This window comes from Balearica regulorum, chromosome 15 (genome assembly GCF_011004875.1).
Source record: "Balearica regulorum gibbericeps isolate bBalReg1 chromosome 15, bBalReg1.pri, whole genome shotgun sequence".
NCBI classification, from domain to species: Eukaryota; Metazoa; Chordata; class Aves; order Gruiformes; family Gruidae; genus Balearica; species Balearica regulorum.
In genome coordinates this window covers 1-138,576 of record NC_046198.1, presented here as the reverse complement: position 1 = coordinate 138,576, position 138,576 = coordinate 1, and the positions used below count along the sequence as shown (strand labels likewise).

Below are 138,576 nucleotides of genomic sequence, written 5' to 3'. Positions count from 1 at the left end.
GGAGCACAGAGGAAAAGTGGTTTCTTGACGGTGGGCTAGTGCCTGCTCAGCTGCTGCAGTGAAGGGCTGTGACAGGTACCTGCCAGGCCTGAGTTTTGTTCCTCCTGCTTTTACCAGAGATAACATGGTACCGGTAACTATTTCTGAACTTCTCTCTGCCTGCCCTTGTCCTTCCCAACTTTACTTCTCAGTCTAAGGCTAATGGAGAAAAGGCAGCACAAGAAAAGCCTTCACCCAGGGAATGGTTGGAAGTCTGCTCCTTGGCTGTGACTGGTTGTGGGATGCCGGACTTGTCCAGGCTTGTTGGTGCCGAATACAGGGCCATTACGACCCAGCAGAAGGGGCCCTGGGGGAGTCCAGCTTGGGCGAGAGCAGGGATTGAGCAACTTGCTTATCTTGCACTGATAAGCGCTGGACCTGAACAGGGGCAGGAGATGAGCAATTTGTTCATCTTAACAAGATGCAGCGCCTGACGGGTCTGCTCCTTAATCAACTAAGTGACGCCTGGGGTGAGGGGGAGCCTTCACAGCTTGACGTTACTTTGGTAAAACTAAACAGACCACCACTCCTCTACACTGAATGCCTTTGTTCTCCGCCACTTCCCCCCCCCAGCCCCAATCAACTGCACAACAAGCCTTGTTAAGGGCCAGTCGGCACACGATACTTGACTTAGTCCCACATCGCCAAAAGTATAAATCTGGCATTTAGAATCCTCTTTTCTGAGGACAAGAACGCCAACTATCCGGACAGGTCAACGGGCCTGGACCTCTCTCCTCCCCAAGCAGGGACGCCTCTTTGGTAAGACTTGCACCTCCGATTATGTCGGATGTTACCCCAGGATAACTATCATTAACAAAAGCGCTGAACTATTAACTTGAGCTCAAAATCGTTGCAGTTAGTGCATTTATCAATGGCAATTCTGAACTTTTATATCTTTCACTTCAATAAATTACCTATTTTTCTTTTCAACTTTGCGAAACTGTTTCAGTGAAAGTCCTTAGTGGGGCTCTGACAGGCAAACGTTGACTCTGATAAGTGGCTACACACATAACCCTTTAGACATAAACCGTTGACCAAGTCTGGGACTAGGACTGGACCTAGCCGCACCTAGGCTTCTCTCTGAGAAGGAGTTTAGAAAGCAAGGGGGTCCTTTCTGAACCTCGTGACTCAACGGGAGGGCCTCCCTCAGCCACATATCAGGCTTGTACCCTTTCATGCGACACTGGTTTTGCTCTGACTTCTCAGGGATGGGAGTGGGATAAAATTACAGGTCCTAAGGAAACCTCAGAGCTTTCCTATTTGCTTAACTTGTGCACTAAAGCTTTGGCACTCTGGGCACGTGGTCTAATCTTTTCTCAGGGATTTGGACATCTGTTGGTGTTTGCTGCGCTGGCTTCCCAAGACCAGGAGAAGGCAAATATGACAAGCTTTATTGATGGAATGAGTGGATACAAGTAGTAATGTGTATAAATGAATAGGCTCTGGTTGGAGACAAGAGGTCAAGGTAATTTCACTCCTCCCCTCCCCACTCAATGAAATGGTAACTGCTGTTGTCATCACCTCTACATTTCCAGCATGCAGTTCTGTATGAAACTCTTCACTGCAGTCTGACAGGCCTTTAGAAATAAAACTTGATTTGCATTTTGTAAGGAGAAATTGATACCGAGAAAGGTGGCTCCACATTAGTTTCTGATCGAGCTGCAAGTCTCTCTTTGCTGCACTGGAGAAGGCCTATTGTGAAAGACTTCCTTAGAAGCGTTGTGGTTTAACCCGCCTGGCAGTTAAAACAACCCCACAGACGTTTGCTCACTCCCCTCCCCCCTGTCCCTCAGTGCGATGGGGGAGAGAGTCAAAAATGAAAAAAAAGTGAAACTTGTGGGTTGAGATAAGGACAGTTTAATAGAACAGAAATGGAACATGATGATGATGATGATGATAACAGTAACAATAATAATATACAAAACAAGTGATGAACAGCACAATTTCTCACCACGCAAAGTCGATGCTCAGCAAGACCCTGAGTTGCCCTGCCTCCCTGCCCACCCCCCAGTTATATACAGAGCATGACATCATACGGTACGGAATATCCCTTTGGTCAGTTTGGGTCAGCTGTCCTGGCTGTGTCCCCTCCCAGCTTTTTGGACAGACCCAGACTTGTTGGCAGGGCAATGTGAGAGGCTGAAAAGTCCTCGACTGCTCGGCAACAACTAAAAACATCAGTGTGTTATCAACACTGTTCTCATCCTAAATCCAAAACAGCACTACACTAGCGGCTAGGAAGAAAATTAACTCTACCCCTGCCAAAACCATGACAACAGGGTTGTAAGACAATGTGAAATCACAATGTGAAAGGCCTGTTAACCAAAAACGTCCCGAAGTTCCAGGCAGAAGGAGGCCTGGAAACAGGCGAGGATCAAGGTCATTTCTTTTTCACAGAGGAAAAAGGTCTTTCCTGGAAGTGAGCTGAGCCACTCAGAAGCACGCCATAAAGTCTTGGTTGCACTGGGTGGGAAGCTGCGTGGTTCTCGTGTCCTGCCTTAGCTTCAGCACTGATGTACTGAGTTCCTGCGGTGTTTGGTGGTGTGTTGGATCCATTTCAGGGTGGCTTAGTTTAGAGCTGACCTCCTGGGAGCTGCAGTCATGGCAAGAGCTTCTTGCATTTGAGCCATCCGTTTTCATTCTAGTATTATCTCAAGGCAGTCGGCACGGTTCCGATGAGCTTGATGGACCCAGCAGGGCCGGTGCAAGAGCCACAGGACGTCACCGAAAATGCGTACCAAACATCAGAGGCGGCGGCTCAGAAGACCAAAGCAGACCTGTGTGCAGAAGTACCGCTGCCTTCTCCCCGGTGTGTGCGCTCTGCTCTCACTCTCTGTGTTCCGGGAGCTTACAGTGAGCAGAGGGATGTGCAGGAGCCATCCCTGTTTCCCTTCTCTGAGAGGTGAGGGGGCCCGGGAGCATGGAGGAGAGTGTGAGGAGACGTGTTTTGGATACCGTCAGGCCCGCGGATGAAGAACGCTGTCTGGTCGAGCAGACGTCCCGGCAGCCAGTGGAAGGGCTTCCCAGACGCTTGCCTGTCTCACCCTCCATCTCCCCGGCCTCCGTCCTGAGCAGGGCAAAGGAAGCACTGAGCTGTCGCTGGTCTTTGCCAAGAACCCGGGTGGCGGCACGTGGCTGCGCTGCTCCAGCTGCAGCTGTCGGTTGTCTGGATGAGTGCAGCTCGAGCTGGAGCATGCTGCCGTCTCCTCTGGCTCCTGAGGAGAGGCTCTGCGGGGCTGTCCCGTGCCCCTGGAGGCAGTCGCTGTGGTGCGGTAGAGAAAGCTGACCTGGACTCAGGCTCTGTCCTTGCCAGGGACCTTGGGTGCCTTCCCCTGGAAGGCTTGGCACATTCCTGAAGTGCTGCATGCAGGAAAGGCGGCCTTTGGCGCTTTGACTTGTAGGCACAAGCCAAAGCAGGAGAGAAGGGCCTGTTTGTGGAGCAAGACTTTCCAGGGCTGCTCTGCCCGGTCCTCTCCCAGACAGGTTTTGTGGTACCTGCCGCGGCGTCCCCTGGGCAGTGGCTCCCTCTCCCACCAGTCCCCGCTGCCCTGTAGCACCCTCTCCCACCAGTTCCCACACCAATCACTATTCCTCCCTCTTCCCCTAGTTCCCTGAGCACCGTGTCCCTCCCTCTTACCCACATCTCACAGCCGTATCCCTGTGTCTATCCCTTTCCCACCCCCGTATCCCGCCCTCTCCGCCAGGTTCTGGGCAATACCCATCCCACCCTCTCCCCCTGCTTCCCACATGCCACGTCCCTGCCTCTCGCCAAGTCCACAGGACCTCGGCTGCCTCTCCCCCACTTCACAGGGCCAGCCATAGCCCTCCCTCTCCTCCCGTTCCAACACTGACCTTCCTCCCCCTCTACCAGCTCTGGAGCCAGAGCCCACCCTTTGCCCGAGTTCCCACAGCCATATCCTTCCGTCTCCCTCAGTTCCCAGGGCCGTATCCCTCCCACTCCCCCCAGTTCTGCAGCAATGAGCAAAGCGGTGTGTAGAAACCAGGCGTGGCCCCCGGCTCTCTCTGCATCCCTGGTGGTTTTATTTCACAGGGACCCCGGGGGCCCAGCCGCCCCACTCAGGGGCGGACCCAGGGGAGGTGGTGTGTGTGGTCCCCTGAGCCCGGCTCTTCCTCCCGGACCCTCCGCAGCCATGATGAATCCTCGTGTGTCTCCGACGGGGAGCGGAGCCGGCTGCGCCCGTTGCTGTCCCACTGCCAGGACAGGCTCCGGACACGCTGGCGGGGCACGAGGGGGCTGCACTCCTCACGCTTGGCGGAGAAGCTCTGGCGCCGGGGGCCACTGGGATGCTGCTGCTGCCGCCTCTGCCGCCCCTGCCTCTGCTGCCCCTGCCGCCACGGCCACGGCCCCGCGTAGGGATGGAAGCGGCCGTGGGGACTGCGGGCCACCCCAGCATGGCCATTGCCCACCCTCAGGCAGCGGATGGCCACGATGGGCTGCCGGCAGAGCACTGGAGGCAGGCGTGGCAGAAGGCATGCCAGCACGGGTCCACACCAGCAGGGTCTGCGAGGGGACCCAAGCAGATGGGGCAGGTGTCTCCCCGCCGGGACTTGATGGGTGCCGCAGGTGGGACTCGAAGGCTCGTGTTCCGCTGGCGGCTCTCGGTGGCTCCTCGGCCGCTGGCAGGTCACGACATCTGGCATGCTGCTGGTAGGACTTGACGGCTCAGGTGTGGCCCGCAGGACTCGACGTCTCGCGTGCCACTGGCAGTACGCCACACTGGTGTGTATGGGTGCCCACCGCAAGTGACGTCATGGGGTGACTGTGACTCTCTGGTGCCATCACAGAGCTCTCAGGGGCACACCCGCGGAGGGGCCCAGAAGCTCCTTGCCCAGCCTCAGACACAGACCTTGTGATGCAAAGCCCGTCCGGCAGCGTGCTTCACACCTCCGCCTTTGCTCAGACCCCTTTTGGGCGGTGCCTGGTGGTGGTGCTGGTTGGTGAGGTTGGCAGGGACCTCTGGAGGTCATCTGGAGGTCATCTGGTCCAAGCCCTTGCTGAAGGAGGGCCACCCTGAGCCGGACGGAGCCTGGGCACCACTGAGAAGAGCCAGGCTCCATCTCCTTTGCTCCCTCCCTTCCGATACTTCTCTCTGGAGATGATCCCCCGAGCCTTCTCTGCTCCACGCTGAATGGTCCCAGCTCTCCCTGCCCCTCCTCACTGCAGAGCTGCTCCAGTCCCTTCCCCATCTTGGTGGCCCTTCGCTGGACTCTCTCCAGTCTGTCCCCGTCTCTCTTGTCCTGGGGAGCCCAGCACTGGGCACAGCACTCCAGGGGTGGCCTCACCGGCGCTGATCCCCTCCCTCGACCTGCTGGCAATGCTCCTCCTCGTACAGCCCAGGACACCCTTGGCCACCTTTGCTGGCTCAAGTTCAAGGTGGTGTCCACCAGGACCCCCAGGGCCTTCTCTGCAGAGCTGCTTTCCAGCCAGGCACCCTCAGCGTGTCCCGGGGCCTGGGGCCGTTCCTCCCCCAGGGCAGGATTTGACATGTCCCTTGGCTGAAGCTCAGGAGGTTCCCGTCAGCCCCTTTCTCCAGCCTGTTGAGGTCCCTCTGGGTGGCAGCGCCATCTCCTGCTCTCTCAGATACTCCTCCCAGTTCTGCGCAGAAGTGTGACTGATTCTGTTGGGTTGGTTTCTCCATTGTAAAGATCAAATAAAAGCAGAGGAAGGAAAGCAAGGGAACAAGGGGTTGCATACCTCCCGTTTCTTTGATTTGGAAAACCTGTGTAGCGTTTGACTTCTAGCTGGTCCTGCAGAGCAGCCAGTGGGAGACTGCTGCAAGCTGGGAGCATCCCCTGGGCGCGTGACCATGCCCTTGCAGAAGCACTGCTCCTGACACCACAGAGCCTGTCTTAGTTGGGAGAAGACAGTGAGAGGGACGGGGAGGAGACTTCTCCTCTCTTTTAGAAACGATGCTTGGGGAGCAGATTTCCCCCCCACAGCAGGAGAACCCACGGGGCAATACAGGATCCCAGGAGGGAGCTAGTCAGGGAACTCCCCAGGGAAGAGAAGCAGCGTCTGGATGAGGAATGAGCCCACCAACCCAGGGCACTGGCTGCAGCCCCAGCCCCGCTGGTCCCCACTTTCTGCCAAAGGCTGAAAGGTGTGAAGCAGGAGCTCAGATGCCACCCGAAGAGCAACGAGTGGAAGGACATTTCTGCGTGTTTGAGAGGTGCCCAGCTTAAAAGCTTCAGAAATGGAGTACTTGGATGGGGAATGCTGCCGCCTGCCCATTTCTGCCTGGGGAAGAATGCCTAGTTTTGTAGTGAGCTTAGGCTAGCCAGACAAGAAGATGCAGCAATCACTGTGCTATTCAAAATGCCAGTGTCAAACTTTCCAAGAACAGAAGATCTGCCAGGCTTGTAAATCCTGCCCATGAATTCTAAGGAAATAAGCAGCCACTTTTCTAAGAACTTACAACTATTTTTCACTAATCTGTTCAAACAGAGAGTAAAACAAAGTTGGCACCAAGCAGTAGAGAGAGGAAGGTGAAAATAATGCCCCGTTGTAAGCACGAGTCCCATGTGCTTTGTACTGGAGACTGCTGAGGCCACAAACACACAACAAAACCCAGCCCCCACCCACTGCTATGCCCTCTACCCTTGCGTTCAGTCTGGACAAGAATAAATTCATTTGCAACTTTCCTCTGTCCCCAGCATTAGTTTTATCTTCAATATCCGTTTCCTTACTGCATCCAGACAGCCCGGGGATCTGGCGGACTCTACAATAAGAGGCGGAGAAGCTGCTGCTTGAACTGGCATGCCACTGGGCTTCAAGTTCCTCTTGCTCACAAAACCAGAGCACTAGAACATCAGGCAAGTGTCTGATAGCCATCATGTCAGACCGGTGTCTCAGCAAGGGCCCGCTCTTCTCTGGTCCTGACTTCCCTCTGGAAAGCCGACGGAGGAGATAAAGATGCAGATAAAGCAGCTCACACTCTCCTTGGCTTCTCTTATACTGGGAAGAAGTGCAGGAAACAGGACAACCTTGTAAGCTTTTCCTTCTGCAAGGAGAGTGGAACTGCCCAAGGGGCTTTTTCTGCACTGTTTGAGAGATTTATTAACTCTGCCTACAACAGGGTGACAGTCCTCCTATGCCTTAAGGGTTATGCTTGCTAGAAGATACACTACACTGTTCTTGAGTTTACTGCTTGCAGGACAAAAGTGACTGTAGTCCAGGCAACAGACAGCTACAGTTTGTAACCTAATGAAATAAAGCCCATAGCTAATGAGCCCCTGATAAGGGACACTGTTCTAGGAGTCCCCTGGTTGCAGGCAACCATGCAAGAGAACTGCAGAAGCGCTTCTCTGAACCAAGTTCCGCGCTGCAACCAGCTGGTTTTGTGCCACTTTAACACGAAAAAACTGTTCCAAAGTCAACCAGCCATTAGGTAGGAGCCTTCCGACTTGCCAACAGATGTGTCTTCACCTCTTGTTTGCACCTGCGCACTGTCAGGTCCTCTCTTACCAGTTCCTTTCACTATGCCTCTTCCATTCTTCGTTATCCCTAGTGGTCGATGGTCCACAATCCAGTACTGGCTGCACTAAGCTAAACATTCCAACAAAGAAGACTAACTTCTCTTAATTGGATCATTGTTCCCCCGACACACCTTAACAGCTCTTCTCCTTGTTTATTCTTATTGGAGTTCAAGTCTCGCAAGCAGATTCCCAAAACTTGCACACCGTATTCAAGATGAGATTCTCAGTTGTATTCTTACCACAACTGCACTAATTCTTTCCCCTTTACGGTAAGAGCGTCACCTAGATTCAGTGAGGAACTTGTTCTCGGTTGAGTTCATCATACCGTCTGCATGGACTCCTCCACTTCAGGAGCAAAGATGCTCAAATCCAGCCAACTCTTTCCCTAAGTTCCTATGTTTTCACTGAAAAACGGCACGATGAGAGATGTTCCCATGCCGATAATTCGTCGGACCACTTGGTTCATTTAGCAGAACTGGGATTCATCCTCAGAGTCAGCCACTCTGTGCATTCAGCTGGGGGTCCCTGCAGCACCCGGATCCCAAGGACCCCCTCATGCTGACCCCATGCACCGGTACACCCCCCCTCCCCTGGTGCCCAGCCCCTGGTCTCTAGCTCGGTGCGTGGGAACCCGGTGGTCCCTGCTCCAGTGAGCAAAACTGGGAATCCACTGGGATGCCAGTGTTGCCCAGCTGCCTGCAGCCTCCGCTGCCAGCTCCCGCGGGAGCTCCTGCAGCCCTTGCCGGCTCCTGTGGGATATCTGTCCTTCCCCAGCACGGCATGGGAACCACGTGTTACAGATGTCCCCACGTCTGCACCATGCTGTGCACCCGCCAGTCCCCTGCACCACTGATGCAGCATCTGTGCACATCCATCCAACACACCTTGCCTGGGCAATGTCTTCCCCTCATCCTCCGGATGCTCTGCTTCTCCTTATGTTGTGACTACTTGGAGTGAGTCTTGTGCATGTCCCCATGGAATAAAGTGTGCGCCCCCTCTCCTCTTACACCAGTGCTGCCAGTCCCGCTTCTGCTGCTATCTTCCCCATGGGTTTCCAGCATGGAGGAGTGTACAGAAGAGTCCAAGAAGACCGTCCCGCCAAGTCATGAGGTTCAGGCTGGGCCCCCTTGCTTTCTAAACTCCTTCTCAGAGAGGAGTCCAGGTGCAGCTGGAGCCAGTCTTAGCCTCTGACTCTAAAGAAGAGTTTGGACCCCAGGTTGTGCCACAGAGGCGGTTTATTTCAGCTCAAGCTGGATGCCTCCACAGAGGGACCCCCTCAGTTATTTCCCTGGGCCTTTTAAGGCCTCACAATCTGCTATACGAGGTGTTCACGTGCTGTCCACGCCACGTGCACAGACTTTTTGACCAATCAAGCTGATTGTTCTATGACTGGAGTAACATCTTTCGAATTTTATCTAAGCAGTTTCATCAGCCTCCCGTCTTATCTGCACCTGGGTCTTGTCTGTCTTCTGCTGACTTGAGACAGAACAGTTTCTCTCCCTCTTTGAAGGTCTTTCCCTTGAATTATAGGCTTGGTCCAGTTTATCTCGCTGTGCATGATTCCCAGTACTTCTGCCCCTCAACTAAGGAAAGGTTCAACAAACGTTCAGGTACAGTTTGCGGCCTAAGGCTACTGCACTCCAATCACTCATGCCAAGCAAAATCATTCATGCCAACCAAAGCCACTCAAGTTTCAATTCAACCTAATTTTAAGTGATCACACAATTAATCCTAATATTCTGTAAGTAAGTAACCTGTTCTAATCCCCAGCAGTCACCCTCTCGAGTGTGGCAAATGCTCCCTGCACATTGGCCAATTATTCTTCCTCCTCCCTTGTGCCTTACCAATAACTCCCTTCTTCCCAAAAGCTGCAGAGCAACACATGTCATTGTCTGGCTTCATTAGCCCTCTTCTGCTTGGGGTCACACGGGGAAATACTACACTTGCTTTGCCGGCGGAGAAAACAGGAGGCCAGCGAGGTTTACATGGCCAGGGGTGGTGTTGAAAAGTTGGGTGGAGCTGGATAAACCTCCCTGTTTCCGCTGTTGGGTCGTGTTGCCCTCCTCTGATCTAGGCACGGACCTCGAGTTCTGGACACAAATTTGTGCTGTGATGGTCACAGTGGCACCTCAGTGGGCACGCAGAGGCTGCGTGACTCTCGGACAGGTTAAACAAGGCCTTATGGACCCCTGTCCAATGCCAGGAAGACTGATACTCTCCTGGCAGTGCAGAAATGAGCAGTTACCAGCTTCTGGAAGGTTGCACTGGGTGAAAGATTTGGTCACTTGCATCTGTTGATGCAGCCTGGGTGCGGCAGAGCTGGTGGTGTGCGTGTCCATAGGGCGACTGGAGCCATTTTCTCTGCCTGAGTGCTTACGCTTGGAGCTGTAATGAGGTTTTCTCAGTGCAACTCTGCTCTCTGGGTCCTGATGGTTCCTTATGCGCTGATACAGTGCCTCCTCCAGCTCTGCCTGTGCCTGATAGCTCAGCTGAGGCGGGGCATTTTTCATAGCTCTCCTACAATAAAACACTCGCACATGTTTAACATTTCTAACATGCTTTACTGAACTGGTGGTTATACATAAAGCAATTTGCAATAAATCCATTAAATAAACAATAAGTTAAACCGCTACACATTTATACATAGGATTTCAAAGGGCTCAAATGACTATCAGGTTCCAATACAAGACGACTATAAGACACCATTACTATTCAAAGGAAAGAAGGAGCATGTTTTCAAACCGATTTATAGTGCAAATCAAATAGTCAAGAGCAAAATGATGGACTCTGCCAGAACACACAATAACTTTTTGTCATCTCTCTTCTCCCCCTTTCTCTCTGCCTCAGCCAGCTGGTGCCCAGGGACAGAGTGGACTTTAGGTTTCCACATTGAACAGTGTACGGCGTAAAGCGTACAGGGCCACCAGGCCACAGCCACAAAGCCATGCTCTGTAAATGGGATTTGTTCCTTCCGAGAACTGAAATCCCACATGAGAGTTGGTACAACGGGGACTGCTACAGCCAGAAGATCTCAGGGGAGACTGCTGCTCCAGTAGCTCCTCTTTATTCCTATCGGAGCTTCATCACCATGACCTTCTGCAAAATCAAGCTCTTTCACAAAATGCTTTTCATCAACTCTGTGCTCTGCAACAGACAAAAGGATGGCAGAGTTTGGATCACTTGGAGTTAAGGCCACTATGATACCAGAATCACTGAAGCTTCTGAGAGAACTTCCACCCAATGCCTTCAGCGAAGAAGGTGGGCTTAGAGGACAGGCATCTGGAGCTCCCAAGAGGTTCTGAGCCAGCTGCTCCACATCCAGGCTGTATGGCCCCACATCAGTCTGGATGGCCTGTTCCACCATCCTGCTGCTGATTTTCTCCTCCTGGGAAGCAGCTAGTTTTTCCCCCAGAACATTTTCAAGCATCTCTTGATTCACAGCAGAACTGGAGGGAGCTGCATCACTCAACTCAGAGCTTGTGGTGGTCAGCTTCTCTTCAGATGAATCAGTCCCAATAGCTGTGTCCCCATTAAGAAGCAGCCCACTATCTGCCACTTCCTCCAGAGCCTGGTCCTCTGAGATGAGGCTGTCCAGCATCGTGGCACACAATGCTGACAGCTTCCCCTCCGAGTCACACGTGTACTCCAGGCACCGCTCATCTCTCACAGAGCTGTTCTGAGCCATCTCCCTACTCTGCAGCAAAGATTCCAGTTTATTGGTTTCATTGCTGATGTCCATGAAGTATTTCTGAATTTTTCTGTCTTTCTCAGCCAAGCTGTTCTTCATGCTTTCAATGATCTGCTTGAGTTCTTCAATTTCCTGCTCGCTTCCAAGGCGGCCAGCTCCACCTCCACACGATTATGCTCTTCTTCAATCAAGTCTTCCTTCATCCGTCCCGGCTGAGCATTGAGCTCTTCTATTTCTGATTCCCTGCGGCAACACACAAGTGTTGTAACACTTCTGCTGACTGGTCAGTGAAAGACTCAACTGTGAAAGGCTCCACACGTGAGTTATGAAGCTGTGCATCCGGAAACTGAGATTCATCCCACCTAGCTTTAGGTGTCTATTTGACATGCTGGGCTGTTGAGTTGCCTGAGAGAGGGAGGGAAAGACCAGCAGCACAGTGGCAAGTTCTTCTCTGCAATGTGTGTCGCATGCTCTGGCAGGTATCCCTTCTCTTTCTCGTACAGGAAACTGCACAGGGAGGTGCCTGAGGCTGGGCAGGGTGAGTTGTCACCCAAGTGTCTAATATTTTCCCTTCTAGGAAAGAACCGGGAAATCCACATGAGAACCGATAGCATGAAAGCACATGATGGAGCCTGCCTTGGAGTGAAAACCAACTAGAGAGGGCTTTGACTAAAAGTAACCGTGAATTTTACAGTGCTGAAACAACAGTGCTTTTACACGGGATGGAGCACCCCGCTGACTGTCGAGCCCCCAACAGGCGGAGTCACACCTGTGCTGAGGAGGAAGATGACCTGCTCGCCAACCCAGGCAGCTGACGCCACATTACAGCGCAGAGAAGGTAAGCCAGTGCGCTGAACACCGGGATGCTGGAGGAAAGACTGGCCTCATCACCGGGCTGCTGTCGCTTCCTTTGCATGAGCCCGAGTTGCTGCTGCTGCTGGCTGAAGCAGCCCCGTAATTCTGACGGGTGGCAGCAGGACGCAGCTGGTTTTTGCACAGCGGTGACAAAGGGTCCTTTTCACAGGAAGCAGGTGGGCTGGCTCTGGACTTGCTGGATAAGGATCCATTATTGCCACCATAAGGGCCATGGCTGGAGGGGAACCAGAACAGATAAAAGCGTATTTTTTTTCCTTTCCCACTCTTTATTAAGAAAGATGCCCATGCGTGGAGGTTTGCACTGCTACCTTCATCCTCTCATGGAAGTTGTTCTTCTAAACCGTAATGAAAGGGCTGGGTTAAAAAACATACAGAAAAAGGCAAATCCAGCCAGCAAAAGAGAAGCCTTGAACATCAACATTTCAATACCGCAGAATTATGAAGCAAAATCTCTTCTCAAAATTTGTCTGACTTGCTTTCCTCCCATCTCTGAAATTGGAACAGTTCATAAGGAAGAGATGGTTGGGTGGCTGCTGCAAACCTTCACCACAGCGCTGCGGTTTGGGTGATTTCAGAACTATTTTACAATGAAGCGCAGGACTGTGGCTTGTGACAACACGGCAATGTTTCATAGTGAGTTAAGGCAAAGAGTGAAAAGAGAACATATTGCAAAGGAGACATCTCGTTCCACTTGGTACAGTGCAGCATCAACTCTTGTGTGAGGCAGAATTTGCACAGACTGTCCGTAACACAGCAATGCATGCGAAGGAGCATTATTACAGAGGACTTCTGTCCAATTAACTCGCTCACTATGCTCCAATATAAAGTTAGATTTAAATGCACAATAATATATGAATCGATACGTATAACCTTACTGCAAGTAAGGTGATTTTAGGGCTTCATATAAAACTTCGTATTGGTTTTTTCCCCCCACGCAGTACCTTCACTTAGACTTAACCTAGAGAGCGCTTAAGTAATGTTAACTTTTCTAACACTCTCACCACACAGACAGGAAACTGCTCATTAAGCATCGTTCTGCAGATCTCTCTACACTGGGGCACACGGTGACCTCAGAGGTGTCTGGGTGACTTAAGCATACGGGTATCCCGCTGCTGGTCCCAGTCTGCCTGCCAGCTCTTCCACAAAGGGCAGGAAACCAGTCCTGCCAACGTGAACTCTTTCCACCTACTCCAGAAAATTTAACCAGCGGGTATTGCGTGGGCAGAGCACATTGTGCTGCTTTTTTTTTTTTCCTATCTTGTATTACAGTTCTCGTCAGTGTAAAAGTGCTGCCCGAGAGCACAGTGTTACCCAACCTGTTTGAAAACTCACAATACTGATATTGTATGTCTTAGCTGCAAGGCCGTACGGAGTGGTCTGTCTCTGCACTAGCAAGGCTTGCACCAGTCAGGAAACATTGCTTTGCTTACTTGTGAGAAAAAGGAGATCTTTTGCTTCCAGCAGCAGACATATGGACTTCAGGTGCTGAAATACTGGCCATGCTGCTTCAAGAGCTAAAATCAGCTTTGGTCCCTGGAAAGGAAAAGGGGCAGTAAAAACATGATGGAAATTACAACTCAAAATAACAGTTTTCAAAATAACAGTGAATCACAAGCATCCTTCCTGTGTCTGTCCTGTCTGAATTTTAGGCGTTGCATGAACTTTCAAACATCCCTGAGAACAAGTGCTGGGTTTGTTCCAGATTTTCAACAGTTCTTCAGAACTGGCACTTCAACAAGAGCAGAAGAAACATTGGGACACAAAACCCTGACGCTACAGAAGCCGTTTTAGGACGTGGCTGGGAACATTTGTTGTGACAACCTGTTTGCTTTCTCACAGCCATCAATACGTGAAGGAGGCTGCTCACGTGGCTCCTTCAGGAGCACAGTGATTAGGAGCACACAGTTGTAACTGCAGATTTCGCTTGCTTTAAACCATAGGAAAACACGACGCGCCGGGAGGAAAGCTGCTTCTTTTTTGGTTTCTGAGATGATGCACACTTATGGGACTACATCTACAAATGTGCACAGGCTAACAGGGTCTATGTACATGTGTATATGTACAGACATAGGCAGGTTGTCGTGGGACACGCAAACATAGCAAGGCAGTTGCAATAGCCTTAAAATAATCCAATAATCACGCACGGTGCTCAAGTGCTTCTCGGCTGTTAAGCCATCTATCCGAGTACTGACTTTCTACGGATCACAGCTTTATTTCCCAAGCTCTGGCATATATAAGGACAACTGCTCTCATTTTGCTAAGGCCAGTAGTAGGTAGATGTACTAAGAAAGTCTCATCATCTGGAAAGCATCCTAACTTTAGGGTGGGTTTTTCCCAGTCTGTCACTGAAATGGCAAATGCCCCAAGCCAGGGCTAGGTCTCACACTGCAGAGCCACAATAGTGTACGATGACTTTATCCGAGGGGATGGAAATAACTTTCCAACACCCTTTACACAGCTGGTCAGGGGGGAGCATCTCTCACCTGAGAATTTCCGGGCACCGTCCCAGGCACAGACACCCCCGTCGGCGGCTGCAGACTTACCACGAACCCCATTTTTGATGTCTTTTCCACGAGGGGGGGATGCAGCTGCAGCTACCATCATCCCCAACGGGGCAGAGGAACCTTCAGGTGCACAACCTCTCTTAAACTTCGCAGAGCTGGTGGTGATGTGCATGTCTTGCACCCCTGAGCATCCTGGGCTGGGAAAAGGCCTCGTCGGAGCACGTCTTCACAGCCTTAAAGAGGACGAGACTTCCAGCAACCATCCTTACCATTTGGCAACTCTTAGCAACCCGTCTGAGGATTAGATGGGTTCGGATTTAGCTTCATTTCTCTTAAAACCTTTAACCCACAGCTACATCTCCAGTTCCAACCCTTAACAGCATAAGCAGTGTATTTCCCAGAAACACTAATGCTGCTTCTTTTCCTTTTAACATGGGCTTCTTCTAGCAAGATTGGTTTTGTACACCACAAGCAAACAAGGAAAAAAACCCACACTGCTCACGTGCACTGACAAACATCAGAAAAAGAAGCGGCAAAGAAACGGTGAAGTCTGCTTTAGCATTTCGGGCTTTTCTTCAGATAACACCCTGAGAAACGACCCCTTTCAAGGGCAAAGTCTCCCAGGGGGAAACGTACTCGATTCACAGTGACAAGCCCATAGCTGACTGCAGGTTTGGTTCCAGCCCCTGGCCTTTGGCTTACTACTGGTTTGATTTACTATTACTATACATGAGACTCTCGCCTCGGACCCCTCTGCAGCAAACCCCCAAATCAGTTCTTTGCATAGCTCCACTTTGAACATCCTAAGATGTCAGAGATGAGGAAACAGGGGATGTAAAGGAAAACAGAAAAGGAAACCATCTGTTGATTCTTGAGGAAACATTGCTCAGAAAACCCTTCAAATCCCAGGATTCTCATCAGAAAGGCATTCATAACCTGGAGGAATTCCAAAAAAGGTCAACAATCATGATAGCAGCATTACAGGGCACTGTTTATGAAGGGAATGCATTTTGTGTATTCTAAGACAGAAGGAAATAGTGGTAGCACTGTTTATCACGGGGAGGAGGAACACAGCTGGAAACCTGTAAAGAAAACCACGTAGCAGTAACACCACAGGATTCTGGCTGCCATGCGTGTTATTTCATGAAAAATGACTTGGAGCTAAAAGGTGACGTGGCTGGCACGGCTCTCACCCTGTCCAGCAGCCCAGGCGCTCCCTGCAAAAGTCCCATCTCCGCATCCCTCACTCACTCAGGTTTGCAGTTAGAGCCGTGGCGCTCTCATGGACCAAGCGCAAGGCTAAGCTCAAGGTTGCAGGCATCCCGAGGTGAGAATCTCCCTGTAACAGTGGGCTCCCCATTTTCTGTAAGCCTGCAGCAGTATCAGGACAATGAACGGGCCAGAGAGAGAGAAAGCAGTTATGGGGTGTGTGCTGGGAACTGGCCTTCAAACCCCCAATAAACCAGTTCCCGAATCAGACCAAGCGGAACAGCTTCCCTGGGAGCAGACTCACTGCCTCCCCGCTGCCTGCCCAGCAGCCTGCTATTACGGCACTCTTCTCCTTTGTGCTCAAGGCCATCCTCCAGAAGAGGCAAACAGAGCTAAATCTCAGTTTCTTTTCCATTTACTGAACTAAGTAATGTGTAGCTCCTGTTATTTCTTTTTCTTTTTTTTTTTAATTTCCCCTTGTGAGGAAGGCGAGAACGACCGAACTGCAGAAGACTTGTGCCCGAGACCCTGCACTGCAGGTGGGCTGTGCCACCAGCCCAGAGCTGAGCAGGTCATTATTTAGGACAGCTGGGATTCAGGCTTTTGCCTTTTACTTGCCCATTCCTCCTTTGTAACTTGCTGACTTCTTTTTGGGATCCTCCATTTGCGCTCTGACACCTGGCCACTTGCTGCAGCCTGAGAGTCTTCTGAACAAAAGGAGATACATCTCCTGAGAGGCCAACCACTAATTGCCTACGTCTCCACTAAGCAATACCGACAATCATTTTTTAGAAAGGGGTGGATCATAAAATTTGTGACACAGAATTAAAAGATTGCTTTTGTAGGCCCCTTTCATTTAATAGGAGCTTATAGATTTGGGTTCAAAAATACAAAACACTTGAAAGCCGAAACACTCTTTGTAGCTGCTACTTTGCTTATTCTCCTTTGAAAGAAATACTTGGCTATTTGAACATGTTTCCCACATCAATTCCACTACATTTGTTTAAATTAAATCTTTAAATCTAAAATATACAAAAATCCAAACTAAAAAAAAAGTGCTATGCTAATCATTTTTCCCTCTTTTTAAGCATCTTTTGCTCAAAACACCTAAATTCTGATCATACCCAATACTATCTCTCAGAAGTTACAGAGCACCTTTTTCACTTCAGTGCAATGTAATCAGCTGATGTCCTAATAATACTCCGCTCTCCTGACTCACAGAATTCATGGTGCAAAATGAGATACAGAATCTCCCTCTGCAATGCTAGGTGCCTTGGGCAGCGGTCCTCAGAAACAGGACAAACGGAGAGTGCCTAAGCTTATCAGGGGTGAACAGAAGAGGAAAAGGCATCTAATTAGACCCACCTGAAGATCCAAGTGTGATCTTCAAACACAAACTTTCTTCTGCAACTGAATGTCTAAGACCGACCTTTCTGTTAAACAAAACTAAACCAAACAAAAAAAAAACAACCAAGAGATAAATACAGGAGACAGAGACTGCGCTTGGCCTCAGGAAGGGCTAACAGCAGAGTTGTCAGAGACCTGATGAGGAACACAAGAGACTGGAGTGCGATTTGTCTGACTAAACATGGATGTCTCTAATGCAGACACCCTTGTCCAAGCCAACCTTGGTCCCATCTGTAGGCAATGGAGAGTTAGTCAGTGTAACAGGTGAGTTCAAGGTCCTGTTCATCTCATCCTACAGTAAATGCTTGGTCAGAAAGACCGCGCACTAGATTCACTGATTTTCTTCGTTATATCTCCTTTAAAACAAAACAAGACCTTAGTCCACTTGGGCAGGTGCAGACGATTACAACCACGTTACAGATACACAACTGAGGTCAGATAAATTACTGTCCACCTCTGCTCTACCCAGTTTGACTCGAGACCATGACTTTGTGTCTCCCTCACCTCCAAAACAGCTCCCGTAACCCCCAGAAGAAGGGAAATGGCAGATTCACCTGTTCAAGCTGTTCCACTTCCCGTGAGCAATGGGACCGGTCACGGGGTCAGAAAAAGAGAGCCAGTCGCCATCCGCAGCCCACAGCTCCTGAAGGTCATCGGAGAAGACCTGTAGGTTCAAATTTCACTTCTTCTGACTCCAAATACCGAGGGACTGATGCCAGACAGGAGCTCCAATGGCATCTACCAGCTGCACTGGGTCTGTTGACCCAGCTGGGAGGAACCATTCAAAAACTGCCGCAGGGACCCAGACATTCTGAAGCATGGGGGGGGCAGGCTGGGCTATGCAAATGACAAACCCCCCAACAGCCGCTTCCACCCCACCACCACCCACCAGCCCTCACAGCGCTGGTCGCCTTCCAGACCTCACAGCACCCACTGCTACAACACACCAAACCTTCGCAGGGTGATGCCCCTCCATGCTCAACTCTAGGACGCAAGCTGTGAGGAGAGCATCGGCTTGAACCTGGACACGGCATCCTCAGCCTGAAACAACAATAGCTTCAACTTGTTTAAACCAGACACACAAAAGGGTTCCATCATCCGAGTTTTTAAGAACAAAAATACACGCTTTAGACAATTACGACTAATTGGGAGAAATCACACTAGGTAATCTGAAGGCCACTTTAAAGAGGGTTTAATATTTAAGCAAGCTGCGAGGGGATTTTGTCAGCCAGGAATCCATCAGCAAGAGCTTGACTCTTTCAGGGAACCAAGTTTTCTAACATGGAATGGATATTTTTAGCTATAAAACCATTTACTCTAAGCAGGAGAAGATTAGTCCCTGTATACTACCTCTCAGCTATTCACACACATCTCCCTTTTTGAAAAAAAACCAACCTCCATACCCAAGTGCCGCTAAGGAGTCTTTCGGATGGAAGGCAAAGGTGGGTAATCCTTCCAGAAGTATAGGCAGCTCAAAGCAATTGTCCTCCTGTCCCACAGAGAGCATCCCAAAAGAAGACTGAGGTCCCCAGACAGCCCAAAGCAAAACATGATGCTGTGGGCAAATCCCAGTCCTCAGCACTTGAATGGTTTCAGAGAAAAAAATGGACAAAAACAAGAGCCCCACTTGAGGCTCAACAAAGCTGGACTTAACGCACAGCCTGGGAAAACCAGAGCCAGTAGATGAACTCAAAGCTTTTAGAGAAGGCCTCAGCTCTCACAGCGTCAGTGCTGAGAGCAGCTTCCCTATGCCAAGCGCAGGGATGGAGAAAGAGCTTGTCAAGAGCAACAAGTCCTTTCCAAGGCCTCCACACAGCTGGCACCATGGGAGGGTGCCTTAAGCAAGCTGCTTGTCAGGGACAGGGTCTAGGAGGAGGCTCTTCCATAAATGCCGTTCTCAAGTCGAGTTCCTTGCTGCTCGCTCTCTTCCCCTGCAGAGGCTGAACTAGCTGCTCAGGCCATCTCCATTTTCAAGAGAGTCCAAGTCCAGCAGTTTGTAAGCGTGCCAGGTCCTGATGCATCTCCTGGATGGACCCTTCCCCTGGCTTCAGCCCTGAGTCTCCTCAGCTCGCCCAGCTCCGCCTCTGTGCTGCAGAAGACCTTTCCTCAGACGCAGTCCACCCCAGGGGAAAACACAGAACCCAAATCGGGAAGGCGTTTTGGGTGAGCGCTGCCAGCAGCCCGGCAGCCCCTCACACCCGTCGCCCCTTGGCATGGAGGAGGCAGCGCAGACCTCAGCTCACTGGGCGGGGGTGGTGAGGGGACGTGTCCTGAAATCTCAGAGGTCCCTGCCCACGGCAGTGTTGAGAAATTCTTTGACCAAACAATGATTAGCTTTGAATTTAACAAGGCCTATGAGTAATTAATGTGTACGGAGAAGATATCGTACCCTTGAGAACAGAAACATCCTGGCAGGACTGCCCAAACAGCGTTGATCAGGAAGAACAGCTTGGCCAGACAACAGAGTTGGGCAACATCCAAGGAGAAGAAACTGTCCTCAAAGGCTTGTGACCATACCAGGGACAAAGGAGTGGGGGGCTAACTCCCCAAATGACCACCGGCGACCACCCGAGACCCCTGCGCATGCGGAGTGTAGTTGTGCAACGCCAGCATTATGTAAATGCAGTAGATAGGCGGAGAGGTGGAGACTTCTCGGAAAATGTCTGAATATTCAGGTCTTAAGGTATATAAAGGATGAACATTTGGGTTAGGGTATGCACGACAGGCAGGGCTATGCCCCGTGCACCTGGCACCGAAGAAAGCAATACCTGCTTTCTGATACTAAAACGGAGTGTTGGAGAGTTTATTATCCCCTATTTGGAGACAGCAGGGGCTGGACCAGGCGGCCTTTCCAGGTCCCTTCCGGCCCACACCAAGACCAGACCCGTGGGGCCCCACGCCGGCGGCGGCACAGCCCAGGCCGCGGCCGCCCGGCTCCGGGGCGCGAAGCGAACGAGGCCGCCAGTCCCGCCGCCCCGGACCGCCCCGCCCCACCATGGATGGACACCGGCGCTGGCTCCCCCCTCACCTCCGTGGCGCCAAGCCGCGCCCGCAGCTCCCGCGCCAGGAAGGGCTCCAGCCCGCCGCCCACCATGCAGAAGTACCGCAGAGTCCCCAGCCCTGGGCTTGCTGCACGAGAGGAGGCTGGGGGCTCCCACGGCCCAGCTCTACGAGGATGCAACGGGCTGTCGGGCAGCGCTGCTTGGTGCCCAGGCCCGTGTAGCAGAGCTGGAGAGCCAGGTGAGCCCCATCGCCTGCTGGATGGGGGACCATGGGTGACCCAGGGGGAGGAGAAGGGGCCATGTCTGCTCCACATAGTATCAGGGTGACAAGGAGGGAGGAGAAACCTCCCTGTCCAGAGATGCCTACAGCCACGAAGTGTTGCTGTGGGAGCTCTATCCTTGGGGCGGCACAAGGACCTTCTCCCTGGGTGCCCAGCAGGTCCGGACGCTGGAGCTGGAGCGGAGGCAGCACAAACTGTTGCTGGAGAGTCTCCAGCAGCGGCACCAGGAGGACCTGGATCTCCTCGAGAGTGCCCACAGGTAGCAGGCTCTCGCCTGCGCTCCCCTCCTGTGTCACATCCTTGCCTACAGCCCTGTCCATCGCCCCTGGGGTGGGATAACTGAGGCACTTCCCAAATCGATCCCGGGGGCGGGCAGGCACAGAGCCCTGTGGATGTGGACCTGGTAGGGGCAGAGAGGAGCCCCAGGGGTGAGCCAGGGTGGGGGTCTGGTGTCACCAACACTGTCCCAGGGGTGACAAGGAGGAGGGAGCAGTCCCATTGGCAGCACCTCCCCAGTCAGGGCACCGCACTGGGCAGTAGTGTTCAGGGCTCAGACTGTGGAGAGCAAAGCACCTTGTGCCTCAGTTTCCCCCCACACACAGCGACACCGATCAGCTCCTAAATCCCCGTGTGCGCTTTGCGTGGAGAGTGCCGGGTATTGCCATGAAAGCAACACTTCTTCCTTGCCCCGACCTCTCCGGGCAGGAGCCGAGTGAAGGTGGTGGAGGAGACCTATGGGCAGCGGGAGGAGAGGCTGCGGCAGGAGAAGGAGCAGCTGGCAGCTCAGATGCTGTCGCAGAGCCGCGATGCCGAGCAGGCGCGGACAGAGCTGATGGAGCAACACCAGCAGCAACTGGCCATGCTGGAGCAGCAGGGCGCGCTGGAGCTGGAGCGGCTGCGAGAGCTGCAAAGGTGAGAGTGGCACGAGCAGCACACACGTGGGGCTAGTTCCTCTTCTTTGGCAAAAGAACCAGGGAACGGGCACGCAGTGAAAGGAGAAGTCGGATTCCAGAAGCACCAGGTTGTGGGCAGGTTGGTGGCATTTGGAATGGGGGTTTGCTTTGTAGGTGGGCACAGGAATTTCTGGCTAGAGACATCATTTCCGAGTGAATGCATTGTATTTTGAACGATGATGAATTCAGCGTTTTCTCTCCCCCAAATCCCTTTTATTCAGGTCAGTGAGTCACTGATGTCCACATAGTTTGGGTCAATGAGAAATTGGGTTTTGGTAGAGAAGCTGGTAACCCCCAGATGGGGTCCATCCCAAACGTGGATGCCTGTCAGTGGGCTGCCCTGTGACAGACCACCACACCAGCTTAGCTCCTGGGACCTGGATCTCAGCCCTGTGACTGAGCCTCTTCCGCGGTGCCCGTTAGGGGAGCAGCAGTTTGCAAGGTGTCGCGTGAAAGGGTACAAGTCTGATATGTGGCTGAGGGAGGCCCTCCCGTTGAGTCACGAGGTTCAGAAAGGACCCCCTTGCTTTCTAAACTCCTTCTCAGAGAGGAGCCTAGGTGCGGCTAGGTCCAGTCTTAGTCCCAGACTTGGTCAACGGTTTCTGTCTAAAGGATTATGTGTGTAGCCACTTATCAGAGTCAACGTTTGCCTGTCAGAGCCCCACTAAGGACTTTCACTGAAACAAAAGTTTTGCAAAGTTGAAAAGAAAAATAGGTAATTTATTGAGGCGACAGATATAAAAGTTCGGAATTGCCGTTGATAAATGCACTAACTGCAACAATTTTGAGCTCAAGTTAATAGTTCAGCGCTTTTGTTAATGATAGTTTTCCCGGGGTAACATCCGACATAATCGGAGGCGCAAGTCTTACCAAAGAGGCGTCCGTGCTTGGGGAGGAGAGAGGTCCAGGCCCGTCGACCCGTCCGGATAGTTGGAGTTCTCGTCCTCAAAAAAGAGGATTCTAAATGCCAGATTTATACTTTTGGTGAGGTGGGACTAAGTCAGGTATTGTGTGTCGATTGGCCCTTAACAAGGCTTGTTGTGCAGTTGATGGGGGCTGGGGGGGGGGAAGTGGCAGCGAACAAAGGCGTTCAGTACAGAGGTGGGGTGGTCTGTTTAGTTTTACCAAAGTAACGTCAAGCTGTGAAGGCTCCCCCTCACCCCAGGCGTCACTTAGTTGATTAAGGAGTGGACCGTCAGGCGCCGCATCTTGTTAAGATGAACAAATTGCTCATCTCCTGCCCCTGTTCAGGTCCAGTGCTTATCAGTGCAAGATAAGCAAGTTGCTCAATCCCTGTTCTTGCCCAAGCTGGACTCCCCCAGGGCCCCTTCTGCTGGGTCATAATGGCCCTGTATTCGGCACCAACAAGCCTGGATAAGTCTGGCATCCCACATTATCCACCCCGTGACTTTAGTCACAACTCGCCAAGAGGAACATCATATAATTTGGATTTAGGCGGGTTGAGGGATCCATGTCTCTCTCCCGTGTTTTCATTCTCATAATTTTCAATAGGGGATGGTATTAAAGGGACATATTCAGTATCACAGACTTGAAGCATCCTGACTTGTGCAGTTACAGCTCTAGTTATCATAGTTTTCACACATGACAATCCAATTCCAACAATAACAATCATTATGATAAACATTAATGCATACTGGATTAGATTCTGAATCCATCCACTCACTTTTAATCCAAACCAAGTGAAAACTTTTGAAATCCACCCAGTCCACTGCCAGTCTCCTGGTTTCATTTTCTCACGGAGTTCGCGGGTCTGGTCTGCAATTTTTCTCATCTCATCCATCGCTTCGTGCAAGGTAACAGACACATTTGGGATTGACACACAACAAGTTTCATCGGGATAGGTGTTATTTAGCCACCCACAAACGCCGTTCTCCTTCAGTAGTAGTATATCCAAGGCCAATCGATTTTGTAAGGTCATCTGTGAGGTTGCTTGTAGCTGGGTGTTGCTAGCCTCGATGGCAGTTCGTGTCCAATTAGCAAGAGTCTCTACTTGCCACGTTAGATTTTCTATATGAAGTCGATTGTTAACTATTACTGTCCAGTGACCCCAGAATGCTTTCATGGCTAAATTTATCCTCATTCCCGGTGTATAATAACTTGGCCATGACGTGGGGGGTAATACGTTTCTCTTTGTTCTGTACCCTCTTACTTTCGTCAATGATTGAGTGTAATTAAAAGCTATTGTAGGACATAAACTTGGAAGTCCTAAAGTGCATTCCAACCCATCCCAATAGGGTTGAATGTAATCCGATATCAGTCCATCAGAACATACCCATATGGTATCAGGTGGTGCAGGTAACATTAGAGTGGTACACGTACTGTTTTCTACTACGCTACGCGTGGAGTGTCCATTCCTATAATGTCTCGTAGGGATTCTACATTTACCAGAATTGTACACTGACCAGACAGTGATGTTTCCAGGCGTCACCTCCTTTTTACAGTCTGGTGCTGGCCCAGGGATTGGAGCACTATAATTATGACACAGACATATACTTCGTAAGGCATGATAGAGGTCTGAGGCAAACCATACCCATAGATAATCATCAATATTGGAGCAATTCATTTTGTTGGTACAATTCCATAACCTGTCTGGTCCCAATGGCGTGGTATATTGGGGTCTCCTCACCCATTGTTCAAAACGTTTTTTGTGATCAGTGGTGGTCCATATGCAAGATAAATTATTAGATTGTGGGCCACAGTCAGATCCATACTTAGAGGGAAACTCAATACACCATTCAGCTTCTACTGGGACATTATATTGGAATGTAATAGGCAAACCCCAGAACGGCCGAGGAGGCTGATTAAGCCAAGGTACCTCAGTGCAACTGATATTTGCAGGTACATTGTTGTTATCAGCTGCTCTGCGTGGGTTTATCCAAGGATTCTGTGGCCAATATTGCATAGTGCAATTGGTATCCCATATATTGCTAAGGTTAAGGCCCAAGGGATATGTATAGTTTAAAGAAGTAGTATTTTCTACATTCATCCATGTTAAGTCTTGTATTAGAGTGTCATTTCTTTTCCACAGATCAGACAGTGCTCCACTTAGGTCAAGAGGAATCACCATAAAAGGGAGTCCCTCCGCAGGGGTTGTTGGCATCATTAAGCAAGTAGTACCCTGAGTCCACTCCATCATCCTAAAAAATCCTTGCATTAGCTTAAAAGCAGTGTTGTCCTGTAGCATTTCTAAGGTTCTTTTACTTCTTCGATCATAGTCTCTATGGATCACACACACAATTACTCTACCTAACATGTACATATATATTAAACTTATCCTAAAACTACTTACACATAATAGGCTCATAATCAAAACTTTGGTTACTACTTAACAGTAAATAGTACAAACAGAACAGCAGTAATGATAAACACAGTTAAGCCTGGAATATATTCCAAACCAACATTTTACTAAACACACAAATTATTTCAACTATGGCCTCAAACAATATCACAGTTTTGTTAACCATGGCCATATTAAAACGTTGGTTTCCAGATAAGTATGAGAATTAGAAATAGAAATACGCAACAAATAAAAATCAGTAGCCCTTGGGGGCACTCTAGATTGGTGTAGGGGAGTCCGTGATCCCAGGTGCAATTTCCTGTCATTCGGAGTACCTGTGAACACAAAAGAAGTGCTCGGTCTTGATTTGACCGGCAGATATTAGGTTAGAAGCTGGGTACTATCCACCTAGTGCTGATTCGATGGAGTTTTCCAGAACTGTCTTTCGCTTCCCAAGCATAAAGATTCTTTGGAGTTGTTAGTACCATTGCCACTGGCCCAATGTGAGGCATTTTAACCAGCACAGGCTGGCCTGCATAAAAGCCAGTAGGGTATTCCCCAGGTTTTACATCTGCCTTTGGCACTAAAGTTGTGGCAGAAGCACAAAAAGCTTTCATCTTTGGGCAACCGTCTCCGCTCCATCTATTGTTTAATTGATAGATGGCACTGGCCAGTCGTAGATGCCATCCAGATTCACGAGTTTTAGCAAATCGCTTGACCAAGCCATTTGTTCGCTCCACGATACCATTGGCTTGGGGGTAGTAAGGAGTATGGAATACCCACCGGATGCCTTCTTCCTTTGCCCAGTCTTGTACTACTGTAGCTGAAAAATGTGACCCGTTATCACTTTGAATCTCTTCAGGAAGGGGAAGTGTACTAAACCATTCCTTCAGACTATGGAGTGTGTTTTCACCAGTGGCAGCTGCGACAGCTGTAGCCATGGTAACTCCTGAAATGACTTCCACTCCCACCAGTATGTATTTTTTACCCCCTGAGGGTCGTAGTGGGCCAATGTAGTCGATCTGCCAGGTGTGCCACAGTGTTTTCTTGTCCCGGATATGCAGGGGAGGTGCTTTACTTGGATGATCTTTGTTAAGTCGCAGACGACGTTGTGAACAGGCAGTTACTACTTGCTCACACAGCTTTACTGATATGGGCCATCCTCGGGCTATACCTTCTCGATACAAATCGGCTCGCCCAGTGTGGCCTCGTTTTATGTGCAACCATTCAAGCAAGCGTTCCCATTCATGCTCATTACTCACGACATCAATTTTCTGTAGTCGTGTGAGGCTATCGACTTGTTGATTGAACTGGGCAGCAATAGAAGCTGATCGATCATGTCTTTTCACCCATCCGATATGCAGCAGCCTTTGTTCTCCTACTTCTAGCAATTGTTTCTAGCTTTTGGTTGCCAGACTGGGACTCTGTTTACCTGCCAGTCATTGACTGCCCAGTGGCCTACCCACTCTGTGGCTCCTTTAAAAACAGCATGTGAGTCGGTGTAGATATGGCTGGCACCATGTCGGGCGGCTAGTAGGACTGCCCTAAGCTCCCCTACTTGTGCACTTCCTTTACCTGTTTCGCTTAACTTTTCCCCTGTGGCCACTTCCAGTGCCACGGCTTTATAATTCCACTCCTTGTTTTGCCTGTAAGATGATGCATCAGTGAACCATACCCCTTTAAGGTCACTGCCTTCCTTCAGAGGAGGTGCCTCCTGAATTGGAGATGGTTTGCTTGATGGAGTTTGGAATAACAATGTGCTGTCTATATCTTTCTGCAATTTAGATACTTTAATGCTGTCTTCTGTAATAGGCATGATGTCATTGATACTTTCCAGGTAGGCGTACCATTTACGGACTGTAGGCTTCTGGGCAGTGCCTGCAGGTGGTGCCGTACCCTTCCGAACTATATCCAGAAGACGGAAAGGTCCCCGAATGATCACACTCTGTTCTTTTCTTATCTGTTCCACTTTTTTCACTGCTCGCACTAAGGATAGCAAGCCTTTTTCAAGGTCTGAATATCTCATTTCGGTGTCATTGAAAGAATGGGAGCTAAACTCTAGCGGTCTCTCTGGCCCTTCTGGTCCCTTTTGCCATAGGTTACAATGGGAACCATGTTCACTGAATCCCCACTCTACGTGGATAGGGTCAGTCGGGTGTAAGGGGCCTAGCTGTTGAAATAGCCTCAGTTCTCTTATTAACAATTCTGACGCAGTCTCGTGCTGTTTAGTCCATTCCCATGATTTACCTTTCCTGAGCAGATTGTATAAGGGACGGGCGATAATAGAAAAACCAGGGATATGTTTGCGCCAATAGCCTAAGGTTCCCAGAACTTGCTGTAACTCCTTTATGCTAGATGGATTCTGCCCATGCTCTATTTTTTCCAGGGTGTCGGGGGGAATAGAGGCGGCTCCTTTAATCCACCAAACTCCCAGGAACTTAACCTCCTGGGCAGGTCCCTGACACTTGGATGGGGGAATGTCTAGTCCCAAAGTCATCAATTTTTCTTGTATACCTTCCATGGTATGCCCGACTTCCTCTGAGTTTTCTCCTCCTATCAGTATGTCATCAATATATTGATAGATCGTGATACCCTGTGGGCTGGGAATTTCTGATAAAACCTTCGCCAAAGCATTGTGATCAATGGTGGGGGGAGTGTTTATATCCCTGAGGCAGCCTATTAAAGGTGTACTGTATCCCCTTTCCAGGTAAAAGCGAATTGGGCTTTATCGTGTTCCTGGAGTGGGATCATAAAGAACATATCTTTGACATCTAAAGTTGCCATCCATGGGTGCGATGCTCCTTGAATTTGGGTTACTAATTCTGCAATGTTTGGTACGGCTGCTGTTAAAGGTGCAGTATTGGCATTCAATCGCCTATAATCAATTGTAAGCCGCCACTGTCCATTTGGCTTTTTTACTGGCCAGACAGGAGAATTATAGGGGGAGTGTGTGCGAGTGATAATACCTCTTTTTTCTAAATTTGTTACCACCCCGTCAATGCCCGAATGTGCGGCTGCTGGCAGGGGGTACTGCTTTACATTAGTAATTCCTGATGGGGGTAGAGGTATAGACATCTCTAATAAGTTTATAGCTTTAGTTTCATCCTCTTCAAGCCATGCTATTTCTCCATCACCTCGTCCGGCGAAACTCCAGACTGACCCATCGGGGAGTTTCCACACTCTGCCATACAACACATCAAATCCCAATATGTTGGTGTTTGCAGCACCGACCAGTACTTCAGTGCGGGTCAATTTGCTCTCGCCTGGGAGCCACAAGGCAATTTTTGCTGTGGGGCATTCCTTTACGATCCCATCAATCCCTGTAAATTTTACCTTACGGCAACCGGGTTTCACATTTAGGCATTCCGCGGTCTCCTTGGTGATTACTGACATTTGAGCACCCGTATCAATGAGGAAATATGTAAAAATTCTCCTTGGTCCTACTGGAATAGCAATGACAGGTTCATGGTGTTTATCAAAGAGCCATTGTATAGTTAGCACTTGCGGGGCAGGGTGGCTCACTGTCCTCCCCGGGGATGCAAGTTTTTTGTTTGAGTATCTACTAAATCAATCAGCTCCTGCTGTGGGGCTGAGGGCAAGGATCTAACAGGAATTGATTTATTTCCAGCCGTCTGACTTCCCCCCACTGAATCAATTCTCTGGCTTAGTGATTGTACCAGAGCTCGGAGATCAGCAGTGGATGTGCCATATAGTAATTGTCGTGGCACTCCCATCGCCAAGGCTCTGCGCCACAGATCATTACGTTCCTTATCAAACTTTAGTTTGAACTCTGATTTAGGCTTAGTGGTGTGCACCTGACGAACTTGTCGAGGGGGTGGTTCTGGCGGTTTCCCAGTGGTCGGTCCAATCCAACCCATGCGGCACCCATAATTCACTATCTCTTGTACAAACTCGCTCCAGGTGGGAATTGACTGATCCCTGTGTCTCCCAGCTCGGGGTGCACGGTAAGGTACAGCATTAGCCTCCCCGGTGGCTCTGATCCTATCCTGGACATTAGCTACATATGTCTTTAGGCTGTCCGGGAGGCCACGGATGAGGGGAGTTAACCTTGCTGGGTCAATAGGGGCTAGCATTGGGGATTTCCTTAACACATCCCTCTCATACATTGCTTGTATGCAGGCTGCCTTTTGTACAGACACAGCCAAGTCAGAGAATCCTGATGTTTTGATAACAAGGGGATCTCCTCTTTCTTGCGGGTCTATGCCGCCAGCCCAATAGGCAGCCCGTGTCGTTAATGAATAATTATGATTGCCTGGTGTAGTGGTTAAAAACACTCCAGGGCCCCAATAGCCTCCTGCTTCTTCCTCGCTTAGTAAAATTCGGTCCCCCCCCGTAAGGGAGACTCGCCACACGTATTCCGTCTCAGACTCCTCCGGGTTCCTGGAATACTTTTCCTGCAACTTTGCTAATTCAGCAGGAGACCAGGGAATAGTGCGTACAGTAATACGAACATCATCATCCCCCTCATTTGTAGTTTCAGTTTTAATCAGTGGTCGTATAGGCACAGGTTCTGGGGTAAGATCAAAATCTTCCACCAGTTCATCATTATCGTTATCATACCAGATGTCTCCATCCCATGTCTCGGGATCTGCACAGTGTATTAATTTGCAGATCTGTTTAGCCGAGACCGAGGATGGCATTTGATTCAGTAAAAGATTTAACTTTTCCTGCAGTTGTTTTTCTCGCCTTTCCGCTGAGGCTAATAGCATTTTAAGTTCCCTGTTTTCTGTTTCTAAGCTTTGGTTTTCAATCACGAGGGCATCTACTCGTGTTCCCAATTTCTCACCTTTTTCCTTTTCAAAGGTTAATGAAGTTTTCAATACTTCATTTTCTGATTTCAGAGAGGCATATTCTACATCTGCAATTCGTTCGGGGGGAGGGGACTCTTTAATTTCCCTTTGTGCACAGGATAAACAAGCCCCCAACACTGCACAAACAATTCCTTTGCCTTTACCTTTTTTAATCTTTTGCTCACTTCTACACTGTTCTATCCTCTCTATCACTTTATCCTCATCTTTCCAAAATTTTTGGGCCCATTCTATTCCCGCTTGGGATGGTGCACACTTATATTTTTGCAGCAGGTTATCCATGGCAATCCTGTCCGTGACGCCAATTTTACTGTCGCGTGAAAAGGTACAAGTCTGATATGTGGCTGAGGGAGGCCCTCCCGTTGAGTCACGAGGTTCAGAAAGGACCCCCTTGCTTTCTAAACTCCTTCTCAGAGAGGAGCCTAGGTGCAGCTAGGTCCAGTCTTAGTCCCAGACTTGGTCAACGGTTTATGTCTAAAGGGTTATGTGTGTAGCCACTTATCAGAGTCAACGTTTGCCTGTCAGAGCCCCACTAAGGACTTTCACTGAAACAGTTTCGCAAAGTTGAAAAGAAAAATAGGTAATTTATTGAAGCGACAGATATAAAAGTTCAGAATTGCCATTGATAAATGCACTAACTGCAACGATTTTGAGCTCAAGTTAATAGTTCAGCACTTTTGTTAATGATAGTTTTCCCGGGGTAACATCCAACATAATCGGAGGCGCAAGTCTTACCAAAGAGGCGTCCCTGCTTGGGGAGGAGAGAGGTCCAGGCCTGTCGACCCGTCCGGATAGTTGGAGTTCTCGTCCTCAGAAAAGAGGATTCTAAATGCCAGATTTATACTTTTGGCGATGTGGGACTAAGTCAGGTATTGTGTGTCGATTGGCCCTTAACAAGGCTTGTTGTGCAGTTGATCGGGGCTGGGGGGGGGAAGTGGCAGAGAACAAAGGCATTCAGTACAGAGGAGCGGTGGTCTGTTTAGTTTTACCAAAGTAACGTCAAGCTGTGAAGGCTCCCCCTCACCCCAGGCGTCACTTAGTTGATTAAGGAGCAGACCCGTCAGGCGCTGCATCTTGTTAAGATGAACAAATTGCTCATCTCCTGCCCCTGTTCAGGTCCGGTGCTTATCAGCGCAAGATAAGCAAGTTGCTCAATCCCTGCTCTCGCCCAAGCTGGACTCCCCCAGGGCCCCTTCTGCTGGGTCATAACGGCCCTGTATTCGGCACCAACAAGCCTGGATAAGTCTGGCACCCCACACAAGGGCCCGTGTCGGACTCCTTCCTCTGCATCCCGCAGGGTGTCTGTCCAGGAGATGCGCAAAGACCATGAAGAGCAGCTCCAGCGGCTGAAGCGGCTCAAAGACCAGGAGATCGATGCGGTGACCAGCGCCACTTCGCACACCAGATACCAATGGCTGGCGGCATATTCCCGCTTTGGTCTCTGGCCGTGGTGTTCCCTGTCCAACAGGGAACCAGCCTTGGACCATGGCAACAGCAGCCATTCCCCTCTGCCACCCACTGCCTCCAGGGATGCTGAGCTGTTTAATATCTGTCAGTACTCCCCTAAGCATCTTCCTGCTGCTCTGCTATGAGCCAGAGAGGTTTGGGGCAGGGCTGCACAGCCTTTCGCCCCCCGCCCCCCACCATCCTCCTCTCCATCGCGGTGAGATGAAGTGTGTCCCGCAGGGGTGACCCTCCACTCGTTCCTCTCCGCAGAGCTCTGAATGGTGTCATTGAGCAGATGGAGAAGTTCTCCAGCAACCTGCACGACCTCTCACACAAGGTGGAGGCCATGCACCACACCACCTCTCAGGAGTTGGCCGTGGGGGCACGGCAGCGGGACAAGCAGCTCAAGGGTACATCTGCTATTCCCCTGTGTCGAAATGTCTGCAGGGTCCCCACCAGGGCTGGGGACACCCAGAAAACAGGGAGAAGGTTGGGCTTTGAGTCAGCCAGAGGCTGGGAGCCTAGTCTGGCAGAGCCCTGCCTGCCTTGGTCACTGGACATCTCAGGGTCTCCCTCTTACAAGTTGAAGTCCTGGGGGTGTGTAGAAGGTGATGAGCACAAATGCACGCAGCTTTTCCAAGACTATGGTGTGGACAGAGGGGGTTTCCCACCTCGTGCTGCTCATGGCCCTGCTGCCATCTCTCCCCAGTGCTCCAGGACAGGCTGTCACAGCAGCAGAGGGACATGGAGGAGGAGCGGAGCAGACTCCAGGAGGTGATTGCCAAAATGGAGGCCAGGCTGGGTGAGCAGGCTCGGCTGCTGGAGCAGGTGAGCCCATGCTGTGTCCTCTGCCCAGGTCAAGCCCTCCCATCTGGGTATGGGGCATACGTCCTGCCCACTGGAGGTCCCTGGCCTGGAGCCTGTGAATGATGTCTGTCTCTCTAGGAGCGATGGAGGGCGACAGCAGAACAAGCCAAAGCGGAATCGCTGCAGCACTTGTTGGAGGAGCAGTGGCGAATCATGACCCAGCAGCTCTCCATGGAGCGAGCAGAGCTGGAGAGGGCGAAGGTGAGGTGGGGCAGATGTCTCCAGGTGTCTTTCACACGTCCTGTGAGTCTGACCGGGGCTGCACTGCAGCATGTGGTGGAGGGAAGAGCTGGGTGTTGGGCTGCAGCATCCTTCCTCTGCCTCCTCAATCCTGCACCCGGTCGCACAGGGAATCACAATCAGACCAGCCCTCTGGCACACGGATGCAAGAGGCTGCTGTGTGCCTGCATGATGCATGCTGGTTCCCGAGGAGTGTGGGGCCAGAGTTCTCCATGCAGGGGTCACTCCAGGCGCCATGGGCTTGAACCAACCTCTAGACGTTGTGTGGGGTTTAGTGGCAGAGATGGGTTGAAGGAGAAAAATCCTGTGTCGAATGGCACTTAGTGCTTTCTCCCTCCCTCTCTTGCAATGCTCTCCAGAGTGCTTTGCTGGAGGAGCAGAAGTCAGTGATGCAGAAGTGCTCGGAGGAGCGACGGAAGCTGGCGGCCGAGTGGGCTGAATTTCACGCCCGGCAGCAGTTGAGCAAGGAGCGGATGGAGCGTGACATGGACCGAGCTTTGCAGATGGACTCCCAGAGAGAGGGCAGCATCGTGAGCCGGGCCAAGGTACCACAGCGGAGCCCCTTCCTGTGGCCTCCAGCACCGCCTGGCAGGCTCATGGATGGGTCCTGCCCACAGGGCAGTTGTTCAGCGCTGCCTTCAGGTGTTTAAGACAGGGCCATCCCTCAAGGTGGTAAGAATCAGGCTGTTCAGGAGCAGCCTCCCTCAGCCTGTTTTAGGTATTGACTGAAGCATCAGTCACCTCTGTCTCTCCCCTTTGCCTGTGAGGAGTTTGGGCAGCCAGACCAGGTGCAGCTGCCTCTGTTTTAAGTCTGGGGAGAGGAAACCCCTGTGGGGGGTTAAGCAAAACGTCCCCATGCCATGAGAATGTGTCCAGAGGCAGTTCTGCTCCCCCGGGGCTGTCCAGAGGGGCTATGTGGCGCAAACACCGCAACAGAGCTGCATTTTTAAGGGCTACTAGAGTGGAAAATAACCATTCAGCCTGGATATTTCCATTGCTGGCATACTGCCATGCCTTGAGCATGTTTCAGGGTGTGCAACACGGTGAGGGGCTCCATCCTTTCCAGGGAAGGCAAGTGTGTGCGTGTGTGTACAACCCCAGTTCTGCCAGGCCCTGGTCCCCAAGGGCGCGTGGATGAGGGCACTGCTTGGGTATCTGGTGGAGGTGTTCTGCACCCCAGACTGGCACACACGAGGAGCTAGATGGGGCAGATCTCTCCCATCCCTTGAGAAGACATGAGAGAGTGTCCAGGACAGGCCAGGTAATGCACTGGTTTCCCCCGCGCCTGTGCTAGGAGCAGGCAGAGTTGAAGATCCGGGGCCGCGAGCTGAAAGCCAAGGAGGAGCAGCTGGCGAGGGACAGGGAGCTGCTGGAGGAGGCCTGGCAGGAGCTGAGGCTGGAGAAGGTGAACGGGGCCACGCTGCGCGTCCGGCAGCGAGAGGAGGAGATGAAAAGTATGACCAAGGTAAGCAGAGCATCTGCGCTGCGGTTCACAGCTGTACGTGGGCTGGCAGCAAAGCCGAGGTTCCCCAAAGTCATGGATCCTAATCCTGTCCTGGGAGGGGAATAGAATAGGGGATGCATAAAGGAGCCCTGCCCCAGGACACCGAGGCTCCCTGTCCTTAGCTGCTCTGCCTTGCAGCTCTCATCCCAGAAGTATGAGGAAGGGGAGCAAGCCCTGCGGGAGGCATGCAGGATGGAGTCTGAGCACCAGACCAGGCTGCAGGTCATGCAGCAGCACTTGGAGCAGCTGAAGCAGCAGGAACAACGTCTGCAGCAGGCAAATACCCCCTCACATTCCCTTCTCGGCCTGGGGCTGCCGTGTCAAGGGTCTGAACCTTTGCAAATGGCTTCTCTCTCCCGGCGACGGGGCAGGAGCGGCTGAGCAGGGCTCACCAGAGGAAACAGCTCGAACAGCTACGAGAAGAGCTGCCCAACAACCCTGTGATGCTGCTGACTGCAGACCAGGCCCTCAGTGCCCCTATGAGAGGCCTCTCCAGCACGCTGTGTAAGGCTTCCTGCATGCTGCTGATGCGAAGGGACATGCTGGGGACAGCTGCACTTGTATTGCACTTCTCAGGAGGCTTGGGATGTTCCTGGGGGCTGTTTTAGTTCCTCTGTATATAAACCTCTGATGTGAGTTGGTCTCCTCGTCCTCCAAAGGAGTTCAGTGGAGCTGTCAGAGCCAGGGCAGGGCCAGGAGGGGATGGAAGGGAGAGGCAGGTGGGTTAAAGGCCGTTTGCGCTGGGAGGTTGGGGAGGACCTTGCTGCAGGGACATGCAGGCAGCAAAAAAAGGGATGCTCTCTTGTCTCCAGCTGCAGTTCCTCTAACGGCGGCAGCACCACACAGTCGGGCTTCTGTTCCAGGCTTTCCGCCTCCTGTCAGGGTGCTCCCTCGGCACAGCCCGGGGTGTAGCAGGGAAACCTTGGCCATGGCTGGCCCTGCCGAGCTCTACGCCAAACTGCTGCTGCTGCTGCTGAAGCACAGGGCCCAGGAGGTGAGGTGGAGGGAGACCGGGGCCGGAAGGGGCTTTGAACCCGCTGGGTGGGAGCAGGGCTGGGTGAAGCCTGATTTGAGTGTCGACAGTGTTGCCCCTCTCCTCACCCATACACCCCAGGGGGGACCACAGGTGGGTACCTGCCCACTGCTTACTACACGAAGGAGCGTTTGGGATACTTCCTTCACTCATGAGCAACACCCTGGACTGCGACCCTGTTTCTGTGGCACCCTCCAGTATCCACCCCATCCATCCCTCTCTTCTCAGGACCACGATTTCTTGGAGGATGAGCAGTTCTTCCTGGAGAGCCTGAAGAAAGCGTCCTACAACACTTCATCACTGTCAGCCTGAGTAGGTGGCATCCCCACATGCTACCCAAGGGACGGCTGTGTCCGTCCTCGCAGGAGGCTGCTGTGCCCTCCACGTGAGGGAGGAAAACAAGCAATAAATAATCCCAGTTCTCCGCTGAAGAACTGTCGTTCTCTTTAAAACCAATCTCGGAGTGTTCAGAGTGTGAAACCCACCCCCATGGGCTGTGGAAAGCCCTCCCCACGGGTTGTCTGGCCTCCATCCCTTGGGGCAAGTGCCCCTGGCCACCTGGGCTCTCTCGGCCTCCTTTCTTGCTCTCTGTGTAAAACGGGAACTCTCTCCACTTCCAGCTGCGCTCTGCAAGCGGGCAGCCCCGCTAGGGCCAATGCCCAACGAAGATATTGACGTCAGCAACTTGGAAGCGCTGGAAAAATACCGCAGTTTCACTCGCTACTTCAAGCTGGCGGAAAAGGAGAGCAGGAAGCAGAGGTGGTAGAATCAAGTCTCCGCTGTCTTGAGGTTTGTGTCTCTTTCACTCACTCTTTAACACTTTTGCAGGGCTCTTGGTTTGGGTATGTTGGGTATTTGTGGTTTTTACATACGTGATTTTTTCCCCCCTCTCTGAAGAGCCAAAGACAGACATCAGCTTACTGCGTGATAAGCTGCCACGGGCAAAGGAAATCAAGGAAAGAAAAAAGATGCTGAGAGAGACAACCGCCAGAATGCCGAGATGGAAAGAGCAGCACGGCTCCGGACTGGTCCGTGCCCCACCACCTCCTCTCCCTGCCCTGGCCGCTCTGGGTCCCCAGCCACCTCCTGCAGCGTTTCTCTCTCTCTCTGCAGTGCTGATCCCCCTTGGTGTAGTCAGAGCTGAGTGGGAGAAGACCAGCAGCCCATTCCACAAGCAGCGTGTGGCGGAGCACTGCAGGATATTTCGTGACTTGTTCAAGGGGGCCACGTTCACCCCCTGGGTTACCTTGAGGGTGGAGTACAGCCAAGAGGATGAAGACCTCATGCCGGTCTACGATGGGAACATGGTGACTCCATCAGAGGTGCGTGAGGGGAGCTGGGAACACCCTTGACCCCATTGGAAGCCTGGGTGTCAGATGCTTCCAATGGGCATTGACCGTTCTGGGGGTTTCTTGAGAAGGGTGTTTCCTCTGTGAGGAACAAGATAGGTTTCTTGGACGTGATAAAGACAGAGCTTTGCAACAGGATCATTATCTGCTAGCAGGCTGATGTTTGTTAACGCTCTGGGGGCTCTCCAGGTGGAGCTGGATTACTTGGTGGCGTGGCCGTGCCCATGTTCTTTGCCTTGGAAATCATGACCTGTTGTTTGAGTGATTTACGTTCTCTTTGTGTTGCTCATTTAGGCTTCCAGTCCCCCTGCAGTGTCATATGAGGCAGACGAAGGCTCTCTCTGGCCTTTGTGGCTGACAAATCCAGGTGAGTAGCAGGTTCTTTAAAAAGAACGCGTTTAAACGGGGTTGTTTCACTCTGCTTTTGGTTAACTCCTGTTTCTTTTGGCTGCACAGGCAGAGATGATGGGATATCTTCTAAGTAGGGATGTATTATGCATGCAGGAAAGATTGTAGCCTCACCAAATCTCGAGTAGTTGAGAGATGGGACAGTGATGCAACAGGACCTATGTCAGAGTGTAGTGGGAGCAATTCCTTGATGCCCATCTTTTGCTTACCCCCAAACTCCTCTCTCCCTCAGCAGTCCGCCTGGGAGGTCGGTTAGCTGACACTTCACTCTGGGAAACCAGGACACAGTGAAGCGGCTGACCAAGAAGTCCTTTTAATCTCAGAATTGCATCTGTAGAGTTCTTTGTTCCTTGTTTTAAGCCTTCTCACTTTGGGGTTGATGCCAACACCAGGTTGTCACAAAGTTGTTTTTCTCCGTTGCAGATGGGCATTTACGAGACGCGAACTCGGAGTACCTCCACTGGCTGGTGTGAGTACTGCACATCAGAGCTGCGCGCTGCTTGGCTCGGGGAAAAGCCCAGGCGGAGAGGGCAGGAACTCCTCCAACAGAGCTTGGGAAAGAACTGTTTGCTACGGCAACAAACCGTGGCTTTCTCTGGTGCTCCTGCCATTAGCGTCTTTACCCCTGTGTTCTGGATGCAGTAGTTCCAGGCGTTGCTGCTGCTGTTCGGCATTCAAAACACTGGGCGTGATTTTTCTTCCAGTGAAAGCAGCCTCTACTACCCGTTTGCTTGTCAAACGGGCATAAGTCACGTCAAAGTGCAGCACAGAGTGATTCGCAGTCCTGGGTGAGTCTGCTGGTCCTGATGTGGGGAAGTGAGTGATACGTAGTCAAGTCAATTTCTTTGTGTTCAGGACGAACATCCCAGGCAACGACATCAAGTCGGGCAAGGAGATCTGTCATTACGTGCCCCCTTCCCTGCCATGGGAACCGGCTACCATCGCTTCGTCTTTCTCCTCTTCAAGCAAGACTGCCCCATAGATTTCAGCGAGGATGTTGGGCCCGTTGTCACCGAAATCCGGGAATAAACCTCGTAACACCAATGTAGTGTTCAAAGGCAGGCATTCTTTATTGCAGCGCTGGATGCACGGGGGATAGCGCCACCCAACGTGCATGCCAGGTGATCACCAACACACAGGTTATGTGGGATCAAAACATACATAGTCATTGTTTTTCTGAGAAAAGGCAGTCCTATGATAATCATGTCTTAGAATCCATTTCCATGTTCTCCTCCCTGTCACGCATGCTCAGTGATTTGAGTCGGTGGTCCTCAAGGGTCTCTGGTGGTCGTCAGTGGTCTCGCACCCGTATCCGCTGGGTGACCCTCTTCGTGTGGGCATGCGCAGTACCCTTGCTGTGGATGCACCTGTCCATAACGACTTCATAAGATTAATATCTCCAAACCTATTGTTCAGTTTGGTAGAGACCGTACACGGAACATAGCAGCATTGTACCTTGCCATGGTCAGTTAGCTTCATTACGTGTTACCTTGTGTCCTGGTTCTGGCAAGGATAGAGTTAATTTCCCAAGGAGCCAGGACAGGTGAGCCAAGCTGGCCGGGGGCTATTCCATACCAGGTGACATCATGCTCACCATAAAAGAAGGGGGCTGGTCGGGCAGGGGCGGGTTCGGCTGTCGGCATGGCTCTGGGACGGGTCGAGCGTCTGGTCGGTCGGTCATCGGGCCGGTAAATCGTTCTCTGTTATCACCCATTATGAATATCTGTTATCAGCACTGTTGTTGATTGTTTCCCTCTCCCTTGCTGTTCCAGTAAACTGCCCTTATCCCAACCCTCGAGGCTTTGCCCTTATTTTTCTGTTCTCCTCCCCAGCCTGCCGGGGGAGGGGTGAGCGAGCAGCGCGTGGCACTTAGCTACCGGTTGGGGCTAAACCACGTCAATTCCCTACTGTGGAAGAAGTCTAGAACTCTGCCATAAATAAACTGTGTACCAGGGAGTACTTAAATAAAAGATCTTGCTAAGATCGGAGATGAAGATAGGCAACGTTTGACATTTTCTGCATCAGTGACAGTAGTTTGAGTCATAATTATTGTTTGCCTTTGTAGTAATTGTAGCAACTTGAAACGTAGTGCTAGGACTGTTTTCCTTGAATGAACTGGCAGAAAAGCAAATTTGATGAACTAATGAGGCTGCCACCTGAAATTTTGCTAAATTCGTGAGAGTTTTCTTTGATGAAAAAATCTCTGCAGGTAAGTTTTTACTACAATTTTTTCCTCAGGATCTTCAGGCCTCATACTTGTGGAAACTTACTTTGTATGGAAGCCTTTTATTTCACTGCACGCCCTCGCAGAGAGTAATGTGACAAATTGAGAATGATGAAATTTCCTGCTTGAAAAAGCAGAGAGCGTATTAATCGAACTGCAAAATACTTAAAAGTTTAGCAGACAAACCAAGGATTTGTATTAATGTGAGGGTTTGGGGGGTTTTGTGTTGCTTTGGGGTTTTTGCAGAGAAAACTTTGGACAAACTAAAATGCGACCATTTTATTTCCAGGCTAGAAAAGAGATTTTCAAGATTCACACACGAGATTGGACCCCTAAGCCATTGGACATGTTCCTTGAAGAGCTAGCTGAAAAATGTGTTGGTAAGTTTGAAAATACAGTGAGTTACTGCGTGTGACTGAGTCCGAAGGAATCTGAGCTTGTAGCAGGCAGTACTCGAGCTCTTGCACCTTGCTGCAGAGTGAGGAGGCTGGCACACCGTGGGAGCAAACAAAGTTAGGTGCTTCTTTTCTTTTAATTTTCTTTTTGTCTCTCAGAATGTTGAATGGGTTTGGGGTGTCTTCCTGCGGAGCACAGTTTTGATTAGGAGGCTGCTTAATAAGTGCAGGATATCAGGCTGCGAGCCACGTAAGAAAGCCTCTCTGCAGTGCAGTAACTCTTTACGTTCTCTCTTAAACTGTTAATTTTTGGCCGCATACAAAGCCTTTCAGTGTTGCACTTTGGAAACCTTGGCCTTGACTTCTGTGTTGCCTGAGACTGATGTAACATTTGATTCTTGTTTTGTTTGCTAGGGTACTGTGGTGCTGATATTAAATCCTTATGTGCTGAAGCTGCCCTCTGTGCTTTGCGCCGCCGCTATCCTCAGATATACAAAAGTAGCGAGAAACTGCAGTTAGATGTTGCTTCTATTAGAATAACAGCAAAGGATTTTGCCATGGCTATGCAGAAGACTGTTCCAGCTTCACAGAGGGCTGTGGCTTCACCTGGGCGAGCGCTATCATCTGTTTCAAAACCACTGCTTGAAAACACGTTAGCAAGAATTTTACAAGCCTTGCAGAGAGTATTTCCCCACGCAGAGTTTGCACTCCAGAAGGACCAACAGCCAGGTATAACAATAACACTCACTACTTCAAAATTCTGTCAAAGCAAAAAATTCTCATTTGTGCAATCAACATACACAAACCTCTTGGCCATAAGGAGAGTAGAATTTTAGAATATGCATGTGCATGCTTTTATTTCAGGAACAGCGTGGATAGGTTTTATTCTGGATTCTAAACTGAAGTGCTGGACGGGAGCTGTGAATGACTCACAATACGCAGTAGAGAACTATGCGTTCTCTACTACAGCACCCTGTTTCTGACAGTAGCTAACATCATATTCGTCATTTGTAGAGATGGATCTAAGGTTTAAAGTATGAGGCACCTCTTTCAAAATATTTAAATAGAAGGGGAAGGTATTTTTACATGAATGCTTCTAATTCCTGTCCGAAGAATGTCAGGACCGCAATGCAAGTATAAAGTGGTTTAAGCTAAATACTGTTTTAGCTATTGTGATTTTTTTTTTAAACCATAGTCTCTTAATTTAAATGTTTGTGGATCACACTGTATACTTGTAGAGGAGATGAGAATGGTTTAGTAGTGTGTACTTTGGGACTTGACTTAGCATACGTGAGTTCACACCCCTGACTGCGTCAGCCCTGATCAGGTTTACTCTGTCAGTTGGTGAGAGCAAAGAAATTGATAAACTCACTCCACTCTTGATTAATGGAAATCTGTTAATAGTTAGTTATGCTAATCTCTGGAGACTATCCTACCAGGATTACTCCCAGTAGAGCCAGGTTAGCATTGGTAAAATAGAGGCAGAAATCCATCAACAAAACAAAAGCAGAGAGGCTAGGGGATTGGTAATTGCATCCCTTTGTCACCGAAATCCGGGAATAAACCTCGTAACACCAATGTAGTGTTAAAAGGCAGGCATTCTTTATTGCAGCGCTGGATGCACGGGGGATAGTTCCACCCAACGTGCATACCTAGCCTACGAACATGCACATATTTATATTCTCAATGCACACATGGTTACAATTACATCACATAGTTACATAGTTACTTCGTTACGATTGGTGTAAAACTTTCTCGCTTTGCTTTTAAAGCTATATACTTAAAGAAATTCAGAGAGCATGCCCAGTGAGGGGTGGTCGTACCTTGGAGGTGGGTAACTTTTAGCATGGAGGTGTGTTTTGGTATTATAATGAGATTATAATGATCAAAGTTCACTCAAAGGACATGATTTTGACAAAAAATGAAATATTACTTGGCTCATGTACCAACCACGCAGTTTATCAGCTCCATGGTACATACCAACCTCTCAGGTCCTCATTCCTAAAATATTTTTCTCATTCCCTACTACTGCTAATGCTCTCATCTTGATCCCATCACCATGGTTAAAAAGTTAAACACATCGGTTACACCTTCTCTGTTGTCTGCCTTCCATTATCGACTCATTCGGTGATCTTGGAGGAGCCTTATTTAGCAGATGTCTTGGTCTGTATCTTCTGACTCACTAGTCCTACAGAAATGGAAGTTTGTGGCCATCGCACTCACTTAATTCCCTCACTTCCAGTGTGGGAACCTGCCCCAGAAAGAAGTGGCCTTGTTGGGTTTTTCAGGTGTCTAGGAACCACCAGAGTTGTTCCTAATCATCTTTCTTCTAAGGAGGAAAAAAAAAAACCAACAACCTCCCAAGCACTTAGGACAGCTTTGTAGAGACTTGTGCAGTCTCCTTAGGTCTGTGGTAGGACAAACTCTTCAGAAAATAGCATTCAGTGTGTGCCCTCAAATGAAGAAACAGAAGAAAAGGCATTTCCAGCACTGATTTGAAGCTGTGTTAATGCGAGAGTGAGACATGGAGTATTCAGGGAAGTTCACAAACCTCTCTTGTCTTTCAGACAGTGTAAATCATGTTTTAAGAAATGATACAGTTGACAGCGATGAGGAATCACCATCAATCTTTGAAGATAAGCCAACTCACAAAATGCCCAGTAGAGAAAAGGAAAAATTCCTCAGTTTTAGCAGGTAAATGTTTATATTAATCTCTTGACATTTTCATGTGGAAGATGTAGAAGCCAACAGTTGCAAAAAGAGATTGCTGTTGGGTCAGTTATTTTTCTCCGTTTCTATCGCTATGCTGTCCAGAAAATGTGACCAGCTGAGTTTGGTTAGGTCTCTAAGATCCTTGACTTCAGCCAGTAAAGGTACAATGGTATTGTGGTGGAAAAAACAAACGCTCTTCACAAATGTGTTTCATGCTAGTAAAGCAAGATTACTAGGAAATTAATACACAATTCAAAGATGAAACAATTAGAATGACTGAATAAAATCTTGTACGTATGTAGCGTACTGCTGTAATTTAACTAATCCAATTGCATCCTTCAGATACAGCTAATGTGATTTAAGAGCCATTACTTAAGCCAGCCAAACGAACAGCAGACATGCTGGGGCTTGGCAGGATTTCTTTGGGGAGCTATGGTACAAGTTTGTGAGAAAATGAGCTTTGATAGGCCTCCAGCTTATTATTTACTGGGACATGGAGAGGATTTACCAAAAAAAGAGGTTAGGAAAAAACCCTTTAACATCTGTGTGCCTATTCATCACTTCATTTTGAAACTTACTATCTTCTAATTGTTCTAGAAATGCTTATTACCAGCCAACATCTTGCAGGCCACGGTTCTTACTAGTTGGAGAGCCAGGATATGGGCAAGCTTCTCATTTGGCACCTGCAGTAATACATGCCCTGGAAAAGTTTCCAGTTTATATGCTAGACCTACCTGTTTTGTTTGTTACCGCCACGTCACCGGAAGAAACGTGTGCACAGGTATCTTTTTTTCTTTTTAATCTCATAGGATTCATGAACTGTATATAAACTAGTCAAGCCAGCAAAATTCATTGTTAATAGAGGTGGCCTGGTTTGAATGTGCTGTTCGGTTTACTTCTGTCTGAAAACGCACGTTTCTTTTTAGATCATATAATACCGAGTAAGGATGTTGTACATGGCCGTATTTTCTACTCCAAATTAAACAGTGAGGAATTTGCTAGCAGCTTGGGAAGCTGGGAGGTGCTGCTAATAAATCCCTCTTTATCGCAAGAAATCCTGCCCGTTTTGGTGGGATCCAGAAAGTTGTTTTCATTGCTGTTTACGAGACTGTGCTCTCGGTAGGTGGCTCTGCATCAGCCTGACTGCACGTCACACACTTTTTGTAGCCTTTTTTATTAAATATAATAAAGAGGCAATCAAGGTTTTGGGGAAAAGAAGTGTTTCTTTTTTTACATATATACGTATGTGTGTGTATATATATATATACAGCTTCCACTGCTGTAGTATATGCAGTAAAAGCATTAAAATTCATGGAAGGCTTACATTTGTACACCGGTATGTTTTTCTTAACTGGGAAAATTAAATCTAAGCAGATGTAGTGCTGTTTTGCTTTTTATTTTTAGGCAGAAAAGCCATTTTATTGTTTGGCATCACTGTATTAAAATAGTTTGACCTTTAGGTAGCAGCATTTGAGAGCTGGACAAGTAAGGACAGACACACTACATGACTGGATACTCATTTGTCACAGAAGAGGCACAATTCCTTTTTTGTTATGTCACGGTTGCTTCGGCGGTCGTATAACTACCGTGTCTAGTCACTGCCCAGATATACCACGTGCGCTTCCCATTTTGTGGCAGGAACTCCCTGAATATTAATAATCTGAAAGGGTACACGGAGAAATTTGTCATGTGAAAGGGCCGTTGCCACTTCCCTCAGGCAGTAGGTGCACGCTCTCTTCTGCGATCGAGGTACCATCTGTAAGCAACGGCTTGCGGCCATCCAAAGCGTGTCATCAGGTCTGATGGATCCTTTGGTAATGAGAGGCTGTGCGTGATTTAGCTGTTCAGGCAGGCTGAAGACTGGTCACCTCTTATAAAACATACTTGAAATTTGGAATTGTAACCTGGCTTCTCTTACAGCATCAGCCCCCATCTTTTCACATAGCTCTGTCTGTCTTTGTTCAGACTGTGCTCCAGACTGACTTGGCTATGTGCCCGCTCTGAATTGAAGATGGTGTAGTCGGTCGTGTAGTTGCAGTTGGGTAGTGACTTACCCAGACTAATACATCTTGAAGAAGGGTTAGTCTTGTGTTTTCAGGCACACCGCTACACCAGCTAAGTTGTGAGGCTCTTTAGGAGTTCCCTTACACCTAAGTAGTTTTGAAATCAGGTAGAGCTTCAGGTCTGTCTGCGTAGCAATGTCTATAGTTGAGTCAAACATTTTACCTTATTGTTAAGGTTGGTTTGGGTTTGTGTTTTGGCTTCACGTACTCCTATTTCCTAAGATAGTTTGACTGATACGTAGTTATTTATTAGCCTATTCCACATGGTTTAGTTTTCTTATCCAAGCTTTCATTTCACCAGTTGATGCGAGAAGCTCAAAGAACAGCACCGAGTATCATTTATATCCCACATATCCATTTGTGGTGGGAGGCTGTTGGAGCTACACTGAAAGCTACTTTTACAACACTACTGCACAACATTCCAGCATTTGCTCCAGTTTTGCTGCTTGCAACATCCGACGTGTGTCACGCAGATCTCCCAACAGAGGTATTTCTGTCGTTCCTTTTCTTACTTTTTTTATTCAATTGCTTGTTCAGTTATAAATCCTTTAAGCATTGGAGTACTTAAGCAAATGCATACTGCTATTTTCGGGCACCCTAACCAGGTCTCTTAAAATTTGCTTAGACAAAACAATGCCGAAAGCGTTTGTCTGAAGTGTTTTCTGAGTAAAGAGATTGACTTTGACGCAACTTTTTCCCCCTTCTCACACACTCATGCTTGTTAGACAGATGGATCCATTTACTTCAGACAATAAATCCAGTGACTTCAGGATGGTTGGGTATGTACTTAGTCAAGAATATATGGTGCTTGAAAAGGAAATGGGAAAAATATATTTTTACTGAAAACTTTTTTACTGAAACTGAAAGATATTTTTACTGAAAAAGTATGGTGGTCACACTGTAATGATGGAATGTAATTTCATATTTAAATTCTTTAATAAAACTTTCAATTTCTTTGTTCATATAAGTGAAAGCTTTACAAATTAGAAAGCCAAGTTCCAACTTCTGTTTCGGGAACTTGGAAATGGATTTTTAGTTGTATTCCTTAACAAAATTCAGTAAGAGTACATGCTTAGCTTCCTAGACATCTGAGAGTGTGCATTAAAGGAGGATATTCAAAATGTGAATACGCTGCCCTGATTATTTTGTCTCAGTTACTGTGGGGGGCTTACCTAGATGTGTTTATCATCAACTGCTTTGGAAGGGCTTAACTTTCTCGAGGAGTTTTAATACTGTTAATAAAGTCCTTCTAAAGTAAGTATTGAAATTCCTTCCATAACTTTTGGTAGTAGAGACTGAAAAATGGAGTAAAACTTGGAAGTGTACAGCTTCAGACACCTCACTTCAATTAACTTAGCCAAAAAACCCCCCAAACACCTTACCAAAAAGCCCGCACTTGTCTGCTGAACCCTGCCTGTTCCCTCTCGGGATGCCACAGAGATTGAAACCAGCAAGGCAGGGAAATAGAAAATAAGCAGTCTTGGAGGTGGTGAATGTCCCCACTTGATCAGTGTATCATGTGGTCCCTTCATTGAGCTTTAAATCTAGAGGTGTTCCTTAGAGGAGATATTTTAATCTGCCATGCTAACCTAGGAAAATGTAGAGTTTTAAGGACAAGAAGATAGCTTCTCACAGTTTGTCTTATTCGAGTGATTATTCGGTTTAATTTTGAAAGGTACTCATCTTTTTGGAATAGAGTATGACTTTGTGTGGCCTTATATCTGAAATATCTTTTCTCCTCATGCTTTAGATAAAAGAATTGTTTATTGATGATTATGAAGAAGTTTTCCAAATCCAGTTGCCTAATGAGGAAGAAAGAAGAATGTTTTTTGAGGACTTAATTATAAATCAAGCTGCTAAACCTCCTGCATCAAAAAACAGTGCAGGTGAGGGTGTTCTACTTAGAAAACTTTGCTAACTGCACGTTAATAGCTATACAGTATTTGCTTTGGTGGTAATTTTCTAGCGATAATTTGTCATATGCTTGTATTTGAGTACCGTAAAAACAGGTTATTTAGGTGGTTCTTCTTCCTGAGGATTACACTATTTATTAGGTTTTAGCCTTCTGGAGTTCTGTTGTTTCTGCAGTGTATCTCTAAAATCAGCACACAGCGTTTCCTGCATAAGGATGCTGCCCCTCTAGTTACGCAGGCCAAACTCGTGGTTTTCTGCAGCTGCTGGTTTCTTGATTCTGCAGGTTGTTTTTCAAATGGTACCTAATTGCAAAACAATCGTTGGCCTTCTTTTATTGTATGAGTATTGTCCCAGTCATGAGCAGCGTAAGTTAAAAAGCTGTACTTCAAGTGGCATGGACCCAGAGTGCCATGCAGAATGCAAGACTTAGGTCCTAATGTTTGCCATGTAAGACGTGTTTCCTAACCTTAATTATTTTGCAGTGTTACCGTGCAGTGCTGTAATGGCAATGTGACTGCATTTTTTTCCTGGTGTTACCCTGCCTTTTTCCTCTAGTGCTTCTTTGTGTGTCCAATTGTTACGGAGCGGTGACTTTTGCCAGAAAGTAAGTAAAAGTCAAGCGTTTCTCAGTGAAAAAATGGTAGAAATCCTGTCTCTGTCACCGCAGAAAGCGACTGTATTCCAGGTACAGGATACTTCACCGACACTGTATTCCAGATGAACAGAAATGCTGACTTTAAGAAACTTGTGTCGTTCCAGATTCGTGGGTACACCGTATGACTCGTGGGAGACATTCTCAGGTAGAAGAGCAACAGGTGATGTGTGTCGATAAAGCCGTGGAAATGCTCACACAGCCAGTGATTGTGGATTACTACGAGCTCAAAGTAAGTCTAATGTCAATTTTGTTAATACTGAAGTAGGACGTTGCCTTGCTACGTGTAAATTAAGTCAGTTAACCAATGCCAATTAAAACAATTGATGGGAAGCATATCAAGCTTGTGAAATAATTCAACCTGTAATGGACTATGACTGTTGTGTTGCCACACCTGGTGTAGGCTGCTGTTCTTGATTTTGGTTCTCTTCCTAATCTTTCATTTAAAAGGGCTTGTTGAATTTGAAAATAGCCCACTAACAGCCTGCTAGTACTGTTGGTTATTAATGTCTTAACAGTTTTTATGATGGCTTTGGGGGTTTGGTTTTGGGTTTTGCATGTTTTCATTTATTAGGAACCTGAAAAGAACCTTCATATCTAGCAGTGATGACTTGAAACCTGAAGTTAGGTTGACATAAAGCTCATCGAGGATAAAATAATAATACCGACTTTTCTGAAATTCTTTCAAAATCCAGTGTGAGAATTTCACATTCATACAGTTACAGTGTTATAAGGCTTTTCCAGTCCCTCGTAGAAGCTGCTATCCTAGGCTACAGTTGGGGAAAGGGTTAGAAATGGCCTAGCTGCAGGGGGCAAAAGAGATTCCTTTGCATGAATTGCAGAGGGTAGAACAAGGGCCTCATCTTCAGGGGACATTGCAGTGAGGAAGTTAGGAAAATGGCTAGGTTGGAGTCCTGGAGGTTGGCCAAAGCAGAGGAGGCCTGCTCTTTACCTGCCATGACGAGAGAGGGAGTATTACACGGCTGTTTCCCCTGTGTGGGGAGAATGTGACCAGATAGGAATCCCATGCGGTGCAGGGGCTTGCCAACACAATTTCTGTCACGTTTTTTAAGCTGTGACCTAATTTGTGGAGGTGAAACTAACTTTTCAAAGCTGGCTTCCTAAGGAAGCAGATGTCAGGGGGTTTTGTTGTTCATGTCTGCTTCTGTGTGTAGAGAAGCCACATAGGTTTTTCAGAGAGTCAGGGTGCTAACAGTGTGTGCTCCAAAGTTACTGCCCACTGTGGAAATGGTACGGTAGAGCCCTTATATACGTTTCAGCTACGAGAGCTACAGTCATGAAACGCATCTTTCAGCAAATTTGTTTCATGGAACTAGCTGCTCATACCAGATGCCATTGGAACTAGCTGCTCGTACCAGAGAGCCTCTTTAGGATTCACCTGCAGTGAATAAGCTAGGTGAACCTCCAAAATGTAGCTGCTTGGTTTTGTTTGGGGGGGTTTGTTTGTTTATTTGCTTAGTAATAGGCCTAGAACTTTATGAACATATAGAAATGCATGCAGTCATCTATGTGGCAGCAATTAGAAATAGTTTCACACGAGATGGTGACCATACACCTCTGTCACATCCTGCCTTTTCTGTTTGCAGCAGCTGAAAGCACGCTGCGTGGCTTTTGTGCGTTTTATCTGCATGTTGCGTAGAATGAAGTTGAGGGGAATACGCAGCTTTTGTGCTCGTTGATCTGAAGGAGGCAGAGTCTGACGACAGGCAGTTGTGAGGCAGTAATACTTTCCTTTGGTATGGCTGCTCTCTTAAGCTACATCTTCACAGCCTCACACAACACACAGGCACTGAATAGCCCCAGCAGTGGAAGAAGGTGCTGCCACTAGTTTGTCACTGTCGTTTTCCCAGAGATGATTGCATTCACGTCTTTGGTAATGTGCTACAGGCAGAGTCACTCCGCTAGTTTCTCCACTCGTCAGTTTAAAGGCAGGAGCCGACTGATGTACCTTTGCTCCCTGATCTGCTTCAGACGTTTGAGCAGTGTGTTCTGCCAGCAGAGCTGTAGGCACAGTACACGTTCAGCTAACGGGTAAAGGTGAGCACCCAAGGATGCTTCTGTTTCCAGCTGGCACAGCTGGATCCAGAAGATTTGTAGCCTGGCTTCCACAGATCCATTTTACAGTGCCCTGCATTGCAGCAACAGTTTCTCTAATAAAATGGAACAGTGGCTTTGCTGTGGCAGCAACTCTACAACAAAGTGGGTTGTGTCATTCCCTGCTGTTCCGGAAGCAGTTGATTCGCAATTAGGATTGTCGCTGTGATAGATTGATTAGTAATAAAATAGTGTCTGAAATTTAAGCTTTCCTCTTCTCTGAAGTATGAAAAAGTAACTCCTGTTCTTCAGTTAAATCTTGTGAGATATTTAATCTGTTCTCTGAACCATCACTCATGTTTCACAATATAAGCAAGTAGGATGTGGTTTGTGTTGTATTGTTACTGTTTAGCTTCTGAAAACATGACGAGCCTATTCAAAGGATCTTGCGCTATTCCAAACTTGTAGTTTCCTTTTTTTTTTTCAGCAACTGTTGCGTTATGTCACGGCGGTAACTAAAAAGTACGATATATTTCGCATGGAAAGACTATATGCTGTTCTTTGTCCGTGCATTTACCAGCATCGGGAAGATTATGACAAAACTGCATTAGTGAAGGTAATTTTTTCTTTTCTTACAGCACTTTCTATCACTGTTATGCATGTGTGTCTTAGGCACGTGTATGTGCGCACTCCGGACATCACGCTTCCTTAGCATTACTCTTTACTGCTTAGTTGCCTGTGTCACGAGGCTTTTTCATTTCAGTCTGGAAGAGGTTTATCCATGTTGCAAAACCATTGTTGTATTTGGCATAAGTGTTGGCAGTTTCAGCAGGAAATGGCTTGAACTGGAAGACAATGGGTCCACCCACACAGCCCTCTCAAAGCAGTTAACCTCAGTCTGTCAACAGTCCTTCTCCAGAACCTTTTTAGGGGTGGGGGGGCTACATAAGGAGGGTGCTTTCCCCAGTCTGTTGCTGCCTCTTTCTCCCCTTCCAGGCAGTCAGACACGGTAACACTTCATATAGTAGTCGTTCCATTCCTGAAAAGAAATTAGGTATGAAACCTAACAAGAGTTTGAGACTTTTCTCTGGTCTCACCACAATCTCTTTTTAACAAGCATGGCTCGAGCATCTTTAAGTTGACACATGGGGAGATTTCTGCCTCTGGCAGTTTAACGTTAATGAGTCAAATTCTCTGTTCTTTTCCTCTAAGAGAGGATTTCTGAGTTGTCAGAACTCTTCCAGAGATGCCCTTGGTCCCAGTCAGGCATTCCCAGCATTGAGTCGATTGAGATAGGTTGGAGAGTCAGGTTTCAGATTCAAGATCCTTGAATCCATTTGTCTTTGAGATGCTTGTGACTGAGAACAGATGAAATTCTTTACGCCTCTCGGCCTGCCTTAAAAAAGAGGAAGCCTCTTCTCTTCAGCTCGGGTCATCTTGATCTCTTCTTCCACATCAGAGAAGGAGTTAGAACAGACGTTCTGTTCTGATTGTGCAACAGGGAAGAGTATTTGGATTCAGGGAGGCCGTTCCTGAAAAATGGGCCCATCTCTCAGCCAGCATAATGATGTTGTTTAGCATGAGAAGGGATTTATTAATGTTATCTTGGGGCTTGTGAGCTTTTGTGACTTGAAGCATCGAAAGTTGAGACTTGATTTCTTTGTTTCCTACTTCTACCTTTAGCTTTAACAAAAAAAATCTCCTCTTCAGAGTGACACTGCAAGTCAGTCAGGAGCAAGCTCTACTGTATGAAGAGCTAAGACTTTAACAAGTAATTATTCAGAGTGCAGAAAATAATGTTTCCAGCTTTTAGTTGTGCCTTTTCAGGAACTGTCTCCTCTTTCTAACTGTTGGAACCGCTGTTGATACAGTTCCATAGTCTCTTGATGCAGAACCACGCAGTCTCTGTAGTCCATTTTGGACACATAAGCATGTGTTTGAAGCTAGCGGGTATGGAAAGATGTTATGGTGGTGCTAGCGCATGTATTTGCTCAATATTACTATACTATGTATGTGTGTACAGATCCTTTATTAATATTTTTATGAAGAAATAAACAGGGTTCTTAAGCTGTTGTTCATGCTGACTGCTAGTTTGTCTTTTTTTCTTATTAGGAAATGAAGAAAGAAATTGCAGCCTTCAGTTATGCTCAGTGCTGATTTCCACATACTTGACTTCTACTCTTATGTTTTCTTTTTACTGCATCTGTACATAATTAATTCAGTAAAGATTACTTCTACATATATATTTCTACATATGTTAAACAAATACATCTTAAAATTTATTAAGAAAGCTCAAATAAAGTCCTTTAACTGCTTTTATTTGATATTGTTGTCCTATATATATTTTATGTGACATACTGCTGTGATTGATTGCCTTTGGAACGCTGCAGACCTCAACGTCTCCCAGATAACTGCAGTACCTCTCTTGAACAGAAAATGATAAACTTTTTATCATCGTTTTGCAACTTGTGGGAATACGTTGTTCTGCACTCGTCTGTGGTGCTGTAGAGCCCATCGCATATTCCATCAAGGTTTTAAACCAAGTCTCATTTTGGTACATGAAAAGTAAATCCTTTAGAAACCTCTCTCAATGCAGTTGAGAGGTGGATTTTTTCATTATGTGACAGCACCTCAAGGGGCTTTCACAGAATTAACAACCTTCAGAAAGTATGTAGGAGAAACACTCCACAAACATAAGAACTTTTGCTATGGCATATTTTTGCCTGTCCAAAAAACCTAACTTGAAACAAAGGAAAATACTACATTGGAAATATAATAAAGGAATTCAGGTTATTTTTCATTAGCCTGCTGTCACCAATTTTTGACGGGACTGTGGGAGCAGTTTGTTAGCCATGCTCTCCGCATAACTGTTGGGAAAACCGAACAGGAGTGACTGTGGAAAGGAAGAACCAGAAACATTCCTGGGATCAAAACTTTTGCTCTTCAAAGCTTTGATCAAACTCCTTCCTGGCACTAGTCTGGACAGGATACTGCACCTCTACAGGGGCTTTGGGTTTTTAATGATAATTGTGTACATCGTGGGTCTTCCATGACAAACTGGTAACTCTTTAACGGTTCCCACAAGCCACATCTTTATTTTCTCTCTCAGGGAAACACATCCTATCTTAGTGTCTGAACCAAAATGGCAAACAGTGATGAAAGAAACAGAATGTAGAAACGTATGCGCTGGGAGTTAAAACTAAATACTTAAGTATCTAGGTATGTAGTAAAGGGTCTCCCTTCTCCAAAAAAAAAAGGGGGGCGGCGGCGGGCAGAGGTTGTGGGGTTTTTTCCTCACAGCCGTTACTTCTCGCTCGTCCCTGGTTTGGGGATCTGGACCCTGCGGCAATGGCCTCCCCCAGCGACAGCTCGGGGCGCCCGAGGGAACCTCGGGGCTGGCGTCGGAGAAAAAGCCTTCACGGGGCTGGAGACGCCGCCGTCCTTAAAACCCGTCTGGGTGCTCGGCGGGAGGCTCTACGCGGAGCCCAAGTTTGGCGGCAGAGGAGCGGGCTGCGAGGGCGCCGCTGCCACCTGGGCACTCCCGGCCTGCCATCCCCGCGCCTCCCTGCCGCAGCCGCTTCGCGCCGGCACCTCGCCCGACCGGAGGACGACGAGACGCCGGCGGCCCCCGGGCTGAGGCGCTGCGGCGCCGGGGCAGCCCCCCCCCACTGCCTCGGCGGGGCCGGGCCGCCCTCTGGCTGCTGTCCGCCGCCTGACGGGCGGGGCGGCGGAGCGGCTCCGCCCCCGCTCCCTGCCAGGGAGGCTGAGGCACCGGCCGCCGCTGCCCGGCCTCCCCGCGCGCCCGCCCCGGGGCAGCGAGGCGCCGGGAGGATACGAGTGGGCGCTGCGGGCGGCGGCGTTGGGAGTTCCCGGCTCACCCGCCGCCCCCCCGCCCCAAAAGAAGGGCAGTAGTTTGTGAGACGCAAGATGGCGGCGCGGCTGTGAGCGAAGGCGGCAGGCAGGCGGGCGGTGCGGGCGCGGGCTGAGGGGGCGAGGCGGAGCGGCGCCGTCAGGTAGGGGCTCGCGTCTCCTGCCGGCTCTGGCTCTGGCGCGGGCAGAGTAGGGGGCTCTCGGCGCCGGGAGGCGGGAGGGTGACACCCCCCTCCCCCGGGGAGGCGTGCCCCCCGCACGCCCGCGCTTGCCCCCGGGGAACCGGCCAGGTGCTCTCCCGGCGGGGACGGGGCACCGCCAGCGCTGTCGCCGCCCCACGCCTCCCCGGGGCAAGGGCGGCTCCTGGCCGGCGGGGGCGACCGCCCCGCTGCCGCCCGCGGGTGGGCGCGGTGGGCCGTCCGCGCTCCGCCCTCCTCCCTGTTGTCTGGCGGCGGCGGGCGAGCGGCCGGCGCTGTCCTCGTGGCCGGGGGGCATCGCCTGCCGGGGGCGGCGGGCTCCGAGCGACGTGGGGGAGCCAGGGCGGAGGGAGAGCCGGGGGGGTAACTTCGAAGTGGACTGCTGCGTGCGCCCCTCACACAGACACACACAGACACACACAGACACACACACGCCCCCGGCCCGCAGGGGGGTTTAAACCCCTTCGAGTCCAAGGACGGTCTCCTCTCCCCGTTCTTCCCTCCTCCGCCCTGTGCCAGCTGCGAAGCTGGGAGCCTGTGGGTGGCTTTGCTCACCACAGGGCTGAATCAAAAAAATTCACTCAATAGCCAATGTGATTATTAAGCAGGTATCCTTTATTGCAGCGCTGGGAATCGCACTGGGATGTTTCCACGAACGTGCGTCTCCACGAGAAACAAATGGTACGTGATTTATATTGCAAAAGAGTTACATATTCGTTAGGTTTCCGATAAATTTAATACATGTTCATTATTATTCCAGGAACTCAGGAATATATGTTAATGTCCTGATACGCCTGCGCAGTTTCTTTCTCAGGTGGTCGTCGGGGGTCGTCCTCCTCAAATCTTCCTCTTTCTCCTCTTCTTCAGTGTACACAGTTGGGTGACCTCTTCCTCATGATCTCCGTTTTGCAAGCTCGGCAACCTTGTTATCCGTCCTGCCCAGATGGTCCCAGGCTTGTTGGCATATTGGGCCCCCTTTTTGAGGATGCCTCAAACTTTGTGTCTTTTTCTAGTTCATATCCAAGGACTGTTCCCTAATTCACGGCTTCTCTTATCCTGTTTCTATATTCCGACTATTTTACTAATTGTTTTCTTTCGTACTGGAACATGAGACAGGCGAAGCCTGAGTTTGTGGGGCCTGACTCAAGTGTTGCCAAGTTACATATGCTGTTTTAATATTATTATACTATGCTAATTAGTTTCCCTTATTCCCTACCATCTTCTTACTGTGTAGGCCGTTTACAAAAAATAACATACCATGCCTTATTGCAGTGTTTGGGTTCCAGATATAGCCTTGCATGGGAAGGCCAGTATGACACTGAAGCAGGCCAAATGAGCATTTCCTGCTTTTAAGTAATACAGCGTCAGGAATCCAGCTCGTCGGAAGCACCCTCCTCATCTCCCTCTGCACCAGCACCAGACACTCGAAATGAGCTTCGGGTGAATAATGCCGCTTCATTCAGACTTTGTGAGTGACAGTTCGCAGCTCAGGTCCTTTGAATGCTTATTTTTATTGCTAAAAACCCCTGAAGATCAGTACTCCTCATGCCTAGGAAGTGGCTTAGCTCACTCAGAAACTCAGGGACTTGCCAGAGGCCTTAGATACCTAAGTAAGATTTGGTTTAGCTGCCCTCAGTATCGAAGGTATTTCCTACTGTAAGTATAAGGAAACAGGGAGGATACTTAAGCAACCATATTTGTTTATCTTAGGTCAAACTGGAGAGATTTTCCAGAACCACTACTGCAGCTGCACTTAACTTGTTGAAAGGCTACATTTGTATGGAGTGCTTCGCTTTGAACTCCATGATCACAAAGGAAAACCTTTGCTGAGAGCTGAGCTCCATGGGGAAGGGTGCATGCAGCTGCTGAGCAAACCTGAGCAGATGTCTGCAGATACGCACTCTCCGGGTATGCTTCATTAACCTTGGCCTCAACTGGGCCAACTCCTGCACAAGGAGGAAGGCAGAAGGGAGATGATCACCAGCATTTCTTCTCTCAAATTTCTGAGTAGGTAATTACCTGGAGACAGACGTCCAGAGAGCTTTCACCTCGAGAGGAGATGAGCTTCTCCAAGCCTGTGGATCTAAAGTGTCATAGGAGGGCAAGCTCACCAACCCTGGAGCCGTCTGCTCAGCTGGGTGATGCGTGAAGTGATGCTCTGCAGGTCCTCCCCTGCAGCGTGGCTTGTGCCAGTCATGGGGGACAGTCACCACCTGGGTCACGGACAGTGTCTTGGTAAGGGTTCTGCAAAGCACCTGGTGGGAGGTAACTGTGGCTACTGCAGGGACACGGTGAGATTTTCACACCTCCTCCTTGTTCCCTGGTACAGCTTTCTCAGGTCATTCACTCTACAGCCTGTGTTTGCTGAAAAGGCAGGGCCAAAAACTGCAAAAACCAAGAAAATTTGGACCAAAGTCACTCTAACAAAAGAAAAGCGGACCCCAGCGGCTGTTTTACAGTAGATGGTTTGAGAGCAAACAGTGCTTCAAAGCACGCACGAGGCTCTGGCTGGCTGATGAGGGGGTGAGGCAAGGAGGCCACGCAGGGCAAAATGTCCTGACCAGGGCTCTTGCCCTGGAATCTCATTCATACAAATGCACTCCGGTGCCCCCCTCCCTCCTTAATAGCGCAGATCAGATTGCAGCATCCCAGGTACCTAAATTTAGCCTCTGAAGTCCATACATTGATAGCAAAGCAATTAGTCTGCTATTCTAAGGTGTCACACACCCATTTCGGTAGGGATTGTGAATGCTGAACAGATCCCCAAAAATTGGTAGGTGGTTTGACGATGCTGACATATAGCCCTTGCACTGACTGGAGACTCAGGCAGTCAAGGTGAATAGGTAACCCATTAGCCGCAGCCTTGCAAGATACAGATCACCTCTGCACTGCTGTCAGAATGTGGTTTTTTTAAACTGTAACAGCTACTGGCAGGGCCGAACGTGCAGGAGAGCGCCTCTGGCCAAGCGTCCCAAGCTGCACGTCCACAGAATGCTGACTGCTCTCTCTGCTGGCCAACTGAGAAATGGTATTTTCTCGACAGACCCGGTTCTCTCTTTGGTTTGGTTGGTTCAGTGCTTGACTCAGGGGTGACCTAGTCCAAAAAGGCACCACTTAGGGGCTCTCAGCACATAAATACTGTAATGGCTGGACAACAGACAGACTTCACTGTGGGAAAGGACAAGGCAAAGGCAGCTGAAAGGGAATGGAAAGCTAAGCTGCACTAAGAAGTCATTGCAGTGAGAGCGAATAAGCAGCACATCTTTGTGCTGGACACATCGGGACATCATCAGGACACAGAGGAGATTAAAAGTCTCAAGGGCTATCGACAGCATGGACTATAGGTGAGCACATTCCCTCCCTAGAGCACCACTTTGGCTGGGTGGCTGTACCAGCTTGGAGCTGTGCCGAGGACCGCCGAGCTGTGCTCTGCCATCTGGTGTACCCCATACGTATGTATGCCTGTAGTATGAAGTTGCTTGAATCTCAGTTGTTTGAATCCATCAGTGATCACAGAGCTGATCGTTAGTGATACCTGGCACTGAAGTTCCCTCCTCACCATCAGTGGCAGTTCTTTGCTTGTACTTCTGACATGCTGCTTCTGCAGTCACTCGGCAAAGTGGCTCTCAACAAATTTTGCCTTTCTGTCTGCAACTTACTGCGGTGCTCAGGGAGTAAACCGTGCTGGTGGGGCCCCCTCACGTGTCAGTCGGGGGTGACAGCAGAAAGGTTAAACACAGCAAGTTCCCCAAAACGGGCAGGACGAGGGTTAATTTGAGAAAGGAGCAAGAGGGGAGGGAATTCAGTCAGTCAGTCCTCTGATGGGACACCAGGGCTAATCAGCGTTAGAAAAAGGACTGGTCTCTGCTAATTATGGTGAAGCAAGTAGCTCCTCCTCCTATTTGAGGCCCTAAAGGAGCACTTGGTGTATCCCTGAATTCTGTCTTTCTGATAGCACACCTTCCGAAATGATGATGAAATGCCACCAGGCTTGAAGGGCTACAGAGACAGCACCACGCTATCAACATCCTCAGAACTGAATGAAATCATTCTCTGGCTTTTACCTGTCCCTCTGGAATGACAACTTTTTATGAGAGCTACAAAAAGATTGTTAGTTCTAGAAAAGCTATCATCACACACACCCAGCCTGCTACATGTAAAATTAAGCATCTGGTCAGAATGATTAGAGAGAAGAAGGACTGTCTCTTCACATTGAGGGTTGGTTTTTTTTTTAAACTTGTATATTCTGAATGATGGTTGTGACTGTTCTTAACAGCCTTGATCCTGAAACTAGATTAAACCAGGCAAATTCTTGTGTGTGATCCTCACTAAAGGGAGTGTGTCAGGGATTTCAGGCACCGGAAGCCAGCTGAGGATGGCAGCTCAGTGTTTAAATCAAATGACATACTCAAGTAGGCAGGGATGAGAACCTCATGTTCTGCAACAACTTAAAGGGTCTGTTGAGCAATGCACAGGAACTCTGTGAATACAAGATTCAGTCACTTAGGTGAAGGATAAAAAGTACTTAACATAACCCGTTCATCTGAAACGTGGATCTTTAAATTCTCAGTTCTGCTGCTGTCTAACCTGGGCAGTGTGTGCAGCGCCCTGGGCACTGGCTTAGCAGCATCAACATAGAGCTGGGCAGGCAAATTGCTGCTGCTGTGCACATTCCCAACCAGTCCTGACATTACTCAAAAATAGTAAGTAACAATGTCTTCACTCACTCACAGCATGCCTGCCACATCAAGATCACGCAGAAAGAGCTGCCATTCCATCCAAACACTGACAAATCAGACCTTTTACACAGGTGTATTTGCTTAAATCCAGAGCTGCCCCTTCTCAGGAGAGCTCTGAGCACCGATTTACCAAGAATCCCGAGTTCCATCATCTTGATCTCTTCTGGTGAAGCTGGTTCAGAGACAGAAACTACAGATCAACTCTCCCACTCTGCAGATGAGTGCCCAGCAACTGGCCTGCCCGTAGTCCGTGCTGGCACTCAAGGAATCCGTGTGGCAGCAGCCTATTGATATAGCCAACCAGCTGTGCTGCGCCTGGTGACGGAGAGTGTAAGTTTCTACATTCAGCCAGCCCTTATGACACAGAAAAAGAGATGTCTGGATGAAGTGAATCAGTCCCACAGTTGTTCAAGGGCCTGTCTCTGCTGTTAGCATGCTGATTAAATTCTCTAGAACTGATGGGAGATACAGTAATAGGCTATGTCTATAACAATACTCTTATCTAACACCAATATACCTTTAAGTATCTTTGAATATTTTTTAATATATATATATTTATTTATTTTTACAAATAAAATGATCCCTGAATACTTAAAACCATTACTGGGCTTTTCCTCACCAAGCCTGAAGTCCATCACAAATGTCTGTAGCCGTCTCAGTCCCAGCAGGTTTCCAAGGCCTGAGTGGATAAAGCCCTGAGCAGCCTGGTCTGACTTGATTCGAACAGGACATTGGGCTACAACCGCCTGACCCTTCTAATCTGAATTATTCCGCTAGTCTGTGATTCTACGATATGCTAGTATGTCAAGTAGAACAGGTCCAAAATTAGAGAATTCAATACCCCATCTTCGCCCATTTCCGTAATGCCATGTTTAGGGCACTCTCCTCAGATGTGGGAGACTTTGCGCCAAACCCCCAATCAACATGACGGCTTTCCTGGGTTCCCCTGCAAGAATGCAGCTTGCTATTACCTCTAAGGACATTCAGCAGCAAGCGACCCTGTATGGGGGAGGCTTTCTCATTCCCTTCCCCCCAACCATATGCCCCTGCTGATCTCCTTAGACCAGCCAGAGCAGCTGTCTGACCTCATGGCAAGCCAGGTCAAGGAGCTAAGAGGCAGAAAAAAACCCCCAATTTTACTTCTTTCTCTTGGTTTAGCTTCCTTCCCTGGATTTGTCTACTGTGGGGCCAGACAAATGCCAAGTGTAAGCACATGGGGGCAGGTGAGAAGGCACAGCCAGTGTGAGAAGGAAAAGCAACTGCATCTTCCAGCAACCGTCAGCACTGAAACAGTTTAACTCAAAAGGCGGGCATTTAATTCTCCCCCTGGTACAGCACAGAACAGCTGCTTAGGTACTCACCTGGTTTTACAGAGTGCTTGGGAGTTTGAGATCGTACTACTAAATCTTTATTCCCTTTGTGGGTCTGACCTTTAGGCTTCTGCTAAATAAAGTCAGTGACTAAACTGAGATGCACCATCTGTTTCTGCAAGGGCTAGAAATCATAACATTAAAAAACTATACTGTATCTCTCTTCTCAAATGTGGCAACATTTAGCAATTTGAGCTACACTGTGTAGCAGTTTATGCACCTATTTTCCCAAAAGCTTTTCTTACAGCATGTAAATGCTCTTTTCAATTTGGGCACAGTAGGAGGAGAAGAATATACTTATGGTGGGATACCTGCCTTTGATGTGACATATGAAAAACCGAGTTCATTCTGACATAATCAAAATAAAAGTTTTTTATTCAGTTCATGACATTTCTGATTGGGTATTCTATTTGCCCAAATACTTATTCCATGTAAAGAAATGTGAAGCATAAATACAGTGCAAGAGCAGCAAAACAAAATGCACCCTCTCAAAACAGAAGCAGGGAGAACTTCAGAGAACTATTTAAAATAGCACAAGCCTAGCAATTTGCTGTTGTAGCTCAAGAGCAATTAGTACAGAGAACAGCTCTGGGTTCCTGATAGACTGGTAAGCCTGTTTTCCAATTCCCAACTTGTCTTTCCCTCCCAGATGCTTTTGTTTTACAATTGATGTTATTCTTCACAGAGGTTAAGATTTGCAAGATAAATAATCCCCTGCTTTATGTGGACTGAGCGTAGTAGAGTAATAATTTCTTAAAACTGTTCTGCGAATGGTAAAGAAGCCCAAAGGGGATTGTTCCAGTAGAGTTACAAACACAGCTGCTGCTGTGAGCAACACAGAAGTTGCTGTCCCAATGCCTGTAGGAAGTGAAATATTCTTGTCAATTCAGAAGGATTGTGGCAAGGCATAACACAGTCCGTCAGAGAACTTTAATGAAAGGAAAAATTGTTTTAACAAAGCAAACAAGAACATTCCTGTGAACAGCAGATGGTCTAAGAACTGGTCAGGAGATGGCACTGAAGCAGTCTGAGAGCTATCCCTAGGCAAACCATAGTGAGACCTCTCCTGTTTTATTCAATTCAGGACATAACAGTCTCTCTCTGCCACTCTTCTTACTCACATGTTGCACCTGGATGATGGGCATGTTATGTTAGGCCTTACAGCTTTAGCAAACAGCTCGGCAAAAATGCATGAGACCACCACAAGGTCCCCTTCCTGAAGCGGATGAAGAGTGACAAACAGCAGAATTTACAGAAGAGACATCTGGATGCTAAGTCGACAAACCAAGAGGACTTCTCTACAAAAGCAAGGAGGAGCATGCTTTATATAACATGTATACAAGGCCAAGAGCAGCAGAAATTTTTTTTTTTTTTTAAAAGATTTACATTACACTTGCAGTCCTCCTCAGGTGCTGAGGCTATTACACTAGCTTGCATTTGTGCATGCTCAGAGCCAATGCTTCCTCTTTGACACAATCCACTTTGGTATACATACACGCTGTCAATGAGACCTAGCTGCCGCATTCTGGGATTCTTGCATAATTTTATTTTTTTTAATCAAGTCTGACACTTTTGCCCCGAGCAGGGATGAAATAAAAGGCCATACGCTATCGGATGGCCTTGTTAGCCAGGATACTTGTGGCTTCTGCCAACAGTAGTTAGAAAGCAGTGTTTCAGCCAAGCCTCAGCTTGGCTCACAGACCCTGGACTAACTCTGCGTAATGCCGAAGGGCTGCTGGAGGTGAGCAAGTCTGAAACAAAGCCTCCAAGATGGGTTCTGCTGCTGCCTAACCTTGCAGGTACCTAAAATACTTAGAAAGCTGGGCTCTTCACAGACTTGCGTAGGTGTCTAGAGTTCTCGTCAGATCCCTCTCCCTTGCCTGAGCAGGGAGAGAAGCGTTTTTGCAGGCAGAGTCGAAAAGGCTGTTGCCACGCTCAGCTGGAGGGTGCTGGCCCCACAGCAGAGACATAATCGACTGTGCAAACCATCCTGGTCCATCTCGGTGTAAAACAAAGCTGGTCACCTTAAGTTGTCTTTCACAGAGAGTCATGTAATTTCAATAAGCCATTCACGATATTGAAAAACTTCTCTCCTTAGTCGTACCTTTATTGTCTCTATCCCAACTTAATTCTTTACTTCCACAGAAGCTCATGAAATAAGGACCTAACATGACAGATTTGAGTTTTCTTCTCAAGTGAGAGGAGCAGAAGGTTCCCATGAAGTGTGTATGAGCTACTTACACCCCTATGGGTGCTTCTTTTTTGCTTTCCCTACGAGCCACCACCACCTTGGAGAGGAGCTACAGAAAGAAACTGCAGACATCTGCCTGGCCTCTGTCTAGCAGCTCACCTGTTGCATAGATGTGTCACACACAGCGCCTCCAGAATTTCTCAGCTGTTCTACTCATGCTCTTCAAAACAACACCAAAAACCCCCCAAACAAGTTAAACCCCATCGTTTATGACTACCAGGGGTTTTAGTAATAACAGAGAGAACAAAAAGCCTTTACAAATCAATGCTGCCACTGTGCTACCAAACACCTAGGGAGAACTGAAATTCAGACCACTGCTTTTCAAGAGCTGATGCTAACAGTTGTATGTAAGCAGTAAGACCATCTGCTCTGAGTGATTTTGAAATGCACTGTGCAAGCTGTATTTTACACAGGCTTGCAGTAAGGAGGGCCGATCTCATCGGGACTCAAACTAAGCAGAATCAGAATTAATTTGTGGAGAGAAGACTTCAAAGCAAACCCCAGGCTGAGCTCATCAGCACTAGAAAGATGGATCTGTCCTCCAAATTGTGTCGTCTTAGTTTTTATTCTTTGAACAAAGTACCAGGCTCACCCTTTGTTTTCTTTCAACAGGAGGCCACTGGCAGCCAGGTGGGACCAGGGGAATCTGCTGCAGCTCAGGCATGCTTATTCCAGCACAGCTGCTCTGAAGATAATGCTGGGTGGAGAAGCACCGTGCACCTGGTTAGGTTAGCCAGCTTCTCCTGGCACACACGATGGCAGAGGCGAGGCCGGAGCAATGCCAATAAGAAATGGAGGCCTAGCTCTGGGAAACAGCTAGAGCAGAGCCAGTTGCAAAAGGCTAAGGCTTAGCATGCGAGTTCAGATGAGATATTGAGGAGTTTGAGGGTTTCTAGTTTAGCTGGTTCATCTGGGGTTGTTTTTTTAAAAAATAATGCTAAGGTTCTTTAAAAAAAAATCCCCTAGTTCCATCTTTGATTTCTTTAAGCATGGACTGGAATTTATGACTCAAGATAAGCTTCTTTTAGGTTTAATTTGCAACCCCATGAGCAGCACAACTACAGTGTAAGAATTACTCCTTTTGAGTTAGTAGTAGGAAAAAAAATTCTTAATTGGTTACTGACAGAGATTCCTCGATTCCATTCCAAAAGGAATTTCATGGTCATTAAACATTTCCTGGTATACTTCGTAAAAAAGGATCACTGGTCCCAGTATCCTGTCCTAGCTCTGCATGGGGTAATTACATTATCCTACTGATGGTCTTATTTAGCATATATTTGACTTGGATACTACAGAATTTCCTTTTCCAAAGTGCTATAGTCAGGCTTAGCAGCTGCTTTGCTCTGGACGAGGCAATATTGTAGTACCAAGAGAAAACACTGTTGTCTTTTAAGTGTATTAAAAGTTTTAAAACCCAGTAGGATAAGAAGATCAGTGTATAAAAATGTCACTAATATGCTTTCACACATAGCAAATTGTATCAACAGAATAGTACTGGAGTGCTGATTACCTTTAAATACCCAGACTTCACGGGCACATTTAACAGCACAGTGCTCATAGATTAACAAAGACTGATACATTTGTCAGTCTTCAAGCATATCTTTAACATCCAAGAAGATGTATAGCACACAGACGTAATATAAGAACCTTGTATGCTTTTGTAATTATCTTCTCAAGAGCTCAGGAATTTGGCCATTCTAAAGGACAGCAAAATAATAACAACAACAACGATGAATATAGTGCTCCAATCTATATGGGCCTCACAAACAAACTGATACTAAACCAATATGTGCTCAATTCTGTTAGCCGTTAAATTGCAGTCACCTCTAATATGAAATATGTAAGCAATTTAATCTTATGCAAACACAGATTAACATGGAAAGTAAAGTAGTCTATCTAAGTGAAACGGCAGGGAGAAAACAGTTCTCTGCAATGGAATTTGGCATGGCCGTGAACATTAATACCCCAGGCTCTTTTACGATAACAAAAGGTCTGCCACCCATTTTTCCATCAAGTTTAAAATATGGCGCTTTTATGCCTGATAAAACTGTGCTGAGACGTTACTTTACCAGTCTCTAAAGGAAGAGAACTACCAGTTCCTCTTGTTGACAGCAATGCTTTCTAAACCTGTATGTTGGCCTGCAGGAAACGTGCTCCTCTACGGAACCGCATCGCTGAAGCGCAGGACTTCAGATTCAGCTAAAAGTTAAGCACAAGCTTGTTCCACAACAGTTAAACCCTGGCTTACAGCATTGTGCATGCTGAAGCACGCATCATTACAAGGTATCTCAGGTAAATAAAGGGAAGGCAAAAAACAGCTTGAGAAACTGGTACCGAACAAAAGAGAACCTGAACCAGACACCCTAGATCTGATACTATCTGTTCTTGTTCTAACTCAAACCTTGAAGCTACCTAGTCAATGCTCTTCTGCCTTCAGTGGGCGCAGGGTAACCAGTTACTTTTTGTCTGCAACATTCAGCCAACTGATGGGGAGATCAGAGCACATCAGCACAGAGCTGCAGCACTAGGTCCACTTTGGGGCTCCTCAGTACGAAAAACCCACCAAAATACTGACATACTGGAGTGAGCCCAGAAGAGGAATGCCAAGTTGTTCGGGGTGGGAGACCATGATATTCGAGGAAAGGCTGAGAGAACTGGGTCTGTTCAGTCTTAAACAGAGAAGATTCACAGTGAAGAAATTCTTCACTGTGATGGTGGTGAGACACCGGCACAGGTTGCCCAGAGAAGCTGTGGATGCCCCATCCCTGGAAGTGTTGAAGGCCAGGCTGGATGGGGCTTTGGGCAACTTGGTCTAGTAGAGGGTGTCCCTGCCCATGGCAGGGGGGTTGGAACTAGATGGTCTTTGAGGTCCCTTCCAACCCAAACCAGTCTGTGAATCTACGATTAAGATTGAAATTAAGAGGAGATCTTAGCACTGTCTATAACGACCTGATCAGAGGACACAGAGAAGATGGAGCCAGAGCCTTCTTGGAGGAGTCTGGTGACAGGACAAGAAGCAAAGAATGTAAGTTGGAACATGGGAGATTCTGATTAGATATGAGGAAAATATTTATTTATTTATTTACCATGATAGTGATCAAATATTGGAACAGATTGTGCAGAGAGATGGTGGAATCTCCATCCCTGGAGGTGTTCAAGGTGGAACTGGACATAGTCCTAAGGACCCCCTGTTTTGAGCAGGATGCTCCTTTTAGTGTGGCAAGGTACAGAGCAAAGAAATAAAGCGTGGGAGGAATGAAGGTCTGCTTGTCTTTCATTATCTATTAATATCATAGAGACAATCTGGAGGTTGGTTGAGACCATGTGGCTGCTGCGCATCAGCCAGGTAAAGCTCAGCCCAGCAAGACAGATAAGGGGAGAGGTACATAGTTGCAGCTATGGAGTCGTTCACTACAGCTGGAGGTACATGTACACATCTGCTGCTGTTTGAGTCATTCTGGAACTCACTATCCACAAGTAATGTTTTCTACTCTTCTTATTTGAGTAGAAGGTTTCACCTTCCTGGTCTGGCCGGATCTATATTCCTCACACTTTCATTAGCTGCCAACTATGACAAGAATTAAGGTTTCCACAGGCAAAAAAGTCCTCAGTACCTCAGAGGCTCCAGCTAACAGGGAGCCATCCACTCCAGTCCTGACATTCTCCATTCACTACACAACCTTTGTGTAAAATTGTCCTGGAGGTAGGGACCAAGACACAGAATTTAAAGTGGTTCATAACCTGGACTGTCTAGAAAACACCTAAAGCTTCACAATGAAGACTACAGCTGTGCTCCTGCCCACATTCATAATTCATTTCTACTCTAATGTGAAACACCAAGCTTTCTTAGAAGCCAATGCGAAGATTGAGAATTAACTTCCCAGCAACTTAAAACCACAATAAACTTGGACCTGAACACAAAACATGGGGTTTTGACCCTGCCTTCTCTAACAGAAACACACAGCAGTACTGCATTATTAAAAAAGCAACAAAACCAAACATGCAGAGCAATAACATGAAAACTCTTTCAAAGCAAAACTTCCCATCTGGGAAGAAAATGAGAGGACAAACACATGGCGAATGTTAGCGGGCTTGCCAACCACATGCTTAAATAAGCTGAAATGCTGTGTGATAAGAATGGTTTCAGCAGCTCTATAGAACAGAAGAGATGACAAGTCTCTACTTCTCTCTCTGCTTGGCCCAGAGGCTATTACCTAGACTATCACTTAAAAGAGGCTTAAGGCTTGGGGAAAAAAATGCTGACTTGTCAGTTTGTCTTAAAGAGTTCTCAGGTCCATTCACTTGGTAGAGAAACCTCAAACATCTCCTGCAGGCAAACCCAGCACGCTGAGCAGAGCCTGAAAACTTCCTCCTGTCAAAACAACCTGCTCTGGCAGAATGGGACCTGTCAGCTAAAGTGTGGTGGAATCAGTGTGTTAAAAATTCACTTTGTGACCCCTAAGCAAGTTATTTGGCCTCCTTGCTTCAGTTCCCTTCTGTAAGGAGAACAGTAGTACTTACCACTCGTTCTCTGCTTTCAGTTCATGAAGATCGGTAATTCATGTTCGATAATGGTAAATGCCAGGAGGCATGCAAGAGTTTACACATTCAGAAAAGGAAGTGCCAAATGCTTCATAGCCCTATTGTATTTTTTTTTTCCCCCATATGAAATAGTTAGCTGGATATGCTTCTGGACACATGTTATGAAAGCACATTTATTTCTTGTGTGCATCTTGGACTATGTCATTCAACACTGTAAGCAGGAAAAAGGAGCTCTGGCAGCTGACCTGCAGTTTCCATGCAAGGGTATGAAGGAGGAGGTTTCTGCCACTTCCCATTTGCATCTTTCATATGAGATCTGTCTGAAGCAGACGTCTTCAAGTACAAATCTGCTCGAATCATTCTGATTTTCCTAAACAATGCAAAATTGTGTCAAAAGAGATGCATATACAATACTGTTGGTCACTTAGGACAAAAGCCCTTTCCTCCCATCCAGGAGCATTAATCTCCTTGAATACATAAAACAGGACTATCGTGCCAAGCAGTTAACAAGAAACTACAGTAGCAAAGAAAAGGGCTTTTGATGATTAAGATAAAAAGCTTTAGAAAAAGAAGGCAGTGCATTGATTTTACTAGAGTACAGCAAAAAACTTTTGTCACCATCCATCCACCAATAGAACTTCAGCTTTGATTTCATGAAATAACATTCATGGTCTTTATATTTTACATCATCGCCTGTGAAATTCTGGATGAAGGCTGTCATCCAGCCCAAAGGCCTCCATGCTGTCCACATCAAAAGGACACGGAAACGGCAACGCTGTGTCAAGATCGTAAACGAAGTTCTGCTCCCCACCGGAAACATGAAGTAGAATAACATGGTAGTCCTGGGAAGAAGGGTAATCACCATTAGTTAAACAGTTAATGAGAAAGCGGCAAAGGGAGTGGAAAAACAATGGTTCCTAGAAGCAGAAGCTACAGATCCTTTTCTTTAAATCCTGCTTTCTGCCCATGAAGTATTAAGCCTGTAACACTTCTGGCACCAGGAGAGAGATTTCCTCACACCTGTCTTGCCCATCGTGCTTTTCAAGAAACCTTGGTATTCTCTCCATTCCTCTGCAGCCCCCTTTGATTTAAGCCTGGACAGCTAAACTAAAGTTTATGCTACTCCTAAGAAAATAGCAAATCTCTTTCATGCCCCACATCAAACTGCAAAAGTTACGTGGGATAAGCATTTTTGTCTTAGACTCAGTCCTAAATCAAAGTTCGCGATAAATGACGATAGCTTAATGTTAAAATGATCTAGTGATCTCTTCTAATAAGAGATGTTGTACCTGTTGAAGAAACATGGTCTGTGAATTTGAGTGCTGAGTGTTTGGCTGCCAGAAGCCGCTGAAAAAACAGCATGCAACTGAAAAAGCAGCAAACGGCTCAGATGAAGGGGACCGTAGGAGTGAGACAAATTCCGGTAGTAGCTCTTGAAGCTGCGACAAAATGCCTGCGGGGACTAAATCACACTTTTTCAAGATAATGATTTTGTCTTGACACTTGGGTTCTGAGGTGCAGTTTCACTCCTTAACTTGTAAGAAACATGGGTGTGGTGGAGGTTTGGAGAAATTTGAGTTACTTAGGTGTCAGGAATGTACACTGCTGTTTTCCAAAACTAAATTGAAGGTAGCTGTTAAGAGCTTACTAAAGCTTACATTAAATCCAGTCACAAAAAGAGTATGAAGCACTGTCTTTTGACACTTTCAATATTAAACAATCCTAGCCACAAAGGGACTGGAATGGAAAAGATCTTAGGCAAGCTACTGTGTCAGACCAAGACACGTGTACAACTGTATGCAACACTATTTAGAAGAATTTGTTACAGACTGTAAGAAAAATTAACTACAAGCTTTACAAATCCTGCGATGCACTGAAACATCCAAGTTAAAACACCTTTCGATCCATGAATTTTTATGGGAAATCCACATTCTGCAGCGACCTTTCCTGACCCTCCTGTTCCTTCTTAGATCATCTTTGTAACATTTGGATCTCTTTTTAAACTAAATCTTTTTTTGTAATATAAATGTACTGATATTTTGAGAGAGAATGAGTGATTCAGAAATCACAGAACTTCAGAAGTTTGCAGATTATTTTGCAGAATTTCAGACACAGAAATTGCCACAGTAAATAGAGGTTCTTCCATACCAGATAACTGAAAGAACACTATGAGGATACATATTTTAAAAGAATTCTGTAGTGGTAAGTACTGCATTATGTTCATTGATCAAACGACACTCCAAAGCCACCATTTATGTGTCAGTTTAATTGCTGATACCCGATACATATATTACTCATATTTTTCTATCCTCTGTCAGGCCTACATGGATATTTTCATCCCTCTACTTCTTACAAATACAGACATCTACTTACAATTCTACAAAGCTGGTAGCCTTAACAATACTAATTTTCACAAATCTGTTATCTACTCTTACCAACATTAAGGTTTGTCACCTGTAGGTTTTACTGGCTGTCTCACTGATAATTTACTATGAATGGTAAAAATGAGCACCAGACCAGGCTCTTCATAAGCCTGTTGTAAAAGAATGATACATATTAATACAGAGCCGGAAAAGAATGGTTGAGGTTGGAAGGGACCTCTGGAGGTCATCTGGTCCAGCCCCTGCTCAAGCAGGGACGCCCAGAGGAGCTGACCAGGGCCGTGCCCAAGATGGCTTCTGAGTACTCCAAGCATGGAGCCTCCACAACTCCTCTGGGCAACCTGCTCCAGTGCTCCATCACCCTCAGGGTAAAAAAGTGGGGTTTATGTTCGGATGGAACAGTTTGTTATGGTAAAGATGGCTGACACTGCCCACGTCTGATCCTGCAGCTATCAACTACAGAAGCACATGCTCAAAATTCCCGAGAGAGAGAAGAGAATGCCTTACCCAGACAACAGGCTCATCTCCATGTCCCGATTTCTGCTTCCAGAGTGGAATCTGAAAATTGTAAGTGAATAAATCTGAAGTGAATAAAACCTTTCAGATTCATACAGATTAATCGTGGGTTAATTGGTTAGTTCTTTGCTAACCTATCCATTCATCAACTTACATCTGTGCTGCAGTCAGAAAATTTTCCCTAGTTTCTGTCTTTTGGGAGCATGAAGTTGGAGATACAATTCTGGACCACATAACATAATCATTCCCCTGAACCCACAGATTACAGGGAAGAATTCCCCAGAGCTCATAAGGACATCATGCCTCTTCCCATGGTCCTCAAAGCACAACTGAAAGATCTCACGTGGTGTGGTTTGCACACCTCTGAGCCAAAGTGAACTACAAGAGGGTTTTGGACCATGTCTCACTTAGAGGTTGGGCTGTGCTCTGAGAGCATGTCTCACCTATGTTGGGCTGGGGTTAAAATGCCTGGACCCGTGTCTCACCTATGTTAGACTATGGTCTAAAGGCCTAGGCTGGGCTTAAAATGCTTGAGCCCACGTCTCGGCTATGCCGGGCTGTGGTCTAAAGGCCTGGTTCCAGGTCTCAGCTAGGCTGGGCTGCGGTCTGAAGGCCTGAACCTCGCCATCGCTGCATTCAGATCACATCTCGTAGACTCACCATCCTCCGATCATTGGCTATGAAAACAGCATAAAATTCTTCTAAAGGGTACTGATCCTGACTCCTGATGTAGTCACAAAGTTTCCAAACATTTTCTTCACTGCAAAACACAAGAACTGATTATATTTTTTTTCACCCCAACTTCATTTCTAGTGAACAGAAGGTTCCTCTTGGCTCTGCCATGGCTCCACGGGGATACGGGCCTCGGGCTGTGGGCCCGGCGGGTCTGGGGAGGGGCCTGGTGGCTGCGCGGCGGGGAAGCCGTGGCCGGGGAGTGCCGGTGCCGGCCAGCAGCCTTCGGGAGCTGTTGAGGGGAGCTAGGAAAGCTGAGTCCCCGCGCAAAAGCACCAGAGATCGGTGTCATGTGGAGGAGAAAAATAGGGACAAACCGAGTATTTAGGGTCAGCGCCTACAGCTGCGGTCGGTTGCATGGCCACGCGTGAGGAAGTAGTCGGGGTGGCCCTCCACAGCTGGCCGGGTGTCCCATGTGTCGTCCGTCCCCTCGCTGCCCATTTCTGGTCACCCCGCAGCTAAGGGGGGGGCTCGGCACAACCTCTGGTCTGGGGGACCAGTAGCAGCGTCCTGGGAGACACTCACTGGGTCACCTGCAGCCCCATGAATATAAACTTTTAGCATGGCTTTATGGTTTGGTGTGTTATCTCCCCCCCCTCTTCCCGGTTTATTTTGTTACCTAAAAAGCTGGAAGGCTGAGCAAAGTTAGGCAGATAAAGCAGCTGGCACGTGTTCTCAGTGTGGTGGTGAGGAAGCTAGATGTAAACCTTTCACTGAAACCAAAGCAGAATCATCATTATGAAACTGGCTGTAAGGTTCTTTTTTGTTTTGGTTTCTTTCTTTCTTTTCTTTTTTCTTTTTTTTTTCCCTTTTTGCAGACCTTTCCCATGCTTTGAGGCATGGAGTCATTCTTACTTTATGTTTTGGAGGGCTGGACTTTGCTGGAGCTTTCTAACTGCGGAGACAATGCAGAAGCGCATGAGATGATCCTGGTGCTAGCTGCATGTTCAAGTCCCAATGCCTCTTTCCTAACTTGTTGATGTGCACGACTTGGTGGTGGCAGCTTTTGCATTTTTTTCTGCTGTCAGCAAGCGGTTTATCTCTAGTTAGTCAGCTTACTTCATCCACAGAGAGTAAGGAGCATACAGCAGAAGGCCTAAGGTAAACTGGCATCTGATGGGTTTATCCTCTTCCAAGTTCCCGGCCCCATGGCAGATCCAGAGTGGCTAATGTCCCTTTGGAAGCTGCGTTAGCTGCAGGTCTGTAAACCTGGTGTAATTCCTCAGGCTGGACAAGATTGTCTTGTGACCTGTACTTGAGACCTGTGTGCTCCTGAGTTCCCTCTTCATCTGGGCAAAGTGGAAACTGGCACTTTTGCAGGCTGAAGAGTGCTTCATGCCTTGTCTGTGTAGGGAGCTCAGCATCAGAGTTCACAGCCTTGTTGCCTGAGCACATACATCTGTTCCGACAGTACTTCAACATAGAGTGACTTCCTCAGAGATACCAGATAGCTAAACACAGCTCTTAGAAAAGACTTTTTAGAAACAATGGCTAATCACTTCCTATAGCATGAGAAAAGTAAGAAAATATGAAATGCTTTCAAATGTTGAAATACTTCACAAAATTCTTTCATCCAGTTGCTTTATCTTTCCAGTTTAGCCATTTGCTTCTACTGAATTTCAGTCCTTGAGTGTGTTTTTCCAGCCTGATAAGGTTGGTAAGAGCTAGTTACTCTTGCTCTGCTGGCAGCTTGCTGGAGTTAACCCGATGGTTCTTGGTGTCTGCCATCTCCTGGAACTGGGAGAATGGAGGAACGGAGGGCCGTCAGAGTTAGCAATATACATTGTTACTGCTTTGCCTATGTCCTTGTTTGAGCCACGATTAAGGTAAAAAGACAGTCCTGAGGATCATGAATATCACAAGTATTGTATTGTGAACATCGTATTAAAAACATGTTTTTAAAAAGCAAACAAGTGCATAAGTATACATAGAAAGACCTCCCAGGTCACTCTACTGTTTTGTTCTTTTTTTTTCTCCTAACATCTGTGCTGACATTCTCTAAGTATTTGTTCTTCTTTCAGTCTTGGGTATGGCCCAGAGATTTGTGAAGCGTATTATTCCAGTCATCTTTTAACTGATATGGCAAACCTTTAAGATTTGTCCCAAGGAATATTTACTGCTAGATCAACGAAGCAGAAATAGCCAAAGTGGCAGTTATAACTTGTGTATCTTGGAGTTTAAGCAAGCTGAATCTTCCAGAGTTGCTTCCAACTTTGGAGTCTAATTTCACAGGTGAATGTGTATTTAGAAATAAAGCCCCTTCCTTAACATATCCTTATTTGAAAGTGCTGTATGTTTGGAGTGGCAGAATCTGGTAGCCTTATGGACAGTACAAATGGCCTGATCCTTCTTGCCTCTCTGGCTGATCAGGATGAAAACCCATTAGTGGGAAAACACACACATATGCATCGATGTAACATGGATCCCTGTACGATTTGGGTTTGGGTGCCCAGTTTGTCTGTAGCTGCCTCCAGGGGCTGGCAGCCAACTGCGTAAGCCCCAGAGGTGCACAGGCCTGCTCCAGCTGCTGGTATTTAGATCCCGTGTGTGCGCACACATATACACACGCATGTACTATGTATACCCCTCTGTCACTGTCCTTAGACGCTCAGTCAAACCAGTAACTGGCCCCGAATGACCTGCTCTCCCAGTTACCTCATGTGCAGAGACAGATGGGTCCCTGGCCCAGACCTATGGCCTCTCCAGTAGCTGTCCCCCCAGCCCAGTGTCTCCCATACCTGGCCCAGACTGGTGACCTTTCCAGTACCTGGTTCCCAAAAGTGAAGCCACTTGCTAGCTGATGCTGGCTTGGTGTCTGTTAGCAATGGTGCAGGCTGTGAGGAGCTGCAGCCCTTTCTCCCGTTGCTGCTGCTCGGACCTCTGTGCCCCGGGAGGCAGAAGTGCCATTGAATAAACAAGAAGCCAGGACAGGCTGTGATGATGGGCATCCCCCAGCGAGTCGTATTCTAGGCAGAGGCCCCCACTTGGTCTGTTAGGTGACCCCAAGGGCTCTCCTGCCTGCACCCCTGGGGGGTCCCTCACCCTGGAGCTGGGCCTTGGGCTGAGCGATGGCCTCACGAGGCGCGGGGCCGGGCTGTTCCCCTGCTGCTATGTTACTGGGGTGCCTCTGCCCACCCGTGCTTCCCCGCTGCCTTTGGTTTATGCAGATTTCCCTTTCACAGCTTCAAAGGCACCAAGATCCACGAAAACAAAAATACGTGTGTGTTTTCCAGATCACAGGTGCAAAAGTTTGCAAAGCTTCCAGCCTGAGATCCTGCATTCCTGAACAAACTTATATGGCTGAATTAAACCCACAAACTCCCAGCATCTGAGCAGCACTGTTTTTTAAAATAAGCTGTTTATTAATTAAGGTAGCAAAGTTCCTCTCAAGTCAACACATGAATGAGACAAAAAGGTTGTTGTAAAATAAAAACTGAACAAAACTTCCCTGGGAATTGTAGAAATTTCTGAGAAAAGCAGTTGTCGTGGTTTTACCCCAGCCGGCAGCTGAGCACCACGCAGCCGCTCGTTCACTTCCCCCCCATCGGAATGGGGGAGAGAATTGGAAAAGTTAAAGTGAGAAAACTCGTGGGTTGAGATAAAGACAGTTTAATAGGGAAAGCAAAAGCCGCGCGCACAAGCAAAGCAAAGCAAGGAATTCATTCACCACTTCCCATGGGCAGGCAGGTGTTCAGCCATCTCCAGGAAAGCAGGGCTCTGTCACGCGTAACGGTTACTTGGGAAGACAAACGCCATCGCTCCGAATGCCTCTGCCCCCCCCCGCCCCTTCCCCCAACCTCCTTATAAACTGAGCATGACGTCATAGAGTATGGAATATCCCTTGTGTGCCGCAGCTGGAGGTGTCACAGCAACGGTTCCACGGGCAACGGGAGCTGGGCTGCGTCCGTGGTCACAGCCCAGCCACAGCCCCACCGGGCATCAGAGCTGTGATGGCTGCCGCGGGGCTGGAGGGCCGAGGTGGGAGCGCCAGCATGGCGCAGGGCCGGAAGGCAAAGCTCAGCCAGCGCGCCCAGGAGCTGCGCACCATGGTGGCCTTGCAAGGTGCTGCCCCTTGGGCTTGGCGGGGGCGGGTGAGGGGCTCTTGGTCCTGCACGGTGCCAACAGCAGCGCCTTAATGTCCTGCAGAGCAAGGGAGGAAGGTTTTTGCCCAGTGCTGTGAGGAAAAGCTCCGTCCGAAGAGAGAGCTGCTCCCGCGCCTGCGCGAGGCGGTGCAGGAGGACGTCCGTGCCCTGCGCAGCGTCCAGGCGGTAGCGGTAGGTGCCATCTGCTGTCCCCTGCCTGGTGCTGGCCCTGCGGAGCCAGCTCCTCCAGCGGCCCTCTCCAGGAGCAGGATGGGACCTTCCCCAGGCTGGCGGTGATGTTCTCTCTGCCCCTTTCCTGCCCACAGCGCAGCAAGTTGCCCATCGCTGCGGCTTGCGGAGCACAGAGGCACGTGGGCATGGATTTGGCCGGGAAGACGGTGGAGGTAAGGGCAGGGTCGGGTGGGTGCGGGCTGCTGGCAGGGGCTGGGGCTCTGGGGACCCTCGGAAGGATGAGGTGCACGGCGGAGGGACCTGGTGCCGGCACAAGGGCAGCACCCCGGGGCTGGTGTGGTGAGAGCCAGGGTGTTTGCCTGCGATCCCATGGGTCCCTTTCCACGGTGGGAGCCATGCGTGCAGGTCCTCCTCTGGCTCCCTGAGCTTCCTTTGCCCCGTGCCGTGTCCCCAGGGCTGCTGGGGTTCCTGCGGGGTCCAGCTGCATCCCTGGGAGAGAGATGCTGTCTGTGCCCTTGACTGCCTGCCCCAAGGTCATGACCTGGTTCCAAGCCCATGGAGATGGAGGCGCTGGCCCCGCAGAGCTGCCTTTGCCCGGGGGCCTCTTGCAGGGACAGAGCGGTGCCACCGCTCTCCGCCAGCAGCCGCATCTGGGGCACCGATGGATTGGATTGACGCCCAGCCCCGGGGCTGCGTTACGCAGAGTCCCGAAGCCCGGCCCACCGCTGCCATCAGCAGATGCCCACCTCCGCCTTGCCCCAGCCAGCCCCCCAGAGCAAAGCTCTCCCCGAGCCCGTCCTGCCAAGGGAGTGACGACGTCCCGGAGCAGCGTCCCAGCGTCCCCGGCTCTACCTTGGGGGGGATGTTTTCCAGGCTGTGCCCCCTTCTCCAGCGGGTGCCCGGCTAGCCCTGCCTCCAGCCTGGCAAACTCTCCCGTGCCCATCCAGGTGGCCCTGGAGAAGCTCCGTGCCAAAAATCTATCAGCGGAGGAGGACGTGCGACGTGCTGCTGGACCGGGTGAGGCAGCGGAGCCAGACCCGGGACGAGCTGCAGAGGCGGCTGCAGCAGCTGCAGGACGCCGAGAGGGATGAGAAGCGGCACCAGGCGCAGGTGCAGGTACGCAGGACCCCTTCCTGGGGTGGCAGCACCCGTCCCACGGGGGGGTTTAATCCAACCCCTGCACCCCCCCGGGTGGGTGCCGGGCTCGGCACACGGGGTCACCCTGTGTCCCCCTCCCGTCTGCGCCCCAGGCGATCCACCAGCTGGAGAACAAGATCGAGAAGATGCTTGCGAAAGGCCGCGCTGGACAGAAGGTGACCGCCCGCTACCTGGCGGTGCGGGATGCCCTGAGGAAGGTGAGCTCCTCCTCACCGTGCCGTCGTCCCACCCGCCCCTCCTGCCCGAGGGGCTGTGCTGGTGGGATGCCCTCCTGGCTCGGCGAGGTCCTCCTGCTCCCCTCCGTGCGCCGTCGCAGCGTGCAGGGGACCCCCGGGGCTCGCTGGGGTGACTGGGTGCTGTGGCTCCCTGTGTCCCAGGAGCTGGCCCACCTGCCTCCGCACCTGGACCTCCTGTGCGGGATGGCCGAGCTGTACCCTGGGGAGCTGGAAGACATGGAGCTCATGGCCTCGGATGCCCTCCGAGCTGCTGATGTAGCCAAGGTGAGATGGTCCAGGGCACCTTGGGGCCCTCTCCCACTCTCCAGAGAGAGCCCCCAGGCGCAGCCAGGCTGGTGAGTCTTCCTGCTCGAAAGAGGAGGCAAAAGAGCCTGAGCTGGGCTTGCCCACAGCACCCAGATGCCTCCCGAGCTCCTCCCGCATCTCGCTGTTGGGCCGGGCTGCCCTGGGGCTGGGGACAGCCTGCCCGAAGCACCAGCCATGGTGAAGGCAGCATGCTCCATCCTCCAGCCCTCCTTTCCCAGTTTCCTTCCCAGCCTGCTGACATGGCGGGGAGGGGGGCATCTTTGACCCTGGCCATCCCAGAAGCTCCGCTGGCGCACTAAGGTCCGTCCCAGCTTTGGCAGCCGCTTCTCCCTTCTCCGATCTGCTCCAGGAGGACATGGCCGAGATGAAAACCCGGCTCCTGGCAGAGAGAGAGCGCAGGTACCGCTCCCTGGCCGCCCAGGAGGTGCACGTGGACAGGCTCTGGCTGAAGGAAGCAAGCGAAAGGCAGCCGAGAGCGGTGAGCTGGGGGGGCCCGGCGCAGGCAGGGCTGCGGGCAGACAGCAGGCAGCAGTGTCGAGCCCCCCGCGGCGGGGGGGCTGCAGGGCCAGCTCCCCCAGGGTGCCAGCAGCCAGCAGCGGGGGGTGATGATGAACATCCATCCTTGCAGCAAGCCAGGTCCCAGCTCGCCGTGGGCTTCCCGAGCCTGCACTCGCAGGACCCGCTGGTGGGTGAGTGCCTGGCGGGGTGCCGGGGGGTGGGACGCGGGTGCAGCCGCAGGCATCCTGCCCTGACGCTTCCCTCCCAACCCAGACGCCAAACTGGAGGCCACCCAGTCCCCGATGGAGCGCGAGGCCTGGCTGATGGAGAAGACGGAGAAGGCCAAGGCTGCGGCGCAGTGCTCCCGCCTCTGGGTAACGTAAAAACCCATCTCCGGTAAAACCTGGGGTGCTCGAGCCACGGGGAGACGAGACCTCACGGCTCGCCTTGTTTCCTTGTGGCGTTGTCTGCTCTCCGCTGCCCGCGGAGCCCCCCAAAGCCCCTCTTGTGCGGGCAGGGATGGAGCTCCTTTTCTCCATGCCATGAGTTTGCAGCGGTCGGTCCGTGGTGCAGAAACCTCCGCGAGGCCACGGCCCGGCTGCTGTACCGTGCTGCAGGAGTGCCGTGGGCTGAGTCCTGGTGCTCTCCCCCGGCCAGGACATCCCCGGCAGGCTCCTGGCGCAGCAGAAGTCCTGGGTGGAGCTGGAGCAGCGCGTCAAGGAGGGCGAGCAGAAGAAGCAGGCGCTGAAGGAGACGCTGAAGGAGCTGGAGCTGAAGCAGGCTGAGCTGAAGTTTGGCCAGCCCCGCAACACACCCAGGTGCTGCTGCTGACCTCGGGACAGATGTGCTAACCGGGCCCCCAGCCTTGGCAGGGGACACGTGCCTCACAAGTGTCCCAAGAGGGCACCCCTTCCTCCGTCCCCGCTGCAGCCACCCACCCACCCCTCCTGCACCGCAGGTTTTCTCAGCAGGGTGCTCCCCCAGCTCTGGTCCTGGCACAGCACCCAAAGCTCCCGCTGTGGCAGCAGGAGCACCCTTGCTCCTTGCCTGGCATGGGAAGTGGTGGCAGCATGTCCGAGTTGGGCTGCAGGCAGCATCTCTGCTCTGCAGATGGGAGAGGGGCAAGCAGAGCAGCTTTTGCAAGAGAGGTGGGGTGTCTCTGCGCCCCTGTGCACTTGTATGGATGGGAGTGTGCTTGGCTCCAGGATGCTGGAGGAGGACCTGAGGATGAGGCTGCAGCGGGAAGAGGCTCAGCTGGAGCAGGCGCGAGCCCAGGCGCTGAGGAACGAGGAGCTCCTGCTCCACTTTGAACACGGCATTGACAACCTCGTAGTCCGTCTGCACGGCATCGCTGTGCCTGACCAGGTACCTGCACAGCTCTGGGGTGAGCACGGCCCCGGCGGTGCTTGGGGATGCAACGGCACGGCATGGTGACACTTGGTGCAGCCACCATCACCCCAAGTGGCTCATTTTCCCCACCGAGGTTGTTCTTCTTCTCTCTCTGACTCCAGGACGATTCTGTCAAGCCCCGGGGGGTGGTCGAGAAGCTCCAGTACTGTCAGCAGAAGCTGCGGTACCTGGCGCAGCACGTGGCCGACTTGCCCCGCGACAGCTACAGCCCCGATGAGAACAACAAGGTGCGTAGGGGCTCCGTCCCTGCTGTGGTCTTTGGCACTCTCCTGGATGGCCCATCCCAAACCGTCCTCCCAGCTAGGAGGATGGAGGAGGCCCCAGGGAAGAGCCATGGAGCAGCTCAGCCCCAGGTGGCACTGGGCACTGCAGGCTGTCCCCCCCAGGGGACATCAAGGTGGGGAACCAACCCCTGGGCTTCTTAAAACCACCTCCCCTCCATCAGTTAACCCCGGGTGTCTTTCACAGACTTTTGTGCACGTCAGGGGTTTACTGGAGAAAGCGACCGCCAGTGATCCACACAACCTGAAGATCTCCTTCGATGACGTGGGCAGCAGGGTCCAAGGTAGGAGAGCACAGTGGGGACGCGTCCCACAGCGACTGCCCCAGCCCCTGGGGTTGGAGATGGGCCATGGCAGGTCCCCCGGGGATGCTGGGGTGGAAGAGCCAGTCAGCAGTGCCAGTGCTGGAGGGCTCAGCACGAGGGCTCCCTGGGAGGCCTCCGTAACCTGCTGGCTCTCCCCGGGGACACGGGCACAGCAGAGGTGGCCCCACAGCCTCTCCTCATCCCGCTCCTCTCTGCTCTCTCCTCCAGACCCCTCCGATTCCTCTGACGAAGACCACGACCTTGTCCCCACCCGGCAAGAAATCAAGCAGCAGGGGCTGCTCCTGCTGGAAAGCAGGCAGAAAAGCCGCAGGCAGAAGTAGCGGTCGCTCCACGAGAGCTTTGGATGTCGCAGACCACCCGTTGTGCTTTGGATGCCCCAGACCACCCGTTGTACCTTTTCCCAGCTGGTTCAATAGAGCAGATCTTTTTCCTTTCTCCCAAGGCTGTAGTCAAGCCCCCAGACAGCTCTGGGCTGGCATGTGTGCGAGGTGGCTCTGGGGAAACGTGGGGCAGGGGATGAGACCTGGGTATCGGACCTCAGGGTGGGTGCCTTTGTGTCCTTGTGTGGGAGTGGAAGGGCAGAGCCTGCCTTGGAAAGGGAGACCCAAGTCTGAGATGAAGCCCCTAGCCTGGGGCTGTCTGACCTGTCTGGGGACCCTTCGTGCCTCTTCCCTCCTCTGGCCCCCCGCACGCACACACGTTGTGCAACGCGTACTCACAAGCCTAAAGAGGTCAGAGCAAACGTCAGGCGTTCCCTTTGGGTGCCTGGAGGTAAGGTCTAAGTCTAACTCAGCGTGACCCAGGACAGCAGAGGATGCTGCACCGCGCCTGTGGCTTGGGGGTGGATCCCCATCCCTGCGGGTGGGTCACGGACATCTGACCACGGAGGCCACGTTGGCTTCCCTACAAAGACGCTCGTAAAACACCGCTGCAAACAGATGGTGCTGTTCCCCCTCCTCCAGCCACCACTGAGGGCTTCTGCCGGGACCTGGAGTCCTGTCTGGAGACCCAGGAGAGTCGCAGGGGGACATCAGCATCAGCCCAAGCTCTTGCTGTCATTTCTACTTGGTCCCTGTACTTTGTGCTGACATCGCTTGTGACATCATCATTGCAGGGAAGGAACGGCTGTTTCTGCCAAGCCTTCCAGCAGACTGGCAGGTCACGCCAACTGTTCTGGCTGGGTTTTGTGAAACTGCAGCTCTGGGGAACACATTGCCAAAATACTCGTGTCTTTTACAAATAGCGTAACGTGCCAGTGCACTCATCTGGTGGAGCTTCCCAGAACCAACAGCCATAGAGGTGGGCTCCTCTGCCATTAAAGACCACACTATAATGACAGCCATCCATCTCCTGTCCCGTTCTCAGGTGCCCACCACAGCCAGGGCGGGTGCTGGGCTCTGGGTCAGGGAGTCCTCTGCTGTGAGGAGCTGCCAGCCGTGGCAGCAGCAATCGGAAGATACTCAGCGAACCAGGAGGCTGAGCAGACAGCATGGGTGCATGGGGCTGGGCCACCCTGAAACTGCCCACGCTCAACACACCCAGGCTCTGAAGAAGCTTAGCCGGGCCACTGTGCCCAGACACCACCACACCAGTGACTAAAGACGAACGCTTTGAGGCCAGTTGATGAAACCAAGAGACTCTCGCTTTCTACACCTAGCTCCAGGAAGGGTGGTTGTGTTGTCCCAAAAGTGGGATCGTTTACCCGGCGTGCAGTACGCCAATAGACACACAGAGCAGAGGTAGTGTCTTTCTTCCATGTCTGCGCAGAGATGGGTGCTAGCTGGTAATTCCACACAGCTAGCGCACCACCCACAGAATCTACCACCTATTTACCTTGTTACAGGATTAGAAAAACCCGCCGAAATTTACACTAATTGGGTATCAATTACCGCATCATCTCCTATTGGTCAAGCATCTTTAAATTAGCAGGCATGCTCCTCGAGGCCCTGGGGGGTGTCACTTGCACAGTCCTTTAATTGGGTAGGTGGTGCTAAACCTGCCCCCCCCCAGCCGCCTTTCCCATCCCCTGGTTACTGGCGATTCTTGTTGACTTCAGGCCTCTCGGGCATTCGCCCAGCTCTCAGCGCCTTCTGGGCCAGGAGGTTTCCTCTTGATCAGTTTTTCAGCTCTCCTTCAAGGAAACTCTTTAGCAAAGCATGCTTTCGATCAGTCTTTCGGCTCTTCTTCAGAGAGACAGTCGTCAGCAAAGCAAGGAGTGCATGGAACCCGAAATTCAACAGTCTCTAAGCACTAGCCCAAACACATTTCTGTCCCTGTCAAGTGGAAAGTTCTGCTCTAGGGATATCATTTCCCCCCGCTTTGAGATGATGAGATCCCTTTTCCTGGGTCTCACATGTCTCACTAGTTCTTTTCCTTAGAACTACAATTGTCATTCACAGACGGCTAATACTGAATGTACTATTACAGTATTGACCATTTTAGCAGAGTTAAATTAAGAAACCTTTCTGAGGAGGTTCTATAATTATCCCTCTGGAAGAAAAAAAAAATTCATTCTATACATAAACAGCAAAACAAGAGATAACTACATTATTAATCCTAAATACCAAAACAATTGGCTTTGTGGGCACTTAACCTCTACTTAGGCAAGTCCTGTTTCTCAGGTACAGTTCATCGAGGCTTAACTTCTCTGGTGGGTGTGGGGGTCCATTCATCTTCATCAGGCCTCGGTGCTCTTTTTACCCGTGGATAATGAATCCAGGAATTAAGTCCCTCTACTTTGACCGCAGTATCACTCTTCAATAGCACGGTGTAGGGTCCTTTCCATTGCTCTTTTAGTGGTTCATCTTTCCAGGTCCGTCTGCAAACAACATCTCCGGGTTGGAACGGGTGAACTGGTGCCTCCAAGGGAAGAGACACCTTTTGATTTAGGTACCTGTGTGGTGAAGACAAAGTCTGCGAAAGAGAAATCAAATGTTCTTTAATTGCAGCCTGACCTCTTCTATGCATTTGGTCTCCCTTGACATTTCAAAGGTTTGTAGGAGATGCTTTCCCGTATACGATTTCCAAGGGGCTTACGCCTTCCTTCACCCTAGGGGTTATTCGGATTTGCAAAAGAGCTATGGGTAAGGCTTCTGTCCACTCAAGGTGTGCTTCCTGACAAAGTTGAGAGACTTGTCTTTGGAGAGTCTGATGCATTCTTCCTACTTTCCCACTAGACTGAGGCCTCCAGGGGGTGTGTAGTTCCCACTTAATCTGCAAAAACTTGGAAATCTCCTGTACTATTTCTGCAATAGAAATTCGGTCCGTTATCAGAGGAGATCCCCTCTGGAACACCAAATCTGGGTATCATTTCTTTTAACAAGATTTTAATTACCTCTCTAGCTTGGTTGGTACGACAAGGGAAAGCTTCTGGCCAACCAGAGAAGGTATCTACTAATACCAATAAATATTTATACTGGTTACATCTAGGTAATTCTGAAAAGTCCATTGGCCAGTATTCCCCAGGAGTTATTGTTAAAGAAAATCTACCGGACGAGAGTTACCCTAGGTTTGCTTTATTGCAGCGCTGGATGCACGGGGGAAACAGCTCCCCCAAACGTGCATGCCAGGTGATCACCAACATACAGCTTCCATAGAATCAAAATATACATATTCATTGTTTTTCCGAGAAAAGGCAGTCCTATGATAATCATTTCTTGGAATCCATTTCCCTATTCTCCTCCCCATCACGCATGCTCAGTGATTTGAGTCGGTGGTCCTCAAGGGGTCTCTGGTGGTCGTCAGTGGTCTCGCACCCGTGTTCGCTGGATGACCCTCTTCTTGCAGGCATGCGCAGTATCCTCGCTGTGGATACACTTGTCCGTTACAACTTACTTCATAAGATTAATATTCCCAGGCCTATTGTCCGGTTGGGTAGGGACTGTACAAGGAACGTAGCAGCATTGTACATTGCCATGGTCAGTTAGCTCCATTACCTATTACCTTGATTAGAAACCCCTTTCCCACAATTATAGGCTTTAAAACAGTTCTAGGCCTTAAGCAGCTTTCTAGTTAATGTCAGTTTTCTTATAGCTAAGCTTCTATATTTTTGACAATTCCCTCCTTTTGTTTTCATTGCATCCCTGCAATTACTTGATATCTCCAAGCTCCTTGTAAGTTTGCTACTATACTAGAAAAACAGGTTATGCAACATTGAAAAAGCACTATTCTGCATACAATCCCTATGATCACTAAGGCTGCTACAGCAAGCGCCTTTTTGAGCCACACAGAGAAATCAGGAGCCCAGGAAGTCAACCACGACACAGTATCAGGAAAACCCCAAGATGTATCGTCTTTTTGTACTTGTGGCATTTGAGAACTAATCTCCCAGACTTTATGTACGTCAGTCAATAATTCCCCTGAATGATCTACATACATGCAACACCTCACATTTAGCATTGTACAAACTCTGCCTTGTGATGCTAACATCATATCTAGGGCCATACGATTTTGTAGGGTCATTTTGGAAAGTTCTGCAATTTCAATTTGCAAGGTTGTTAACCCACGAGCGGTATAATTTGCCAGTTTTTCAGTTTCTCCTGATATGTTTAAAATCGCTTTTTTCCAGTTCACTCACCCCTAAAGATGGCATGAACCATCGGAGAAAAGAGTGAAATCCTGAGGGGTTTTCTATTAGTGGGTTATTGGTCCTTTTAACACGAGTTAAAAAGGTGCGATGCCAGATTGGAACATTTATAGTTTTAGGGAGAAGTTGTAAATCCACAGTTACCAATCCTAGAGTGCAAATTCCTCCCCAGCGGGGTGGAAGTGCTTTATAAGCTTTGTCACCAACCACATAACCAAAACACTCCCAGTGCCTTTGGCCCCCTCCAGGCCCAGCTCAAGCGAGATTGAATATGATTAGTTGTGTTACATTTAGTCCAATTTCCCACAAAAGTGTGGTTAAGACAAAACTGCCCAGTCCAACTTTCGGGGGGGTAACATCTCGCTACACAGAGGATGTTACGATATTCGTCTCAAGGAGGAATTCTGAGGGTTAGTATTTGCTCCTCATATTTAGTCCTTATAGAGGGATTTCTCCAAAACTTTTCCCAAACGGAATCCTTCGGAATTGGAATACCAATTAAATCAAACCCACGACCTACAGATTTTGGTAAAGATGCACAAAGCCAACATTCAGTACAATTCCGATTCTTCGCAAAGGACTTCATTAAAGAAACATGAGTGTTATTTAACCAAAAAGTTTCCTCTTCATTTCCAACTACACTTTGTTTACTTAATCTAGATTTGGTCATTATTTTGTCAGTATTAGAAATGCCAGCTTGAAAACCCCATGGAAAATCATAATCATGTGCTACCGGAAAATTCCTAAACCCATCTCTGATAATGTAATACATTACAGAAAAGAATGGACTTGTCAGATTCAAATTGATACAACACCAATCATTGTGTTTACCCTCTGTCATTACCCAGAAGTGATGGCTGACGCACCAGGTTCCTGTTCCTGTTTGCGGCTCAGATATATATGTGTGTGTGATATGGACACATATTCCATGTATAACTTCTTGATGATTCCGTTCCAGTCTCAGGATCTCCCATCACAAATCTAACACAAAAGTCTAGAAAAACATTAGGATTAAAAAAAGGATTCCATACAATCTCAGTATTTCTACCTACTACAATATTTTGCCCCTTTGCATTCTTAGTTCCCCAAACTTTACAAAAGGTTTGCTCCCAGAGACTAGTATTACTATATTGTGCTATGGTTCCATTTGTAAGTACATCTCGGTATCGCAGGATGAACTTTGTCTACAAGGTATCAGTCTGACTCAAGAGAAAACCAATCAGCAAATACAGCAGTGCGTTGATTTTCATTCTGTCGCGGAATCTTTAAGCACACGTGAGTGATGGATCCACGTCTCTTTTCCTTGTAGATTATTTCATAGCTAATCTACAGCATAAAAGGAGGTTAATAACACCATGTAAGGTCCTTCCCATTTGGGCTCAAATCTATTTTTCCGTCTAAAATTCTTTATCTAGACTTTATCCCCTGGTTGAATATTGCGTACCTGAATTTCAGGTGTTATCCCTTGATACCAAGAAGCATGATTTCGTAATTGCATAAAAGAATTCTGCAAGTACAATAAATATTGAGTTACCTCCTTCATCTCCATCCAAAAGGCTTGTTTTTGCTGGAGTAGAAGTTCCAGGTACTGCTAAAATTCTCCCAAATAAAACTGCTGCTGGAGATACACCTACTGCTTGCCTCGGTGTATTTCTAATGTCCCAAAGGACTACATTTGATGCTTCTGGCCACTTCAAGCCAGTTTGTTTACAGGTCTTTACTCATTTGTCTTTGATCGTCCTAGTCATCCTTTCTACTTGTCCTGACGATTGTGGATGATAAGGTGTGTGCAATTGCATCTTGGTATTTAATGAATGATAAATTTGCACTAAAATTGCGGCAGAGAAATGTGCTCCCCTGTCCGAGTCAATTATTTCAGGAACTCCGTACCTAGGTATTATCTCTTTTCACAGAGCTTTAACCACCGCTTTTGAGTCATTCTTTCGAGTTGGGAAAGCCTCCACCCAGCCCGAAAGCTGATCAATAATCACAAGTGAATAAGCATATCCCATAGCCCTAGGCATCTCCACGTAGCCAGTCTGTAGTTTTTGAAAAGGATATGTTGCTGGAGGTCGCTTTCCTGCTGGTGCCTTGATTTTCAGAGAGGCATACTGTTTGCACAGTCGACACCCTTCACAAACTCTTTTCATAGCAGTGTAAATCCCCGGGGCTGCCCACAGTCTCTGCACTCGCAAAGCTATATTCTCAGGTCCACCATGGGTTTTCTCGTGGTGCCATCGCACAATCGGTATTAAATACCTTTTTGGGAGTAACGGTTTACCCCCTAGAGTCCATTGTCCATTCTGCTGTTCGGCTCCCAGCTTCTCCCAGAGCTGGCTGTCTTCCTCAGGAAGTTCCTCAAACAGCTTTTGCGTGTCTGGCAATTCCCGGTCGAGCTCTCCTTGATGGGTCAGTGTCATTGCAAAGATGACTTGTCGGGCTGCCGCTTTTGCAGCCTGGACCGCGAGCGCATTCCCTTTTGCCAATTGATTCTCTTGGTTGGTGTGTGCTTTAATATATATTACTGCTAGTTCAGATGGTAATTGGATCGCCTCCAAAAGTTCTTGAATCTGCTGTCCATGGGCGATCGTTTCACCTGCTGACGTGAGAAACCCCCTTTCTCTCCACAGCATACCTGTAGCATGACAAACTCCAAACGCGTACTTAGAGTCAGTATACAAATTAACCCGTATTCCGATCGCATATTGTGCAGCTTTCGTGAGGGCGACGATCTCTGCGCCTTGAGCACCTAAAGTGGGAGGCAAAGGTCCTGCTAACAATACCTTCGTTTCCGTGGTAACAGCAAACCCAGTACATTTCCATCCTTCTTCATAATAGGAGGAACCGTCGGTAAACAAGTTCATATCTGGGTTATCCAAAGGTTGATCTTGTCAGTCGTCTCGTGGTTTGCTCGTCACTTTGATCACCTGTTCACAATCATGTTCATCCTTTTCTCCATCCGTGGGCAGTGGCATTAAGGTGGCAGGATTCAAGGTATTACATCTTTCCAATCTGAAATTGTCAGCAAGCAAAAGTATTAGTTCATATTTATGGGCTCTTTGTGGAGAAAGTGCTTTCTCGGCATATTGTTTCTATCATATTTCAACGTCACGTGGCACACAGACTACTAGGGGATGTCCCAAGACTATGTTCCGGCTTTTTTCTACTAACTCAGCAGCGGTAGCCACAGCTCTTATGCAAAACGGAGTTCCTCTTGCTACTGAATCTAATGTGCAAGAATAATAGGCGATAGGGCTTTCATGTGGCCCTAAAGTTTGAACTAAAACTCCATTTGCCGTTCCTTTGTTTTCTGTGCAATAGAGTTTAAAGGGCTTAGAATAGTCTGGAAGCCCCAAAGCTGGAGCTTGCATTAATGCTCCCTTTAATGCACAAAAAGCTTTTTCTTGTTCAGGACCCCAAGCTAGTGGTTCCACTTGCTCATTTTTTGTTGCCTCATTAAGAGGTTTCGCTATTTCACTGAATCCAGGAATCCACGGCCTACAAAATCCTACTTGTCCTAAAAATCCCCTGAATTGTTTCTTTGTTACTGGTCTGGGAATTTCTTGTAGAGCTCTTACCCGTTCTGGATCTACTTCTCTCCTCCCTGGTTTAAGAATAAACCCCAGATACTTTACCTGGTGTTGACAGAGTTGCACTTTGGATAGAGATGCACGGTGACCCTTTTTTGCAAGGTGGATGCACAAATATTCACTATCCCGCATACAATCTTCAGCCGTATGGCTTGCTAGTAACAAATCATCAACATACTGAATCAAAACAGAACCCCCAGGAAATTTTAAGTCTCTTAGATCGTTTCTGAGAATTTGAGAAAAGGTGGTTGGTGAACTAGTAGACCCTTGTGGCAAGCGTGTCCAAGTCAACTGTTTCCCTTGCCAAGTGAAGGCAAAAATCTATTGACTTTCTTCAGCAATAGGTATCCTGAAAAATGCTCCTGTGAAATCCAAAATGATCAAATATTGTGCCCATACAGGTATTTGGGTAAGAATTAAATCTGGGTCAGGGACAACAGGGTGTGGGGAAATGACATGCTCATTTACTGCACGGAGATCTTGAACAAATCTATATTCTGGATCCCCATCCTTATCTAATCGATGTTTACTTACTGGCAAGATTGGAGTATTCTATGGACTTTGACATTCCTTGAGTATTCCTTTTTCTAAGAAAACTACAATCTGCTTTTGAATACTTGGGATAGCCTCATCTGCAATCGGGTACTGTTTAATTGAGGGAGCTGACCCTCCTTTTGTTTTAATTCTTACCGGTTCTGCAGATAACAACAATCCTAGATCATCACCAGAGCTGCTCCATAGTTCCCTTGGAGAACTGCTTCAAGTCCTTCTGGAATTTTAAAAGCCGATTCTTCTTCTTCTTGTGGAATTTGCACAATTTCTGCTCCCATGATTATTAATTCGATTCCCGCCGGAGCAAGGAGTATTTGAGTACCAAATTCCTGCCAAAGATCACGTCCTAGCAAAGACACAGGTGAATCTGGAGATATCACAAATCTTCCCCATACCATTTTCTCTGCAATGATAATTGGAAGTGGGGTTGAAAGAGATTTTATTTCTTGTCCAACAACCCCTCTTATAAGTACCTTCTCCTTAGAAAGCAATGTTTGTGGGAGTGCGTAATTCAAAAGGGACAAAGTTGCTCCTGTGTCTACTAAAAAAATTCAACCAAACGGTTCCCCGGGGGCAAGCGCGGGCGTGCGGGGGGCACGCCTCCCCGGGGGAGGGGGGTGTCACCCTCCCGCCTCCCGGCGCCGAGAGCCCCCTACTCTGCCCGCGCCAGAGCCAGAGCCGGCAGGAGACGCGAGCCCCTACCTGACGGCGCCGCTCCGCCTCGCCCCCTCAGCCCGCGCCCGCGCCGCCCGCCCGCCTGCCGCCTTCGCTCACAGCCGCGCCACCATCTTGCGTCTCACAAACTACTGCCCTTCTTTTGGGGCGGGGGGGCGGCGGGTGAGCCGGGAACTCCCAACGCCGCCGCCCGCAGCGCCCGCTCGTCTCCTCCCGGCGCCTCGCTGCCCCGGGGCGGGCGCGCGGGGAGGCCGGGCAGCGGCGGCCGGTGCCTCAGCCTCCCTGGCAGGGAGCGGGGGCGGAGCCGCTCCGCCGCCCCGCCCGTCAGGCGGCGGACAGCAGCCAGAGGGCGGCCCGGCCCCGCCGAGGCAGTGGGGGGGGCTGCCCCGGCGCCGCAGCGCCTCAGCCCGGGGGCCGCCGGCGTCTCGTCGTCCTCCGGTCGGGCGAGGTGCCGGCGCGAAGCGGCTGCGGCAGGGAGGCGCGGGGATGGCAGGCCGGGAGTGCCCAGGTGGCAGCGGCGCCCTCGCAGCCCGCTCCTCTGCCGCCAGACTTGGGCTCCGCGTAGAGCCTCCCGCCGAGCACCCAGACGGGTTTTAAGGACGGCGGCGTCTCCAGCCCCGTGAAGGCTTTTTCTCCGACGCCAGCCCCGAGGTTCCCTCGGGCGCCCCGAGCTGTCGCTGGGGGAGGCCATTGCCGCAGGGTCCAGATCCCCAAACCAGGGACGAGCGAGAAGTAACGGCTGTGAGGAAAAAACCCCACAACCTCTGCCCGCCGCCGCCCCCCCCCTTTTTTTTTTCTGGTTTAGTTAGAGAATTTGGAGAAAGGAGACCCTTTACTACATACCTAGATACTTAAGTATTTAGTTTTAACTCCCAGCGCATACGTTTCTACATTCTGTTTCTTTCATCACTGTTTGCCATTTTGGTTCAGACACTAAGATAGGATGTGTTTCCCTGAGAGAGAAAATAAAGATGTGGCTTGTGGGAACCGTTAAAGAGTTACCAGTTGGTCATGGAAGACCCACGATTTACGCAATTATCATTAAAAACCCAAAGCCCCTGTAGAGGTGCAGTATCCTGTCCAGACTAGTGCCAGGAAGGAGTTTGATCAAAGCTTTGAAGAGCAAAAGTTTTGATCCCAGGAATGTTTCTGGTTCTTCCTTTCCACAGTCACTCCTGTTCAGTTTTCCCAACAGTTACGCGGGGAGCACGGCTAACAAACTGCTCCCACAGTCCCGTCAAAAATTGGTGACAGCAGCCAAGGCAGGCTAATGAAAAATAACCTGAATTCCTTTATTATATTTCCAATGTAGTATTTTCCTTTGTTTCAAGTTAGGTTTTTTTGGACAGGCAAAAATATGCCATAGCAAAAGTTCTTATGTTTGTGGAGTGTTTCTCCTACATACTTTCTGTAGGTTGTTAATTCTGTGAAAGCCCCTTGAGGTGCTGTCACATAATGAAAAAATCCACCTCTCAACTGCATTGAGAGAGGTTTCTAAAGGATTTACTTTTCATGTACCAAAATGAGACTTGGTTTAAAACCTTGATGGAATATGCGATGGGCTCTACAGCACCACAGACGAGTGCAGAACAACGTATTCCCACAAGTTGCAAAACGATGATAAAAAGTTTATCATTTTCTGTTCAAGAGAGGTACTGCAGTTATCTGGGAGACGTTGAGGTCTGCAGCGTTCCAAAGGCAATCAATCACAGCAGTATGTCACATAAAATATATATAGGACAACAATATCAAATAAAAGCAGTTAAAGGACTTTATTTGAGCTTTCTTAATAAATTTTAAGATGTATTTGTTTAACATATGTAGAAATATATATGTAGAAGTAATCTTTATTGAATTAATTATGTACAGATAACAACATGCAGTAAAAAGAAAACATAAGAGTAGAAGTCAAGTATGTGGAAATCAGCACTGAGCATAACTGAAGGCTGCAATTTCTTTCTTCATTTCCTAATAAGAAAAAAAGACAAACTAGCAGTCAGCATGAACAACAGCTTAAGAACCCTGTTTATTTCTTCATAAAAATATTAATAAAGGATCTGTACACACATACATAGTATAGTAATATTGAGCAAATACATGCGCTAGCACCACCATAACATCTTTCTATACCCGCTAGCTTCAAACACATGCTTATGTGTCCAAAATGGACTACAGAGACTGCGTGGTTCTGTATCAAGAGACTATGGAACTGTATCAACAGCGGTTCCAACAGTTAGAAAGAGGAGACAGTTCCTGAAAAGGCACAACTAAAAGCTGGAAACATTATTTTCTGCACTCTGAATAATTACTTGTTAAAGTCTTAGCTCTTCATACAGTAGAGCTTGCTCCTGACTGACTTGCAGTGTCACTCTGAAGAGGAGATTTTTTTTTGTTAAAGCTAAAGGTAGAAGTAGGAAACAAAGAAATCAAGTCTCAACTTTCGATGCTTCAAGTCACAAAAGCTCACAAGCCCCAAGATAACATTAATAAATCCCTTCTCATGCTAAACAACATCATTATGCTAGCTGAGAGATGGGCCCATTTTTCAGGAACGGCCTCCCTGAATCCAAATACTCCTCCCTGTTGCACAATCAGAACAGAACGTCTGTTCTAACTCCTTCTCTGATGTGGAAGAAGAGATCAAGATGACCCGAGCTGAAGAGAAGAGGCTTCCTCTTTTTTAAGGCAGGCCGAGAGGCGTAAAGAATTTCATCTGTTCTCAGTCACAAGCATCTCAAAGACAAATGGATTCAAGGATCTTGAATCTGAAACCTGACTCTCCAACCTATCTCAATCGACTCAATGCTGGGAATGCCTGACTGGGACCAAGGGCATCTCTGGAAGAGTTCTGACAACTCAGAAATCCTCTCTTAGAGGAAAAGAACAGAGAATTTGACTCATTAACGTTAAACCGCCAGAGGCAGAAATCTCCCCATGTGTCAACTTAAAGATGCTCGAGCCATGCTTGTTAAAAAGAGATTGTGGTGAGACCAGAGAAAAGTCTCAAACTCTTGTTAGGTTTCCTACCTAATTTCTTTTCAGGAATGGAACGACTACTATATGAAGTGTTACCGTGTCTGACTGCCTGGAAGGGGAGAAAGAGGCAGCAACAGACTGGGGAAAGCACCCTCCTTATGTAGCCCCCCCACCCCTAAAAAGGTTCTGGAGAAGGACTGTTGACAGACTGAGGTTAACTGCTTTGAGAGGGCTGTGTGGGTGGACCCATTGTCTTCCAGTTCAAGCCATTTCCTGCTGAAACTGCCAACACTTATGCCAAATACAACAATGGTTTTGCAATAGGGATAAACCTCTTCCAGACTGAAATGAAAAAGCCTCGTAACACAGGCAACTAAGCAGTAAAGAGTAATGCTAAGGAAGCGTGATGTCCAGAGTGCGCACATACACGTGCCTAAGACACACATGCATAACAGTGATAGAAAGTGCTGTAAGAAAAGAAAAAATTACCTTCACTAATGCAGTTTTGTCGTAATCTTCCCGATGCTGGTAAATGCACCGACAAAGAACAGCATATAGTCTTTCCATGCGAAATATATCGTACTTTTTAGTTACCGCCGTGACATAACGCAACAGTTGCTGAAAAAAAAAAAAAAGGAAACTACAAGTTTGGAATAGCGCAAGATCCTTTGAATAGGCTCGTCATGTTTTCAGAAGCTAAACAGTAACAATACAACACAAACGACATCCTACTTTCTTATATTGTGAAACATGAGTGACGGTTCAGAGAACAGATTAAATATCTCACAAGATTTAACTGAAGAACAGGAGTTACTTTTTCATACTTCAGAGAAGAGGAAAGCTTAAATTTCAGACACTATTTTATTACTAATCAATCTATCACAGCGACAATCCTAATTGCGAATCAACTGCTTCCAGAACAGCAGGGAATGACACAACCCACTTTGTCGTAGAGTTGCTGCCACAGCAAAGCCACTGTTCCATTTTATTAGAGAAAGTGTTGCTGCAATGCAGGGCACTGTAAAATGGATCTGTGGAAGCCAGGCTACAAATCTTCTGGATCCAGCTGTGCCAGCTGGAAACAGAAGCATCCTTGGGTGCTCACCTTTACCCGTTAGCTGAACGTGTACTGTGCCTACAGCTCTGCTGGCAGAACACACTGCTCAAACGTCTGAAGCAGATCAGGGAGCAAAGGTACATCAGTTGGCTCCTGCCTTTAAACTGACGAGTGGAGAAACTAGCAGAGTGACTCTGCCTGTAGCACATTACCAAAGACGTGAATGCAATCATCTCTGGGAAAACGACAGTGACAAACTAGTGGCAGCACCTTCTTCCACTGCTGGGGCTATTCAGTGCCTGTGTGTTGTGTGAGGCTGTGAAGATGTAGCTTAAGAGAGCAGCCGTACCAAAGGAAAGTATTACTGCCTCACAACTGCCTGTCGTCAGACTCTGCCTCCCTCACATCAACGAGCACAAAAGCCGAGTATTCCCCTCAACTTCATTCTACGCAACATGCAGATAAAACGCACAAAAGCCACGCAGCGTGCTTTCAGCTGCTGCAAACAGAAAAGGCAGGATGTGACAGAGGTGTATGGTCACCATCTCGTGTGAAACTATTTCTAATTGCTGCCACATAGATGACTGCATGCGTTTCTATATGTTCATAAAGTTCTAGGCCTATTACTAAGCAAATAAACAAACAAACCCCCCCAAACAAAACCAAGCAGCTACATTTTGGAGGTTCACCTAGCTTATTCACTGCAGGTGAATCCTAAAGAGGCTCTCTGGTACGAGCAGCTAGTTCCAATGGCATCTGGTATGAGCAGCTAGTTCCATGAAACGAATTTTCTGAAAGATGCGTTTCATGACTGTAGCTCTCATAGCTGAAACGTATATAAGGGCTCTACCGTACCATTTCCACAGTGGGCAGTAACTTTGGAGCACACACTGTTAGCACCCTGACTCTCTGAAAAACCTACGTGGCTTCTCTACACACAGAAGCAGACATGAACAACAAAACCCCCTGACATCTGCTTCCTTAGGAAGCCAGCTTTAAAAAGTTAGTTTCACCTCCACAAATTAGGTCACAGCTTAAAAAACGTGACAGAAATTGTGTTGGCAAGCCCCTGCACCGCATGGGATTCCTATCTGGTCACATTCTCCCCACACAGGGGAAACAGCCGTGTAATACTCCCTCTCTCGTCATGGCAGGTAAAGAGCAGGCCTCCTCTGCTTTGGCCAACCTCCAGGACTCCAACCTAGCCATTTTCCTAACTTCCTCACTGCAATGTCCCCTGAAGATGAGGCCCTTGTTCTACCCTCTGCAATTCATGCAAAGGAATCTCTTTTACCCCCTGCAGCTAGGCCATTTCTAACCCTTTCCCCAACTGTAGCCTAGGATAGCAGCTTCTACGAGGGACTGGAAAAGCCTTATAACACTGTAACTGTATGAATGTGAAATTCTCACACTGGATTTTGAAAGAATTTCAGAAAAGTCGGTATTAGTATTTTATCCTCGATGAGCTTTATGTCAACCTAACTTCAGGTTTCAAGTCATCACTGCTAGATATGAAGGTTCTTTTCAGGTTCCTAATAAATGAAAACATGCAAAACCCAAAACCAAACCCCCAAATCCATCATAAAAACTGTTAAGACATTAATAACCAACAGTACTAGCAGGCTGTTAGTGGGCTATTTTCAAATTCAACAAGCCCTTTTAAATGAAAGATTAGGAAGAGAACCAAAATCAAGAACAGCAGCCTACACCAGGTGTGGCAACACAACAGTCATAGTCCATTACAGGTTGAATTATTTCACAAGCTTGATATCCTTCCCATCAATTGTTTTAATTGGCATTGGTTAACTGACTTAATTTACACGTAGCAAGGCAACGTCCTACTTCAGTATTAACAAAATTGACATTAGACTTACTTTGAGCTCGTAGTAATCCACAATCACTGGCTGTGTGAGCATTTCCACGGCTTTATCGACACACATCACCTGTTGCTCTTCTACCTGAGAATGTCTCCCACGAGTCATACGGTGTACCCACGAATCTGGAACGACACAAGTTTCTTAAAGTCAGCATTTCTGTTCATCTGGAATACAGTGTCAGTGAAGTATCCTGTACCTGGAATACAGTCGCTTTCTGCGGTGACAGAGACAGGATTTCTACCATTTTTTCACTGAGAAACGCTTGACTTTTACTTACTTTCTGGCAAAAGTCACCGCTCCGTAACAATTGGACACACAAAAAAAGCACTAGAGGAAAAAGGCAGGGTAACACCAGGAAAAAAATGCAGTCACATTGCCATTACAGCACTGCACGGTAACACTGCAAAATAATTAAGGTTAGGAAACACGTCTTACATGGCAAACATTAGGACCTAAGTCTTGTATTCTGCATGGCACTCTGGGTCCATGCCACTTGAAGTACAGCTTTTTAACTTACGCTGCTCATGACTGGGACGATACTCATACAATAAAAGAAGGCCAACGATTGTTTTGCAATTAGGTACCATTTGAAAAACAACCTGCAGAATCAAGAAACCAGCAGCTGCAGAAAACCACGAGTTTGGCCTGCGTAACTAGAGGGGCAGCATCCTTATGCAGGAAACGCTGTGTGCTGCTTTTAGAGATACACTGCAGAAATAACAGAACTCCAGAAGGCTAAAACCTAATAAATAGTGTAATCCTCAGGAAGAAGAACCACCTAAATAACCTGTTTTTACGGTACTCAAATACAAGCATATGACAAATTATCGCTAGAAAATTACCACCAAAGCAAATACTGTATAGCTATTAACGTACAGTTAGCAAAGTTTTCTAAGTAGAACATCCTCACCTGCACTGTTTTTTGATGCAGGAGGTTTAGCAGCTTGATTTATAATTAAGTCCTCAAAAAACATTCTTCTTTCTTCCTCATTAGGCAACTGGATTTGGAAAACTTCTTCATAATCATCCATAAACAATTCTTTTATCTAAAGCATGAGGAGAAAAGATATTTCAGATATAAGGCCACACAAAGTCATACTCTATTCCAAAAAGATGAGTACCTTTCAAAATTAAACCGAATAATCACTCGAATAAGACAAACTGTGAGAAGCTATCTTCTTGTCCTTAAAACTCTACATTTTCCTAGGTTAGCATGGCAGATTAAAATATCTCCTCTAAGGAACACCTCTAGATTTAAAGCTCAATGAAGGGACCATATGATACACTGATCAAGTGGGGACATTCACCACCTCCAAGACTGCTTATTTTCTATTTCCCTGCCTTGCTGGTTTCAATCTCTGTGGCATCCCGAGAGGGAACAGGCAGGGTTCAGCAGACAAGTGCGGGCTTTTTGGTAAGGTGTTTGGGGGGTATTTTGGCTAAATTAATTGAAGTGAGGTGTCTGAAGCTGTACACTTCCAAGTTTTACTCCATTTTTCAGTCTCTACTACCAAAAGTTATGGAAGGAATTTCAATACTTACTTTAGAAGGACTTTATTAACAGTATTAAAACTCCTCGAGAAAGTTAAGCCCTTCCAAAGCAGTTGATGATAAACACATCTAGGTAAGCCCCCCACAGTAACTGAGACAAAATAATCAGGGCAGCGTATGCACATTTTGAATATCCTCCTTTAATGCACACTCTCAGATGTCTAGGAAGCTAAGCATGTACTCTTACTGAATTTTGTTAAGGAATACAACTAAAAATCCATTTCCAAGTTCCCGAAACAGAAGTTGGAACTTGGCTTTCTAATTTGTAAAGCTTTCACTTATATGAACAAAGAAATTGAAAGTTTTATTAAAGAATTTAAATATGAAATTACATTCCATCATTACAGTGTGACCACCATACTTTTTCAGTAAAAATATCTTTCCGTTTCAGTAAAAAAGTTTTCAGTAAAAATATATTTTTCCCATTTCCTTTTCAAGCACCATATATTCTTGACTAAGTACATACCCAACCATCCTGAAGTCACTGGATTTATTGTCTGAAGTAAATGGATCCATCTGTCTAACAAGCATGAGTGTGTGAGAAGGGGGAAAAAGTTGCGTCAAAGTCAATCTCTTTACTCAGAAAACACTTCAGACAAACGCTTTCGGCATTGTTTTGTCTAAGCAAATTTTAAGAGACCTGGTTAGGGTGCCCGAAAATAGCAGTATGCATTTGCTTAAGTACTCCAATGCTTAAAGGATTTATAACTGAACAAGCAATTGAATAAAAAAAGTAAGAAAAGGAACGACAGAAATACCTCTGTTGGGAGATCTGCGTGACACACGTCGGATGTTGCAAGCAGCAAAACTGGAGCAAATGCTGGAATGTTGTGCAGTAGTGTTGTAAAAGTAGCTTTCAGTGTAGCTCCAACAGCCTCCCACCACAAATGGATATGTGGGATATAAATGATACTCGGTGCTGTTCTTTGAGCTTCTCGCATCAACTGGTGAAATGAAAGCTTGGATAAGAAAACTAAACCATGTGGAATAGGCTAATAAATAACTACGTATCAGTCAAACTATCTTAGGAAATAGGAGTACGTGAAGCCAAAACACAAACCCAAACCAACCTTAACAATAAGGTAAAATGTTTGACTCAACTATAGACATTGCTACGCAGACAGACCTGAAGCTCTACCTGATTTCAAAACTACTTAGGTGTAAGGGAACTCCTAAAGAGCCTCACAACTTAGCTGGTGTAGCGGTGTGCCTGAAAACACAAGACTAACCCTTCTTCAAGATGTATTAGTCTGGGTAAGTCACTACCCGACTGCAACTACACGACCGACTACACCATCTTCAATTCAGAGCGGGCACATAGCCAAGTCAGTCTGGAGCACAGTCTGAACAAAGACAGACAGAGCTATGTGAAAAGATGGGGGCTGATGCTGTAAGAGAAGCCAGGTTACAATTCCAAATTTCAAGTATGTTTTATAAGAGGTGACCAGTCTTCAGCCTGCCTGAACAGCTAAATCACGCACAGCCTCTCATTACCAAAGGATCCATCAGACCTGATGACACGCTTTGGATGGCCGCAAGCCGTTGCTTACAGATGGTACCTCGATCGCAGAAGAGAGCGTGCACCTACTGCCTGAGGGAAGTGGCAACGGCCCTTTCACATGACAAATTTCTCCGTGTACCCTTTCAGATTATTAATATTCAGGGAGTTCCTGCCACAAAATGGGAAGCGCACGTGGTATATCTGGGCAGTGACTAGACACGGTAGTTATACGACCGCCGAAGCAACCGTGACATAACAAAAAAGGAATTGTGCCTCTTCTGTGACAAATGAGTATCCAGTCATGTAGTGTGTCTGTCCTTACTTGTCCAGCTCTCAAATGCTGCTACCTAAAGGTCAAACTATTTTAATACAGTGATGCCAAACAATAAAATGGCTTTTCTGCCTAAAAGTAAAAAGGAAAACAGCACTACATCTGCTTAGATTTAATTTTCCCAGTTAAGAAAAACATACCGGTGTACAAATGTAAGCCTTCCATGAATTTTAATGCTTTTACTGCATATACTACAGCAGTGGAAGCTGTATATATATATACACACACATACGTATATATGTAAAAAAAGAAACACTTCTTTTCCCCAAAACCTTGATTGCCTCTTTATTATATTTAATAAAAAAGGCTACAAAAAGTGCGTGACGTGCAGTCAGGCTGATGCAGAGCCACCTACCGAGAGCACAGTCTCGTAAACAGCAATGAAAACAACTTTCTGGATCCCACCAAAACGGGCAGGATTTCTTGCGATAAAGAGGGATTTATTAGCAGCACCTCCCAGCTTCCCAAGCTGCTAGCAAATTCCTCACTGTTTAATTTGGAATAGAAAATACGGCCACGTACAACATCCTTACTCGGTATTATATGATCTAAAAAGAAACGTGCGTTTTCAGACAGAAGTAAACCGAACAGCACATTCAAACCAGGCCACCTCTATTAACAATGAATTTTGCTGGCTTTACTAGTTTATATACAGTTCATGAATCCTATGAGATTAAAAAGAAAAAAAGATACCTGTGCACACGTTTCTTCCGGTGACGTGGCGGTAACAAACAAAACAGGTAGGTCTAGCGCATAAACTGGAAACTTTTCCAGGGCATGTATTACTGCAGGTGCCAAATGAGAAGCTTGCCCATATCCTGGCTCTCCAACTAGTAAGAACCGTGGCCTGCAAGATGTTGGCTGGTAATAAGCATTTCTAGAACAATTAGAAGATAGTAAGTTTCAAAATGAAGTGATGAATAGGCACACAGATGTTAAAGGGTTTTTTCCTAACCTCTTTTTTTGGTAAATCCTCTCCATGTCCCAGTAAATAATAAGCTGGAGGCCTATCAAAGCTCATTTTCTCACAAACTTGTACCATAGCTCCCCAAAGAAATCCTGCCAAGCCCCAGCATGTCTGCTGTTCGTTTGGCTGGCTTAAGTAATGGCTCTTAAATCACATTAGCTGTATCTGAAGGACGCAATTGGATTAGTTAAATTACAGCAGTACGCTACATACGTACAAGATTTTATTCAGTCATTCTAATTGTTTCATCTTTGAATTGTGTATTAATTTCCTAGTAATCTTGCTTTACTAGCATGAAACACATTTGTGAAGAGCGTTTGTTTTTTCCACCACAATACCATTGTACCTTTACTGGCTGAAGTCAAAGATCTTAGAGACCTAACCAAACTCAGCTGGTCACATTTTCTGGACAGCATAGCGATAGAAACGGAGAAAAATAACTGACCCAACAGCAATCTCTTTTTGCAACTGTTGGCTTCTACATCTTCCACATGAAAATGTCAAGAGATTAATATAAACATTTACCTGCTAAAACTGAGGAATTTTTCCTTTTCTCTACTGGGCATTTTGTGAGTTGGCTTCTCTTCAAAGATTGATGGCGATTCCTCATCGCTGTCAACTGTATCATTTCTTAAAACATGATTTACACTGTCTGAAAGACAAGAGAGGTTTGTGAACTTCCCTGAATACTCCATGTCTCACTCTCGCATTAACACAGCTTCAAATCAGTGCTGGAAATGCCTTTTCTTCTATTTCTTCATTTGAGGGCACACACTGAATGCTATTTTCTGAAGAGTTCGTCCTACCACAGACCTAAGGAGACTGCACAAGTCTCTACAAAGCTGTCCTAAGTGCTTGGGAGGTTGTTGGTTTTTTTTTTTTCTCCTTAGAAGAAAGATGATTAGGAACAACTCTGGTGGTTCCTAGACACCTGAAAAACCCAACAAGGCCACTTCTTTCTGGGGCAGGTTCCCACACTGGAAGTGAGGGAATTAAGTGAGTGCGATGGCCACAAACTTCCATTTGTGTAGGACTAGTGAGTCAGAAGATACAGACCAAGACATCTGCTAAATAAGGCTCCTCCAAGATCACCGAATGAGTCGATAATGGAAGGCAGACAACAGAGAAGGTGTAACCGATGTGTTTAACTTTTTAACCATGGTGATGGGATCAAGATGAGAGCATTAGCAGTAGTAGGGAATGAGAAAAATATTTTAGGAATGAGGACCTGAGAGGTTGGTATGTACCACGGAGCTGATAAACTGCGTGGTTGGTACATGAGCCAAGTAATATTTCATTTTTTGTGAAAATCATGTCCTTTGAGTGAACTTTGTTCATTATAATCTCATTATAATACCAAAACACCCCTCCATGCTAAAAGTTACCCACCTCCAAGGTACGACCACCCCTCACTGGGCATGCTCTCTGAATTTCTTTAAGTATATAGCTTTAAAAGCAAAGCGAGAAAGTTTTACACCAATCATAATGAAGTACCTATGTAACTATGTGATGTAATTGTAACCATGTGTGTATTGAGAATATCAATATGTGCATGTTCGTAGGCTAGGTATGCACGTTAGGTGGAATTATCCCCCGTGCATCCAGCGCTGCAATAAAGAATGCCTGCCTTTTAACACTACATTGGTGTTACGAGGTTGATTCCCGGATTTCGGTGACAGTTTCTGGCGACCCAGATGGGACCCTGCTTTTGAACCTCGACGGATCCGTGGGATCGCAGGATCTCCAGCCGGCACCGGGGAATTCTCGGGGAGAACCTCCGATCCCCGGACCGAAGAGCTCTGAGCAAGACCCCTGGGAGAGGTAAAGGCATTCTTACTTGATTTGAATATTTGTTTTTTGAATATTTGCTCTTACAAGTTGAAGGCCTTATTCAAGGAGCCCCGTGGCTCACCGGGACAGGCCCACATTGGGACAGGCCCACACCGGGACAGGCCCGCATTGGGACAGGCCCACACTAGGTTCAAGGAGCCCCGTGGCTCTCCGGGACAGGCCCACATTGGGACAGGCCCACACTAGGAGCACGGGAGGCCTGCTCGTAAGGCACGGTGAAAGCTGCGCAGAGTTGGGCTGAGGAGACGTCTCAGGTAAAAGTCTCTGCTAGGCGAAAGCCTGTGGAGCAGGGCCCACTGGGGAGGGGAAGCCTCCAAGATTGGGATTTCTGGTGGCAGCAGAAATCCCTGGGATTTCCAGTGGCAGGGGAAATCCCTGAGGGAGCTCTAACACGGGTTGGAGTCCCTCTGACTAGTGCTTGTGATAGTGCACAATCACAACCACTGAGTCCTTGAGAGATGGGTACTTTTCCGAGTAAGAAATCAATCCCACGAAAAACACCACTGGGATGTATTTTGGAACATTGGAAAGATCTGGGAAACATTGATCCTTTGACTCGGAAACAGTTGATTGAATATTGTAATCACTGGTGGCCACTGTATATTTTAGAGAATGGGGAAAAGTGGCCGGAAAACGGGACGTTGCAGTATAACACAATTTTGCAACTAATGTTATTTTGTAAAGGGAAGGTAAATGAAATGAAATGGCATATGTGGATTTGTTTTTCACACTGCGAAATTATCCGGAATGGCAAAGGCAATGTGAATTGGTTCCATCTAGTTCTGCGATAATGGCATTAAAGGGGCAGGAACCCGGTAAAGATTTGAAAACAGGTTGCTCATCTTGTGATATTGGTAAACAATGTTTTAAATGTGAATTTGAAGATGATGATGTTGAATTATTGGTTGCACCTCGCAGGAGGTTAGGAAACGATCAAGGGGATCAAAATCTGGGGGCCAATAATGCTTCCGCCCCTCCTGTGGAAGAGGAGGCGGAAGGATTTAGCCCAATTGCTGGGAGAACAAGAGGAAGAGGGGGAGGAAACGGATTAACTCCCCTCCAGGCCCCTCTTCGACAGGCTGTTGGCAACGAGGGTCCGGTAATGGTGAAAGTTCCCTTCTCCATAACCGATTTAAGAGCATGGAAAGAAACTGCAGGCACCTATCAGGATGACCCAGAAAGAGTTGCCAAAGTAATGGAAACAATAATTAGAACCCAAAACCCTGATTGGGAAGATTTGCAAGTAATATTGGATACATTATTGGAAGATACTGAAAAGAAAATGGTATTAAACACAGCCCGAAAACAAGTAGAAAGTGCCCATGCTAATGGAAATATACAAGGATCGGTGGACCAGAATTTTCCATCCACAAACCCTAAATGGGACCCTAATCAGCCGGGGCCCAGAAGAATGTTGACTAGGTACCAGAAGTGGATTTTGTTTGGCGTTAGACATGCAATGCCAAAAGCAATTAATTGGTCTAAATTATATGAAGTAAGACAAGAATTAAACGAATCCCCTTCGGCCTTTATGGAAAGACTGAAGGCGACTGCTAGAAAATATACTAATTTGGACCCAGAGAAAAAAAAACAAAACAAAAAACCACCACGGAAGAAGCTATACAATTGGCCTATATATTTATGGGACAATCAGCCCTAGGAAAAAAAAAAAAACCAACAACAAAAAAAACCCCACAAACCCTCCAGAAACTGGAAGGGGCTGAGTCCAGAGACTTAGGTAAAATGCTTGAAGTAGCCTGGGCTGTGTATAACAACAGAGAAAAAGAAAAAGAAGTCAGACAAATGCAAAGGGATGGAAAATTCTGGCAATCTTGACCGAGAATAATAAACATGTAAAGCAAAACTCAGCTATAAATCAGCAGAGGGTGTTGGTGCGACAGGGCGAAAAGAGAACTGGCCTTTCTTGAAACTGTTAAAATTTAAGCTGGGAAAACAGTGGGTAACACATCAATTTTTATATATGCCCGAATGTCCATTGCCTTTATTGGGGCGGGATTTATTAAGCAAATTAGAGGCACAAATTATTTTTAAAGATGGAGAAATTAGATTACTAATACCAGAATCAAAAGCTATAGAGGCGAGAGTGTTTATGTTACAGGATTCCCCCAAGGAGGAACAGATTCCAGAAGTAGTGGACAATGCAGTTATCCCCCTGGTATGGGCAAGTGGAGTTCCGGGATGATGCAAACTGGCAGAACCGGTAAAGGTGACTTTAAAACCTGGAGCCAAGCCAGTAAGACAAAAACAGTACCCTCTCAAATGGGAAGCCCGAAAGGGGCTAGAGGAATTAATCACAAAATTTTTAGAATATGGGCTGTTAGTAGAATGTGAATCAGAATATAATACCCCTATATTACCAGTAAGGAAATCAGGAGGCAGGGAATATCGAATAGTTCAGGATTTAAGGGCCATAAATCAGATAGTTCAAGATATACACCCAGTAGTGGCCAATCCATATACCTTGCTGACATCTCTGAGGGAGGAACATAAATGGTTTACTGTGCTGGATTTAAAGGATGCCTTCTTTTGCATACCTCTGGATACGAAAAGTCAAGGCATATTTGCCTTTGAATGGGAGAGTCCCACTACAGGAAGGAAAACGCAATTAACATGGACTGTACTTCCACAAGGATTTAAAAATAGCCCTACAATATTTGGAAACCAATTGGCAAAGGAATTAGAAATGTGGAAGAAACACAATCAAGGAGAAGGCATATTACATATGTGGATGACATCCTGATAGCAGCAGAAAGTAAAGAAACATGTTTTGAAACGACTATCAGTTTATTGAATTTCCTGGGCCAGGGAGGATATAGAGTCTCCAGAAAGAAGGCTCAGATAGGGAAAGAAGCAGTAATTTATTTGGGATTTGAGATATCACAAGGACAAAGACAATTGGGAAACGAAAGGAAAGAAGCCATTTGTCAGATTCCCGAACCTAACAGCCCAAAGGAACTGAGAGCCTTTTTTGGGAATGATTGGATGGTGCCGACTCTGGATTTTAAATTATGGACTGTATGTGAAACCCCTATATGAAGCCCTGAAAGAATCTAAAGATCAATACCTGACTTGGACACCTGAATGCCATAAATCATTTAAAGAACTCAAAAAGGCATTGATGACGGCCCCTGCACTGGGTCTACCTGATCTAACCAAACCTTTTGAGCTGTTTGTACACGAAAGGCAACATCTGGCCCTTGGAGCGCTGGCGCAGCGGCTGGGATCTTGGAAGCGACCGGTGCGGTACTTCTCCAAACAACTTGACACTGTGAGTAAAGGATGGCCGGGATGTTTGCGTGCCGTGGCAGCAACGGTGCTGCTGATTCAGGAAGCCCAAAAATTGACTATGGGCCAAAAGATAGTGGTATATGTACCGCATATGGTAATAACTGTCTTAGAACAAAAGGGGGGTCATTGGTTATCCCCTAGCAGAATGTTGAAATATCAGGTTGTCCTATTGGAACAAGATGATGTGGAATTAAAAACCACAGCAATTGTAAATCCAGCAATGTTCCTGTCAACAGAAAATCCTACTGAGAAATTGGAACATGACTGTCTGTTAACCATTGAACAAGCTTATTCCAGCAGACCGGACCTGAAGGACGAACCCTTGGAGAATCCTGATCTGGAACTGTTCACGGATGGAAGCAGTTTTGTGCAAGAAGGAAGGCGAATGGCCGGGTATGCTGTTGTCACCATCGACAAGATATTGGAGTCAGGGACACTACCTGCAAACACATCAGCACAGAAAGCAGAATTGGTGGTGCTGAAGCAGGCCTTACGAATGGCCGAAGGGAAAAGAGTAAACATATGGACTGATTCCAAATATGCATTTGGTGTGATCCATGCTCATGGAGCCATATGGAAAGAAAGAGGGCTGTTATCAGCCCAAGGATCACCTCTAAGACATAAGGAGGAAATTCTTCAGCTCCTACAAGATGTGCAAAAACCAAAGGAAGTGGCCATAATGCATTGCAAAGCTCATCAATTTGGTCAGACGGCTGTCAATATAGGTAATCGGTTGGCGGATAAAGCTGCAAAAGAGGCTGCAGAACGAGGTATCCTTGCACTGGTACCAGTAAAACAGGTAAAAATTCCAAATGTAAAAGTAAGATATGGTAAATTAGATGAACAATTGGCAGAGCATTTAAAGGCATCCCAAAATGCAGAAGGATGGTGGGTAACATCAGAAAATCAGGTAATAGTGACCCCACAAATTATGTTGAAACTTGCAAAAGAGCAACATGAGCAGACGCATTGGGGTGTAGATGCTATGGTTACAAATTTGAAAACATTTGTAGTGTGCGTAGGAATGACAGGAATAATTAAGTCAATAATAGCTAAGTGCCCGATCTGTCTTAAAAATAATCCTTTAAACCAGAGGAAAGCACCTTTAGGAGTAACAAAGCAGGGTAATTCCCCAGGAGATTATTGGCAAATCGATTTTTCTGAAATACCCAGACAAAATGGGTATAGATATCTGCTGGTACTGATTGATACGTTTTCTGGATGGCCAGAGGCTTTTCCTTGTCGCACCAACAAAGCGAGAGAAGTGGTTAAAATATTGTTAAAAGAGATAATACCAAGGTTTGGGGTACCATTGGGCATATCTTCTGATAGAGGACCACATTTTGTAGCAGAAATAGTCCAACAAGTAAGTAAAATTCTGGGGATAAAATGGGACTTACACACTCCCTGGAGACCGCAATCAAGCGGGAAGATTGAAAGAATGAATCAGACCTTGAAAAGACAACTGAGTAAAATTTGCCAAGAAACATCTTTGAAATGGCCACAGGCTTTGCCATTAGCTCTGTTAAGAATAAGAATCCAACCAAGGTCTAAAGATGGTGTAAGTCCATATGAAATATTATATGGCAAACCCTACCAAACTCCTTTAATCCCAGGTGACATGAGGGTAACAGGGGAAACAGATTTGAAAACATATCTGATTTCTTTAGGAAAGACCCTCGAAGCGCTCAGAAGATATATTGTGCTGACCAGACTGCTTGCTCTTGATACGCCTGCACACCCCTACCAGCCGGGTGACTTTGTGTATATAAGAACATGGAGTTCTGAACCACTCCAAGAAAAGTGGAAGGGACCCTTCCAGGTACTGTTGACAACTTATACCGCAGTTAAGGTAGAAGGAGTGGAGCCATGGATTCATTATACTCGAGTGAAGAAGGCACCGTCAGAGCAGTGGACATCTATGCAAAAAGGACCTTTAAAACTCAGACTGTGTAGAAAATTTGACAGGGAACTGGAAAGCTAAAAGAACTGGTTCTCAAAATGGAAAATTTATAAAAGGAACTAACCAGTGGCTGTTGTCAAATATATTACCCACATGGGAAAGAATAAATGTAAGGGACCACGAGTTAATTACGGACGCACTTGGGGTGATCCAAAATAACCTCTCCTTGGCTCTCAGTTGTATCCAGGCTCAATTATGGATGCAGTCGGTGGCTGCCTCAACTATAAGAGAAGGCGAAGAAGGCACTCTCCCTACTGAAATTAGGAAAATAATTTGGGACAGTGCTACTGATTTTGAGAAAGAACTCCAGTCCTGGTGGAGCCTGGTAAACTTTACTTATGATCCCGTTACAAACACAGCTACAACTTTTGTGCTCACTATATCTAATGCTACTAAATACTCAATTTATCCCATCATTGCATTAGGGATAAACCACAACAGAACTATACTCTATCCTTCCGAGCATAGAGTATGGGCCCGAAAGATGAACGAAAAATGGCAAACTGTTAATTTGGAATCTTGCATCGTACGAGAACAACAAGGATTTGTCTGTGAAGGTAACGCAATTGAGGCACAAGATATTTGTTTGGACACTGAACAAAATATTTGCCATTTTGAGGTTCATCCTAACAAAAACCCTGAAACCATACTTATATATATTGGCAAGGGCTGTGTATGCTTGAGAACTGTTTGTGATTTTTTATATGTAGATGAGGTAGTGGTAGAGATTAAAAATAATTCAAATTTTTGTATTTGTAATTTTACTAAGATTGATGGATGTGACTTTTCTTATTCGACCCCAGTCACATCGCACCAACTTTTGCAGTCTAACTACATGTTGATTCATGAATTATTACTTATCCCCATTGGAATGAATCTCACTTTAGTAAAACAGTTATTACGACACAAGGATTTGATTGAAATTCTGGAAAAATTAAGGAAAACGGGCAGAAAACCATAATAACTGTTCATCACAATGTGAAAGAAATACATCGAGTTTTTGAAAGAGTGCAGAGAGATGCAGAACTTAAATGGTGGGACACACTTTTCGGATGGTCGCCTACTGCTACAGGCATCCTAAACAAGTTGTGTCACCCCATCGTGATTCTTTTAACATTGGTTTTGATCAGTATGACCTTGTCAGTAATATTATATATCATAACTTGGAAAATGATGAATCGGTTAACACATCTGAAAAAAACAAATTATTCGTGAAACTTCTCTCACTCATATGATCATCCAAGCTGTTGTGAAACAGCAAAATAAACAAACAATCCCAGAGTTTCCTCCAACACATAGAAAATAATTAGTATAGTGGAAGTATTGAAAAGGTGATTATTTCAAAACTTCCAAAGGGGGGATTGTAACCGATGTGTTTAACTTTTTAACCATGGTGATGGGATCAAGATGAGATCATTAGCAGTAGTAGGGAATGAGAAAAATATTTTAGGAATGAGGACCTGAGAGGTTGGTATGTACCATGGAGCTGATAAACTGCGTGGTTGGTACATGAGCCAAGTAATATTTCATTTTTTGTCAAAATCATGTCCTTTGAGTGAACTTTGATCATTATAATCTCATTATAATACCAAAACACACCTCCATGCTAAAAGTTACCCACCTCCAAGGTACGACCACCCCTCACTGGGCATGCTCTCTGAATTTCTTTAAGTATATAGCTTTAAAAGCAAAGCGAGAAAGTTTTACACCAATCGTAACGAAGTAACTATGTAACTATGTGATGTAATTGTAACCATGTGTGCATTGAGAATATAAATATGTGCATGTTCGTAGGCTAGGTATGCACGTTGGGTGGAACTATCCCCCGTGCATCCAGCGCTGCAATAAAGAATGCCTGCCTTTTAACACTACATTGGTGTTACGAGGTTTATTCCCGGATTTCGGTGACAAAGGGATGCAATTACCAATCCCCTAGCCTCTCTGCTTTTGTTTTGTTGATGGATGCTAACCTGGCTCTACTGGGAGTAATCCTGGTAGGATAGTCTCCAGAGATTAGCATAACTAACTATTAACAGATTTCCATTAATCAAGAGTGGAGTGAGTTTATCAATTTCTTTGCTCTCACCAACTGACAGAGTAAACCTGATCAGGGCTGACGCAGTCAGGGGTGTGAACTCACGTATGCTAAGTCAAGTCCCAAAGTACACACTACTAAACCATTCTCATCTCCTCTACAAGTATACAGTGTGATCCACAAACATTTAAATTAAGAGACTATGGTTTAAAAAAAAAATCACAATAGCTAAAACAGTATTTAGCTTAAACCACTTTATACTTGCATTGCGGTCCTGACATTCTTCGGACAGGAATTAGAAGCATTCATGTAAAAATACCTCTTTCCCCTCTATTTAAATATTTTGAAAGAGGTGCCTCATACTTTAAACCTTAGATCCATCTCTACAAATGACGAATATGATGTTAGCTACTGTCAGAAACAGGGTGCTGTAGTAGAGAACGCATAGTTCTCTACTGCGTATTGTGAGTCATTCACAGCTCCCGTCCAGCACTTCAGTTTAGAATCCAGAATAAAACCTATCCACGCTGTTCCTGAAATAAAAGCATGCACATGCATATTCTAAAATTCTACTCTCCTTATGGCCAAGAGGTTTGTGTATGTTGATTGCACAAATGAGAATTTTTTGCTTTGACCGAATTTTGAAGTAGTGAGTGTTATTGTTATACCTGGCTGTTGGTCCTTCTGGAGTGCAAACTCTGCGTGGGGAAATACTCTCTGCAAGGCTTGTAAAATTCTTGCTAACGTGTTTTCAAGCAGTGGTTTTGAAACAGATGATAGCGCTCGCCCAGGTGAAGCCACAGCCCTCTGTGAAGCTGGAACAGTCTTCTGCATAGCCATGGCAAAATCCTTTGCTGTTATTCTAATAGAAGCAACATCTAACTGCAGTTTCTCGCTACTTTTGTATATCTGAGGATAGCGGCGGCGCAAAGCACAGAGGGCAGCTTCAGCACATAAGGATTTAATATCAGCACCACAGTACCCTAGCAAACAAAACAAGAATCAAATGTTACATCAGTCTCAGGCAACACAGAAGTCAAGGCCAAGGTTTCCAAAGTGCAACACTGAAAGGCTTTGTATGCGGCCAAAAATTAACAGTTTAAGAGAGAACGTAAAGAGTTACTGCACTGCAGAGAGGCTTTCTTACGTGGCTCGCAGCCTGATATCCTGCACTTATTAAGCAGCCTCCTAATCAAAACTGTGCTCCGCAGGAAGACACCCCAAACCCATTCAACATTCTGAGAGACAAAAAGAAAATTAAAAGAAAAGAAGCACCTAACTTTGTTTGCTCCCACGGCGTGCCAGCCGCCTCACTCTGCAGCAAGGTGCAAGAGCTCGAGTACTGCCTGCTACAAGCTCAGATTCCTTCGGACTCAGTCACACGCAGTAACTCACTGTATTTTCAAACTTACCAACACATTTTTCAGCTAGCTCTTCAAGGAACATGTCCAATGGCTTAGGGGTCCAATCTCGTGTGTGAATCTTGAAAATCTCTTTTCTAGCCTGGAAATAAAATGGTCGCATTTTAGTTTGTCCAAAGTTTTCTCTGCAAAAACCCCAAAGCAACACAAAACCCCCCAAACCCTCACATTAATACAAATCCTTGGTTTGTCTGCTAAACTTTTAAGTATTTTACAGTTCGATTAATACGCTCTCTGCTTTTTCAAGCAGGAAATTTCATCATTCTCAATTTGTCACATTACTCTCTGCGAGGGCGTGCAGTGAAATAAAAGGCTTCCATAAAAAGTAAGTTTCCACAAGTATGAGGCCTGAAGATCCTGAGGAAAAAATTGTAGTAAAAACTTACCTGCAGAGATTTTTTCATCAAAGAAAACTCTCACGAATTTAGCAAAATTTCAGGTGGCAGCCTCATTAGTTCATCAAATTTGCTTTTCTGCCAGTTCATTCAAGGAAAACAGTCCTAGCACTACGTTTCAAGTTGCTACAATTACTACAAAGGCAAACAATAATTATGACTCAAACTACTGTCACTGATGCAGAAAATGTCAAACGTTGCCTATCTTCATCTCCGATCTTAGCAAGATCTTTTATTTAAGTACTCCCTGGTACACAGTTTATTTATGGCAGAGTTCTAGACTTCTTCCACAGTAGGGAATTGACGTGGTTTAGCCCCAACCGGTAGCTAAGTGCCACGCGCTGCTCGCTCACCCCTCCCCTGGCGGGATGTGGAGGAGAACGGAAAAACAAGGGCAAAGCCTCGAGGGTTGGGATAAGGGCAGTTTACTGGAACAGCAAGGGAGAGGGAAACAATCAACAACAGTGCTGATAACAGATATTCACAATGGGTGATAACAGAGAACGATTTACCGACCCCACGACCGACCAACCGGACACTCCACCCGTTCCGGATGCTCGACCCGTCCCGGAGCCATGCCGACAGCCGAACCCGCCCCTGCCCGACCAGCCCCCTTTTATGGTGAGCATGATGTCACCTGGTATGGAATAGCCCCCGGCCAGCTTGGCTCACCTGTACTGGCTCCTTGGGAAATTAACTCTATCCTTGCCAGAACCAGGACACAAGGTAATACATAATGAAGCTAACTGACCATGGCAAGGTACAATGCTGCTATGTTCCATGTACAGTCTCTACCAAACTGAACAATAGGTTTGGAGATATTAATCTTATGAAGTCGTTATGGACAGGTGCATCCACAGCAAGGGTACTGCGCATGCCCACACGAAGAGGGTCACCCAGCGGACACGGGTGCGAGACCACTGACGACCACCAGAGACCCTTGAGGACCACCGACTCAAATCACTGAGCATGCGTGACAGGGAGGAGAATATGGAAATGGATTCTAAGACATGATTATCATAGGACTGCCTTTTCTGAGAAAGATGATGACTATGTATGTTTTGATCCCACATAACCTGTGTGTTGGTGATCACCTGGCATGCACGTTGGGTGGAGCTATCCCCCGTGCATCCAGCGCTGCAATAAAGAATGCCTGCCTTTGAACACTACATTGGTGTTACGAGGTTTATTCCCGGATTTCGGTGACAACGGGCCCAACATCCTCGCTGAAATCTATGGGGCAGTCTTGCTTGAAGAGGAGAAAGACGAAGCGATGGTAGCCGGTTCCCATGGCAGGGAAGGGGGGCACGTAATGACAGATCTCCTTGCCCGACTTGATGTCGTTGCCTGGGATGTTCGTCCTGAACACAAAGAAATTGACTTCACTACGTATCACTCACTTCCCCACATCAGGACCAGCAGACTCACCCAGGACTGCGAATCACTCTGTGCTGCACTTCGACGTGACTTATGCCCGTTTGACAAGCAAACGGGTAGTAGAGGCTGCTTTCACTGGAAGAAAAATCACGCCCAGTGTTTTGAATGCCGAACAGCAGCAGCAACGCCTGGAACTACTGCATCCAGAACACAGGGGTAAAGACGCTAATGGCAGGAGCACCAGAGAAAGCCACGGTTTGTTGCCGTAGCAAACAGTTCTTTCCCAAGCTCTGTTGGAGGAGTTCCTGCCCTCTCCGCCTGGGCTTTTCCCCGAGCCAAGCAGCGCACAGCTCTGATGTGCAGTACTCACACCAGCCAGTGGAGGTACTCCGAGTTCGCGTCTCGTAAATGCCCATCTGCAACGGAGAAAAACAACTTTGTGACAACCTGGTGTTGGCATCAACCCCAAAGTGAGAAGGCCCAGACCCGCTTGGAACGGAGGGGGCAGCTCAAGACCTCCCAACAGTCCTTTCCTAGCAGAAAAGTAACTCATTCTTCTAGGGCTGAGCTTAAAACAAGGAACAAAGAACTCTACAGATGCAATTCTGAGATTAAAAGGACTTCTTGGTCAGCCGCTTCACTGTGTCCTGGTTTCCCAGAGTGAAGTGTCAGCTAACCGACCTCCCAGGCGGACTGCTGAGGGAGAGAGGAGTTTGGGGTAAGCAAAAGATGGGCATCAGGGAATTGCTTCCACTACACTCTGACATAGGTCCTGTTGCATCACTGTCCCATCTCTCAACTACTCGAGATTTGGTGAGGCTACAATCTTTCCTGCATGCATAATACATCCCTACTTAGAAGATATCCCATCATCTCTGCCTGTGCAGCCAAAAGAAACAGGAGTTAACCAAAAGCAGAGTGAAACAACCCCGTTTAAACGTGGTCTTTTTAAAGAACCTGCTACTCACCTGGATTTGTCAGCCACAAAGTCCAGAGAGAGCCTTCATCTGCCTCATATGACACTGCAGGGGGACTGGAAGCCTAAATGAGCAACACAAAGAGAACGTAAATCACTCAAACAACAGGTCATGATTTCCAAGGCAAAGAACATGGGCACGGCCACGCCACCAAGTAATCCAGCTCCACCTGGAGAGCCCCCAGAGCGTTAACAAACATCAGCCTGCTAGCAGATAATGATCCTGTTGCAAAGCTCTGTCTTTATCACGTCCAAGAAACCTATTTTGTTCATCACAGAGGAAACACCCTGCTCAAGAAACCCCCCAGAACGGTCAATGCCCATTGGAAGCATCTGACAGAAACACCCAGGCTTCCAATGGGGTCAAGGGTGTTCCCAGCTCCCCTCACGCACCTCTGATGGAGTCACCATGTTCCCATCGTAGACCGGCACGAGGTCTTCATCCTCTTGGCTGTACTCCACCCTCAAGGTAACCCAGGGGGTGAACGTGGCCCCCTTGAACAAGTCACGAAATATCCCGCAGTGCTCCGCCACACGCTGCTTGTGGAATGGGCCGCTGGTCTTCTCCCACTCAGCTCTGACTTCACCAAGGGGGATCAGCACTGCAGAGAGAGAGAGAAACGCTGCAGGAGGTGGCTGGGGACCCAGAGCGGCCAGGGCAGGGAGAGGAGGTGGTGGGGCACGGACCAGTCCGGAGCCGTGCTGCTCTTTCCATCTCGGCATTCTGGCGGTTCTCTCTCAGCATCTTTTTTCTTTCCTTGATTTCCTTTGCCCGTGGCAGCTTATCGCGCAGTAAGCTGATGTCTGTCTTTGGCTCTTCAGAGAGGGGTGAAAAAATCACGTATGTAAAAAACGCAAATACCCAACATACCCAAACCAAGAGCCCTGCAAAAGTGTTAAAGAGTGAGTGAAAGAGACACAAACCTCAAGACATCGGAGACTTGATTCTACCACCTCTGCTTCCTGCTCTCCTTTTCCGCCAGCTTGAAGTAGCGAGTGAAACTGCGGTATTTTTCCAGCGCTTCCAAGTTGCTGACGTCAATATCTTCGTTGGGCATCGGCCCTAGCGGGGCTGCCCGCTTGCAGAGCGCAGCTGGAAGTGGAGAGAGTTCCCGTTTTACACAGAGAGCAAGAAAGGAGGCCGAGAGAGCCCAGGTGGCCAGGGGCACTTGCCCCAAGGGATGGAGGCCAGACAACCCGTGGGGAGGGCTTTCCACAGCCCATGGGGGTGGATTTCACACTCTGAACACTCCGAGATTGGTTTTAAAGAGAACGACAGTTCTTCAGCGGAGAACTGGGATTATTGATTGCTTGTTTTCCTCCCTCACGTGGAGGGCACAGCAGCCTCCTGCGAGGACGGACACAGCCGTCCCTTGGGTAGCGTGTGGGGATGCCACCTACTCAGGCTGACAGTGATGAAGTGTTGTAGGACGCTTTCTTCAGGCTCTCCAGGAAGAACTGCTCATCCTCCAAGAAATCGTGGTCCTGAGAAGAGAGGGATGGATGGGGTGGATACTGGACGGTGCCACAGAAACGGGGTCGCAGTCCAGGGTGTTGCTCATGAGTGAAGGAAGTATCCCAAACGCTCCTTCGTGTAGTAAGCAGTGGGCAGGTACCCACCTGTGGTCCCCCCTGGGGTGTATGGGCTCCCCTTCAGAGCCCATAACCTCACGCTCGGAGCGAGACCCACAGAGAAAGCCTCAAAGAGCATCCTGGCCTGGGGAAGGACCCAGCAGGGAAGCAGGGGCTGACGGGAGAGGCTGGGGACATCACGAACCCAGAGTCGAGCAGAGCTGGCTTCTCCCAGGGATGGGGTGAGGAGAGGGGCAACACTGTCGACACTCAAATCAGGCTTCACCCAGCCCTGCTCCCACCCAGCGGGTTCAAAGCCCCTTCCAGCCCCGGTCTCCCTCCACCTCACCTCCTGGGCCCTGTGCTTCAGCAGCAGCAGCAGCAGTTTGGCGTGGAGCTCGGCAGGGCCAGCCATGGCCAAGGTTTCCCTGCTACACCCCGGGCTGTGCCGAGGGAGCACCCTGACAGGAGGCGGAAAGCCTGGAACAGAAGCCCGACTGTGTGGTGCTGCCGCCCTTAGAGGAACTGCAGATGGAGACAAGAGAGCATCCCTTTTTTTGCTGCCTGCATGTCCCTGCAGCAAGGTCCTCCCCAACCTCCCAGTGCAAACGGCCTTTAACCCACCTGCCTCTCCCTTCCATCCCCTCCTGGCCCTGCCCTGGCTCAGACAGCTCCACTGAACTCCTTTGGAGGACGAGGAGACCAACTCACATCAGAGGTTTATATACAGAGGAACTAAAACAGCCCCCAGGAACATCCCAAGCCTCCTGAGAAGTGGAATACAAGTGCAGCTGTCCCCAGCATGTCCCTTCGCATCAGCAGCATGCAGGAAGCCTTACACAGCGTGCTGGAGGGGCCTCTCGTAGGGGCACTGGGGGCCTGGTCTGCAGTCAGCAGCATCACAGGGTTGTTGGGCAGCTCTTCTCGTAGCTGTTCGAGCTGTTTCCTCTGGTGAGCCCTGCTCAGCCGCTCCTGCCCCGTCCCCGGGAGAGAGAAGCCATTTGCAAAGGTTCAGACCCTTGACACGGCAGCCCCAGGCCGAGAAGGGAATGTGAGGGGGTATTTGCCTGCTGCAGACGTTGTTCCTGCTGCTTCAGCTGCTCCAAGTGCTGCTGCATGACCTGCAGCCTGGTCTGGTGCTCAGACTCCATCCTGCATGCCTCCCGCAGGCCTTGCTCCCCTTCCTCATACTTCTGGGATGAGAGCTGCAAGGCAGAGCAGCTAAGGACAGGGAGCCTCGGTGTCCTGGGGCAGGGCTCCTTTATGCATCCCCTATTCTATTCCCCTCCCAGGACAGGATTAGGATCCATGACTTTGGGGAACCTCGGCTTTGCTGCCAGCCCACGTACAGCTGTGAACCGCAGTGCAGATGCTCTGCTTACCTTGGTCATACTTTTCATCTCCTCCTCTCGCTGCCGGACGCGCAGCGCGGCCCCGTTCACCTTCTCCTTCTCCAGCCTCAGCTCCTGCCAGGCCTCCTCCAGCAGCTCCCTGTCCCTCGCCAGCTGCTCCTCCTTGGCTTTCAGCTCGCGGCCCCGGATCTCCAACTCTGCCTGCTCCTAGGACAGGCGCGGGGGAAACCAGTGCATTACCTGGCCTGGCCTGGACACTCTCTCATGTCTTCTCAAGGGATGGGAGAGATCTGCCCCATCTAGCTCCTCGTGTGTGCCAGTCTGGGGTGCAGAACACCTCCACCAGATACCCAAGCAGTGCCCTCATCCACGCGCCCTTGGGGACCAGGGCCTGGCAGAACTGGGGTTGTACACACACACACACACACACACTTTTCTTCCCTGGAAAGGATGGAGCCCCTCACCGTGTTGCACACCCTAAAACATGCTCAAGGCATGGCAGTATGTCAGCAATGGAAATATCCAGGCTGAATGGTTCTTTTCCACTCTAGTAGCCCTTAAAAATGCAGCTCTGTTGCGGTGTTTGCGCCACATAGCCCCTCTGGACAGCCCCGGGGGAACAGAACTGCCTCTGGACACATTCTCATGGCATGGGGCCGTTTTGCTTAACCCACCACAGGGGTTTCCTCTCCCCAGACTTAAAACAGAGGCGGCTGCGCCTGGTCTGGCTGCCCAAACTCCTCACAGGCAAAGGGGAGAGACAGAGGTGACTGATGCTTCAGTCAATACCTAAAACAGGCTGAGGGAGGCTGCTCCTGAACAGCCTGATTCTTACCACCTTGAGGGATGGCCCTGTCTTAAACACCTGAAGGCAGCGCTGAACATCTCCCCTGTGGGCAGGACCCATCCATGAGCCTGCCAGGCAGTGCTGGAGGCCACAGGAAGGGGCTCCGCTGTGGTACCTTGGCCCGGCTCACGATGGTGCCCTCTCTCTGGGAGTCCATCTGCAAAGCTCGGTCCATGTCACGCTCCATCCGCTCCTTGCTCAACTGCTGCCGGGCGTGAAATTCAGCCCACTCGGCCGCCAGCTTCCGTCGCTCCTCCGAGCACTTCTGCATCACTGACTTCTGCTCCTCCAGCAAAGCACTCTGGAGAGCATTGCAAGAGAGGGAGGGAGAAAGCACTAAGTGCCATTCGACACAGGATTTTTCTCCTTTAACCCATCTCTGCCACTAAACCCCACACAACGTCTAGAGGTTGGTTCAAGCCCATGGCGCCTGGAGTGAACCCTGCATGGAGAACTCTGGCCCCACACTCCTCGGGAACCAGCATGCATCATGCAGGCACACAGCAGCCTCTTGCATCCGTGTGCCAGAGGGCTGGTCTGATTGTGATTCCCTGTGCGACCGGGTGCAGGATTGAGGAGGCAGAGGAAGGATGCTGCAGCCCAACAGCCAGCTCTTCCCTCCACCACATGCTGCAGTGCAGCCCCGGTCAGACTCACAGGACGTGTGAAAGACACCTGGAGACGTCTGCCCCACCTCACCTTCGCCCTCTCCAGCTCTGCTCGCTCCATGGAGAGCTGCTGGGTCATGATTCGCCACTGCTCCTCCAACAAGTGCTGCAGCGATTCCGCTTTGGCTTGTTCTGCTGTCGCCCTCCATCGCTCCTAGAGAGACAGACATCATCCACAGGCTCCAGGCCAGGGACCTCCAGTGGGCAGGACGTATGCCCCATACCCAGATGGGAGGGCTGACCTGGGCAGAGGACACAGCATGGGCTCACCTGCTCCAGCAGCCGAGCCTGCTCACCCAGCCTGGCCTCCATTTTGGCAATCACCTCCTGGAGTCTGCTCCGCTCCTCCTCCATGTCCCTCTGCTGCTGTGACAGCCTGTCCTGGAGCACTGGGGAGAGATGGCAGCAGGGCCATGAGCAGCATGAGGTGGGAAACCCCCTCTGTCCACACCATAGTCATGGAAAAGCTGCGTGCATTTGTGCTCATCACTTTCTACACACCCCCAGGACTTCAACTTGTCAGAGGGAGACCCTGAGATGTCCAGTGACCAAGGCAGGCAGGGCTCTGCCAGCCTAGGCTCCCAGCCTCTGGCTGACTCAAAGCCCAACCTTCTCCCTGTTTTCTGGGTCTCCCCAGCCCTGGTGGGGACCCTGCAGACATTTCGACACAGGGGAATAGCAGATGTACCCTTGAGCTGCTTGTCCCGCTGCCGTGCCCCCATGGCCAACTCCTGAGAGGTGGTGTGGTGCATGGCCTCCACCTTGTGTGAGAGGTCGTGCAGGTTGCTGGAGAACTTCTCCATCTGCTCAATGACACCATTCAGAGATCTGCGGAGAGGAACGAGTGGAGGGTCACCCCTGCGGGGACACTTCATCTCACCGCGATGGAGAGGAGGATGGTGGGGGGCGGGGGGCGAAAGGCTGTGCAGCCCTGCCCCAAACCTCTCTGGCTCATAGCAGAGCAGCAGGAAGATGCTTAGGGGAGTACTGACAGATATTAAACAGCTCAGCATCCCTGGAGGCAGTGGGTGGCAGAGGGAATGGCCGCTGTTGCCATGGTCCAAGGCTGGTTCCCTGTTGGACAGGGAACACCACGGCCAGAGACCAAAGCGGGAATATGCCGCCAGCCATTGGTACCTGGTGTGCGAAGCGGCGCTGGTCACCGCATCGATCTCCTGGTCTTTGAGCCGCTTCAGCCGCTGGAGCTGCTCTTCATGGTCTTTGCGCATCTCCTGGACAGACACCCTGCGGGATGCAGAGGAAGGAGTCCGACACGGGCCCTTGCAAACTGCTGCTCCCCTAACGGGCACCGCGGAAGAGGCTCAGTCACGGGGCTGAGATCCAGGTCCCAGGAGCTGAGCTGGTGTGGTGGTCTGTCACAGGGCAGCCCACTGACAGGCATCCACGTTTGGGATGGACCACATCTGGGGGTTACCAGCTTCTCTACCAAAACCCAATTTCTCATTGACCCAAACTATGTGGACATCAGTGACTCACTGACCTGAATAAAAGGGATTTGGGGGAGAGAAAACACTGAATTCATCAGCCTTCAAAATACAATGCATTCACTCGGAAATGATGTCTCTAGCCAGAAATTCCTGTGCCCACCTACAAAGCAAACCCCCATTCCAAATGCCACCAAGCTGCCCACAACCTGGTGCTTCTGGAATCCGACTTCTCCTTTCACTGCGTGCCCGTTCCCTGGTTCTTTTGCCAAAGAAGAGGAACTAGCCCCACGTGTGTGCTGCTCGTGCCACTCTCACCTTTGCAGCTCTCGCAGCCGCTCCAGCTCCAGCGCGCTCTGCTGCTCCAGCATGGCCAGTCGCTGCTGGTGTTGCTCCATCAGCTCTGTCCGCGCCTGCTCGGCATCCCGGCTCTGCGACAGCAGCTGAGCTGCCAGCTGCTCCTTCTCCCGCCGCAGCCTCTCCTCCCGCTGCCCATAGGTCTCCTCCACCACCTTCACTCGGCTCCTGCCCGGAGAGGTCAGGGCAAGGAAGAAGTGTTGCTTTCATGGCAATACCCGGCACTCTCCACGCAAAGCGCACACGGGGATTTAGGAGCTGATCGGTGTCGCTGTGTGTGGGGGGAAACTGAGGCACAAGGTGCTTTGCTCTCCACAGTCTGAGCCCTGAACACTACTGCCCAGTGCGGTGCCCTGACTGGGGAGGTGCTGCCAATGGGACTGCTCCCTCCTCCTTGTCACCCCTGGGACAGTGTTGGTGACACCAGACCCCCACCCTGGCTCACCCCTGGGGCTCCTCTCTGCCCCTACCAGGTCCACATCCACAGGGCTCTGTGCCTGCCCGCCCCAGGGATCGATTTGGGAAGTGCCTCAGTTATCCCACCCCAGGGGCGATGGGCAGGGCTGTAGGCAAGGATGTGACACAGGAGGGGAGCGCAGGCGAGAGCCTGCTACCTGTGGGCACTCTCGAGGAGATCCAGGTCCTCCTGGTGCCGCTGCTGGAGACTCTCCAGCAACAGTTTGTGCTGCGTCCGCTCCAGCTCCAGCGTCCGGACCTGCTGGGCACCCAGGGAGAAGGTCCTTGTGCCGCCCCAAGGATAGAGCTCCCACAGCAACACTTCGTGGCTGCGGGCATCTCTGGACAGGGAGGTTTCTCCTCCCTCCTTGTCGCCCTGATACTATGTGGAGCAGACATGGCCCCTTCTCCTCCCCCTGGGTCACCCATGGTCCCCCATCCAGCAGGCGATGGGGCTCACCTGGCTCTCCAGCTCTGCTACACGGGCCTGGGCACCAAGCAGCGCTGCCCGACAGCCCGTTGCATCCTCGTAGAGCTGGGCCGTGGGAGCCCCCAGCCTCCTCTCGTGCAGCAAGCCCAGGGCTGGGGACTCTGCCTATGGGGCTGGAGAGAAAAGACCGAGGCCCTTCAGGATCAGTGGCTTTGTGGTGTGGCCATCAGCCCCCAAAGGCAGGCGTGTGCCTCACCTGCAGCTGTGGGGCAGCCTGGAGATGCGCCCTGGGTGTGGTAACCTGCGGAGACACAGGGACGCTCTCAGGGAGGTAAAGCCCTGGGGAGAACATCTCCGAGCCTGGGAACAGCGATCCATCCCCACCCTGCTGCAGTCCCTCTTCTACCCTTCTCCAGCCCAACCGCCTTGCTGGCCAGGGTCCCCTCTCCCCAGGCGACACTCAGCAGCCCCTACCCCAGACACGAGCACGCTGGGCTCTTCCTTCCCTGGGGACAGACTCTCAGGCTGAGAGATTTGGGATTGTTCAGCCTGGAGAAAAGGCGGCTCTGGGGAGATCTAATTGCGGCTGACCAGTACCTGAAGGGGCCTACAGGAAAGATGGTGAGGGACTGTTTATCAGGGAGTGTCGTGACAGGACAAGGGCTAAGGGGTTTAAGCTGACGGAGGGTCGATTTAGATTAGATGTTAGAAAGAAATTCTTTACTGTTAGAGTGGTGAGGCACTGGCACAGGTTGCCCAGAGAGGTTGTGGATGCCCCATCCCTGGAAGTGTTTAAGACCAGGCTGGACGAGGCTTTGGGCAATGTGGTCTAGTGGAGGGTGTCCCTGCCCGCAGCAGGGGGGTTGGAACTAGATGATCTTTAAGGTCCCTTCCAACCCAAACCATTCTATGACTCTAGGATTCTACGAATAAGATGACGACTCCTCTGGGAGACAGTGGGTGTCCCGCCACGAGGGCAGGGCGAGGAGGCCCAGCTAGGTAAGAAATGGAGGCTTCAAAGACCAGTCAGGAGCTGGGCTGTAAACGCACATGGTTTACAAAGCATCCACAGCACCCGTGCTTTGGCCTGATAAATACAACTTGGGGCATCTTGGGGCTCTGCAAACACTTTGCTTCTATTTGCTCCTAGAGATGCAAAGCAGGGCACATCCTTCCTATTGCCAAGGGAGCACAGACAGAGTTGGATGCCAGCAAGTTGGAGAGCTTGTGATCACCACCACAACCCTGCATCTCCTGGGGACACGGGACCAGCAGACCTACCGGAGCAAGCGGGGCAAGGCCCTGTGTCTCCTGCTCTCCTGGGAACAAGGCTACGGGGACTGAAAATTGAACAAGTCCATGATTCAGACATGGCAATGGGAACCATCCCCTCCCAGAAGGATGAGGGCCTGGGTCTCCTGGGCAGAGCAAGAAGGGTCCTGCTCTGCTCCAGCAGCTGCTGATGGGGACGGAGGGGTCAGATGGATTTGTCCGTACCCACGCCCCTAGCCCACCCCACCCCACCCCACCCATCATGGTGGGATTCTGCTCTGCAGAGTAAGTCTGGGGGCAAAGCCCAGCTCCCCCTCTCTCTCTATTCCCTAGGGAGGAGGCTGGGTCCCCTAAGCCACTTTCAACGGCCTCTGAACTGGTGCAAAGCCTCAGCCCAGGGCAGGAGGGGGTCTTCCAGCGCACAGCACTAGTGGGACGAATGTGGGGGCAGCAGGAGGGAAGGGGGAGAGAGAAGGGACAGCAAGAACTTACACCCACTCATTGCTCAGAGAGAGGGCAAGTCCCTTGCAGCCCTCTGATACCCCAAAGGCAGCACTGTGGAGCTCAGCGTGCCCCAGCACAATGTCCCCACCACAAAATGGGGACAGTGGGATCCTGCAGCTTGGCAGCTCGCTCCGGCTATGGGCGGTCAAAGCCTGGGCAGCATTTACATAGCCCAGGGTGATGCTGTGGCTCCTGCCCCCTTTTTTGGGGTTTTTTTTTTTTAAGGGCAAGGGGACCCCCCTCTGCATACTGCTGCCCAAACTGTACAACCACACAGAACGCACCCAGGGTGCTGGCGTCTCTGGAGGGATCCCCCTTCGCAGCCTCCGACGGGTGAGCTGAGGCTCGTTTCGTGGTGCTGAGCCAGGGGACTGGCTGCCTGCGTGGGCACAGGGACACAAGTGATGCACAGCAGTGTCACAGCTCAGGGAGAGACACAGACATTACCATGCTTGCCATTTCTTTAAGTTTAAAGCTTGGCTGTTCCACCGTGATCAAATAGGCAAAAGCCTGACCATCCTTCAGAGCTGCCTTCCCTCCCAGTTACAGAGGTCCCAGACCAACGTGATCACTGCTGGCTACCAGCTCTCCCCATTCCCCAACCTCACCCACGGAGCTGCTTTCTGGAGGAAATCTCACCCGTGGAGGATTACTGAAAGGCAAAGGAGGCCTTACCTGGTGCCATCTGTGCTCGCTGCCTTGTCCTGCAGGGCAGCTGCCTGCTGCGGTGCTCCTGTGGAGGTGGCTGGCTGGCTGCAAGCAAAAAAACATCCTATGTGGAAGAGCTGAGGAGGCGATAAAAGACAAGATCCTGTCCCCCAACACCAGTTCCTGCCTCGCAGGTGAAAGCCTGTGTCCCCCTTAACTGCAGCAGGATTCAGCCTTTTGGCTGCCGGGGGAGCAAGGCCACCCCAAAACCTCCACCACCGGCGTTCCTCCCTGCTGCATCTACCCGCTTGCCCCGGGCAGCGGCAGCCCCAGCTAACACACCCTGCCCACGAGACGCGGCTGTTGGGCTGCAATGCGCTTCCGAGTCCCATTCAAATGGCACAAGTCTGAACTTGTGTCCGTGTAAACCCAAACTGGAGGGGGTGCTTTGCTTGGAACTAGGAGGAGTGAAGGGGAATGAAGGCAGGAAGGAGGAGCACAGGGAGCCCGCGGGGTGTGCTGATCCAGGACAGCTCCGTGGGACCCGGGGCAGTGTGTGCAACGTTGGCCACAACTGGAAGGAGAGCCCAGAGGTGTCATGGAACTGCGGGCTGGATCAGCGGGAGAAAGCCCCGTGTTATTGCCCCAACCTGAAACAAGAGAGTGCTTAAAATGGATTCCTTAAATCCGAGTTGAGTGTTTCTGAGAGGTCTTGCTGGAGCTACACATGGAGCAGATGGGAACGTCGCGACCATCAAACCATGCCTTTACCTGACGGGAGAGCAGGGATCCAGCCCTTCACCTGCGGCCTCAGGGGGCTTGGCACTTCTCTCCTGGGCCTTCGCCTGCGCTTGGGCTTTCTTGCGAGACAAGGCAGCGCTCAGCCAGTTCTCCTCGTCCACCGGGCTGGGTTTAGCTGCTGCCTCCTCCACGGCCGGGACCTGGCTGACGGGGCCAGGCTGCCCAGCTGCGGCACGGCTGGGGTAGCTCCCTGCAGGACTGGCCTTTGCTGGAGACAGTGGCTCCGAATCTATCAAATCCTCATCTTTCAAACCCAGCCAGTCACTGGCAGCCTTGCTGGTCCGCACGGGGCTCCTGCTCGCTGGAGGAGGTTTGGAGCGTGGCTCTGGTTTCGGCTCGCTGCTGTTCTCGGCTGAAAACCTGCTGCAAGGAGAGGCACTCGCATACCTGCCCGCAAGAGGACCCCAGGGACCCTGCCAGCTCCACCGCAGGGGCAGCGTGGCTGGAGCAACAGACACCACAGAGCACCATACCTCACAGACTGCCTTCTCCTCAGCCGGCCCTCGGGTGTGGAGGCCACCGTGGGCTGGTATGCTCCAAAGACAAAATTGTCCTCGTCCCAACCCTCTTCCTTTTCTGTTCAGACAAGCGGCCTTGAGTCAGCACCCAGAGGGGCAGCCGGCTGCAAAGACACCAGCCCTCCTCCTCCTCCTCCTCCTCCTCCTCCTCCTCCTCCTCCGCTACAATTCCCACTGGGATTGCTGCCTCTGGGAAATCCCAGCTGGAAACATCTTCCCTGGAAACCCACGAGCAACGTGCCTCCTCAGCGTGGCTGGGAAACGTGTCTTTGTTGGGAATCAAACCACGTCTGAAGGCAACTGAGTTATGGCTCCCAGGCTGCCTCGTGGGCAGAGTAAACCCCTTTTGCATTAGCCACCTTCCCCCCTGGGCTGACTGAGCCCGTTAGCAACCCTGCTCACCACTACAGAGCGCCTATTTCCCCTGCAAGGGCATTAGAAATCCATCTCGCTCTCCCAAGCAAATGCGGTCACTGCTGCAGACCTTCCCAGCTCACCTGGCTGGTTTTGGTACTTCTTCTCCAGTTTGAACTCCCTGCGCTCTCCCATGCCTGGCTGCTCCAGGATTTTGGCCACGGAGCCTCGTCCCAACAACTCGTCCAGCTTGGAGCGGGCTGGCCGGAGCTTCTCCCTGTTGGGGACACAGAGGCAGATGGGTTTCTCCGAGAGGCAGGGCTCTTCCTTGTCACACAGCCTTGCCAGGGCGCTCTGGCTCTTGTCTGTGAAACAAGGCTGCTCTTGCCCCTTTCTGGGACCCCTGGAAGCGAGGGGTGCACACGCCTCTCGGGGTGCACGCAGGATGAAGGGAGTCCGCAGGTTCCCGACCAGCTAGGCACCCAACGCTCCACCTCCCTGCATCCCGTTGCCATGGCACCCGGGGCCCTCCTAACCGCCAGCATCCCCGGCCAGCACCCGCCGCGTCCTGAACCCCGCAGCAGCCCGCACCCCCTGCCCGCAGCACTCCCGGTCCCGGTACTGGCGGCATCCCGTTCCCTGGAGCGCCGCAGCATCCCCCTGCCCGCAGCACACCGGGCACCCGCCCCGGGGAGGCCGCAGGCCCCGGCTCTCCCGGCCCGGGAAGGCCCGGCCCTTCCCTTCCCTTCCCTTCCCTTCCCTTCCCTTCCCTTCCCTTCCCTTCCCTTCCCTTCCCTCCCCTCCCCTCGCGGGGCGATGGGAAATGTAGTCCCCGCCGGGCTCGGGGGAGGGCCGGGAACCGCAGCCCCCAGCAGCCGCCCGCAGACGGGCCCCGGCGGCCCCGCTACCACCCCCCGGAGCTTGCAGGGGGAGCTCGGGCGGTGCGAGGAGCCCGACGGCTGCGACGACCCCCCGAACACCTCGTCCCCCCCCGTCCCAGCAGGAAGGGCTGAGAGCAGCAGCAGGATTGTCCCGTTTCCCCACGGGGGGGCCTCGGGAGGCGCCGAGCGGCCCAGGATACCCGGGGGAACGGGGCTTTGGCTACCCCCAGGACGCACCTTCGGAGGCTGCAGGCTGCCTTTGGCACAAATAATCAGCCCCACGGGGATTTCAAGCTCTGTGTGTTTCATTGATCAAGAGTAAGCGCAGTTCTCCTTTCCAGACGGCCAGAAACCAGTTCGAGCCCCAGGTGCCAGCCAGAGGCCGGGCACTGGGGGGTACAGCCCCAAAGAGTTCAGCACAGCCATCACCCCGTCCAGTTTTGCAGAAGAAAACACAGGCTGGGCCCGGCCCCCCCAGGAGAAGCTCTGAATGCCCCACCTGGCACTGCAGTGTGGCAGAGCCTGCCTGGAGGTGCCCTCTGCATCTGGGACAGGTTAGGAAATGAATTAGAGACTGCTGCTCCAAAGGGGCAAGATTTTAGCAAACCTCAGCACAGCAGGCTCTGCAGCAAAGTGCGCTGGCACTGCTGGAAGTCACTAATTGGGAACACATCAAGTTCAGGTTAAAAAAAAACAACTCCCCCCCCAAAAAAAAGGTTGGCTACAGGATAAAGCCAGTCCTGCTCCTGCCCCGTTTGCTTGTACTCGAGTTGTTACTTCCAGAAAAGCCCGAGGGAAATGTCTGCCTTTGAGATTTTATAACCTGCGGACCCATCGACCAGTGGCTTTAACCATGCGTGCTGCCAGTCCACGTGGGAACATGGGCTCCTTCAAGCCTTCACCAAAAGGCAGCATTTTTAAGAGTACACCATTCAAGTAAGACTGGAAACTATGGTCACAGAGCCCTCATGTCAGCACCCTTCCAGGAGAACAGTGTCTCTTACAAATGTCATTACCTGACACTGAAACCACTCCCACTTGAGGGGAAGAGGCTCAACACTTGTGGAAATGAGAGCCGGAACACTGAGCAATGTGCCACAGACAGCTCTGCTCTCCGCCAGTTTTATTCTTCCTGCGGTTGTGAGCAGCAGAGGCAGGGACAGCTGCCACACAGGTGACACACAAACTCAAAGCAGCCCTGAACCCTGCAGATTAAAAGGAACTGCTCTCCTACAGCAGTAAGGAGCATGCCGGCATAACAAGCAGGAACAGCCCTACCAAGCGAGTGTGAAACTGCCCAGTGAGAGCCTGAATTACCATGGCACGGTGTAACCGTAGGATAGGGGCCGTGAAACAAAAAACTATAGAATCCGGTTGAGATAATTAGTTTGTAACCGAGGTAATACGTAATGAAGCTAACTGACCATGGCAAGGTACAATGCTGCTCTGTTCCATGTACAGTCTCTACCAAACTGAACAATAGGTTTGGAGATATTAATCTTATGAAGTCGTTATGGACAGGTGCATCCACAGCAAGGGTACTGCGCATGCCCACACGAAGAGGGTCACCCAGCGGACACGGGTGCGAGACCACTGACGACCACCAGAGACCCTTGAGGACCACCGACTCAAATCACTGAGCATGCGTGACAGGGAGGAGAATATGGAAATGGATTCTAAGACATGATTATCATAGGACTGCCTTTTCTGAGAAAGATGATGACTATGTATGTTTTGATCCCACATAACCTGTGTGTTGGTGATCACCTGGCATGCACGTTGGGTGGAGCTATCCCCCGTGCATCCAGCGCTGCAATAAAGAATGCCTGCCTTTGAACACTACATTGGTGTTACGAGGTTTATTCCCGGATTTCGGTGACAACGGGCCCAACATCCTCGCTGAAATCTATGGGGCAGTCTTGCTTGAAGAGGAGAAAGACGAAGCGATGGCAGCCGGTTCCCATGGCAGGGAAGGGGGGCACGTAATGACAGATCTCCTTGCCCGACTTGATGTCGTTGCCTGGGATGTTCGTCCTGAACACAAAGAAATTGACTTCACTACGGATCACTCACTTCCCCACATCAGGACCAGCAGACTCACCCAGGACTGCGAATCACTCTGTGCTGCACTTCGACGTGACTTATGCCCGTTTGACAAGCAAACGGGTAGTAGAGGCTGCTTTCACTGGAAGAAAAATCACGCCCAGCGTTTTGAATGCCGAACAGCAGCAGCAACGCCTGGAACTACTGCATCCAGAACACAGGGGTAAAGACGCTAATGGCAGGAGCACCAGAGAAAGCCACGGTTTGTTGCCGTAGCAAACAGTTCTTTCCCAAGCTCTGTTGGAGGAGTTCCTGCCCTCTCCGCCTGGGCTTTTCCCCGAGCCAAGCAGCGCACAGCTCTGATGTGCAGTACTCACACCAGCCAGTGGAGGTACTCCGAGTTCGCGTCTCGTAAATGCCCATCTGCAACGGAGAAAAACAACTTTGTGACAACCTGGTGTTGGCATCAACCCCAAAGTGAGAAGGCCCAGACCCGCTTGGAACGGAGGGGGCAGCTCAAGACCTCCCAACAGTCCTTTCCTAGCAGAAAAGTAACTCATTCTTCTAGGGCTGAGCTTAAAACAAGGAACAAAGAACTCTACAGATGCAATTCTGAGATTAAAAGGACTTCTTGGTCAGCCGCTTCACTGTGTCCTGGTTTCCCAGAGTGAAGTGTCAGCTAACCGACCTCCCAGGCGGACTGCTGAGGGAGAGAGGAGTTTGGGGGTAAGCAAAAGATGGGCATCAGGGAATTGCTTCCACTACACTCTGACATAGGTCCTGTTGCATCACTGTCCCATCTCTCAACTACTCGAGATTTGGTGAGGCTACAATCTTTCCTGCATGCATAATACATCCCTACTTAGAAGATATCCCATCATCTCTGCCTGTGCAGCCAAAAGAAACAGGAGTTAACCAAAAGCAGAGTGAAACAACCCCGTTTAAACGTGGTCTTTTTAAAGAACCTGCTACTCACCTGGATTTGTCAGCCACAAAGTCCAGAGAGAGCCTTCATCTGCCTCATATGACACTGCAGGGGGACTGGAAGCCTAAATGAGCAACACAAAGAGAACGTAAATCACTCAAACAACAGGTCATGATTTCCAAGGCAAAGAACATGGGCACGGCCACGCCACCAAGTAATCCAGCTCCACCTGGAGAGCCCCCAGAGCGTTAACAAACATCAGCCTGCTAGCAGATAATGATCCTGTTGCAAAGCTCTGTCTTTATCACGTCCAAGAAACCTATTTTGTTCATCACAGAGGAAACACCCTGCTCAAGAAACCCCCCAGAACGGTCAATGCCCATTGGAAGCATCTGACAGAAACACCCAGGCTTCCAATGGGGTCAAGGGTGTTCCCAGCTCCCCTCACGCACCTCTGATGGAGTCACCATGTTCCCATCGTAGACCGGCACGAGGTCTTCATCCTCTTGGCTGTACTCCACCCTCAAGGTAACCCAGGGGGTGAACGTGGCCCCCTTGAACAAGTCACGAAATATCCCGCAGTGCTCCGCCACACGCTGCTTGTGGAATGGGCCGCTGGTCTTCTCCCACTCAGCTCTGACTTCACCAAGGGGGATCAGCACTGCAGAGAGAGAGAGAAACGCTGCAGGAGGTGGCTGGGGACCCAGAGCGGCCAGGGCAGGGAGAGGAGGTGGTGGGGCACGGACCAGTCCGGAGCCGTGCTGCTCTTTCCATCTCGGCATTCTGGCGGTTCTCTCTCAGCATCTTTTTTCTTTCCTTGATTTCCTCTGCCCGTGGCAGCTTATCACGCAGTAAGCTGATGTCTGTCTTTGGCTCTTCAGAGAGGGGTGAAAAAATCACGTATGTAAAAAACGCAAATACCCAACATACCCAAACCAAGAGCCCTGCAAAAGTGTTAAAGAGTGAGTGAAAGAGACACAAACCTCAAGACATCGGAGACTTGATTCTACCACCTCTGCTTCCTGCTCTCCTTTTCCGCCAGCTTGAAGTAGCGAGTGAAACTGCGGTATTTTTCCAGCGCTTCCAAGTTGCTGACGTCAATATCTTCGTTGGGCATCGGCCCTAGCGGGGCTGCCCGCTTGCAGAGCGCAGCTGGAAGTGGAGAGAGTTCCCGTTTTACACAGAGAGCAAGAAAGGAGGCCGAGAGAGCCCAGGTGGCCAGGGGCACTTGCCCCAAGGGATGGAGGCCAGACAACCCGTGGGGAGGGCTTTCCACAGCCCATGGGGGTGGATTTCACACTCTGAACACTCCGAGATTGGTTTTAAAGAGAACGAGAGTTCTTCAGCGGAGAACTGGGATTATTGATTGCTTGTTTTCCTCCCTCACGTGGAGGGCACAGCAGCCTCCTGCGAGGACGGACACAGCCGTCCCTTGGGTAGCGTGTGGGGATGCCACCTACTCAGGCTGACAGTGATGAAGTGTTGTAGGACGCTTTCTTCAGGCTCTCCAGGAAGAACTGCTCATCCTCCAAGAAATCGTGGTCCTGAGAAGAGAGGGATGGATGGGGTGGATACTGGACGGTGCCACAGAAACGGGGTCGCAGTCCAGGGTGTTGCTCATGAGTGAAGGAAGTATCCCAAACGCTCCTTCGTGTAGTAAGCAGTGGGCAGGTACCCACCTGTGGTCCCCCCTGGGGTGTATGGGCTCCCCTTCAGAGCCCATAACCTCACGCTCGGAGCGAGACCCACAGAGAAAGCCTCACAGAGCATCCTGGCCTGGGGAAGGACCCAGCAGGGAAGCAGGGGCTGACGGGAGAGGCTGGGGACATCACGAACCCAGAGTCGAGCAGAGCTGGCTTCTCCCAGGGATGGGGTGAGGAGAGGGGCAACACTGTCGACACTCAAATCAGGCTTCACCCAGCCCTGCTCCCACCCAGCGGGTTCAAAGCCCCTTCCAGCCCCGGTCTCCCTCCACCTCACCTCCTGGGCCCTGTGCTTCAGCAGCAGCAGCAGCACTTTGGCGTGGAGCTCGGCAGGGCCAGCCATGGCCAAGGTTTCCCTGCTACACCCCGGGCTGTGCCGAGGGAGCACCCTGACAGGAGGCGGAAAGCCTGGAACAGAAGCCCGACTGTGTGGTGCTGCCGCCCTTAGAGGAACTGCAGATGGAGACAAGAGAGCATCCCTTTTTTTGCTGCCTGCATGTCCCTGCAGCAAGGTCCTCCCCAACCTCCCAGTGCAAACGGCCTTTAACCCACCTGCCTCTCCCTTCCATCCCCTCCTGGCCCTGCCCTGGCTCAGACAGCTCCACTGAACTCCTTTGGAGGACGAGGAGACCAACTCACATCAGAGGTTTATATACAGAGGAACTAAAACAGCCCCCAGGAACATCCCAAGCCTCCTGAGAAGTGCAATACAAGTGCAGCTGTCCCCAGCGTGTCCCTTCGCATCAGCAGCATGCAGGAAGCCTTACACAGCGTGCTGGAGAGGCCTCTCATAGGGGCACTGAGGGCCTGGTCTGCAGTCAGCAGCATCACAGGGTTGTTGGGCAGCTCTTCTCGTAGCTGTTCGAGCTGTTTCCTCTGGTGAGCCCTGCTCAGCCGCTCCTGCCCCGTCCCCGGGAGAGAGAAGCCATTTGCAAAGGTTCAGACCCTCGACACGGCAGCCCCAGGCCGAGAAGGGAATGTGAGGGGGTATTTGCCTGCTGCAGACGTTGTTCCTGCTGCTTCAGCTGCTCCAAGTGCTGCTGCATGACCTGCAGCCTGGTCTGGTGCTCAGACTCCATCCTGCATGCCTCCCGCAGGCCTTGCTCCCCTTCCTCATACTTCTGGGATGAGAGCTGCAAGGCAGAGCAGCTAAGGACAGGGAGCCTCGGTGTCCTGGGGCAGGGCTCCTTTATGCATCCCCTATTCTATTCCCCTCCCAGGACAGGATTAGGATCCATGACTTTGGGGAACCTCGGCTTTGCTGCCAGCCCACGTACAGCTGTGAACCGCAGTGCAGATGCTCTGCTTACCTTGGTCATACTGTTCATCTCCTCCTCTCGCTGCCGGACGCGCAGCGCGGCCCCGTTCACCTTCTCCTTCTCCAGCCTCAGCTCCTGCCAGGCCTCCTCCAGCAGCTCCCTGTCCCTCGCCAGCTGCTCCTCCTTGGCTTTCAGCTCGCGGCCCCGGATCTCCAACTCTGCCTGCTCCTAGGACAGGCGCGGGGGAAACCAGTGCATTACCTGGCCTGGCCTGGACACTCTCTCATGTCTTCTCAAGGGATGGGAGAGATCTGCCCCATCTAGCTCCTCGTGTGTGCCAGTCTGGGGTGCAGAACACCTCCACCAGATACCCAAGCAGTGCCCTCATCCACGCGCCCTTGGGGACCAGGGCCTGGCAGAACTGGGGTTGTACACACACACACACACACACACACACACTTGCCTTCCCTGGAAAGGATGGAGCCCCTCACCGTGTTGCACACCCTGAAAACATGCTCAAGGCATGGCAGTATGTCAGCAATGGAAATATCCAGGCTGAATGGTTCTTTTCCACTCTAGTAGCCCTTAAAAATGCAGCTCTGTTGCGGTGTTTGCGCCACATAGCCCCTCTGGACAGCCCCGGGGGAACAGAACTGCCTCTGGACACATTCTCATGGCATGGGGCCGTTTTGCTTAACCCACCACAGGGGTTTCCTCTCCCCAGACTTAAAACAGAGGCGGCTGCGCCTGGTCTGGCTGCCCAAACTCCTCACAGGCAAAGGGGAGAGACAGAGGTGACTGATGCTTCAGTCAATACCTAAAACAGGCTGAGGGAGGCTGCTCCTGAACAGCCTGATTCTTACCACCTTGAGGGATGGCCCTGTCTTAAACACCTGAAGGCAGCGCTGAACATCTCCCCTGTGGGCAGGACCCATCCATGAGCCTGCCAGGCGGTGCTGGAGGCCACAGGAAGGGGCTCCGCTGTGGTACCTTGGCCCGGCTCACGATGGTGCCCTCTCTCTGGGAGTCCAGTCTGCAAAGCTCGGTCCATGTCACGCTCCATCCGCTCCTTGCTCAACTGCTGCCGGGCGTGAAATTCAGCCCACTCGGCCGCCAGCTTCCGTCGCTCCTCCGAGCACTTCTGCATCACTGACTTCTGCTCCTCCAGCAAAGCACTCTGGAGAGCATTGCAAGAGAGGGAGGGAGAAAGCACTAAGTGCCATTCGACACAGGATTTTTCTCCTTTAACCCATCTCTGCCACTAAACCCCACACAACGTCTAGAGGTTGGTTCAAGCCCATGGCGCCTGGAGTGAACCCTGCATGGAGAACTCTGGCCCCACACTCCTCGGGAACCAGCATGCATCATGCAGGCACACAGCAGCCTCTTGCATCCGTGTGCCAGAGGGCTGGTCTGATTGTGATTCCCTGTGCGACCGGGTGCAGGATTGAGGAGGCAGAGGAAGGATGCTGCAGCCCAACAGCCCAGCTCTTCCCTCCACCACATGCTGCAGTGCAGCCCCGGTCAGACTCACAGGACGTGTGAAAGACACCTGGAGACGTCTGCCCCACCTCACCTTCGCCCTCTCCAGCTCTGCTCGCTCCATGGAGAGCTGCTGGGTCATGATTCGCCACTGCTCCTCCAACAAGTGCTGCAGCGATTCCGCTTTGGCTTGTTCTGCTGTCGCCCTCCATCGCTCCTAGAGAGACAGACATCATTCCACAGGCTCCAGGCCAGGGACCTCCAGTGGGCAGGACGTATGCCCCATACCCAGATGGGAGGGCTGACCTGGGCAGAGGACACAGCACGGGCTCACCTGCTCCAGCAGCCGAGCCTGCTCACCCAGCCTGGCCTCCATTTTGGCAATCACCTCCTGGAGTCTGCTCCGCTCCTCCTCCATGTCCCTCTGCTGCTGTGACAGCCTGTCCTGGAGCACTGGGGAGAGATGGCAGCAGGGCCATGAGCAGCATGAGGTGGGAAACCCCCTCTGTCCACACCATAGTCATGGAAAAGCTGCGTGCATTTGTGCTCATCACTTTCTACACACCCCCAGGACTTCAACTTGTCAGAGGGAGACCCTGAGATGTCCAGTGACCAAGGCAGGCAGGGCTCTGCCAGCCTAGGCTCCCAGCCTCTGGCTGACTCAAAGCCCAACCTTCTCCCTGTTTTCTGGGTCTCCCCAGCCCTGGTGGGGACCCTGCAGACATTTCGACACAGGGGAATAGCAGATGTACCCTTGAGCTGCTTGTCCCGCTGCCGTGCCCCCATGGCCAACTCCTGAGAGGTGGTGTGGTGCATGGCCTCCACCTTGTGTGAGAGGTCGTGCAGGTTGCTGGAGAACTTCTCCATCTGCTCAATGACACCATTCAGAGATCTGCGGAGAGGAACGAGTGGAGGGTCACCCCTGCGGGACACACTTCATCTCACCGCGATGGAGAGGAGGATGGTGGGGGGCGGGGGGCGAAAGGCTGTGCAGCCCTGCCCCAAACCTCTCTGGCTCATAGCAGAGCAGCAGGAAGATGCTTAGGGGAGTACTGACAGATATTAAACAGCTCAGCATCCCTGGAGGCAGTGGGTGGCAGAGGGAATGGCCGCTGTTGCCATGGTCCAAGGCTGGTTCCCTGTTGGACAGGGAACACCACGGCCAGAGACCAAAGCGGGAATATGCCGCCAGCCATTGGTACCTGGTGTGCGAAGCGGCGCTGGTCACCGCATCGATCTCCTGGTCTTTGAGCCGCTTCAGCCGCTGGAGCTGCTCTTCATGGTCTTTGCGCATCTCCTGGACAGACACCCTGCGGGATGCAGAGGAAGGAGTCCGACACGGGCCCTTGCAAACTGCTGCTCCCCTAACGGGCACCGCGGAAGAGGCTCAGTCACGGGGCTGAGATCCAGGTCCCAGGAGCTGAGCTGGTGTGGTGGTCTGTCACAGGGCAGCCCACTGACAGGCATCCACGTTTGGGATGGACCACATCTGGGGGTTACCAGCTTCTCTACCAAAACCCAATTTCTCATTGACCCAAACTATGTGGACATCAGTGACTCACTGACCTGAATAAAAGGGATTTGGGGGAGAGAAAACACTGAATTCATCAGCGTTCAAAATACAATGCATTCACTCGGAAATGATGTCTCTAGCCAGAAATTCCTGTGCCCACCTACAAAGCAAACCCCCATTCCAAATGCCACCAAGCTGCCCACAACCTGGTGCTTCTGCAATCCGACTTCTCCTTTCACTGCGTGCCCGTTCCCTGGTTCTTTTGCCAAAGAAGAGGAACTAGCCCCACGTGTGTGCTGCTCGTGCCACTCTCACCTTTGCAGCTCTCGCAGCCGCTCCAGCTCCAGCGCGCTCTGCTGCTCCAGCATGGCCAGTCGCTGCTGGTGTTGCTCCATCAGCTCTGTCCGCGCCTGCTCGGCATCCCGGCTCTGCGACAGCAGCTGAGCTGCCAGCTGCTCCTTCTCCCGCCGCAGCCTCTCCTCCCGCTGCCCATAGGTCTCCTCCACCACCTTCACTCGGCTCCTGCCCGGAGAGGTCAGGGCAAGGAAGAAGTGTTGCTTTCATGGCAATACCCGGCACTCTCCACGCAAAGCGCACACGGGGATTTAGGAGCTGATCGGTGTCGCTGTGTGTGGGGGGAAACTGAGGCACAAGGTGCTTTGCTCTCCACAGTCTGAGCCCTGAACACTACTGCCCAGTGCGGTGCCCTGACTGGGGAGGTGCTGCCAATGGGACTGCTCCCTCCTCCTTGTCACCCCTGGGACAGTGTTGGTGACACCAGACCCCCACCCTGGCTCACCCCTGGGGCTCCTCTCTGCCCCTACCAGGTCCACATCCACAGGGCTCTGTGCCTGCCCGCCCCAGGGATCGATTTGGGAAGTGCCTCACTTATCCCACCCCAGGGGCGATGGACAGGGCTGTAGGCAAGGATGTGACACAGGAGGGGAGCGCAGGCGAGAGCCTGCTACCTGTGGGCACTCTCGAGGAGATCCAGGTCCTCCTGGTGCCGCTGCTGGAGACTCTCCAGCAACAGTTTGTGCTGCGTCCGCTCCAGCTCCAGCGTCCGGACCTGCTGGGCACCCAGGGAGAAGGTCCTTGTGCCGCCCCAAGGATAGAGCTCCCACAGCAACACTTCGTGGCTGCGGGCATCTCTGGACAGGGAGGTTTCTCCTCCCTCCTTGTCGCCCTGATACTATGTGGAGCAGACATGGCCCCTTCTCCTCCCCCTGGGTCACCCATGGTCCCCCATCCAGCAGGCGATGGGGCTCACCTGGCTCTCCAGCTCTGCTACACGGGCCTGGGCACCAAGCAGCGCTGCCCGACAGCCCGTTGCATCCTCGTAGAGCTGGGCCGTGGGAGCCCCCAGCCTCCTCTCGTGCAGCAGGCCCAGGGCTGGGGACTCTGCCTATGGGGATGGAGAGAAAAGATCGAGGCCCTTCAGGATCAGTGGCTTTGTGGTGTGGCCATCAGCCCCCAAAGGCAGGCGTGTGCCTCACCTGCAGCTGTGGGGCAGCCTGGAGATGCGCCCTGGGTGTGGTAACCTGCGGAGACACAGGGACGCTCTCAGGGAGGTAAAGCCCTGGGGAGAACATCTCCGAGCCTGGGAACAGCGATCCATCCCCACCCTGCTGCAGTCCCTCTTCTACCCTTCTCCAGCCCAACCGCCTTGCTGGCCAGGGTCCCCTCTCCCCAGGCGACACTCAGCAGCCCCTACCCCAGACACGAGCACGCTGGGCTCTTCCTTCCCTGGGGACAGACTCTCAGGCTGAGAGATTTGGGATTGTTCAGCCTGGAGAAAAGGCGGCTCTGGGGAGATCTAATTGCGGCTGACCAGTACCTGAAGGGGCCTACAGGAAAGATGGTGAGGGACTGTTTATCAGGGAGTGTCGTGACAGGACAAGGGCTAAGGGGTTTAAGCTGACGGAGGGTCGATTTAGATTAGATGTTAGAAAGAAATTCTTTACTGTTAGAGTGGTGAGGCACTGGCACAGGTTGCCCAGAGAGGTTGTGGATGCCCCATCCCTGGAAGTGTTTAAGACCAGGCTGGATGAGGCTTTGGGCAATGTGGTCTAGTGGAGGGTGTCCCTGCCCGCAGCAGGGGGGTTGGAACTAGATGATCTTTAAGGTCCCTTCCAACCCAAACCATTCTATGACTCTATGATTCTACGAATAAGATGACGACTCCTCTGGGAGACAGTGGGTGTCCCGCCACGAGGGCAGGGCGAGGAGGCCCAGCTAGGTAAGAAATGGAGGCTTCAAAGACCAGTCAGGAGCTGGGCTGTAAACGCACATGGTTTACAAAGCATCCACAGCACCCGTGCTTTGGCCTGATAAATACAACTTGGGGCATCTTGGGGCTCTGCAAACACTTTGCTTCTATTTGCTCCTAGAGATGCAAAGCAGGGCACATCCTTCCTATTGCCAAGGGAGCACAGACAGAGTTGGATGCCAGCAAGTTGGAGAGCTTGTGATCACCACCACAACCCTGCATCTCCTGGGGACACGGGACCAGCAGACCTACCGGAGCAAGCGGGGCAAGGCCCTGTGTCTCCTGCTCTCCTGGGAACAAGGCTACGGGGACTGAAAATTGAACAAGTCCATGATTCAGACATGGCAATGGGAACCATCCCCTCCCAGAAGGATGAGGGCCTGGGTCTCCTGGGCAGAGCAAGAAGGGTCCTGCTCTGCTCCAGCAGCTGCTGATGGGGACGGAGGGGTCAGATGGATTTGTCCGTACCCACGCCCCTAGCCCACCCCACCCCACCCCACCCATCATGGTGGGATTCTGCTCTGCAGAGTAAGTCTGGGGGCAAAGCCCAGCTCCCCCTCTCTCTCTATTCCCTAGGGAGGAGGCTGGGTCCCCTAAGCCACTTTCAACGGCCTCTGAACTGGTGCAAAGCCTCAGCCCAGGGCAGGAGGGGGTCTTCCAGCGCACAGCACTAGTGGGACGAATGTGGGGGCAGCAGGAGGGAAGGGGGAGAGAGAAGGGACAGCAAGAACTTACACCCACTCATTGCTCAGAGAGAGGGCAAGTCCCTTGCAGCCCTCTGATACCCCAAAGGCAGCACTGTGGAGCTCAGCGTGCCCCAGCACAATGTCCCCACCACAAAATGGGGACAGTGGGATCCTGCAGCTTGGCAGCTCGCTCCGGCTATGGGCGGTCAAAGCCTGGGCAGCATTTACATAGCCCAGGGTGATGCTGTGGCTCCTGCCCCCTTTTTTTTTTTGGTTTTTTTTTTAAGGGCAAGGGGACCCTCTCTGCATACTGCTGCCCAAACTGTACAACCACACAGAACGCACCCAGGGTGCTGGCGTCTCTGGAGGGATCCCCCTTCGCAGCCTCCGACGGGTGAGCTGAGGCTCGTTTCGTGGTGCTGAGCCAGGGGACTGGCTGCCTGCGTGGGCACAGGGACACAAGTGATGCACAGCAGTGTCACAGCTCAGGGAGAGACACAGACATTATCATGCTTGCCATTTCCTTAAGTTTAAAGCTTGGCTGTTCCACCGTGATCAAATAGGCAAAAGCCTGACCATCCTTCAGAGCTGCCTTCCCTCCCAGTTACAGAGGTCCCAGACCAAAGTGATCACTGCTGGCTACCAGCTCTCCCCATTCCCCAACCTCACCCACGGAGCTGCTTTCTGGAGGAAATCTCACCCGTGGAGGATTACTGAAAGGCAAAGGAGGCCTTACCTGGTGCCATCTGTGCTCGCTGCCTTGTCCTGCAGGGCAGCTGCCTGCTGCGGTGCTCCTGTGGAGGTGGCTGGCTGGCTGCAAGCAAAAAAACATCCTATGTGGAAGAGCTGAGGAGGCGATAAAAGACAAGATCCTGTCCCCCAACACCAGTTCCTGCCTCGCAGGTGAAAGCCTGTGTCCCCCTTAACTGCAGCAGGATTCAGCCTTTTGGCTGCCGGGGGAGCAAGGCCACCCCAAAACCTCCACCACCGGCGTTCCTCCCTGCTGCATCTACCCGCTTGCCCCGGGCAGCGGCAGCCCCAGCTAACACACCCTGCCCACGAGACGCGGCTGTTGGGCTGCAATGCGCTTCCGAGTCCCATTCAAATGGCACAAGTCTGAACTTGTGTCCGTGTAAACCCAAACTGGAGGGGGTGGTTTGCTTGGAACTAGGAGGAGCGAAGGGGAATGAAGGCAGGAAGGAGGAGCACAGGGAGCCCGCGGGGTGTGCTGATCCAGGACAGCTCCGTGGGACCCGGGGCAGTGTGTGCAACGTTGGCCACAACTGGAAGGAGAGCCCAGAGGTGTCATGGAACTGCGGGCTGGATCAGCGGGAGAAAGCCCCGTGTTATTGCCCCAACCTGAAACAAGAGAGTGCTTAAAATGGATTCCTTAAATCCGAGTTGAGTGTTTCTGAGAGGTCTTGCTGGAGCTACACATGGAGCAGATGGGAACGTCGCGACCATCAAACCATGCCTTTACCTGACGGGAGAGCAGGGATCCAGCCCTTCACCTGCGGCCTCAGGGGGCTTGGCACTTCTCTCCTGGGCCTTCGCCTGCGCTTGGGCTTTCTTGCGAGACAAGGCAGCGCTCAGCCAGTTCTCCTCGTCCACCGGGCTGGGTTTAGCTGCTGCCTCCTCCACGGCCGGGACCTGGCTGACGGGGCCAGGCTGCCCAGCTGCGGCACGGCTGGGGTAGCTCCCTGCAGGACTGGCCTTTGCTGGAGACAGTGGCTCCGAATCTATCAAATCCTCATCTTTCAAACCCAGCCAGTCACTTGCAGCCTTGCTGGTCCGCACGGGGCTCCTGCTCGCTGGAGGAGGTTTGGAGCGTGGCTCTGGTTTCGGCTCGCTGCTGTTCTCGGCTGAAAACCTGCTGCAAGGAGAGGCAGTCGCATACCTGCCCGCAAGAGGACCCCAGGGACCCTGCCAGCTCCACCGCAGGGGCAGCGTGGCTGGAGCAACAGACACCACAGAGCACCATACCTCACAGACTGCCTTCTCCTCAGCCGGCCCTCGGGTGTGGAGGCCACCGTGGGCTGGTATGCTCCAAAGACAAAATTGTCCTCGTCCCAACCCTCTTCCTTTTCTGTTCAGACAAGCGGCCTTGAGTCAGCACCCAGAGGGGCAGCCGGCTGCAAAGACACCAGCCCTCCTCCTCCTCCTCCTCCTCCTCCTCCTCCGCTACAATTCCCACTGGGATTGCTGCCTCTGGGAAATCCCAGCTGGAAACATCTTCCCTGGAAACCCACGAGCAACGTGCCTCCTCAGTGTGGCTGGGAAACGTGTCTTTGTTGGGAATCAAACCACGTCTGAAGGCAACTGAGTTATGGCTCCCAGGCTGCCTCGTGGGCAGAGTAAACCCCTTTTGCATTAGCCACCTTCCCCCCTGGGCTGACTGAGCCCGTTAGCAACCCTGCTCACCACTACAGAGCGCCTATTATTTCCCCTGCAAGGGCATTAGAAATCAATCTCGCTCTCCCAAGCAAATGCGGTCACTGCTGCAGACCTTCCCAGCTCACCTGGCTGGTTTTGGTACTTCTTCTCCAGTTTGAACTCCCTGCGCTCTCCCATGCCTGGCTGCTCCAGGATTTTGGCCACGGAGCCTCGTCCCAACAACTCGTCCAGCTTGGAGCGGGCTGGCCGGAGCTTCTCCCTGTTGGGGACACAGAGGCAGATGGGTTTCTCCGAGAGGCAGGGCTCTTCCTTGTCATACAGCCTTGCCAGGGCGCTCTGGCTCTTGTCTGTGAAACAAGGCTGCTCTTGCCCCTTTCTGGGACCCCTGGAAGCGAGGGGTGCACACGCCTCTCGGGGTGCACGCAGGATGAAGGGAGTCCGCAGGTTCCCGACCAGCTAGGCACCCAACGCTCCACCTCCCTGCATCCCGTTGCCATGGCACCCGGGGCCCTCCTAACCGCCAGCATCCCCGGCCAGCACCCGCCGCGTCCTGAACCCCGCAGCAGCCCGCACCCCCTGCCCGCAGCACTCCCGGTCCCGGTACTGGCGGCATCCCGTTCCCTGGAGCGCCGCAGCATCCCCCTGCCCGCAGCACACCGGGCACCCGCCCCGGGGAGGCCGCAGGCCCCGGCTCTCCCGGCCCGGGAAGGCCCGGCCCTTCCCTTCCCTTCCCTTCCCTTCCCTTCCCTTCCCTTCCCTTCCCTTCCCTTCCCTTCCCCTCCCCTCGCGGGGCGATGGGAAATGTAGTCCCCGCCGGGCTCGGGGGAGGGCCGGGAACCGCAGCCCCCAGCAGCCGCCCGCAGACGGGCCCCGGCGGCCCCGCTACCACCCCCCGGAGCTTGCAGGGGGAGCTCGGGCGGTGCGAGGAGCCCGACGGCTGCGACGACCCCCCGAACACCTCGTCCCCCCCCGTCCCAGCAGGAAGGGCTGAGAGCAGCAGCAGGATTGTCCCGTTTCCCCACGGGGGGGCCTCGGGAGGCGCCGAGCGGCCCAGGATACCCGGGGGAACGGGGCTTTGGCTACCCCCAGGACGCACCTTCGGAGGCTGCAGGCTGCCTTTGGCACAAATAATCAGCCCCACGGGGATTTCAAGCTCTGTGTGTTTCATTGATCAAGAGTAAGCGCAGTTCTCCTTTCCAGACGGCCAGAAACCAGTTCGAGCCCCAGGTGCCAGCCAGAGGCCGGGCACTGGGGGGTACAGCCCCAAAGAGTTCAGCACAGCCATCACCCCGTCCAGTTTTGCAGAAGAAAACACAGGCTGGGCCCGGCCCCCCCAGGAGAAGCTCTGAATGCCCCACCTGGCACTGCAGTGTGGCAGAGCCTGCCTGGAGGTGCCCTCTGCATCTGGGACAGGTTAGGAAATGAATTAGAGACTGCTGCTCCAAAGGGGCAAGATTTTAGCAAACCTCAGCACAGCAGTCTCTGCAGCAAAGTGCGCTGGCACTGCTGGAAGTCACTAATTGGGAACACATCAAGTTCAGGTTAAAAAAAAACAACTCCCCCCCAAAAAAAAGGTTGGCTACAGGATAAAGCCAGTCCTGCTCCTGCCCCGTTTGCTTGTACTCGAGTTGTTACTTCCAGAAAAGCCCTAGGGAAATGTCTGCCTTTGAGATTTT

The 138,576-nt window shown here is 49.9% G+C and overlaps 8 protein-coding genes, 2 long non-coding RNA genes and 1 pseudogene across 10 annotated transcripts; 3 read left to right on the top strand and 8 right to left on the bottom strand.

Annotated features, from left to right (window-relative positions):
- Window positions 1-10,412: 10,412 nt before the first annotated feature.
- On the bottom strand, window positions 10,413-11,581 carry LOC142604034 (syntabulin-like; annotated as a pseudogene).
- An 8,372-nt stretch (window positions 11,582-19,953) lies between these two features.
- Window positions 19,954-35,097, top strand: LOC142604033 (fas-binding factor 1 homolog). The gene is made up of 13 exons (XM_075767910.1): window positions 19,954-20,460; window positions 20,662-20,762; window positions 21,209-21,415; window positions 30,881-30,990; window positions 31,302-31,439; window positions 31,739-31,857; window positions 31,975-32,097; window positions 32,496-32,681; window positions 33,431-33,601; window positions 33,779-33,916; window positions 34,012-34,144; window positions 34,459-34,634; window positions 34,902-35,097. The coding sequence occupies exons 1-13, from the start codon at window positions 19,954-19,956 to the stop codon at window positions 34,983-34,985; spliced, it is 2,193 nt and encodes a 730-aa protein (XP_075624025.1). The 3' UTR covers window positions 34,986-35,097.
- Window positions 35,098-38,846: 3,749 nt separating this feature from the next.
- Window positions 38,847-50,648, top strand: LOC142603994 (ATPase family AAA domain-containing protein 2-like). Its single transcript, XM_075767673.1, has 9 exons — window positions 38,847-39,034; window positions 39,464-39,778; window positions 41,617-41,743; window positions 42,359-42,542; window positions 44,126-44,311; window positions 45,575-45,710; window positions 46,498-46,622; window positions 48,933-49,061; window positions 50,558-50,648. Exons 1-9 carry the CDS (start codon window positions 38,923-38,925, stop codon window positions 50,600-50,602), a joined length of 1,359 nt encoding a protein of 452 aa, XP_075623788.1. The 5' UTR covers window positions 38,847-38,922; the 3' UTR covers window positions 50,603-50,648.
- A 15,489-nt stretch (window positions 50,649-66,137) lies between these two features.
- On the bottom strand, window positions 66,138-69,128 carry LOC142603972 (uncharacterized). Its single transcript, XR_012837861.1, has 3 exons — window positions 68,972-69,128; window positions 68,303-68,353; window positions 66,138-66,256 (listed from the first exon to the last, which is right to left on the bottom strand). It is a non-coding gene; the product is annotated as an uncharacterized LOC142603972 (long non-coding RNA).
- Window positions 69,129-74,600: 5,472 nt separating this feature from the next.
- On the top strand, window positions 74,601-77,852 carry LOC142604032 (coiled-coil domain-containing protein 183-like). Its single transcript, XM_075767908.1, has 10 exons — window positions 74,601-74,672; window positions 74,853-74,975; window positions 75,367-75,495; window positions 75,646-75,706; window positions 75,789-75,889; window positions 76,173-76,333; window positions 76,721-76,880; window positions 77,027-77,152; window positions 77,394-77,490; window positions 77,740-77,852. Exons 1-10 carry the CDS (start codon window positions 74,601-74,603, stop codon window positions 77,850-77,852), a joined length of 1,143 nt encoding a protein of 380 aa, XP_075624023.1.
- A 10,833-nt stretch (window positions 77,853-88,685) lies between these two features.
- LOC142603993 (ATPase family AAA domain-containing protein 2-like) lies at window positions 88,686-107,952 on the bottom strand. The gene is made up of 9 exons (XM_075767671.1): window positions 107,765-107,952; window positions 107,021-107,335; window positions 97,720-97,846; window positions 96,921-97,104; window positions 95,154-95,339; window positions 93,755-93,890; window positions 92,842-92,966; window positions 90,400-90,528; window positions 88,686-88,902 (listed from the first exon to the last, which is right to left on the bottom strand). The coding sequence occupies exons 1-9, from the start codon at window positions 107,874-107,876 to the stop codon at window positions 88,858-88,860; spliced, it is 1,359 nt and encodes a 452-aa protein (XP_075623786.1). The 5' UTR covers window positions 107,877-107,952; the 3' UTR covers window positions 88,686-88,857.
- A 1,402-nt stretch (window positions 107,953-109,354) lies between these two features.
- LOC142604031 (large ribosomal subunit protein mL38-like) lies at window positions 109,355-111,579 on the bottom strand. Its single transcript, XM_075767907.1, has 6 exons — window positions 111,489-111,579; window positions 111,209-111,406; window positions 110,915-111,123; window positions 110,514-110,586; window positions 109,916-109,961; window positions 109,355-109,529 (listed from the first exon to the last, which is right to left on the bottom strand). The coding sequence occupies exons 1-6, from the start codon at window positions 111,577-111,579 to the stop codon at window positions 109,355-109,357; spliced, it is 792 nt and encodes a 263-aa protein (XP_075624022.1).
- An 896-nt stretch (window positions 111,580-112,475) lies between these two features.
- LOC142603990 (uncharacterized) lies at window positions 112,476-113,279 on the bottom strand. Its single transcript, XR_012837877.1, has 3 exons — window positions 113,161-113,279; window positions 112,718-113,065; window positions 112,476-112,618 (listed from the first exon to the last, which is right to left on the bottom strand). It is a non-coding gene; the product is annotated as an uncharacterized LOC142603990 (long non-coding RNA).
- A 91-nt stretch (window positions 113,280-113,370) lies between these two features.
- LOC142604029 (fas-binding factor 1 homolog) lies at window positions 113,371-122,935 on the bottom strand. Its single transcript, XM_075767899.1, has 18 exons — window positions 122,864-122,935; window positions 122,282-122,405; window positions 121,889-122,110; window positions 121,347-121,449; window positions 120,844-121,236; window positions 120,100-120,177; window positions 119,709-119,803; window positions 118,930-118,988; window positions 117,905-117,949; window positions 117,679-117,813; window positions 117,377-117,477; window positions 116,724-116,930; window positions 116,098-116,205; window positions 115,649-115,788; window positions 115,231-115,349; window positions 114,992-115,114; window positions 114,408-114,593; window positions 113,371-113,652 (listed from the first exon to the last, which is right to left on the bottom strand). Exons 1-18 carry the CDS (start codon window positions 122,933-122,935, stop codon window positions 113,371-113,373), a joined length of 2,592 nt encoding a protein of 863 aa, XP_075624014.1.
- A 1,550-nt stretch (window positions 122,936-124,485) lies between these two features.
- On the bottom strand, window positions 124,486-126,764 carry LOC142604028 (large ribosomal subunit protein mL38-like). The gene is made up of 6 exons (XM_075767898.1): window positions 126,602-126,764; window positions 126,341-126,504; window positions 126,047-126,255; window positions 125,646-125,718; window positions 125,047-125,092; window positions 124,486-124,660 (listed from the first exon to the last, which is right to left on the bottom strand). The coding sequence occupies exons 1-6, from the start codon at window positions 126,709-126,711 to the stop codon at window positions 124,486-124,488; spliced, it is 777 nt and encodes a 258-aa protein (XP_075624013.1). The 5' UTR covers window positions 126,712-126,764.
- Window positions 126,765-126,943: 179 nt separating this feature from the next.
- On the bottom strand, window positions 126,944-137,285 carry LOC142603967 (fas-binding factor 1 homolog; the record flags this gene model as incomplete). Its single annotated transcript, XM_075767460.1, is given in 21 exon segments — window positions 126,944-127,138; window positions 127,575-127,705; window positions 128,065-128,197; window positions 128,293-128,430; window positions 128,608-128,784; window positions 129,547-129,588; window positions 129,590-129,733; window positions 130,133-130,255; window positions 130,373-130,491; window positions 130,791-130,930; window positions 131,241-131,348; window positions 131,867-132,073; window positions 132,520-132,620; window positions 132,822-132,956; window positions 133,048-133,092; window positions 134,073-134,131; window positions 134,852-134,946; window positions 135,243-135,320; window positions 135,987-136,379; window positions 136,490-136,592; window positions 137,026-137,285. Coding segments are annotated over 21 exon segments (2,815 nt in total), but the record flags the coding sequence as incomplete, so codon positions are not given.
- Between the last annotated feature and the right edge of the window lie 1,291 nt (window positions 137,286-138,576).

Excerpts from the sequence above, each read along its gene's own strand:
- LOC142604032 (XM_075767908.1), top strand. The coding sequence starts at position 74,601 with ATGCTTGCGAAAGGCCGCGCTGGACAGAAGGTGACCGCCCGCTACCTG. Across the intron at positions 75,890-76,172 it reads CGCAGTGCTCCCGCCTCTGG|GACATCCCCGGCAGGCTCCT; the intron begins GTAACGTAAAAA and ends TCCCCCGGCCAG. Across the intron at positions 76,881-77,026 it reads GCATCGCTGTGCCTGACCAG|GACGATTCTGTCAAGCCCCG; the intron begins GTACCTGCACAG and ends CTCTGACTCCAG.
- LOC142604033 (XM_075767910.1), top strand. The coding sequence starts at position 19,954 with ATGCCCCGTGCACCTGGCACCGAAGAAAGCAATACCTGCTTTCTGATA. Across the intron at positions 31,440-31,738 it reads GCGGGACAAGCAGCTCAAGG|TGCTCCAGGACAGGCTGTCA; the intron begins GTACATCTGCTA and ends ATCTCTCCCCAG. Across the intron at positions 33,917-34,011 it reads AGGAACAACGTCTGCAGCAG|GAGCGGCTGAGCAGGGCTCA; the intron begins GCAAATACCCCC and ends GCGACGGGGCAG.
- LOC142604029 (XM_075767899.1), bottom strand. The coding sequence starts at position 122,935 with ATGAAACACACAGAGCTTGAAATCCCCGTGGGGCTGATTATTTGTGCC. Across the intron at positions 120,178-120,843 it reads GATCCCTGCTCTCCCGTCAG|CCAGCCAGCCACCTCCACAG; the intron begins GTAAAGGCATGG and ends TTTTGCTTGCAG. Across the intron at positions 117,950-118,929 it reads GCCTTGCCCCGCTTGCTCCG|GTTACCACACCCAGGGCGCA; the intron begins GTAGGTCTGCTG and ends GTGTCTCCGCAG.
- LOC142604031 (XM_075767907.1), bottom strand. The coding sequence starts at position 111,579 with ATGCCCAACGAAGATATTGACGTCAGCAACTTGGAAGCGCTGGAAAAA. Across the intron at positions 110,587-110,914 it reads ACATGGTGACTCCATCAGAG|GCTTCCAGTCCCCCTGCAGT; the intron begins GTGCGTGAGGGG and ends TTGCTCATTTAG. Across the intron at positions 109,962-110,513 it reads TTTGTGGCTGACAAATCCAG|ATGGGCATTTACGAGACGCG; the intron begins GTGAGTAGCAGG and ends TCTCCGTTGCAG.
- LOC142603994 (XM_075767673.1), top strand. The coding sequence starts at position 38,923 with ATGCGACCATTTTATTTCCAGGCTAGAAAAGAGATTTTCAAGATTCAC. Across the intron at positions 39,779-41,616 it reads CCAGAAGGACCAACAGCCAG|ACAGTGTAAATCATGTTTTA; the intron begins GTATAACAATAA and ends CTTGTCTTTCAG. Across the intron at positions 49,062-50,557 it reads ACAAAACTGCATTAGTGAAG|GAAATGAAGAAAGAAATTGC; the intron begins GTAATTTTTTCT and ends TTTTCTTATTAG.
- LOC142603993 (XM_075767671.1), bottom strand. The coding sequence starts at position 107,876 with ATGCGACCATTTTATTTCCAGGCTAGAAAAGAGATTTTCAAGATTCAC. Across the intron at positions 97,847-107,020 it reads CCAGAAGGACCAACAGCCAG|ACAGTGTAAATCATGTTTTA; the intron begins GTATAACAATAA and ends CTTGTCTTTCAG. Across the intron at positions 92,967-93,754 it reads TGCATCAAAAAACAGTGCAG|ATTCGTGGGTACACCGTATG; the intron begins GTGAGGATGTTC and ends GTGTCGTTCCAG.
- LOC142604028 (XM_075767898.1), bottom strand. The coding sequence starts at position 126,711 with ATGCCCAACGAAGATATTGACGTCAGCAACTTGGAAGCGCTGGAAAAA. Across the intron at positions 126,505-126,601 it reads AGCAGGAAGCAGAGGTGGTA|TTTTACATACGTGATTTTTT; the intron begins GAATCAAGTCTC and ends GGTATTTGCGTT. Across the intron at positions 126,256-126,340 it reads AGCAGCACGGCTCCGGACTG|TGCTGATCCCCCTTGGTGAA; the intron begins GTCCGTGCCCCA and ends CTCTCTCTGCAG.